Consider the following 144,179-nt stretch of genomic DNA (forward strand, 5'->3'; position numbering starts at 1 on the left):
TCCCCATGAGTCTTTCTAGAAGGTGACTTTCTAGAAGATTCTCAAGGGCAAATTCCAGCCAATTAAGAGCTGAATAGAGAACCTATGGCTAAACTTAATCTGGTTAAGTGAGAGGATAAACCTAAAATAAACGTGGGGATTATAGTTACAGAACAGAGTGTAAATGTTTTACAAGCCCTGACAAAGTGGAAATGATAGGACAAAGTTGGGAGAAAAATATGGAAAGTAGCATAAGCACCTTCACAGCAGGTAAATCAAGTAATAGAATTCTATGTCAAGAACTGTGAAGAGTGAGCTTTTACTTTTCTTGCAAGCTAACAAGTTATTCTGCCGCGGTTCCAGTGATGGCTTACAGAAAGTCCGGGACTCCTGGGTCAGAGGCAAAGCAGCATGAACCTCATGCTCACATCAATTCCCCTCGTCCCCCAAGCCCTATGGGGACAATTCAGAGCAGCCTGAATTGATGCTGTGCACACAGTGGGTCTGCATCATAGCTGAGGAACCAGAGTTTAGGAAACCCCAACCTTTTATAAGGGGTCTGTTAGAAAACCTGCCCAAACTTTGCCCCATAGGGAGACATTATCTTTATTATCTTGGGCAGCAAACAAATCTTTCCCCTGCCTTGGAGGGTGACATTATATATTTCAAGGTCCTTTGCTATATAAATATTATTGAAAAGATTGTCCCCAACAGAAGTTGATACAAGTCCTGCAGAAACACAAGAGACCCATAGACAATTATTGTCACCCAACCATATAAAATACTTAAATGTTTACAGGTAAGCACTAAGAAAACTCATATAATCACTATAATCAGGAAGTGCATGAGAAAGAGGCAAGTTGAGAGGAAGCTGAAATGTACTGATTTCACCATAGTTCATAATAAGGAATAAATGGTATTAGCCAAAAATCACTAGAGTAAATATAAAGAAACAGCCAAGATATACTCACAACATGAGAAATAAGGCATGCAGCATCATTTGTAAAAGCAAAATCCCTATTTAACCTTGACATTTCAACTGAAATGTCACTTCCCTATGGAGGCCTTTCCTGAACATCAGACGAGGTTTGCTATCCTTCGTATCGCCTCTCATAGCTACCAAGGTCATACAGCTAGTTAGTGGTGGAGCTGAGATTCAGGCCTAAATTTGCTCATGCTGAAGTCTGCACTCTTAGTAGCTCATCTCTGCTGGCTACTCGCTGATTCATCTAATTATATTCCATTCACACCTGATAGTACAGAGTTTTGTTTTGTCCTCCAAGTTTTCATATATACAAGTCTTAATTCTCCAATACCCTTGTAATAGCTGAGACATATCTTATGTTTCCTGAGTATGGCCCCCAGGACCTAGCACAAAACAAGCACTCTTTAAAATCATTCAATGCATGATATCGAACACAAATGAACATCTGGGAAGCCCACTAAATGCAGATTGATCACACTGCCTTACAGCACACAAGTATCAGTTTGAAGGAGAAAAGCCAAGACCGACTCCACCTCCTGATCCTAAGCACTAGATCATTATCTGTCTCTAAAGAACTATGTGTGAAATTCCTGAGGTTATAAGGAGAAACTACACACAGTCCTTGAAACAGCTTTCAAGGGTGAATAATGCATGCTCTATATTTAATGCATGAGAATGCAAAATGCAGAAAATTGCACAAGAGAGGTCAAACTCCCATTCCCTGCAACAAGAGATCTTTCTGTCTTCCTGCCAATAAATGAATCACTGGTTATTAAATATTGTTTACCATCTAAACAGGGATCCACAAAGCCTGTGTTCTCTGATCTCTTTGTTTCAAGGCTTCTCCTAATCAGGGACATCATCGCCTAATTTAGTGATGCCATGTATCTTGCACCTTTCTGAAAAGTGGGCACCATAGCTCCACTCCCTATAAAACTGGCTACCATGTTGCAATTTGAGGAAAAATAAATCTTACCATCATGATGATAGTCTGTGCAATTGAAGCCAGGATAAAGATGGCTCCGAGAAAATGGAATCTTTGACAGCATAATTTTTTTTTTCTTTTTTTGCGGTACGCGGGCCTCTCACTGTTGCGGCCTCTCCCGTTGCGGAGCACAGGCTCCCGACGCGCAGGCTCAGCGGCCATGGCTCACGGGCCCAGCCGCTCCGCGGCATGTGGGATCTTCCCGGACCGGGGCACGAACCCGTGTCCCCTGCATCGGCAGGCGGACTCTCAACCACTGCGCCACCAGGGAAGCCCCGACAGCATAATTTTAACACTGTCAAATTATTCAGCTTTTTTCTTAAAAGTCACTTAATACTCCACACAGAGATTACTTTTGCCATCAAATATCACTTTGGAAAGAGTTAATAATTTAGGAACGTCTACATATTTGTTAAAAGGCTAATACAGCAAATGCATGAGATGCCATAACCAGAGAGCCCTCTCACCCTGCGAGTTTTGTGTGATTGCTTCAGTCGGCATCATTAACATAGGGCATCAGAGAGAAGGGGGCAGCCAATAAATTACTGGCACTCCCAGTAATTGGAGACCAGAGTCAGCATCAGCACTGGTATGGTTTAGGAGGATGCTGTGACCTTTATTTGGTAAAGAGACCTTTCCTATCCAGCAGTAGTCTTATCTTTTACTTTAAAACTTAAATAAAAGATTTTGTTGTTGCAAAGACCTTAGTCTTTGGGCTGAAGCTCATTCATAAGGGAAATGCATTTTTGATGTGATGATGATAGTAGTGGCAATTAAGTTGACTGAGTGCTCACCGCATGGCAGGCACTGTCCAAGGACTTTACACATGCTGCCTAATTTCCTTAAGTACCACACAATGGGTAATATTGTGAACCCCATTTTACAGATTTGAAAACTGAGGCACAGAGTTTAACTTGGTTAAGATCTCACAGCTAGTATGAGTCATAGGTATTGTAACTGCTACACTTTACTGGTTCCTAGCAACAACTACCACCTACAATTCAATACATGCCAAGCTACCTATGCATGTACAATAGCTGCAATTAAGTACGTGCCAAAGGGCCCCATGGTAAACATTTTCTTAGTTGATCCTCACCAACAAAACAAAACAAACAAACAAAAAGAGGTAGATCTTTACATTCTCATTTTATGTATGAGGCAACTGAGGATTATAGAGATCAACAACTTGTCCATAAACACTGCTCCCATGACCTAATTTTTAACTCTGTATTGAATACAAGTCTCAGTACATTGAAGAGTGTTTCCGTTTGATCATTTTCTGGAAGTTACACTTTTCTTGTTTCTTCTAATGGTAACTTCCAATTCATCTCAGCATATACAGAGCCTTTTCAATTGGAGGGACTTTTGGGGCCCTGGTAGAAGTCTTCCAGCTTCAGGACCCTAAACACATATAACCTGAAGACTAATAACCATGACCCACGTGAAATTTTGAGGAACACATCCGAAGGGGTGTAGAGGCTGGGTGAGACCATGGCATTGGGGGGGGGCTTCACTGGGGCTCCAGTTTTTCCATGCTGTCTCCAATTGCCCTGTGTGTAGAGGGAGAGAGGACCAAGTATACCCTGACACAATCAGTAAAGCCTTTGTTTTCTGAGCCTGAGTGATAACTCTATGATATATTCCATCCCTCTCCTCCAATACGTCTCTCACGCTTGGTATTATCTCCATGGCAACTAGGAATGCATCCACAACCTTGAGGATATGTTTGTCTGCCTGTCTACCTATCTTAAGGTTAAGCTTGTTAACCTAAGTGTGTCAAAACATGATGGTTTCCAGCTCAATTTTGAATTAACTTAGTGAATCATGAAATCCTGGGAATCAAACTGCCCTTTTTCAAACCCGTGCTATGCAGCTTGTCAAACACGAGCAACTTAGCCTTAGTGAGGCTCAGCCTCCTTCCTCATCTATACAATGACAGAAATATAAGACTATTAGGAGGATTGGATGCGATTTCTCATAACGTTTGAAAAATAAAACCTAGGACAATAATTCGTCTTTAGAAGGGCTCCACAAATGTTAGCTCCACCGTTGGAGAGCATCCCTTTAGCTGTATAATGTGTTGACTAAATGGACGTAGCACACGTGTCCCAGGGTTTTACTCTCAAAGGTTTCCAGTTGACTCTCTGTGGGTCATCTCAGAAGCCTGGTGGGGAAAAATAGGGGACATCCAGGTTAGAGAACCTGTGGTGAAACACATTGGTTAAGAAACAGCCAACCTCACGCACTGCAATCCAAGTACCTTTGGTTGTTGAAGAGAATTGGCTTTAATTACCAAAATACCCTCATCTAAATTGCCTCTCTGAGAAAAAGAGCTTGAAGAGATTGAAGAAAAGGGCCTCTTTCCTAACTTCAGGTCTTCAGGGATGGAAGGAATGAAGCCCTCCCCTCATCACACCACCCAGTAGGAAGCTGGAATGGCTAGTTTTCTTCTGGGGATTTGAGATAAGAGACCTGAGTGAATGATCGTGAATTTTCAGCTGTTCCCCAAGAGGTGCCTCATGATGAGCCTCAAAATAGGATGAAATCTAGGCAAACCTCCCAGATGAGCACTAATTGGAGCAAAACCTTTTCTGTAACAAATGGCAAAGCTAAGGTTTTTGTGCTGTGTATTTTTTTAATGGTGCTATATTCCAACTAATAAAAAAAGTGATGCAAAATCAATAATTCCTACCTTCCCCGATGTACACCATCTAGCCTAATCAAACCCGTTGACTTGCTGCAACCCACATGAGCAACTTGTGTACATAGGTTTTCACACCTGCCTCTTGGAATGCTTCTCTTCACTGCCACCCCACTGCCCATCCTCTAATCCCAGAGCATTGTCTAGCCCTTCCATGCGGTTTTCTCTGAGAGCTGCTGCTCTCACTGACGTCTGTCTTCAGAAACCCAAAGGAACTTACCATGCCTTCTGAGCAATGCTTCTTACACTGATTATTTACTCATTTTCTATAAATGCTAGGAATTGCTTTTCTTCACAACTATTAATTATTTAAATACAAAGACTATGTCAGATATTTTTTCCATCTTTTCACAGCATAACAGGCCCAGTAAATATTTGCTGGTTGGTTAATGACTTCTGTGTAAATAAATACTGCAAAATTTGTAACAAATGATCAATTCAAATACTTCACAGTAAAATATTTCTTCCCCATCCCTCATCTTAAAAATACAGCATTTTAAAGCCAGAGGGAAGATTCCTCAACCAATCTCCTCATTCTTTAGATGAATGGACTGAAGCTAAAGAAGGTGAAGTGACTTGATTAAGGTCACATATCTAACTAGAAGCCAATTAGGGCCAGGGCCCAGATCTGCAGACTTCTAGTGATGTACCCTTTCTGATACACAGCGTGGTGCCCCAGGGTTACACTCTACTTGTAAGTTGGTCATCACAGTTCAGTAGAGGGAAGACAGACTGGGAGCTAGATGGCATGGGGTCACATCCTTGTTCTTTCACTAATTCCTTCTATGGCCTTGGAAAAATCATTTAACCCTTTGGCCTCAGGCTTCACAGCTGCAGGAGGAAAGATGTTAATTCTGCATGATCTAACTCAGAGTTCAGCAAACTACAGCCCACAGGCCAAATCTAGTACAGACTTGTTTTGGTAAATAAAGTTTTACTGGCATACCCGTTTATTTACCTATTGTAAATGCCTATAATGGAAGAGTTGAGTAACAGTTAACAGAGACCATATGATCCACAGGCGAAAATATTTACTATTTGGCCCTTTGCAGAAAAAAAATTGTTGACTCTCAATCTAACCTATATGTAGTACAGTTGTATGAATCAATGTATGCAAGGATTCTTTTCATCTATAAAGTGCTATATCCACATTTAAAAAATCATTGTTATTGACAACAATAGTAGCAATAGCAATAGTAAATCATGAAATATCGTTTGCAGTAAAGGCGTAAAATTTTCTTTGTTTGGGACTTCCCTGGTGGTCCAGCGGTTAAAAGGCTTCGCCTTCCAATGCAGGGGGTGTGCGTTCAATCCCGGGGAGCTAAGGTCCCACATGCCTCCAGTCCAAAAAGCCAAAACATAAAACAGAAGCCATATTGTAACAAATTCAGTAAAGACTTTAAAAAAATTGTCTTTGTTTAATAGGTGGCATCTACATGATATATTGCTTGATTTGAGATCACCTCACCTCACCTCACTATTCATAGTAACATGTTTTTGCAGAACCAAGTGACAATTTTAACAGATCCAGGAATATTTCAAACTAATTAGATCATTTATATATAAAATATAAAACAAGTGTTTTCAGAAGAACATCAGGTCATCCATGGAGAGCATCTGCCCTCATTTTCATCACTAACCTGGCTCGCTATGTGAGTACCATCCTGTGTTATAAGTACCATGTAATGGAATTAACATTCACCTGGAAATACTGACTTGACACACACTGACCTTTGACTATTGGCTCTGTTACTCTAAATGTATTAAGCTTTTCCATTGATGTTTCTGGGAGGGAGATTGGTGGCTCACCGTGGTTTTCCCCTGCCATGTACTCTGGGCATGGACATTAACCAAGGAAGACAAACTGTTCTCAGCAAAGTGGGAGATGAATCATTGGCCATGTCCAACTCACTGCCATGGTAATGACACGGGATTTTATCCTAAGAATTACAGCAGTCATTGAAAGGCCTTAGAAGAGCTCTTCCTCTGATGTAACCACAATGTGGATAACAGGTTGGAGGTGCAAGAGCAGGTGTGGGAACTGGCTAGGAGGCTGCAGGACTAGCCCAAGCAGGAGACAAGAATGACTTTGACTAGAGTTGTCATGGAGATGGGGATATGCAAACCATCACGAACAAGCTGAAGCTGGGGGTGACGTGGGAAGAAGCAGAGGAGGCAGGACAGGCACTGGCTTTGTGTTAGCCCAGATCCAACCTAGAGCTGCACGAGGGCGGTTAGCGAGAATCCAGCCAGATTGCATTTCCCTCAAATTCATCTCCTGCCCCTATTTCTAATGCTCCTAGAGGCCCATAAAACCAATTCCAATTAGGGGTCTTTATTCCTCTCCAATAAAACTTAAAACTTTCATTTGATTCAGTAAATTCTTAACAACATCTTTTTATTTGCCTCTTTAAAAAGCCATTTTTACATGATGTAAATATAACAATTATTTAGTAGTGATAAATACATTCCTAATTAAACAACTATTTTATTACTTACTAACAGCTTAAAAAGTCTGAGATCCGTCGGGAAATAAAATATTTTATTTATAGGAATTGGGCTGAGAGACCTGATCTTCCTGGTGCAAATGAGTCAGAAATGACCAATATAAGTAAGATGAAACAGGATTTATTAGGCTTTAAGGCTGGGGTTCCTGTTTCCTTTGAAGTATTACTCTGCCTGTATTTGTATATGCATGTTTATGTATACGTGTGCATATGTGTGTGTATACAGAGCAGTTTGCCATGAAAGATAAGAAATGTCTATGTGATATGAACCTTCTCCCACCTGCATGACTAAAATATTCCTCTGAAATTTCTATGTCAGAAAAGAGCCTGAAACTTCTAAATGTTAAAGGCAAATACCCCTCAGAGAGATGAAATAGGGAACTTTGATCAGCTATTAATGACTCAGTGGAAACATACATATCTTCTCCAATAGCTGAGAATAAAGCATTGAGGCCATGGGAGTTTTGATGAAGGATATGTTCAAATCATAAATTGCACTTCCAGGCACCACGATGGAAATATCTAGAATGCTGGGCACTACTATGCTGTTGGTTGGGGAAACAGTAACCAAAGACCAGGTTTTCAATTTTACAACTTTTCCGAGGCCAGCCCTGACTCCTAACCAAATCATATATTAAAGTTGGGCTTTATTTCTGCCCACTTGGACAGGCTTGTCTTGGCCTGGCCCAGTACCCCAGAAGGTGATTGTCTTTTTTTTTTAACTTTTTAGTTTATATTGGAGTATAGCCAGTTAACAATGTTGTGCACAGCAGGTGCACAGCAAAGCGACTCAGCCATACATATACTTGTATCCATTCTCCCCCAGACTCCCCTCCCATCCAGGCTGCCACATAACATTGAGCAGAGTTCCCTGTGCTATATACTAGGTCCTTGTTGGTTATCCTTTTTAAATATAGCAGTGTGTACATGTCAATCCCAAACTCCCTAACTATCCCTTCCCTCCACCCTTAACCATAAGTTCATTCTGTAGGTCTGGGAGTCCGTTTCTGTTTTGTAAATACGTTCATTTGTATCATTTCTTTTTAGATTCTGCATATAAGCGATAGCATATGATATTTCTCTTTCTCTGTCTGACTTACTTCACTCAGAAGTTGATTGTCTTTATGTTATGAGAACGAGGTTTCTAATAGTGTGGAACATTCACAGTCTTGTGAGCTTGTTTTCAAATGACAAGAATGGACCTGTATAGACCTAGCCAGACTCTTTTGCTTGGATCACTTCAACATCCAAGTCTATGTAAAGAGGCTGGGACAGGGACTGAAGTGTAGGCCGTCTGTGCCCATGTAATGAGAAGAATGATCTAAATTTTTCCTCCTGTTCAGCCATTTTTTTCATCAGTTCATTCATCTATTCAACAATTCAACAGCTATTTCTTGAGCACCCACCTGTGCTGGGCCCTGTGCTGGAGACTGGGGATATGGGAGTGAGAAAGACAGCCCGGGTCCTGCTCTCATGAAGGTAAGACCTGGTAGTAGACCAAGACTGAACTTCATTGGAAACATGTCATCCATCCTAGAAGGGCAGGGGATAGTCACCAGCTCTGTCTCTGTTTTACCATGTGACCTTGGGAAACTCTCTTGCCCTCTGAGCCTCAGGTTCGTTATCTGGGCTTTCGACCAGATGCTCTCCAAGATCTCTACCATTGTTTCTTGTGGCCTCCAACCAAACATGACTGGCTGATCGGCAGCCATGCTTCTCTGCAACACAGATACATCTGGATTCCTAAGAAACACCTCCGGGGGACTTGGAAGTGGGTGAAGCTACGTCATTGGGGGTGGTTTCACTAGGCATTCTGGCTTTCTTTCCAGTCTTCCTTCATTTTTCTAAATCTCTGCTCTGTACTGGCTAGGCAAAGGAAGATGCATGCGCCGGCACTCTCAGCGTGTTTCTTCTGAGCCTAAGAGTGATAAGACAAGAGGAGGGGGTGCAACTTAAAGATTCTTTATCCATCCTGATCACTTTTCAGAGAACTAATCTAAAATCCAGGGGGCAAAGTAACTTAAGATCCCACAGCAAAAAGGAATCAGTCTGGGGCCAAGATGTACACCGCCAGGCTTGCAGTGGCATGCCCCTCCTGAACCCAGCATGCTGCCACAGTGTTCCCACATCCTGGTCACTTGGTCCTCATAGTCTAGGGGGAAAAGAGTGAACTGGGAGTCCGTGCTGTCTCACAATCCACTGTGCAGCCAAATCACTTAACCCCAGTAGCCTCAGCGCCACAGCTGCAAGAGGCCAGATGTCTTAATACATAATGCTGTTGTGCAAACAGAATGCAGGTCAGTGGTCAAAGAAGCTTTTAAACTCAACAGTGCTACATCCTTGCAAACCACTAGAATCACTGTTGTGGAAATGGTAGCAGTAGTAATAGCCATAGTAAATCATGAAAGATAAACTTCACCCGAGCCCATCAGGATTTTTGTCCATTAAATGTGTGGCAACCAAACTGCCTCTGTGGTGTCCACAAAATAATGTTTTGTAAAACTAGATTATACCTCTGAAGATTTCTGAAATATTCTAGGAACAATTGATATGAAGACTTGTGTACAAAACATAAGTGGATGTTGTCAGATCAGCAGCTCAGCCACGTAGGGCCTCTGCCACCACTTCCATCACGAATGTGACCCACCGAGGACTCCCCCATGTGCCATAAATGTGTAGTTAGACCTCCCACCTGAGACTCTGATTTGGAGCAAACTGACTTTCAGTGTTCATATTTGTTGCTCTAATGCATTGGATTTATTATTATCATTAGCATCATTATTAGCATGGAATTAGCATTAGCATTTTTGAGAGGGAAGGTTTTGCCTCCAAGTGGTTGATTCCCTGGTCTGTTATGGACATGCTATTTCCTCAGTTCAGGAAAATACCATTCTCGGAAAAATAGGAAAATTAATCATTGGATCCATCCAGTCCCCTATCCATCCAGCCCTTGGGAGAGGATTGATTTATGGAAAGTGCCAGGCTCAAAGTCAGAAAACCAGTTTCTGCAAATTATGCTCCACATTCCACAAATACCTGAGCCTCAGTTTTCTCCTTAAACACATGGAGCCAGTATCTTCTTTCTCCCCTCCTCATAAAGGGTTTTGAGAAGAAAATAAAGAGCAAAAGTTATCATAAACATGAAATGTTTAAAAAGAATGAAGTACATACCAAGTAGTTGTATAATATAGAGAGAGACTAGCCAATACATAAGTCTTTATCTTGTGCCAGACACTGTTCTAAGCACTTTACATAAAATAAACACTATTGACTAGTAATAATAATAAAGAGTAAGTTTAATAGAGATTTATCCATATGGATGTTCACAATTTTCAAGCAGAGCGTCAGCACTTTTCAGCCGTCTCCACGCACAGCTGTGTCTCAATTCCAGGACAGGAAGTAGAAGAGTTGCTGGGCCATGTGATCTGTAGGAAAATCTGTGCAGACTGTTCTACCCCTACAGCGCCTTGAGTGATTGGCTCCTGACCCGAAGTCCTCAGTTCAGCAGATGGAAAAATAGTCTTTCCCACAGGGAAAGGGGAAGAGAGTGAAATTATTTGCTCTCCTTCTGATATAATTCCCCATGTCAGGATTATGGTGTCGGGTGCAGTCGTAAACCCCATGGATGAAAAGATAACTTAAAATGCACATTTCATTCCATGTGTGGGTATTTCAAAGGACCTCAGGGTTGATCAGGAGACAAGATGGTAATAACATGCCAGTTAGTTAAAGAACCAGAGGATTGAATGGCTTTGTTCAACGACTGCTGAACTGATGTGCCCACATGTAGAAGATTTAAAATGTTGGCTTCCAGGCGCAGGAGCTAAATAAACCCACTTTGTTGTTGTCTTAGTTTTCTTTCCCCAGAAGATAATATCTACCGTGTAATAAGTGGAAGTTTCTCCAACACAGACACCCACTAACAACTTCCAAAAGGGATGGGGCCCAGCTGGGGCCAATAGAATGCGCGGTCTTGTCGATCATTGGTGAAGATAACATAAGAACTAAAAGGAGAAGGAGACTGCGCCGCAGGTGAAGGCCTACGAGAAGCAGCGGGGCGCCGGGCGTGAGAAACACAAGGAGCTGCAGAGGGTGGCAGCGCAGGGCCCGGCGGGGGGCTTCCTGGAGAAGTAGGCGGCCACCGAGAGCCGGCCCCTCGACCCCTTCACACCCAAGGCCACCTCGGGGAACTACCCAAGTGATGGCCCACGGGGCCCAGTACGGGCCCTGCACGCAAGGACAAGGACAAAGCGCTGCCCAGCGTCTGGATCCCGCCGCTGACCCCTGAGGAGACGGCCACGAATCAGGAGAAGCCGTCGCGCCTCGTGACCTGGCCCACGTTCGGGAAGCGCTGCGCATGTCTGCACGTCCCTCCTGACGCCCGTGTGCTTCAGGCCGCTCCACAGCTCGGTGAACCGCGTGGGGCTCGTCACGCGCGGCAAGCACTGCCTGTGCGCCAGGACCCGCGAGCCTGAGGAGCGCTTCGCCGAGCGCCGGGCTGCGGTCCTCTGGAGCCGTGGGCACCCTGGAACGCGTGGAGAAGCCGGTTCGCAAGGACCACGTGGACCCCGTGAACCGGAGAAGCTCCCGGACCGCGGCATCATCGTGCTGCAGCGGCTCCGGAGTGAAGCTGCAGGTGGAGAAGTCCAGGCCACTACGGTAGCTGGTGAGCACATCCTCCATTTTGTTAACTGAGCCCATGTTGTATGCCAGGTACTGTATCGGGTGCTAGCTGGGATTTTAAGGGGAATAACGTACTTTCTGCCCTCAGTAATATCAAACTGCCATTTCTTGAGTGCCCGGGTTGCTGGGCACTGTTGTAAGTATCCTATATGTATTTGTTAATAGATCCTCATTAGCAGCCCAAGAGGTGGATGCTATTCAAAAAGTTTACAAATAATAAATGCTGGAGAGAGTGTGGAGAAACGGGAACCCTCCTACACTGTAAATTGGTGCAGCCACTATGGAGAACAGTATGGAGGTTCCTCAAAAAACTAAAAGTAGAACTACCGTATGATCCAGCAATTCAACTCCTGGGCATATATCCAGAAAAGCTGAAAACTCTTGCTCAAAAAGATATATGCACCCCAGTATTCACAGCAGCGCTGTTTACAATAGCCAAGAAGTAGAAACAACCCAAGTGCCCATCAACAGACAATTAGTTTAAGAAGATGTGGAATAGATAGATGATAGATAGATAGTGCAATATTACTCAGCCATAAAAAAAGAATGAAATATTGTCATTTGCACCAACATGGATGGACCTAGAGATTATCATAGTAAGTGAAGTAAGTCAGAAGAAGACAAATACATGATATCACTCATATGTGGAATCTAAAAAATAATGCAAATGACCTTACTTAGAAACAGACTCACAGACATAGGAAACAAACTTATGGTTACCAAAAGGGAAAGGGAGGGGTCAAGGGATAAATTAGGAGTATGGAGTTAACAGATGCAAACTATTATACCTAAAGTAGATAAGCAACATGGATTTACTGTATAGCACAGGGAACTATATTCAACATCTTATGATAACCTATAATGGAAAAAAATCTGAAAAAGTATATATCTAACTGAAGCACTTTGCTGTACACCTGAAACTAACACAACATTGTAAATCAACTCTACTTCAATTAAAAAAAGAGGAGAATGCTATTATTATCATCACTATACATATGAGGAAACTGAGACACAGAGAGTTTAAGTAACTTGCTCAAGGTCACTACATAGTGATTGGAGTTGCTGGGCTTTGAACCCCAGCAATCTGGATTCAGTGCTCAGGAGACCAACCGCTGCACTCTACCACCTCTCCTGTGGGAGAGGGGATACTACAGGCACAGGCATGCTCACCCTTCGCTCAGTGCTACCCAAATGGTTTGCAAATACGTGCTTCAGAAAAGGGACATGGTTAATCAAAGAAGCCTTCATTTTGTTACGAAGCGTGTAGAACTCCACAGGCAGGGATGGGTGGGGGTCACCTGCAGCTAGTGGGAACGGTGTGAGCCAAGTCATCCTGATAGAAAACACTGCTTCTCACACTTTGATGTGAATACAAATCACCTGTTTATTGTTGCAAGGCAGTCCAAGCACAAGGGGTGTTAGTGAGACTCCAACCAGATGAGGCTTTTCCCCAAATTCATTATCTGCCCCTGTTTAAAATGAACATGAAGGCACATGAAACAAGTCCTATTAGGGTCTCTATATTCTTCTCCAAGAAAACTTGAAACGTTCATTTGACCCAGTAAAATTCTTAATAACCTCTTTTTTATGTCCCTCTTTTTAAATCAATTTTATGTGTTCTAAGAAAAAATGATTAATGGCTAGTGAGAATGTTTCCCTAATACCACAGTTACTTTCTTAAACTTCCCAACTTAAAAATGCTTCAAAAAAATGCTTCAGGTCTGAAATTTGCCTAGAAAATCAATTATTTACCTAATGTGTGTTATAATTTTCTTTCAAATAATTATCTAAGCGTTGGAAAGAAAACAAATTGGGCTGAAAAGCTCAAGTATGTAACTTTAGACCTGATCTCCCTGACAGAAATCGAGAGAATTTGTCACTATGAAATGAGAAGGATTAATGAGCATCTGTGAGTGAGGCCCTGGTTTCCTGTGGAGGGTGTGTGTGCATGTGCATGTGCACATGTGTGTGTGTGTTTTCACATAAGTGCACTGCGTGTGCACGTGCATATCTGTGTACCGATGGATGATCATTAAAGAATAGGTGTCTTTAAACAAGAGGCTCATTTTCAGTCCCAGTGGCTGGGAGTTGAAGTAAGTGCCTGTGTGGCAAATCCCCACCCACCCCCGCTGAAAGATTTCTCTCTGCATCTCTAGGACAACACCTGAAATGTATGTTTTGTAGCTGACTCGCTAGACAGGTATAGGATGTTTTAGTCAGCCACTACTGATTCAGTGAAAGTGTGATTATCAAATACTCTGTATTCTCCCACAACTGGATTCCATGGGTAATGAGAGCTTTGCTGGAGGACATGTTGGAATCATGAATTGGGACCTGGGCTTTCCAGGGCACCTTATGAACAGTGTCCTGGGCACTAATTAGGTAGCAACTCTTGTAGACTGAAAAAAAAATGCGCAACCTAAAAGTTGAGAGCTATGTTTTATTCAGTGGACATTCTGAGGAGACAGGACTCTCAGATCCCTCTGAGGGACTGCTCTGAAGAGGCAAGGGGCGGGCCAGGATATATAGGAGTTTTTGCAACAAAGACCAGGTAGTCGGAACATCGGAAGATTACTGCTAATTAAAGAAAACCAGACATCTCAAATTAATGAAATTAGTGCTTTTCTATGCATGGGAAACCGCAAAGTCTGGACTCATTGAAATCATTCCTTTGATATGCACCTCAGCTATCTGGGGGCAGTAGCCTGTGTTTTCACATCCTGAGTCTCCTCAGGGTGCACTGTTGGGAGTGGCTGCATCAGTTGGCTGCTTGATGGCAAGCATTCCGTTTCCATCCTGAGTTCCCTCAGGGCTCCCCTTCAGGGCGGCTGTAATGTGGTGGCTTGACGGCTGCCACATCCTTTGTTTACTGATGTGGCAGGCGGCATTCTTAGTTCACACTCTGGTACAGGTAACCAAAGACCCACTTGGTTAACTGGTCGACTCCACAAATTTCTGGGGAGCCATTCTGTCTCCTAAATCATGCATTAAAATTCGACGTGATTTTTGGTCCTGTGGACAGTCTTCAAGGCTTAGCTTGACACTCCTCACCACTCTAGAATTTTTCTTTCTTATGGCTCAGGCAGAGTCAGACCCAGGGCTATCTTCCCTAGTGTGAACAGGCTTGACATTCTCTAGAAGATTTGCAAATAATCTTCAAACCCCTATGTCCCCTTGGGATACCCTACTACCTCCCCCAGACTAATTAGGATACAAGAGAAAAGCCCTGGGTAGAGATTCTGCCTCTCTCTCTCTCTCTCTGTCTCTCTGTCTCTCTGTCTCTCCGTCTCTCCTTTGCCACCTCAAGATCTCTCTCTCCTTCTCTCCCTCCCTCTCTCTCTCTTTCTCTCTTTCTCCTTCTCTCTCCCTTTTTCTCTTCTCCCTTCCTGCCTTCACCTTGCTTATTTACATATCACATCCATTTTCTCTTGCCTTACTCTTACTTATCCTCAAGCCTCAGATTTATATCATTTTTTTCTGAAAAGTCTCCCACAACCACCTCTTCAGTCTCCCACTCCCCAAATTACATTAGGCACCATCCTCTGTTCTCCCTTTATCATATTGATTATTTTATCTGGTAATTATCTTCAGATGGGATTGGCATCTGAAATGGGGTAGGGTCGGGGAGCAGTCTTATAGGACTGAATCTCCAAATTGTGGAATCTGTTACTATCTTCTGGTAGACAGTGTCAGAATTGAGTTGGACTGTAGGACACCCAGCTGGTGTTCAGAGAATTCCAACTGGAATTGAGTGCAGAACCTTTTTAAGAAGCCACACATAATCTTTCTTCTTTATGTGAAAGTTCAGCTGAACCTTCTCCTGAATATGAGAAGTGGTCCTTGCCATATAATTTTTTGTTTTTATAAATTTATGTATTTATTTTTTGGCTGTGTTGGGTCTTTGTAGCTGCGCGTGGACTTTAGCTGTGCTCGTTGTGGTGAGCGGGCTTCTCATTACAGTGGCTTCTCGTTGTGGAGCACAGGATCTAGGCACTTAGGCTTCAGTAGTTGTGGCACGCAGGCTCAGTAATTGTGGCTCGCAAGCTCTAGAGCGCAGGCTCAGTAGTTGTGGCGCACGGGCTTAGTTGCTCCGCGGCATGTGGGATCTTCTCGGACCAGGGCTCGAACCTCTGAACCCCTTCAGGCAGGCTCTTAACCACTGTGCCACCAGGTAAGTCCTTGCCATATACTTTTGAAGGACCATTATTGTCAACCCAACACCAAATAATACTGTCATCAGCGAGATAGATGCTAAAATGGAGAATGCTGACCCCTAGCTAAGATTAGAGTAGGAGTCGGTTACCATCTGTTAAGAGCTCTTTGGGTGCCAGACACTGTGCTAAATGATTTGTATACATTATCACAAATGCTATGGTAATCTTATTCTCTGTTTTACAAAAGAGAAACAGGTTTAGAGAGCCAAGGTGACTTGGCCAAGGCCACACTGCTCGTACACAGGCAAACTGGGAATAAGATTGAATATCTGTCTGCACATTTCACAGTTTATCTGCTGCTCCACACCACTCAGAAACCTCAGTTAATCAGAATGTTCAGGGAGTGTTGTGATGAAAAGGGCTTTCAGTTTGGATGTAGAAATTAGTGTGTGTTGAAGGTGACCAGTTTTTAAGTGTTGGGTTACATTACTGATGTGAACCTGTCTGTTGTCATTGCTTTCTCCCTTAGAGAGAGGACAAAGGTAGCTAATACGCTGAATAATTGGTTGTTTCTATCAGAAGAGTGCTGGCTAGTAAACACTACTTGCATTGTTTTTCAAATTCTACCTTCATTCATAGAGTCCTGAAACTTACACATGTGTACAAGGGTCCACTCCCCTTGTGTGAGAAACAAAAAGTCTTTTAAAAAAATTTTATTGAATTATAGTTGATTTACAATGTTGTGTTCACTTTCTGCTGTATAGTGAAGTGACTCAGTTATAGATATATGTTCTTTTTCATATTCTTTTCCATTATTGTTTATTATAGGATATTGAATATATTTCCCTGTGCTATACAATAGGACCTTGTTGTTTATCCACCCTGTGTAAAATAGTTTGCATCTGCTAATCCCAAACTCCCAATACTTCCCTCCCCCAGACACCCTCCCCCTTGGCAACCACAAGTCTGTTTTCTATATCTGTGAGTCTGTTTTTGTTCTGTAGATATGTTCGTTTGTGTCATATTTTAGATTCCACATATAAGTGATATCATATGGTATTTGTCTTTCTCTTCCTGACTTCACTTAGTATGATAATCTCTAGGTCCATCCATGTTGCTACAAATGGCATTATTTAATTCTTTTTAATGGCTGAGTAATATTCCATTGCATATATATATATATATATATATATATATATCTCACACCTTCTTTATCCATTCCTCTGTCAATGGACATTTAGGTTGTTTCCATGTCTTGGCTATTGTAAATAGTGTTGCTATGAACATAGGGGTGCATGTATCTTTTCAAATTATAGTTTTGTCTGGATATATGCTCAGGAGTGGGATTGCAGGATCATATGATAACTCTATTTTTGGTTTTTTGAGGAACCTCCATACTGTTCTCCATAGTGGCTGTACCAATTTACATGCCCACCAACAGCGTAAGAAGGTTCCCTTTTCTCCACACCCTCTCCAGCATTTATTATTTGTAGCCTTTTTAATGGCCATTCTGACAGGTGTGAGGTGGTACATTGTGGTTTTGGTTTGCATTTCTCTAATAATCAGCAATGATGAACATCTTTTCATGTGCCTATTGGCCATCTGTATGTCTTCTTTGGAAAAATGTCTGTTTAGGTCTTCTGCCCATTTTTCGATTGGGTTGTTTAGTTTCTTGTTATTAAATTGTAGGAGCTGTTTGTGTATCTTGGAAATTAAGCCCTTTACCTGTCCACCACATCATTTGCAAATATTTTCTTCTAGTCTGTAGGTTGTCTTTTCGTTTTGTTTATGGTTTCCTTTGCTGCGCAAAAGCTTATAAGTGCAATTAAGTCCCAATTTGTTTATTTTTGCTGAAAAGCAAAAAGCCTTGGGAGTAGAAAGATGCTAGTAGAGGAGGGAACAATGTGTGTAGAGGACCTACAGCCTCTGCAGGGCACAGAGAACGTGGGTCCCAGTATTTCTTGCCACATTTCAGTAAAAGAGAAAATAAGAACAGTCAGAGTGAATCATGACAGAATGGATAGTGGATCGGGCCAAGAGTTCCAGCCCCAGTTCTTCACTTCCTCTTTGTGTGACCTCGGGTGAGTCATTTTATCTCTCTGGCTCTCGCTGAACTCATCGGTAAATGGAGCAGTTTGGTTTAGGGGATATGTTACATCTGTTGGAGAAAAAAAATAAATGAATAGTGATTACCCTGGGAGTAGGAGGTGTAATGACTGAAAGAGAGCATGGCGGGGGGGGGGAGGTTTGAGGTTCTGGTAATCTTGACCTGACTGCTGTTCCAAGAAAGCATTTACTTCGTGAAACATCATCAGTCTGTAAGCTTACTCTTGGTGCACTTTCTATATGTACTTTATTCTTCAAGAAGAAAGCTTACATTAGAAACCAACAAACCAAAAAATACACTAGGCACTTTAAACCCTAATTGGAAGGAAAGGTCAAGTATAAACATAGAAAAATGTTTTTTAAAGTGTTTAAACCCCCTATGAGTCTTCATCTCATTTGAAGAGATAAGTGACTATTAGAAAGGAAAAAAAAAAAACCTCGGTTCCAAATCATGATAGGATAGTTTGGACAGCAAATCATCATTTACATGGTCACCTATCACAGATTTTCCTTTTGAAATATGATCTGAATACTACATAGTCTGATTTGTTTTAATACCCCCTATTCTGAAGCATTATATGTAATAAGTTGAAGTAGGAGGCATTAAGGTGAAACCTACTGTTACCAAAACCACGGAATTCCAGCAGCAACATTGTTACCCTATGGTTCTATGATCCCACAACGCAATGTAATGAGACTTAAAGGGTGTCAGGACTTGGGGACACCAGGAGTGTGGAAAAGGAATGGCCATCAGTCCTGTGAACACAGATCACATTTAGATGAAGGTAACCCTTTTTTTACCATTAAAAGCAACCTTTTATTTTCATGTAACCTGAGTTTGCAATGAATATAGGGTGTAAACAGTTGAGCGTTAGGAGAAAGGAACTCCGATACTTCAGATACTGAGGCAGCACAGCGGCTTCAGCTTATGAAACAACAGCAGAGGAATGGGAATCACTCTGACCACTGTGGGACAGAATACCAGCCCTTGAATCAGCCTATTTCAGAGGTGGCCCTCAGGCAGGCTTGGCAACAAAGCATATTCTCCAGCAGAAGTCAGCGCCTAAAAAGACAAGCATTAGTGTTAGAAAACTGATGTCTTATAAATGAGGATTTATGAGAATGTAAATTGGTACAACTGCTTTGGATCATTGTCCAGCAGTCCCGGTAAAGTTGAGGATATACATCCCTTGTGACCCAGCAGTTCCTCTCCTCGGCTTGTGCAGTATAGAATCCTGCCCACAGGTGCCCACAGCACACGGGTAAGGTTGTTGCTAGCAGCATTGTTTGTAATTCCATCAACACAAGAATGGATACCTAACTTATGATACATTTGCACAACAGAGAAGATGCCTGGACCAGAAGGACATGTATCAACATGCATTTGTCTCACGAATATACTTTTGATTATAAATGCAAGTTTCAGAAGAATACAGTATGACAATATTTTGTAAATTTTTAAAGCAGACAAAAAAATACTGTAGTTTTTTGTTAGGCATCCATGTATATGTATTAAAGATATAAAGAGTAAAAACAGGAATGATGAACAAGTTCAGTAACCTCCCTGAGAAGAGATGGGGGATGAGGGGAAGATTCGAATAGGTAGAAGCATGAGACATTCATAGGTGAATCACTATGATAATACAATTCATCGTATTAGTCTTTATACTTTTTTGTATATCCAATCTTTTATGCAGTTTTTAAAAAGTTTAATTGAAAAAATAAGAGTAAGATTTACTCACTCATCCTTCCATCCGTATGTTCATTCATTCAGTATGTATTTATGAGCATCTACTTTGTGCCAGGCACCCCTTTAAAGTCAAAGAGGAAAATGAGAAAAGTAAAAAGGATAGTCACTGACCTCAAAGGTCTCGTCAGGATAAAGAGACACACAGAGAAACTTAGACCACAGTGTGAGACTCCTTCCTTTTACAGTGAAGGAGTCTGAGTCGAAAAGGAAGATACACCTTGGGCCAAAAGTACACACAGAACCTGCCTCCCAGGCATGTGGCTAAAGATGAGGGTGATCATGAGAGGAAAGCAAACCTAGCTCCATGGTCACAGGACACAAAGCTCACATTGGACTCCTGGCTCTTCTTCCCAGGATGCAGTGATAGCCATCATCCTGGCAAGTGGTCCCACTCAGGCGCCTGAGCTGTTTCAAACAAATTCTGCACTAAGGGTGATTTGTGCTGTGTTGTGCTTCTCTTTCAACATAAGTGTCATGATTCTTGGCGTAGAAGTGTAACAATGATAGGGGTACATTCATCAGTCATTCTAATGCCTTGTGTTTGAAGAGCAGTTTGAAGCTATTTTTCCCCAAGACTACTTAATATCAGAACATATTGGTTCAGACTACAGCCCTCTTCTGTGCTCTCGCTCACAAAAGAACCAAGGAATGCATTGTCCTTGTTACAACCATTTGTGGGGAACTGGGTGGGGGGTGTACCAGACATTACACGATACCAGAAACCGAGCAAGGCGGGAAGATGGGGCAGTGTTCTGTCAATTCCAAGGAAAGAAAAATAACCTGCAGTGTTTTTTTCTTACAACCTGTGTGACGCTGGTGACAGTAATACCAGTAAACTAAATAAGGAATGATATACATACATATTGAGTCATAATTCCAAAGATGTCCATTGTCATTAAATGGCATGTGGAAAGCCCAGAAGTAGTTTATGGTAGAAAAAAGTATGACTCTTTCATTAAATACCTCTTAGACATCTGGAACAAAAAAAATGGTGGCTAAACATTACTAATATTTTCAACATCTGTGATTCTGAATGCTTTGAAAATATGCACATGTGTGTTAATTTATACTTTATAGCTTTACAGCCTGTTGCAGGAGGATTAACTCTAAGCCTCACATCGTGCAGATGAGGACACAGAAACCCAGATGGGTTAAACAGCAACATCCCACAGTTTGTGAAAGAGCTGGAGCAGGAAACTGGCTCCCCTTATTCCCCCAGCACAGAGCTTCCAATCTCCCGTCAGCGTACATAGCAGTGCTAAGTCATTGACAGTAGCTCACAGAGGCAGTGGCTCTCAAACTTTCATTTGGGTTTGAAGTTTAGGGATGATTCTGAAATCAGTTGGCCTTTCATTCATGGGCAGCCAGCGGCCATAAAAAATGAGGATTGGTGTTTTCCCTTCTGAGCAGGATGAGAGGGGGCATAGCTGCCTGCTGTATGCAGGAGTCATTAGCCGTGAGTCTCCCTTGTTCAGAAATACTTTATAAAGATGATGTCTATCCTCTGTCAAGGTGACATCTGTTCTGCAAAGAAATCAGAGCAGGGAGTGCAAGAAACATGAAACGTATCAAGCACAGAATACAAAAGCAAGGGCTTTAACTTGCCTTGAAATGTAAGGTGGAATGAATCACTGGAGTGCAGCTTGGGTTGGTTTGTTCATTTGTTTATTTTTAACTATAGGAGGAAAGAAGATAAAAGATCTTTCCTGGGCCTGGACCATATGTCTATAGGCAGTCTTTGGTGTCACCATAAAAGCCCTGGCATCCCATCACTCACATTGGAAACAAGTCTTTCATTTATCCTTCCATTGGTTCCTTTAGGCCTGAGCACTGGTACTGATGTCTGAATTGCTCTGGAGTATAAAACTCTCTGGAGTCCAAGAGACCCCCACGCAGTCATAGAAATGCCTGCCACCTGTGTATCTAACTCGACTTCTCCTCCGTGTGAGGGCCTTTTGTGGGTCCAGCTTTGTCCCAGTCAGGGATAGGCGGTCACCTAGATGCCCCTGACTGCCTCATTCTACCCAGCAAGAGGTAATCATAGGGCTGGTTCAGCAGCCTCTCAAGATGGCTCTGGATTTAGCTTGAGTGCCCCCTGTTGACCAAGCCGTACTTATTTTCCCAAGGCACTGATCTCCAGACTTCAGATTCTCCTGTCTGGATTGCTAAGATCCGCCTGTGTTTGTCTTGGTTCTCCTGGACCCAGTCACCTTGCCATCTGTGGTTTACAGTCTCTGGGAATTGGATGAAATGTGATGTTGATCTTGAACTTACTATTTTTACCAGGGTTAGCACCATCACAAGCCATGTGTCTTTCAGAGAACTAGCTACAGGGTCAGACCCTGCCCTGATCTGACACACCATCAGCTGCACCAGCAGGACCTCTGAACTGATACCCATAGCGCCACATGCTGTAAAGAACCAAACGGTGCAATGTGGAAATGACCCCTGGTCACATAGAACATAAAGCCACCAGAACAGGACGACAGCCAAGATGTAACAGAAGCACGTGCTGGTCCCTTGTGACTTTTGCTCTTTTTATCCCTCATTAGCTGGATGGCCATAGGACAGTTACTTAACTTCTTTGAGCCTTAATTTCATCATTTGTAAAATGGGAATAACAATACCAACCTTACTCAGTGGTGATTACACCTAATACATTTCTTGCTGTGGGGCACTGGTACATAATGAGCTTTTAGTAAATGGTGGATCTTATCTTTATTATCCTGATTGATGGAACATGTGAAAGTGCCTGAATTATAGTAGTTGACAAACAGGTATTTGTAGAAGGATTTTGGTTATTTCAAGGCCTTTTTAAAAAAAATCTCCTTACAGATTTATGGAAAAGCAGGTGCCCATCAATCCTTTCACTGCCTCCTACCTTTACTGTCTCTTTTCTTTTCTTTCCTGTACCATGTAATTATTCCCTGTGGTTTTCTGGAGCCCCAGAAAACACAGCATCATGTCAACAGTGATGCTTAGGCATTTGTGTGACACTGAACAGTGTTTACATCCTCATCTCTTACATCCTTACAACAGCCAGTTGGGGCATTTGAACAGGCGTTGTCCCCCTTTCAGTCGATGAGGTCATCAAAGAGCGTCTAACCAGTTAAGTGTCAGAGAAGAGACCAGAGCCCAGATTTTATGATTTCTCACCACAAGCTATGGTTCCATGTTACAGGCTGAGTCTATGTTCCAAATCTCCCCAAAACCTGAATCAGAGAATTAAAAGTTACTATGTCATCTGTAACCCCTTTCATCTGTCATAAGCCTGTATTGAACAAAGCCATTCTGCAGGGCATCAAACATAAACCATTAGTGTACTCAACGCTGTGTAGGGGACGGGGTGACCCTGAAGCACCTCTGTGTCCATAAGGTGCCTGTGGTCTCTTTGGAGGGACAGAGTAACTGTGATGATGACAGTAGCATGAGGCCACATACAATTCCGTAGCCACTACATTAGGGAGCATTAGAAGACTTGTACTAGAGCCCAATCCATGTAGATTAGGTGCTTGATTTTGCATAATTCATTTGTATTCCTTGAGTAGCAAGATACTCACAAAAGGTTTTTTGGTTATTCCTCTCCTAGAAGAGACCTAGAAACAAGAAAAGCACAAGGAACACTTGGGCAAACAAAGATGAATAAGATTTCCTCTGAAGATCTGCCCCAGGTTGGCAGAAAAAGTCCTCTCTCTCGCGCTCGCGCGCTCTCGCGCGCGCTCTCTCTCTCTCTCTCTCTCTCTCTCTCTCTCTCTCTCTCTCTCTCTCTCTCTCTCTCTCTCTCTCTCTCTCGCGCGCGCGCGCGCACACACACCCCCCCCCCCCAAGAGTATTAGCATGATAGAACTAGAAGCAAAAAGCAAAAGGTATTACATTATTTTTAAACCTTTCTAGGCCTGGGAGGCATCACTTCTGATTACAACTTCCCAGGAGCTGCTGTTGGGTTTGTCAAAGTGCCTTAGTTTCCTGATGAACATGCGTATGTCTGTGACATACATAGATCAGAAAGAAAGAAACCTCTGGGGGAATATAGTTAAGACATTGCAGGATGGTGACCCAGTAAGAAAGCCAACCCACATTCTTTCAACGTGGAAAGAATTGCTGAAGCCACCTATGTCATTAGATTCCTTCACAAAATATGTTGCTGTGCACAGAAAATAGATGTTGGTAACACAAGAGCTCCTGGAAAGTTCTAAATATATTCACAGCTGTTTCCCCTCAGGTTTTGGGTTTTGCTCCAGAGCCAGTTTCAGAATCTTATTTCAATTGAAAGTTTTTACCCAATCTGATATGCATTGAGGTTCCATCAGGTAGAATCCATTGACAGAAATTGCTTCCTGCAATGATATATGATTTGTTCATTCACATCTCTGAGGTATTTAGAGGAAATTATCCATGAATTGCATCATTAGTTTAAAAGCAACTGCAGTTGTTTTTCTGTCAGTATAACTTTAAGCCACGTAAGATCATTAGTTGGGAAAACATATTTGAAAAGAGTATATAACTAGTTCTCTCCCCAGAACAGTATGATTTATGTTAGAGAAACCTAGCATTGGAAATTAAACTTTTAAGCATAAGTCATCCTTGGGAATGACATCTAGATCCCCTCTTCTCCCTTGACACGCCCCACTACAAAGGTGTCCAAAAAGTACAAGGATATTTCTAGGGGTACAGAAAACTGTGAAGATATCCACATTACAGCTGCAAACTACTGTGATGACAAAATACGTCTCCATTGGCTCACTCAGCAAAAAGCCAAGCAGATTATTTGCCGTTATTCTACTAGACCATTCATCAGCCTTAGCTTGCTTTCTCAGTTTGGTGGCCTCCTTGAGGGTTCTCAGTGTCTGGCTGCTTGGCCATGAATTAGGAGGCAGCAGTGCCAATTACATCTCTGCCCAAATTGCTGACACTGGCATCTTATTTAGAGTCCTGTTCTTGACTTTTAGATCACCTCTTCCTCTCTCCTCTATATGAGAGTAAAATTCAGTGTGAGATGAGATTCATAAATGTCATGTTGTGGTTTTACCGTCTAGAAACATCAGGACAGAAATGTGCTCAGAATCTTACCTTTTGTTCTCACTGTGCTTCTTACTATCCAGCACCAGTGGAGTCATTCAGATCTTTCTTAGCAATGAAGTATAGTCTGAAATAGTTCCGTAAACTACATAAGCAGAGAGACAATGGAAAAGGCAAGGGTGAGTGCAGCCAAACAAGTTTAATAGAAGGAAGAGATGATGGTTTGCTTGGCCATTCTTTGCGCTACCATCAGAATTTGGATTTTTATGGCAAGTGCTAATATATTAGGAGCTACAGAGGGGCCTTCAATGATGTTGATGCTCAGGGAACAGAGCATGGTGTCAGTTCCATGGCCTTCCCCTGGTTCATCTGTAACAGAAGAGCTGGAGTTCAGTCTCAGCTCTGTCACCTTAATAGTTTTGTGATTTTAAGAATCATTCAACCACTCTGAGTTTATAATCTTCATATATAAATCTAGGGCCTAATAACTAACTGATGGAATTTTGAAAACTGTATAAGATAATGTATGCAAAGTACTTTGTACAGTGCCTAGTTTATATTAAGCAAGTCAATAGTCGCTATTATCGCTGTTAATAATAACACTACTATTATATTTCTTCCAATGGACTTTAATCATTTTTAAAATCGGTTTCTGTCCCCAGTATATAAATAAAGGGGGAAAAGGACTCCCAAAATCTTAATTCCCATGATTACATAATAATCAAAGCCTTTTAAAACAGCGCACTCTTCCCAAACTACATGTTTATAGGAGGTAAACCAATATAAACCAGCATAACGCTGGTAGAATCTGTAGGATGCATCTTTTAGGGAAGGGTGGGCAAAATTTCAATATGAAAAGCAATGTGGGTATTTGCTGCTGAGAGTTTATTTTCTCTTTATATCAGAAACTAATTATGTGTTCCTAGTCAAGATTTATAAATAATTACGATAATATAATTCAGAGGCTTGGTGTATAAACTAGGATCATGCATTGCATTTAAATGTCATGTCATATCCTTTGGTGTCTCAGTGTGTAAGAGTTCCTCAGTCTTTCCTTGCCTTACATGACCTCAATATTTTTTGAGTTGAAGCTAATTACTTTGTAGAAGGTCCTTCAGTTTCTTCTACTGTTCCGTCGTGATTTTTGCATTTTAAGCAGGAGTCACACCGAAATGATGCTGTGCTCGTCTCAGTGCATCATATCAAGAGTCACATATCAGGGACATCATATCCATGAGCCCTGTAATATGAGAGATGTGAACTTTTGTCACTTGGTCTGGTGCTGGCTAGGTTTCTCCATTGTAGAATTAATTGATAAATATGTTGTACTTACTTGAAGCCACATCTCAGGAATCTTTGATTCTGAAATCATGAAAAGTCTTCCTACTCAGAAGGGGAAAAAGTGTTCCCTAATTCTCAGGAGATGGCTGACTGTCATAATTTTAAACAAAGTGTGAGGATTATTTTTAAATAATTTAAATAGATTAATAGAAGAGTCTGACTTGCCTCATTACCTTGTCATCAAGATCAATGGATAGATCTTTATCCTTACCTTACTTGACATTTTAGTGGCATTTGACGTTTTGACCCTTCCTTACATGAAACACTCCTCTGTTACGTTTTCCGTGATGACAGTCTCTAATGTTTCTCTTCCTAAAAGCTGGCCAGACTTGCTCCTCTGTCTGACCACGTATATATTTTTGGTTCTTTATCTATGTAATGATATATAACAATAATAATATTTTAGATAAATATGTTTAAGAAAAAAGAAGCAACAACATTCCAAACTGCTTGCAAAAGGCAGGGCTTAATCCTTTCCCAGTCTGGACACAAATCAACCCCGAACAATACACAACATTAAATTGCAAAGCAATTAAGCTTGAAGGCCTAAAAGACCCAAATTTGTTTTATAATGAGAACCATGAGGTCCCAAATTGTGAAGTGACTTTCAAGGGTCCCTCTTGAGTCACTGATAAAATTAGAGGGAGAGAAGTTTTCCAGTGCCCCAGGCAGTAGTGTTTCCCTCCACCATCTTGCTTCCCAGCCGAGTATCTTACAAGAGCCACATTTCTGTTCTGCCAAGAACAGTCAATGGTTGGTCCAGAGTATCCTCGAAAGCTTTTTCCAATGCTTCTGTGTATCCCAGACTAAACCTTGACTCTGCTTTGCTCTCACCTGGACAAAAGAAAGAGATTAGGAAACACAGGCTAGGAAAAATGGCCTGGAAAAATACTTTGTATGTTTAACAACTCTTATTACTTGCTTATGATTAGCAAGAGAATAGATATATAGGGCAGAATGTTTAGAAACTACATGGGGGAAAAAGCTGTCAGATGAAAATAAAAATGAACCATAATCCTGCCACAAAAGGATAATATATTCTCTTATAAATCTTTCTATATGTGCATATGTAACAATAGATAATAGTAGATAGTAATATTTTTTCTAGCTAGCTAACCAGCTGCTTTTTAACAAAACAAATGGAGTTTATTATAGTTTCATAATTGTATGTAGACATTTTTACTAATTTATGTCCTAGCGACTTTTTTCTATACCTTAAAATATTCACATAAGTAATGTTAATGCTTGTTTAGTGTCCCATAGTAGAAATGCATCATTATTTGCTTAATGAATCTTGGAAACTTCAGACTGTTTGCTTTAAAAAAAAAATACAAACAATGCTTCAATGCATTTCTTAATAGAACAGTCTTTGAGTATAACCATGATAATCTCCTAGGAGGGAAAATTGGGTCAAAGAGATGTATATACATTTTTAGGATCATTGAAACATACCAACAAGTTGCTTTCTCAAAAGATTGTACCAACTTATTGTCCTATCAAAAGTACATTGACACATTGTAAATCAACTATACTTCAATTAAAAAAATTTTTTAAATACGTTAGCAAACTCACAGTGTGTAATCATTGGCGGAAAAAAAGCCACTTTGCTAATATAAGTGAAAACATTTTTTAAATTGTGGTAAAATACACATAAAATAAAATTTACCATTTCAACTATTTTTAAGCGTACAGTTCAGAGGTCTTAAGGACATTCACATTGTATTGCAACCTAACCACCGTCAACGTCCAGAACTTTTTTCATCTTCCTAACTGAAACTTCATACCTATGAGACACTAACTCCTCATTCCCCTTCCCCTCAGTCCCTAGCAACCACCATTCTACTTTCTGTCTCCGTGAATTTGACTACATTAGTTACCCCATATAAACAGAATCAAGCCTTCTTTGTCTTTTTGTGACTGGCTTATTTCACTTAGCGTAACGTCTTTAAGGTTCATCCACGTTATAGCATATCAGAATTTCCTTCCATTTTTTTGATAGAGTATAATTTTAATCTGGTTCTTCATATTATTTATTGGAATAGCTAGTAAGTAATACAGAATTCTGAACCAAAGTATAACTAATAAATTTTTCTAAACCTCTGATTTATATATTTGAAGAAACTGTAAAAGATTTTTCAGGCTTTTAAATTTACATTAAGAAACTTCAGTGTGTTACTGTGTGTGATTTTGCATGATGGTGGTAGTTAAACAAGGTTGGATTGCTAAAGAAGACTCACAGGACCCCAAATGACGATGCTTACAAATCCACAGTTCATTACAGATAATGCATACTCAGTATAGCAAGGGCATTAAATAAGGCTGTGCATCACAGCCAAAGGCTATCTCACAGCAGGGGATCTGGAGCACCCAGGTGAAAGCTGCCTTTGCCCCTACTGTAAGGCCCTGGCAGAGTAGACGTTCTCAAAAAGATCAGGAACCACTGATGTGTGCAGAGAACACCTTGGAACCAGGGGGTCCAAAATGCTGTCTCAGCTGGACATTTTTATATTTTCCTGGTCATGTAGGCATCCTTCTGTTAAGTGACCAGCCTCAACAGCAGAGCCCTCCAGGAGTCTCACTGAGACCAGATGCAAGTTGTCAGTCTCACTGTTATGCGTAAAGAGTGCTGGCACCCAGCCCTGAAACTCCTCAGACCCAGGATTACAAAGCAACACTATTCTTTTTGTTGTTGTTTTGAAGTTTTGAATTTTATTTTATTTATTTTTTTATACAACAGGTTCTTATTAGTCATCCATCTTATACATATTAGTGTTTACATGTCAATCCCAATCTCCCGATTCATCACACCGCCACCACCGGTCCCGCCGCTGCTTTCCCCCCTTGGTGTCCGTACGTTTGTTCTCTACATCTGTGTCTCAATTTCTGCCCTGTAAACTGGTTCATCTGTACCATTTTTCTGGGTTCCACATGTATGCATTAATATATGATATTTGTTTTTCTCTTTCTGACTGACTTCACTCTGTACGACAGTCTCTAGATCCATCCACGTCTCTACAAATGACCCAGTTTCGTTCCTTTTTATGGCTGAGTAATATTCCATTGTATATATGTACCACATCTTCTTTATCCATTCGTCTGTTGATGGGCATTTAGGTTGCTTCCATGACCTGGCTATTGTAAATAGTGCTGCAATGAACATTGGGGTGCATGTGTCTTTTTGAATTATGGGTATATGCCCAGTAGTGGGATTGCTGGGTCCTATGGTAGTTCTATTTTTAGTTTTTTAAGGAGCCTCCATACTGTTCTCCATAGTGGCTGTATCAATTTACATTCCCACCAACAGTGCGAGAGGGTTCCCTTTTCTCCACACCCTCTCCAGCATTTGTTGTTTGTAGATATTCTGATGATACCCATTCTAACTGGTGTGAGGTGATACCTCATTGTAGTTTTGATTTGCATTTCTCTAATAATTAGTGGTGTTGAGTAGCTTTTCATGTGCTTCTTGGCCCTGTATGTCTTCTTTGGAGAAATGTCTGTTTAGGTCTTCTGCCCATTTTTGGATTGGGTTGTTTGTTTTTTTAATATTGAGCTGCACGGGTTGTTTATATAGTTTGGAGATTAATCCTTTGTCTGTTGATTCGTTTACAAATATTTTCTCCCATTCTGAGGGTTGTTTTGTCGTCTTGTTTGTAGTTTCCTTTGACAAAGCAACACTATTAATCAGTATGCTTCATGCTTTGATCAGTGGTCAGTGTCATGCAAAACAGCTCAGCCTGATTCCAGATCTGCTGGAGTTAACACGCACAGCATGGAGTGTAGCGCTCCAGGGGAGGTATGAATCATCTGGTTATGTTTCCATTTACTGTAGAGGTAGGTTCAGGTTTTCACAAATGCTAGTTACTCATAAAATGTGGCTATGGATGTTGTTATGAAAGAATCACATTTACTTTTTATCTCATCCCATAATTCTTTAACCAGAGATGTAAGTCTTCTCACACCAGGTATTGCTAGATGGTGTCTATTAAACTGCATTTGTCCCTTTGTGTACTAGCGTTGCTTCTTCTCTTAGAGCAGATGACCCTACTGTTTACTGAAAAATTCTGTTCTGAAATGTCTTTCAAGGTAAGTTTTATTGTTTGCCTCATATACTTTGCTTTTCCGTTTATTACTATTATATTTTAGGTTAGCCATACCTTTGGGCACTGCTAGATAGAAAACATAACAAACAAGCTGAAAAAGATTTAAAATTTTTCTGTATTTAAAAGAAAACTCAAAAGGTTAGTGTGCTTTTTTTAACGTTTCATGATTTAATAGCTGAAGTTGGAGACTTATTTCTCTTTTTTTCTCCTGTTCTCTTTATTATTTTTAGTGTGTAAAAAGAATGTTTAACATGATAACCATATTCTTAGAAAATTGTTAAGTATACAATACAGTATTGTTAACTGTAGCCTCTATGCTGTACCATCACTCTCTAGGACTTATTCATCTTGTATACCTGAAACTTTGTACCCTTTAACTAATACTTCCCCACCTACCCCGTCTTCCAGCCCCTGGCAGTCCATTCTGTTCTCTGCTTCTATGAGTTTGACTATATTAGAATCTTCATGATGGTATCACGTAGCATTTTTCCTTCTGTGTATAGCTTATTTCACTTAGCATAATGTACCCCTGTCCAGATTCAACCATCTTGTCCCAAATGGCAAGATTTCCTTCATTTTTAAGGCTGAAGCACATTCCATTGTACATATATACCATATTTTCTTTATTCATTCAGCCATTCAGCCATTCATTGATGGACATGTAGGTTGCCTCTGTGTCTTGGCTATTCTGAGTAATGCTGCACTGAACAAGGAGGTGCAGATATCTCTTCAAGATGTGATTACGATTCCTTTGGATATATTTTCAAAAGTAGAATTGCTGGATCATATGGTAGTTTTTTTTTTAACTTTTTTGAAACACCACCATACTGTTTTCCATACTGGTTGCACCAATTTACATTTCCACCATCAGTGTATAGGGGTTCCTTTTTTTCCACATCCTCTCCCGCATTTGTTATTTCATGTCTTTTTGGTGATAACCATTCTGACAGGTGTGAGGCAATATCTCATTGGGTTTTGATTTGAATTTCCCTAATGATTAGTGATGTTAAGCACTTTTTCATAAAACTATTGGTCATTTGTATGTCTTCTTTGGGAAAGTGTCTATTCAATTCCTTTGCTCATTTTTAATTGGATTATTTGGGTTTTTGGCTTTTGGTTTATATGAGTCCCCTATGTATTTATTTAGTATTGTTAATATACAAAGAACTACACATGTTTAATGTGTGCAGTCTGTTGTAAGCATTTACCACATTTTGTTTATCCGTTCATCCAACCAGGGACACTTGGTTGCTTTTAAATTTTGGCTGTGGTAAATAACACTGCTATGAACATGGGTATACATATATCTGTTTAAGTCCCTGCTTTCATTTCTTTTGGGTATACTCCGAGAAGTGGAATTGCTAGATTGCATAGTAATTCTATTTTAATTTTTTGAGGAAATAAGTAGATGAATACATTTTAATTTTTAAATCTTAAATTATTAGTGAGGAGTGACATTGAGAACAATTTTATGGGTCTTGGCATTTCTTTATTTGTGACATGAGTACATATTTTTGAACATTTGTAATTTTTATTAATATTAATAATAGTAACTATTTCCCCTTATGGAAGTTGCAAGTATTTTTCCATTTATTATTTACTTTTTACTTCATTAAAGGTGATGTATCTATTTGTGTATGTATTTATTTTAGAAGTGGGGTGAGAGGAATGGAACGATTCTTTCTAAAATAAATATGTGCAGTATGCAAATTCAAAGTTCATATGCTGACACGAAGCATAGTCTGACGGAAATGGTTTCCAGAGAGCAGCACATCTGGCCTTTGAGTCTTTGTCTTTGCTATGATCCTTGACAAGCAGGCACACCTGTTCACAGCCTAAGTTCCCTCTGCCCAGCATTTAAGGAGGAAGATGTTCTTGCAGGAAAAGCAGTAAATCTACAGGAGAGATGCCCGTAAAGTCTCATTCAGGATGCTTAATGTGAGGGATTTTGGTGGAAAAAGAAAATTCCAACTATATTGTCACTAAGCTGCTTGAGAAATAGGCAGTCAAGTCGTGATTAATGAGCATTTCCTACATCATTTATGCCCACCCGCTCTGCAGCTTACTTCTGCAAACTCTAATGCAAGGCCTCAGAGGAAATACTATTTTCTCTGCTTTTGAGTATTTCTCAAATAGTATTTCTGTTTGTCTCCTATGTCCACTACTACTTTCTAGGTCACACAGAGAGCAGTCAGGTTACCAAAAGAGTAAAAGAATTATCAGGCTTAAAAAGCAAACAAGACAAAGAAAAACCAAACAACTCTTAAATATGAAAGGTCTGCTTTAAACCTTAGCCCACAGATGTCTTCAGATTTCTTAAGGTTCTTTTTCTTGATCTCTGAACTGCCAGTTAACTCTGTTTTTCCTACTCACAACTCAGTAGTGGCGTCTGTATGAATTAGTCAAACTCAGAGGCAGGTGGGAAATCTGTGTCTTTGCTTTAACCTTAAAGTCAAACCCACTCCTTTACAACAGTGTTTCTCAAACTGTTTTTTATTATTATCCCTCAAAAGAGCCCTTTTAGACAATTTTTCCTAATCACCCTCCTCCAATGAAATGTTAATATCATAGGTATACTATGTATCTGTTTATGTAGTGTGTGTGTGTGTGTGTGTGTGCGTGTGTGTGTGTGTGTGTGTGTATAGTAAAAGAGTAAGGTTTTTTCCACCATCCCGCTCTGGCAAGAATCAGTTTTTGCCCCACGAGAGCAATATCACATCTATTGAGAATGAATGATCTACATGTTTTCTCTGAACAGCCCATACTCACCTTTAGAATCGCAGAATCTCAGAAATATAAGGAAACGTATTGTTCTGCTGATTGAATTGTCCTTACCCACTGACTTGTAGTAGACCCATCTGGGAAGACTCTTTCTTTTAAAATACAAATGCTGGGGCTGGATCTAAGATGTACTCTCTCAGACTCTCTGTAGTTGGGGCCTGGATAATTTTTTTTAGTGCCAAGGGATGTAAGTGCACACTCCAAATTTTGAACCACTCATTAAGTCCAATCTTCACTTATTAATAACTTTTAAAACAGCTTACATTTATTGACTACTAATGATGTACCAGGCCCCCTGTCCTGATTCTCTATCTCAGATTGCTTAAAGTAACCCCATGACTTAGGTATTACTATTGACATTATTTCTTTTTTACAGTTGGGGAAAGTGAGACATAAAGGAATTAAGAAATTCACCCAGCGATACACAACTAGTCCAGGCAATTTGACGCCAGAATCATCACTCTTTATCATTTGTCCACACAGCCATGCAGCCACCCTCATGCATAAATCATCCACTGAGGGCTTCCCTTGTGGCACAGTGGTTAAGAGTCTGCCTGCCAATGCAGGGGACACAGGTTCGAGCCCTGGTCTGGGAAGATCCCACATGCCACGGAGCGGCTGGGCCCGTGAGCCATGGCTGCTGAGGCTGCGCGTCCGGAGCCTGTGCTCCGCAACGGGAGAGGCCACAACAGTGAGAGGCCCGCGTACCACAAAAAAAAAAAATCATCCACTGAGGTGTCACTTTCTTGTAAAAGAGACACACACCAACGATTCACCTTATACTTCTGGATAAAAGTATGTTTTAAGAGAAAAAGCGTGGGATTTAGAGTCAAGTAAATTCTAGTTGGAATTTTAAATCCTCCATTTTCTTAGTATGTTACTTGGGAATTTCTTTTTTTAGTTTATTATTTTATTTATTTATTTTGGCTGCATTGGGTCTCCGTTGCTACGTGCAGGCTTTCTCTAGTTGCGGTGAGCGGGGTCTACTCTTCGTTCTGGTGTGCAGGCTTCACGCTGCGGTGGAGTCTCCTGTACAGCACGGGCTCTAGGTGTGTGGGCTCAGTAGTTGTGGCTCACAGGCTCTAGAGTGCAGGCTCAGTAGTTGTGGCGCACGGGCTTAGTTGCTCCACGGCATGTGGGATCTTCCCGGACCAGGGCTCGAACCCGTGTCCCCTGCATTGGCAGGTGGATTCTTAACCACTGCTCCACCAGGGAAGCCCTATTTATTTATTTATTTATTTATTTATTTATTTACTTTTTTGGCTGTGTTGGGTCTCCGTTGCTGGACGTGAGCTTTCTGTAGTTGTGGCGAGCGGGGGCTACTCTTTGTTGAGGTGCACAGGCTTCTCATTGCGGTGGCTTCTCTTGTTGTGGAGCACGGGCTCCAGGCGTTTGGGCTTCAGTAGCTGTGGTGCAAGGGCTCAGTAGTTGTGGCTCGCGGGCTCTGGAGCACAGGTCCAGTAGTTGTAGCTCACAGGCTTAGTTGCTCTGTGGCATGTGGTATCTTCCCGGACCAGGGATCAAACCCATGTCTTCTGCATTGGCAGGCGGATTCCCAACCACTGTGCCACCAGGGAAGTCCCGGGAATTTCTTAACCTCCTTGAGCCTCAAAATCTTCACTTGTAAATGGGCGTAATGGCACTTTGTAAATAAGGTTGTTTGGGGGGATAAAATGAGATAACATGTATAGAAGTCCTAGGCTAGGGAACACACAGCAGGTAGCTAATAAATATTTGTTCTCTTTCCCCTTCCTTCTTTGTCTCTGCTTTAACATGTCCAGTGAAAATAAGCTCACTGCCAACATAATGAGGAAACCAGAGCAGAGTAACATTTCCTAGTGACCAGTGTATGATCTATCACGTCTCCCAACAAGGGCACTCGGGGATACTGGTGACCATTCTTCACAGATGCAGAGCCAAAGTGTAATCGATGTGTGTGATTTATTTTTGCAACCACTGAGCAGTCACATAATTAAGGTAATGAGCAAGAAGTGAGAGGTGAGCTTAACACTGAACTGAAGAAGAGAACCCTGAAAGAACATTGCCCTTTGAGGATATAAGGGAATGCTGTGAGGGCAGTAAGCAGGTCTTGTCAAGGAGTAACAGAGGAGATAAGAGTGACCAAGCAATGTTGTGAAAACTCAGGGATGCTTTCATAGATATTATAGGTCATGGGTTAGGTTCCTCAGGTGATAGGCTCTGAGATGCAGATATGCATCCAGGAGATTTATTGGAGGATGTTATCAAGACATAACCTATAGGGAAAAACAAGTAGAATTATGAAGAAGGAGGGATTGAACCATGATACTGTCGCGACAGTGTCCTCAACTGATTCCCACAGGGAGGGAGTGTGAACTTGGGTGAGGTAGCTCTCTGTAGCTAAGGGCAGTTCTCAGAGAGCAGCTCAGCTGAGAGCTGTCGGCTGCCAACAACGTCAGCAACTGGGAGAACGACTCTCTCAGGCCTAAATGTGGGAGTGGACAGGGCTGGGGTGCACCATAGCATCCACTACAGTCTAACCCCTTGAGTTAAGTGGATTCACTTGCTTTGGACAATAATTTCTGGGAACATCTCCTTCAAGGTTCTAGTTGATCTTCTGTCCTGGAAAAGAGTCATACTCCTAGAGCCCCTGGTGGTGGGAAGAAGTGGAAAAATAGGGTCCACTTTCAAAATTTATGCAGCTGAATAAAGGAAATGAGGTGTGAGTCGGGGATAGAACATAGAGTAGGCCAGTGGTAGAGAAGAGGGAAGGTGGCCTCTGTGGAGGATGAAGATTGGAATAGTGAGAGAGGAAGTGATGGGCTTCGAGGGGTGTGGCGTGGAGAGCGGTAGAGGGAGTGTGCACCAGTGTGAGATCTGGTCATCCACTCATGGGAGATTTTAAATCAAATTATTGGGTGTCTTCACATCTTTGGTATGAAATCTGGACTGGCCCGGCGGAGAGGTTGACTTGATAAGAGAAGTGAATGAGGCTGACCCTATGGACCTTTGTGGGGAAATAGGCAGATTGCTCTGGTGGATGGGACAGGGGGGACCTTCCTGGCCCTTCTCTTCCACGGTCCCTTCTCTGGGGGTGGGGGTTGAGGCGGGAGGCATTCCTTTCCCTCTGATACCTACTCTCCTGTATCAGCCCACAAATAGATTTTCTTTTGCCCCCAGATAATAATAACAACAACAACAACCCCAAAGCTATGCATTTTGATTCATACAGATCTGTGCCCTGCTCCCAGCCGGGCCTCCTTGCTAAGAGAACTGAGGGAAGTGAGGCTGCCCAGACTAAAGTTGCTGATCTTCTCCCAAAAGTCTCCCTGCTGAGGCTTTAACAAGTGAAAGTTTGCTTTTTAAGAAAGTGCCTTGCAAAGGGCAGCCCTGTATTTCTCTGTGACTTGAGCAATGTCATTGCTGCCCAGAGAATGGAGAGGGGATTTACTGCTTAAAGGGCTTCTCAGTAAGTCACGGGCCTCAGCAGAGATGCAAATCCATAATTTATGGAGGAGGAGATCAATCACTAGAAAACACATCCTGCCTATTCAGGTGAGCCGTTGATCTCCGAACTCCTGTCAGTCCATCACGCTGAAATGAAGGGTCTGGGCCAAGGACACCTGGTACTGCCTTTCTCTGCCACTGGCTTTTAGGGCACAGACAGGAATTTTGTCATTGTCTCTGAGGCTTTAAGACCTATAAACAAGGCAGGGTTTGGAAAATAGGTTCATATAGGGGAAAATAGGAGAGGAAGAGGAGTCTACACTTCATCAGATCTATCTTAAAGGGACAAGCTCTCAGCTATTCCTGCAGGTGATGGGGAAGCACGCAGGAATCAAGTCTTCTGTGTGTGGCCAGAAATGAGATCTGGAGATTGAAGGCTGGTGGTCAAGCTGAGGATACAGAGACATATGATGAGCGTTGGCTTATCTAATCCACTTGCAAAATAAGAGGAAAGGGCAAGAGGGAGACTGAAGGGAAAACAGGAGAGCAAGTGAAGGACAGAAGTCGCCACAGAAGAAAACTGAAAGTGAATTCTTTACTCACTAAAGAATCACAGGGAGCAAGAGGAAGTGGAAACCTAGAACCGTAATATGCCTAGAATTGCTCAGCGGTCTGGCAGACTTGACCCAAATCTAATGTTATTCTCATTTTCAAATGCCCGGGAGTTCTAAGAGGTACCTGCTTCCTGTCCCTGTAATTTATGGAAATGGAAAAACCCAGACACCAGAGCAGCTCCACAGACGTTCATGTCCCACTGGCCTGCGCTCCAGCTGGTTCTTCAGACCACACAGGTCCTGTCAGGCCCTCTGGAGAGGAGGAAGGCTTTGGCCAATAGGAGCAGCTGGGAGATATTTCCCTCTCCTGCTCCCACTGAGGCATACTGTAAGGACCTTTATGGACTGAAGTGAGAAGTATCCCACCAGTATTCTTTGTTCTTTCGTTCAGGACTCCCAGAAGAAAAAGCATCCACTCCTCCCCTAATACAACCTGCTCACAGAGACATCATTTCCACCAAGATATCAGTGGAATTTCTTCTCCCCTGTGTTTTTACATTTTAACTGAGACCAAGCCCTAAGTCTGAAAGAATGAGTTGCTAAGAGTGAGATTTTAGTAATAGCCAGCCTTATAAGTAGGCTGGGCCCCAGGCAAACCACTCTTGATGTGACCTATAGACACTGAAGGATCCAGCCTCTGCCAGGTCAACTTATATCCACTTGTGATATTTGTCTCTCTCCTCAAACATACCACCATCTCATCAGTCCCAGGGCCTTTGCACATGCTCTTCTATATGGAGCTCTCTTCTGCCACTCTTCACATAGTTAATAGTCCAGATTAGCCTTTGTATCCCAGGACAAATGTCACTCCTTCAGGGAAATCCTCCCTGCCTCTCAAGACAAGGTCAGGCCTCCCTACTAGAGACTCCCCAGTACCATGCACCGCCCCTGCATTTCTCCTTTGTCCTGAAGGCCTCAGATCACAAGCTTGACAGTTTCTGGCCACCTAAAGAAGACCAGTGTGGCTAGGGTATAGTGGGCAGGAGGGCTGAGTAGGTTAGAGAGTCAAATAAACCAGGCCCATGAAAGCTGAATTCAGGATTTTAGTCTAAGGGCATTCAGAAAACACTGCGGGTTTTAGGCAGTGGAGTGGATTCATATTGTAAATGATTACTCCAGCTACTGGGTGGAAATGGATAGAGGTAGGAGGCAACATTAGAAGCAGGGAGATTCATTGGAACACTATTGTGATGAGGATATATAGTGAGTTGTACCAGAGGTATTTAGTGGAGGTGCAGAAGTGTAAATGGATTCAGTGTATGTTTGGGAAGAAGGTACCAACGACGTATTCATAGATTGAATGTGGTGTTTGAGGGAAAGAGAACTAGCTTTTGACTTGAGTAACCAGTAAATGCAGCACTGTTTACTGACATGAGGAAGATTGATAGGAGTAGGGAAGTGAGGGAAATCGATGCTGTTTCGGTAAGTTAAATTTCAAGGCTTTTAGACGTGGAATTGCTAGGGAAGGTCAGAGCTGGAAAATGATATTGTGCCATTATTGATCTATAGATTGGTTTACCAGGGCCAGGGTTGCTACTTGAGGACAGTGGAGGAAGGGGATGACATCAGTGTTTGCAAGTGAGTGAGCTTGTAGAACCATGGAGCCTGACTGAGCGAGAAGGGTAAAAAGGACCCTGGAGCAGTGAGAATAGGGCAAACGTGATACCGTAAGAGGACTGAAAGTAACAATGAGGTTATGTGATTGGTCACATGGGAGATCCCAAGTAGGCGAGATGGAAGCATGGAAGATGGTTGTCAGAGAGTGGATTTAACGGGCAGAGACCTTACACGTTCCAAATCCCAAGCCTCTGCTATGCTGGTGGTATTGCTCTGCTCCAAAATATCTTTCCTCCTTTTTCGGCACCCGTCCATCCGTGGATGTTGTTACCCACTCTAACTTTAAACCAGCTTGATGCGCCTGTAGGCTGCCTACACATTGACCATTAAGTGGTCGCTGGGCAGGCTCCGAAGCCATTTGTGAACGCCTTCCCACATCACTTCCTGCTGCTGTAACTCCGCTTGATTTCTCACCCTGTGGGACTCTGCTGGGCTCTTCCCCTCTTTGCTCTGGTCTAGATTCTCGGTTCCTTTATCCATGCAAGATCGTGCCTTCTGCTCCGGATTCTCTCGGCTGGTAACCACTGCCCCAGTTAGCTTTTTGGAACTAAGCCTCTGGCTGACATGGCACCCACTGGCTCTGCCTGGTTCTCCACAAGGGAGAGGATTAGAAGACGCCCACAACTTCCTTCACCATCCCTTCCCCAGAGCCTTCTCTAGCAGGTGCCGTTGCCCTACTGATGAGCTCCTCCTCCGTTTTCTCTCTACACCTGAGAATATGTTCCCATTAGCTTTGTAATAAACATACTCCTCTGGCGTGCTTTAACTGTAGGAATCTTATTCTGCTCCTTATTCCCTTTTTATTTTAACACCTGTATGTGAAATTTGATCTCAATCTTTTTGTCATTCATTTTTATATGGAATTGGTTGTTTTCCTTCCTAACTTCATGGCTCTAGAGCTCCCTCTTCTGCTGTTTTTGTGAAATGTTCACAATATGTTGCCTTCCTTACTGAAAATCACGCTCTGGTCTCCCCTCCTTTCATCTGGACTTTCTTTCCTCCTTGCCTCTATTAACCCCATGCTGCTCACTTTGGATCTTATTCCCGGCAGTAAGTCACTGTGGGGTGTGGTCTTGGAAGGAATTTTGTCTGGTTAGCTTTGAGAGTTCGTGGGGCCCTGAATGCCAGGCCCTTGAGAGCTCACCACTTGCACACAGGCTGGCAGAGTCTGAAAAAGTCCTGGTCTCACCAGTTGTTCTCAGGTTGGCCCTCAAGCTTCCAGTGAACACCTGTCTGCTTGTTTGGGAGATTGTGGCATATGTCAGATGCCCCACTGCTTTCCTTTGCTTTCCCCGGCGCAGTTGTGAATACAGTTCAGGTCTTGGAGTTGGTGGTGGTTTGGCGCCACTTACTCATACTTACTGTTTATGAAGATACTTGGTCAACTAGCTTTTTTGTAGCTGTTGACTATAAACTTGGGGGAGTTGGAGTTTTTCCTACCTAATTGCTCTGCTTAATTTTACAGGTGTACTTGGCGAAATGACAAAAGAATGCCACCACTGCCATTATTCCAGGCTCCCTTGGGTTATCTGTTTAAGCCTTTTAACAACCTCTGAGGTACTTACCATTATTATTCCTATGATATAGATGAGGCAACCAGAACCTGGAGAGGTTAAGCAGATTTCCCAATTTCAAATATTATAAGTGGTAGAAATCAGATGGGAATCCAGACATTCTGCCTGTGCAGCACACACTACTAACCACTCTGCAAAGCTGCTTTTAAGTGTCATTAAGCCATCAGAGGGACGAGTAGAAATTGGACAAATGAGCAGTAGGGAGAAACCTGTTCTGGGTTGAAAGAACAGAATAGACAAAGGCCCTATGGCTTCCCTGCTTCTGAGGAATTAGAAGAAGCCAGTGTGGCTACAGACTTGTGAGACACGAGGCGATGCATAAAAAGGAATCAAAGTAGATTATTCAGGACACTGCAAGCCGTGGAAGAGACTTTGGATTTTATCCTATATGCAATGCAAAGTCATCAAAAAAGCTGTATGCAACATTCTGACAGAGCTTGGAGGAAGGACCTCTCTGCTCCACTTAAAGAATGAAGTTAGGTTTCTCTGTTGTTTTCTTTCTTCCAGTTTTATTGATACATAATTGACATACAGTACTGTATAAGTTTAAGGTGTTCAACATAATGATTTGACTTACATACATCATGAAATGATTACCACAGTAAGTTTAATGAACATTTGTCATTTCATATAGATACAAAAGAAAAGAAAAAGAAAAAATATTTTTTCCTTGTAATGAGAACTTTAGGACTTATTCTCATAACAACTTTCATATACAACATATAGCAGTGTTAATTATATTAATCATGTTGTATTACATTGCATCCCTAGTACTTATTTATCTTATAAGTGGCTGCTTTCGTCACCATACAAAGATATTACATAATTATTGACTGTATTCCCCACACTGTACATTTCATCCCCATGACTCATTTATTTTGCAACTAGAAGTTTGTACCTCTTAATTACCCTCAGCTATTCACTCATCCCCTTACCTCCCTCCTCTAAATTAGGTATCTTTGGACCTAAAGAATGATTTAACCAGAGAGGAGTTGAATGAATGGCATGATATATGCATTCATTGCCCATTTAGAAGTGAACCAAGATAGGAGTGAAAGTGGTTCCTAGGGAGAGGAAGTGTCGTGAGAAAGGAGGCTAGAGAGCTTAGACAGGGGGCCAGATTGAGAAGGCCCTGGACAGTCCTTGCTCAGTGGGTTCCTGGGAGCAGTGGCTTTTCTCCACATCAGTTGATACTAGGAGAAGAGTGGTGACAGAGCCACAGAACCTTTGACACAATCAGAGCTAAAGAGAACCACTGCTTTACATTGAACAGAGCAGCACATTTTTTCGGGAGACTGTTTCCCCTTTTGCAATTTTCAGGACTCTGCATCAGAAGGTCAGCCACATTCACCTGTCAAGATATTCTGGGTAGTTTTTTAAGGAACCTCCATACTCTTCTCCATAGTGGCTGTATCAATTTACATTCCCACCAACAGTGCAAGAGGGTTCTCTTTTCTCCACACCCTCTCCAGCATTTATTGTTTCTAGATTTTTTGATGATGGCCATTCTGACCAGTGTGAGATGAAATAGAACTACCATACAACCCAGCAATCCCACGACTGGGCATATACCCTGAGAAAACCATAATTCAAAGAGTCATGTACCAAAATGTTCATTGCAGCTCTATTTACAATAGCCAGGACATGGAAGCAACCTAAGTGTCCATCGACAGATGAATGGATAAAGAAGATGTGGCACATATATACAATGCAATATTACTCAGCCATAAAAAAAAATGAAATTGAGTTATTTGTAGTGAGGTGGATGGACCCAGAGTCTGTCATACAGTGTGAAGTAAGTCAGAAAGAGAAAAACAAATACCGTATGCTAACACATATATATGGAATCTAAGAAAAAAAAAAAAAGGTCATGAAGAACCTAGGGGTAAGACAGGAATAAAGACACAGACCTACTAGAGAATGGACTTGAGGATATGGGGAGGGGGAAGGGTAAGCTGTGACAAAGTGAGAGAGAGGCATGGACATATATACACTACCAAACGTAAAATAGATAGGTAGTGGGAAGCAGCCGCATAGCACAGGGATATCAGCTCGGTGGTTTGTGACCACCTAGAGGGGTGGGATAGGGAGGGTGGGAGGGAGGGAGATGCAAGAGGGAAGAGATATGGGAACATATGTATATGTATAACTGATTCACTTTGTTATAAAGCAGAAACTAACACACCATTGTAAAGCAATTATACTCCAATGAAGATGTTAAAAAAAAAGATATTCTGGGTAATAATGATTCCCTTTTCTTACTATTCATATCAGTTGCCTTTTGTTACAGTCACTGAGGCTTTGTGAGATGGCTTTGTGATGTGTTCTATATAATATTCCGCATTTTCCTATTCTCTTTTAAACTTCAGCAGAATTATCAGGGAAAATGGAAAAAAAAAGGATGCTGCCTGTGACTCGGGTATTATTTTTATCTACATCACATGGAGGAAAGTTGCTTAAATGCTGTGGGATTGTCTTCCTGGGATCTCACATATTAAGTAAATATATAAAGCAGAGTCACTGTTCCACACCCTCACTGATAAGTTAACTTCTAGAGCTGCTCTAGGTTTCCATTTTAAACTCTGCCTTCTTGTTTTAAGTTTGCAGTCATTGGAAATCCTTTGTGAAAAGGCCACTGAATGAAGAGACAAAGGCCATAAGCCAGCAGGAGGTTGGGACAGTTCTAGTCAGCTAGGGGTCATCATGTGGAAGAGATGGCAGGTGAGAGCCACTAGCGGCAGCTGGGGGATGAGGGCATCAACCTGGTGAAGGGAGTCTGGGTGGGGCACCAGGAGCATCTGCCGCCTGGGCTTAGGTGGGACCACATCCCTAGTATTTCTAACAACACTTTTGTCTGGGTAAAAGGATCTACTCGGTAATAGAAGAGTTTCAGAAGAGTTAACAAAGACTGCGACATTTGTTTGCTCTGAGATTTTGTCTTGGTGGCTGTGCTCTGGATCTGGTCTCGGTCCTAAGGCTGTGCTTTAATGGCCACACCTTGAAATGGTTAGAAGCAGTTTCATTTTCAACCCTGAGAGTCCCAGAATCCCTGGGCTCTCTATATCTATCTGAATCTGTTGGCAAACTTTCTTCCCTGAGCCCATCCCTTTCTTGTACTACCTTATCAAAAAAGGCTAGTAGCAACCAGCTCACGTTTTCAAATTCTGCTTTAAAACTGACTAACCCAAGTCAAGAATACTCTGTTTTCCAGACTGCCACAGGCAATAGTTTCACAAAATATTTACCAGTACATAACACGGGTTGCCATTCTTCCAGCATCCTATAAGAGTTTTCTCACTGCCGTCTGTTCACCAAGAGACCATGCAGTGATTGTAGAAATATAATTCTTTGAAAGGGCAGTAAAGAATTGGGGCCAATGATGTAATTAACACAGCATCTAACGCAAGGTGGATTAATGAGAATCCTTTTCATGGGGATGGAGAATAGAAGTTACCCCTGTGGATCTAATCCAGATCCTTTCTGCCATGTGATTATCTGCTAAGAGAGCCAGTCTACAGATATAGACAAATGAACAGAACAAAGCAGAGGTGTGAGAGGCACCAAGGGTTTCCTGGGTTCCTGTCACTTTGCACTTTCCCAGTTCCAGCTCCTGAGACTCAGCTGTTTTCCTTTGCCTCTATGAGTCCCCTTTCCCCTATCTTTATGATAAATTCCCATTTTTACTTTACACTAGCTTAAGTGGTTTCCAGTTACTTGAAATCAAATAGTCTCAACTAATTCAGAAGAACATGATGTACCTGAGACCAAAGTCATGTACCAATCCTCGTATGGTCCAGCGCCCCAGCCCCAGCCAGTCTGATGCTGGACCAGATTATCACTTGGCTCTCTCCTGGTTCTGCAGTTCTATGTAAGGTGCTTCTGAATAAGCACGCTGATGTGAGGAACCCATGACTTCCACAAGTAGAGCCCGTGACAGGGAACCACTGTAGAGCGAGTGTGTAACTCAGCGCACAGCCACCTCCGTGTGCACACTCTACCAGCTGATGATAAGTGATAAGTAAGCACTCACTAAGTCTGTCTTTCTCCGTCCAGAACCAGCACATTGCCCTCTGCTCATGGCTGGGTACGTGGTTGTGTGAAGAAAATCAGTTGCCCTATAACTATTGTCTTTTTCAGTTTGTAAATCAGTGTTATATTACTTTAATGAAAAAAATTGGGAAGCATTCTTTATGATCTAAAACAGTAAATGTAGTACAGAAAAGACAGAGTCTTACAAGGTCCTACGGTATAGCACAGGGAACTATATTCAGTATCCTGTGATAAACCATAATGGAAAAGAATATGAAAAAGAATATGTGTGTGTGTGTGTGTGTGTGTGTGTGTGTGTGTGTGTGTGTATAAAACTGAATCACTTTGCTGTACGGTAGAAATTAACACAACATTGTAAATCAACTATACTTTGATAAAATAAATTTAAAAAATAAAAAGAACCAGCACATTGGTTTAGGTGCATAAATGTGAGTAAAAGAGTAATTTACTTTGTAGATTTAAGTGGGCTTTGCAGGTGGAATCAACTATCTATAATAGACACTGAACTAGAACCAGCAGACTGTACCATTATGATATGTGCACACATGAAAAAAAAGCAAACAAGGTTTGCCATGTGAGCAATGAGAGAAGTTCCCCACTTCTAGTAGGTGGGGTAAAATTGCTGTATCCTACACTTAGGACTAGTCAACCAACCAGTATTCTGTCTCAGCTCCCTCCAGTAGTTTAGGTGGCAGGTAGCAGGTGGGTTAGGAATGGAGGTGAAGGACTCCATAGCACATCCAGGACTGCCTAGCCCGAGAGGTGCAGAGCAGATGCTCATCCAGGGCAGAGAAGTAATCCCAAGAGAGAAAACGTTAAAGAACTTGGCCTGCGGTTGACTTAATTAATACACCACTTCAAGTGTGGGGAAGGTCCTTATACAGACGTCCTGGCTGGTGATAATCTGGCCTCAAGGAAAACTAAGGAGCAGGTGGCTAACATTGCAGACCACTTTGTGATTAGAACAGGGGGACATTTGATGGCATGGGGTTTTAGCAAGAAGTCCTGCAGTAAAGGATAGAGTGCTTCAGCCAGGGGCTTAGTGAATAAAATGTTGACTCCAGATGGCCATGAACGATGGCACCTAACTTCTGTGGCCCTGTTCCCTCATCTCTAAAACAACTTGTTGAGTTTCAGATTTGGCCATTTTTAAGTATATGGGATAGATTAGGTATGACCTCTCTTGAAAGTTTTCCCTGCAAGATATCTGGTAGGGTATGTCTTCCCATGTGACAAAATGCCATTAAGAGTCATAACTGCTGCTGCGCAACTTTTGTCTTTTAGTAGAAACTCCTATTCCTTGAACGATGTGTATTGGTACATCTTTCTCTGCTTTTTTTCTCTTTCAAATAAAATGTTTAATGTTTGACTTGCTTATCCATATGTGTTCTGGGAATCAGTTTCCGCCCAGTACATCCTGCTGGTTTATTTCATAGCACACTTTTAAGGAGTGAGGATGCAAATGGCCTCACAGGTAACTTGACCTTGAAAAACTGTGGAGACTGACAGAGGGAACTCATCTTTGAGCAGCTGTTCTCAGTGCAACATTCGAATCTGTAGAAACATAGCTAGGCTCATTGGATGCACATTTAGAATCCTAGTAAATTGCTCAGAGTCCTAAAGTCCATTTTAGAGGATCAGACCATGCGACTGTGGTTTTTGATACCGTTATTTTAATTTGTGTACTCTGTCCAAAGTTACATTTTAAAAAGTGTTCGTGCTTTTTGTAAAGTGATTCATTTTAAGCACACTAAAGGTCATTCGAGTGTTGTTCTCCAAAAATAATAATGTCTACCTAACATTGTGAAAATTTTAATGATTTTTGCTTACTCTATGAAGTACTTTTTGTCTCTCCTGCTGTTCTCTCTTTTACTTGCCTTACGTAATATCATTGCACATAGGAACCCCATGGATGGGAGTCATTTTCAGAGGGGAAAATGAGAGGCATCGCCTTGTGACTTTCCAGTTTCTAATGATCCTTATATTAGTCATGTTCAAATCCCCCACTGGACTAGAACAGATACATTCCTTAAGCCTTTGAGGTTTGTGTACCATGTCTCTCTAGAATGTAAGAGCCAGAAAGGGCCTTAGAATTGGTCCACTTTATGAAATCGTTTTATTTTTTAGATGAAAAAAATAGTGTCCACAAAAGTTGAGATGACTGGTTCAAGGTCATTTGGCGAGGTGGTAGCAAAGCACAGAATAAAATCTATTCTAATCCATCTTCCACTCTGTTATGCTACCTAACAGCTGAAACTGAAGACACCATGCTTTTCTCCTGCAAAGTTTTTAGCTAAAAAAATAGGAAAAAAATCTGGTTTCTCTTCCCACTTCATCTTGGCTCCAGATCCTGCACCTAAGTTCTTAAATCAGAGGATAATAGAGTAGACATGATTATGGATGTATTCAGAGAGCAGCAAGAGCAAAACAACTAAAAACAATCATCTTTGCAGAATCCAGGAAGGAAACACAAGACCACCCACATGGTCCTGTGTCCAGTGACACCCAGAAGGAGACCAACAACATGACCCAGAAAGGAGGCAAATTAAAGCACACAGAAGGGAATGAAGCTGGAGCACCTGCATCGTCAATAACCAGTGTTTGTTTGAACAACTGTAGCACTGAGAGAAGAAAAAAAAAGAAAATTCCACTATTGTAGTTGATTCAAAGAGAGACATGCTACAGTTTCTTTGATGTTCTATCAGAGGGGATCTGCGACAAGCAGCCGGGCTTGAAAATACAGAGCTCTTCTGTTGGGAGGTCAGCATTAAGACTAAAAGATATCAGGAAACATCAGTAGGATGGACCCAGGGATTTCTACATGTGTGACTTGGATGCAAGACTGTTTTTTCAGCTGTTAGAGCTATGTAGCATCCGTCTCAGTAGCATGCCCTGAGGTGACCAACACAGTGGCAGGAGATGGACCATGGTCTCCTTGATCTAACCGGAGAGACATGGAAGCTCCCCACTAATGATACTGACTGCCAGCAACATCAAACCTCAGTGCCAGTGGGTGAAACAGCAGTGAGAACAGCAAAAGTCCGGCTGAGGAAAGACCCCTAGGGGTGGAGGTGAAGGAGGACTTAGAGAGGAGGTCCTGACTCTCTCCCCTTTGCTGACCACCTCCTCTTGGGCCTGTGGGTCTTAACCTTGATGGTTCATTTGGGGCCATCGTAGCGTCATCCATTATTGCCCTCCTGTGTTCCTACTCAGGACTGATACGAAAGTTGGAAACATGAGCTCCAGCTCCTGTGCCACCTCCTCGTGTTCCCAACACTGGCCAAGGCTGCATGGGAAGCTCTTCACCAACTCAGCCTTAACACAATATGGGGGCTTCCCTGGTGGCGCAGTGGTTGAGAGTCCGCCTGCCGATGCAGGGGACACGGGTTCGTGCCCCGGTCCGGGAGGATCCCACATGCCGCGGAGTGGCTGGGCCCGTGAGCCATGGCCGCTGAGCCTGCGTGTCCAGAGCCTGTGCTCCGCAACGGGAGAGGCCACAACAGTGAGAGGCCCGCGTACCACAAAAAAATAAAAAATAAAAATAAATAAGTAAACACTATATGGTGGTGATGGTATCATGGTCCTGCTAATAACACTTTTCAAGCCCCATGTCTTCCTCACAGGGCCCTTAGCGCTCTTCATCCCCATTTCTCCAAATCTTCATCGTCCCTTTCCCCGATAACGCCTCTGGAACAGTCTCCTTTCTCCCGAAATCATTAGCTCATTCATGTGCTTGGGTGACTCCTGCAGCCAAGGGGGTTTCTATTCACCAGTTCCCTTTCCTTGTATCTTTGAATGATGCAGCTTCTGGATAATTGACGATCTGTGCTCATCTATGTAACATCAGTGAATCTCTTCACTCTTCTAATACACATTTAACTGGGACTTAAATATCCCCGTGAGCTACCCACAATATAAGAAAAATAAAAAGTTCTCTAAAAGCCTCTTATTTTTCCCAAGACATACTCTGTGGTTGATATCCTTAAGTATTATTGTAAGTGTTATCTAACTGCACTGGTTGCTGTGAAGAAACAGAGGTGAGTTTCAGTGAGTTACCAATTAGAGAAAGAAAGAAAGAAAAAAATATATATCTATATATAATATCTAAGAAGTCAGGGAAAGCACAACGGGAAAGGAGACAAAATACTAAGAGATTGTTAATTACTTTGTAAGAATGTTTGAGATGCATGGAGGGGTGTGTGTTTCTGAACATGTGTTTAATAAACCTGCGAACCCACCGGAAGGTGCCTGTGAGATGCTTGGAGTGTTGCTTTGATGACTTAAACTAGCAGCCAACTAGTTTCCAAATGGAAAAGGTTTCCTTTACTTAGTTTAGACAGTCGGTGTTCATTGTTCTAATCACTTTGACCAACCACCCCACAGGTCTCTGGATCCTGGTGGTTGATCTCTGGCCATTTCCAGATGGGTCACACCTTACTATAAATGGGGTTGTCTCTGAGCATGGGCTGTAACCTACACAGTCATTTTTCCTACAGAAATGAGTAAGTTTCCAGTAAGGACAAGGCATTGGAAGTCCAGGGGATATAGTAGTGAGCAAAGTGACGAGGTCTCTGTCCTCATGGAGTTTACAGTCCAGCGCAATGGACGCACTTACACGTGTACCTGTGTGATTGTCTAATCATAGCTACTCTGGAGGCAGAGCTCTGTGAGAGTTCAGGTGAGAGACAGAGGTTTCCCTGAAGATGGGGTGATTAAGCAGTGGTATAGAGGTGGGTGGGGATTAACTGGGGGAGGGGAAGCAGCATCTGGAGGTCCATTAGCACAGAGAGGGTGACACATTTGAGGAAACCAGACGGTGATCAGGGTGGCTAGAATATAGACAAGACTGGCCAGACATGGGGCCAGAGAGCCAAACAAGGACTGGCTCCGGCAGGGTCTTGTGGCTCACATGGACAATCTTGAATTTCATTCCAAGAACAATGGCAAGTCACTGGGGTGTGTTACATGGTTGGATCTGTGGTCCAGTAACGATGAAGAGTAGAACAAGGCTTGACTGTTGAAAGCATGCTTGCCTCTGACTGATATGAAGTAGTTCTTGAATATCTCTCAAACTTGTGTATGTCTTTTTACAAGGGAACCTTAAGAATGTCATGTAAGGCTTTTATCCTCTCAGCATCTGCGGGGAATCTCTGCTCTTGACTCTGCCCAGATGGGGGGAGCCCAGTTTTCCTTTGGCTCTGGATACAGAGCCCTCTTGTGCACCACGCATCTGCCCTCCTGTGTTTCCTTCAGAAATCCACGCCTTTGTGAGCCAGAGCTCAACCATGGAGTAATGAGGGAGGTGAACTAGGGAGCAGGGCGTGGGTCGGGTCTGTGGGAAAACCAGCGGCTAAGTTACCACGTGGAGGAGGGTAACTGGATCTTCCTCAACCTTATTCCCCAGCCCTCCTGGGACAGGTGTTCAAATCTTGGCTTATGCCAGCTAACATGAATAGCTATGGAGTTTTGAAAATAATTAAATATCAGTTTGAAGTAGCAACCGAAAAATTGACCAAATCCATAGAGATTACTGAAATCAGCGTCTTGAGGCACACCTCAGTTTAGGGAGAGCTCAAAATTAAGAAGGATATTTGCTGTTGCTCCTGAGCCCCTGCTGCCTTTTCCAGTCCACCCTGAGGGCCGTTTTCCCTCCACTCATCCTTTCTTTTGGTGACTCTGGGCACAGCCTGCTTCCTCTCCCTCATCCTACCAGCCAACAACTCCTGTTCCCCTACCCTGTCTATCTCCTAACTACTTTCTTTTCTCTTTTTTTATGCTTATTGATTTCCTTACAGAATGGAATTGAGTAAAGGGAAGATGTATGAAGAAACTGTACACACAATATTATGTCAAGAAGAACTTCCTCAGAGTCAGCTCTGTTACATGGTAGATTGAGTTCCCAAGGAAAATAATGAGGCCAATCACCTGAGTTATTTAAAAATCAGCTGGACAAAGAAACCAAGGGTGTGCTGGCAGGAAGGCCCCAGTCTCAGCTATATTGGAATGAAGAAAATGATCCTAATAGGATTTTTCTCTCCTCATTTTACTTTTTCTCTAGGCTGAATCCTTTAACTCATGCTGAAATCAGTTATATCCAAAGACAGCAAGATTCACTACTTTCCTGTGGCCAAATTCATCAGAAACTAGAACAAAAGCAGGAAAAGGAGGTATTAAAGAATCGCTTTTTCAACTATCAAGAAACTCTCTGGTCCCATGGGAGAAAATCAGTGTAGAACTCATTCTTGGCCTGTTCTTGATTCTGTGATCAAAGGAAAAATTCTCTGGAAACAGGAGGGTAAGTTCTGCTAACATTTCATGGTTAAAAACTACTATGTTATACATAGCTTCCTGCAGGATCTGCATATAATTTTTGTCCATCAACAAGTAAAATTTTATTCTCTGAACAGCACGTTTTCCCACTACATGTTTCTGGCCATTTCTCTGAAGTCCATTTATTTTTTTATACAGCCTTGCAGAGCATTGCAGAAGCCTTTTCAAACTCAAAATATATGAAATATAGTCATTACTATATTGGGGCAGATCAGTGTCCTTCCCACCTAGCACTCTAGCGTCCAAGCAAAGATGCTATGGTTTTCCATCTTGGCATCATCAGATAAACATATCCCTTTACTTGACCCAAGACTTCAGTGAAAAATCTACCATGATTTAATAATCAGATAGTACCTCATACATAGAGCACTTGTACTTCATAAACTCTTTCACTAGTATCCACTCTTTTGATCTTCAATTTGGGTATTATTAAGTCCAGTATACAAATGAAAGATCTGAAGCTCAAAAAGGGGGAAATAATCTGCTCATTGACTGACACAGAGATAGCCAGGGCAGGCTGGAACACACTCCCCGATCTGTCTCCAAAGCCCTAGATTCTTCCCATTCTACCACCTTGCCCTTCTCAGGGGGTTGGGGCAGCCTCACCCTAGAAACATGCAGGTGATAAGTTTTAGATGCTGAATGCAACCTCTATATATGTCAGACCAAAAACCTACACCCTCAAATAGGACATAATAAACATGCTGTTTTAATCAGTGACCCAGATGAAAGTAGCTGCTTATCTACTTTCAAGCATTTTTCATTCATGGGGAAACAAGGATGCAAATTAATTTGAACTTTGTGTCTTTGGGTTGAAGGAATTCACCTGATCCCTGAAAATGAGATTCATTCTGCCTGTTATCTTTGCAGACCCTCTTTTCCTGGCCTCCTTACACCCCCAGGGTACCTAGGGGTCTTCCCCTGGGCATTGAGAAAGCAGTGTGTTGGAGTAACAATAACTTACTGCTGATTAGGTTTAATTGGAAGATCAAGCAAGGTAAACCCACACAATGCCTTGAGCAGGAACTTTCTGTCTTCTGCAGCTGACTGGTTCTCTGCCATTTCCAAGGATCATCAAAAACTGCAAAAACTTGACCTTAAGGATGGCAAAGAGTAAAGGAAGAAAACTTGTGAACATGGAATTAATGCCCTACTGAAGGCAGACCGCAAAAAAGATTTTAACAAGACTCACCACTACCCCTGAAGGTAGGCAGGACCTGACATCTGCTTCTAATTAATAGAATATGGCAAAGGTGGTGGGACGCTGTTCCCATCTGGCTAAGCTGGTGAAGTAAGCATCCGTGTTCACAGAGCTCATCTGTTTGGCTTAAGGTGATTGGGGTGGGCATTGGTTTTTGTTTTCTGTTACTTGCAACAGGAACTGTACTAACTGATATTACACCACTGGCAAACTCAGAAGTCTAGTTTCCCACGTTGATCTCCACAGCAACATAGATCAATCAGAGTTATAGATTTTTTTAGGGCTGAAAAGAACCCATTGAATTTCTAGTCCAGCACACTTTTCTTTATGAATTAAGAGCCACAGTGTTTTGGAAAAGGGTGACAAACTATATACCGATCAAATTTCTTGACTTGAAGTCAAATGATTTTTTTCGACTACTCCACACTACTTCAATAATACATTAAGAATCTTTTAGACTGATTTTTGATAACCAACTATGTACTCAGCTTTCTGCTCCCCCTTAAAGAAAGACTGAACATTGAGAAGTACTGCCCTTTGGAAAAACTGAAGAAAGGCATAAGAATGTCAGTGCAAACAACAGTAAAAATTCTGTGCCCCCTCCAAACATTCTAAGATGATATAAGATTTTGTAGGATTTATATTTATCCACATATAATTTTCGAAATAGCCTATTTTTTTCCAATTTTTTATTGTGGTAAAATACACATAACAGTATTCATAATAAAAGTAGTGAGTGGAAATATAGTTGAACTATACTTGTTAAGGACCTTTTTACTGTGTACCTTCAATTACTCCTTCCTGTCCTTTGTGCTATCATTGTCATGTATTTTAATCTTATGTATGCTATAAACACACAAAACATTGTTACTATTTTTGCTTTAAACAAGCATGTGTCATTTAGAGCAGTTAAACATAAGTACATGTTTCATTTTAAAAAAACTGAATAGTTTTTTATCCCCTATCTCCTATTTCTCTTCTTCCTTCCTTTTTCTCAGCCACCATTACCACCATATCATTTATTGCAGAATATATTTTACTTAGTCACAGGTCAAATTGATCACAGGTCAGATTTAATTGACAGGTTCTTAAAATTTAATTGACAGTTTTTTTTTTTAATTTATTTTAACATATTTATTTATTTTTGGCTGCGTTCGGTCTTCGTTGCTATCTTCGTTGCTATGCGCAGGCTTTCTCTAGTTGCAGCGAGTACGGGCCACTCTTCATTGTGGTGCGCAGGCTTCTCATTGCGGTGGCTTCTCTTGTTGTGGAGCACGGGCTCTAGGTGCGCGAGCTTCAGCAGTTGTGGCACGCGGGGGCTCAGTAGTTGGCTCATGGGCTCCAGAACACAGGCTCAGTAGTTGTGGCACACGGGCCTAGCTGCTCCGCAGCACGTGGGATCCTCCCAGACCAGGGCTTGAACCCGTGTCCCCTACCTTGGTGCGCCACCAGGGAAGTCCTGACAGAGTTATTTTTAATGGGATTCTGGATATAGGTGGAGGTAAGAAACTCCTTATCTTAACCATAATTTTCAATTCCTTTATTTATCATAGTAAATAATTTCTGAATTATAGCCATTAATAAAATTAACTTCTCTATCTACAAAATGTAATATTATCTAGAAGTTGTAAACTTATCTTTGGTCATTTTTTAAATACACAGTTCTACGTGGTGATGGAGCCAGAGTTAATAATTTGGACCTCTCGTTTTACTTGCTTTCAGTGGGAAAAAAATTACGTTGATACCAAAAATTATGTTGATAGCTTTTTAGAAAGGAACCAGCTGAAAGCAGTGGATCAGGAACAATCTCTAAATATGGATTAGTGTTACATTTGATTCAAGATGGATTTGGGAACCTGTTTCAATCTGGTTTAATTGTAGGATGTACATTCAAATGTAATGAAGGGGATTTTGCTCCTGGCCATAGAATAGCTATAACATCCTATCTTTTGTTCTATAGCCAACTTGACCTAATGGATATCTATAGAACATTCTACCCCAAACTGCTGAATGCACATTGTTTTCAATTTCACATCTAACACTCGCCATAACAGACCAGATGCTAAGCAATGAAACAAGAATCAATACGTTTTTAAAAACTGAAATCAAAGAAAGTATGTTCTCTGACCAAAATACAACTAAATTAGATATTAATAACAAAATGATGTCTTAAAGATCTCCAAACATTTAAAAATTAACATATTTCTAAATAGCCTATGTGTCAAAGAAGAAATCACAAAAGAAATGAGAAAAAATGTTGAATTCATGAAAATTAAAACAGCATATCAAAATACATATGATGCAATTAAAGAAGTGTCTGCAATATATCCATGTACAGCACAGGGAATATAGCCAATATTTTATAATAACTATAAATGGAATACAACCTTTAAAAATTGTGAATCACTATGTTGTATACCTGAAACTTATATAATATTGTATCTCAACTATACCTCAATTTAAATAATAAAATAAAAAGAAGTGTCTGTAGGAAAAGTTATAACTTTGCTTACATTTAAAAAAAATGATAAACATACAAAAATCAGTGTACGACAAAGATATTATAAGAAAAGACAACTACAGGCTGACATCCCTTGTGAACATGGATGTTTTAGAATTATTTTTTAAAAATTAAGAAAGTGAATCCAGCAATATATTTAAAAAGCCAAAAAATTATGACCAAGTGGGAGGTGTCACAGGAATGCAAGTTTGGGTTAACATTTAAAAATCAATAGGGCTTCCCTGGTGGCGCAGTGATTGAGAGTCCGCCTGCCGATGCAGGGGGCACGGCTTCGTGCCCCGGTACGGAAAGATCCCACATGCCGCGGAACGGCTGGGCCCGTGAGCCATGGCCGCTGAGCCTGCGTGTCCGGAGCCTGTGCTCCGCAATGGGAGAGGCCACAACAGTGAGAGGCCCGCGTACCCCGCATACCGCAAAAAAAAAAAAAAAAAAAAAAGGAAATTGCATATGTACAGAATGGCCCAATGTCTGTGCATATGATGTGTATGTGTGCATAAATATTCTTTTATCCATGCACACATACTTCTTCTATATATTAATGAATGCTAAATACAAAGAAAGAAATTGGCAAAAATACATAGCAAATAGTGGTTATACCTATGGGGTATGACTTGGGTTCCTAAAGCAGCAGACCCAAAGACAAGGATTTGCATGTAAGTGGTTTAATGGGAGACGGCTCCAGGAAACACTGGTGGGAGAAAGGGAAAGTCAGACGCAGAAGGGAAGGAAGAAAATAAAGGGTGTGTTATTGAACAAGTTCCCACAGTGGGCAAGGAGGGCTCAGTCCCACTGAGAAACCCCAGGAGGCAGTGTAGACCACGCCTCGGACATCCCAGCCAAGGGAAGAGGAGTCCGTTTTCCCATGCCCAACCATCATGGTCTGAGGCCTCAGGGGCTTTAGCTCTGCCGGCCCTTCAGGCTGCCCCTCGTGCGCAAGTCCAGAGAAAGCCAGATAGGGAGTAGCAGGCACCTGCCAAAGACCACTGTCTATAAGTAGTGAGACAATGAGACGCCTGCACTGTCCACTGTAGGGTAGACCACAGTAGACTGCCACTTTCGACATGATTTTTTGTTGTTGTTGTTGTTGTTTAATATCAATGACGTATTTTAAAATCTGGAAAGAAAAACGTAGAATACTCAACAAAATATTAGGTTTTCTAGAGAAAAGACTTAAGAGGCTTGAAAGTAAGTCAGAAAATATGCAGGGAGGCCAGGGAATCTCTCCTCAAAGGGGTCCTTCCACCTAGAAAACGTGCCCTGGACGTGAGCCCACCCCACACACACGGTGGATGGTGCCGGAAGAAGAGAGACGGCGGAGATGAAGCACGTTCTGACATTTTATTCACTGGTCATAAATACAGTCTCGTGCGCATGAAGGGGATCATGAACAAGGGACTAGCACCTGGAACGTGACTGTCGCAGAGCACTCACTGCTTCACCATCACTGGCCAGAGGACTCCCTGCAGCTGCTCGGGGCATCCCCCGGATCAGGCTTTTGGCTTTGTGGCGATCCTCCTTCTGGGACAGCAATTTATTCTTGGCTCATTCTCAACAATTTTAAAAAAATTCATAAAAGATAGAGTGTTTGCAAGAAAATATCAAAGAGGATAAGAAGATTTTCAGTTCTTCTCAGAGTCTAAAAGTAAAACGGGAAGGTAAGGAAGAAGGAGAGAAAGGGAAAAGATGTCAGGGGTGGGCCAGGCTTCTTCCTTTCCCCAGAGCGTTTAAAAAAACAAAAACAAACAGGTATTAATGCTGTTTGGAGATGGGCTGCGTCTCTCTGATGAGCCACTCGAGGGCTTCCTGGCGGCCCTGTTTTTGCAGTTCCTTCCCGATCACGTCCCTGCAGGTCAGGTGGTAGTTGTTGAGCCAGTCGCACTGCAAGAGGGAAGGAATACAGATGTGGTCTCACCATCACACCTTCACCAAAGGCTGCGCAGCGAGCAGTGAGGCACCATGTGCTGAGATCACAGGATGAGTAAAGGAGCACAAAACCCTTTCTCCCTGCTCATGGACAAGCGACCTCCTTGTGTTCTACCTCCCTGGAAACAGATGGGACGAGGCCACATGGCCGGTGGTGAAAATGCTCCTGGAACCACCTGCATGTGGACTGGAGTGACGGTGAGGGAACCATGAATGCCTGACGGTAAGCCGTGGCTCTGGATGCAGAGTAACCTGTAACCGGGTGTCCCCCTCGACAACACCCCTGGAAGCCATGACGAGAGAGTGGGGGCAGGGGTCTCACAGCTCCTGCACCCACCCTGGTTGCCTCAGCTGCTGTGAAGACACACCTGAGGCTGTCCTGCCAACGCGCTGAGTTTCCTATCCCGTGTCCGCCTACAAAGCTGAATAAACTAGGATCAGTCAAGCCGGTGAGGGTCTTGTGAGTGTGGCCGTCTGGATGCGCCCAAAGCCTTTGGAGGTCAAGGCCTGCGCTGCTGCAGGGTGAGGCTGGGAGTAAGCTTGACCTTCAGAGCCTCAAATGAATGGAGCCACCACACCAGGAGATAGAAAAGAGGTAAAGTATGGAACCTGACCGGACTTGGGGTGTGTGTGTGTGTGTGTGTGTGTGTGTCTGTCTGTTGCGACGGGGCGGGGGGTACTGATGCGCTGAACCTGATGACAAGGGTTCTGCCAATCTCCTCTGGGTGAGGAGTGAGGGAGGATGAGGGCTGGAGGGAAGCCCGTTCTGCCAAGACGACGACAACCCATGCTCCCCACTGCCCCGAAGGGGGCCTGACCACATCACATCAGACAGACGGGTTGGTGTCGCCGATGACTTTGACCCAACTGGTGCTCCTAGGCCCACGGATAAGAGGTGGGGAAGAGGGGTCGGATATCAAACACAAGCAAACGGCTGCATATCAGCAGCAAGGCCAGGCAGGGCTGTAAGGCAGCCTGCCGTCCAAAGCAGCTCAACAGTACAGACAGGAGCAAGCCTGGGGCCACAGAGACACTCCCAAGACCCTTTTGGTTGGGGCAAGCTGGGGCACCCGCCACCGCAGGGGGCTGGAGCAACGTCACAAAAGCCTTGGCAGCCTACAGCACACACATTCATGTCCAACCAAAGTCCTCTGCTGCCACCTGGTGACAAATCGATGGGAATGCAGTACTAACCCCAAAACTCCCTAAAGTTTCTACTAAGACTGGGAGACGGTAAAGGGCAATGACTGGTACTTTAAAAGCCCAATGGACAGCATCTTGCTGTGGGGTATTACGATGCCTTAAGACAGAATGAAGCCCCAGATTTACTGAGTGGTATATGGGAAATGAACACTTTTGCTAAAAGAGGTAATAAATACACTCTGCTTGGAATATTAAATACTGTCCTCTACTTGTAATTTGTGGAAACTTGCTAATGATTCCAAGGTAAGAAGATATTATCTGTCCTATAAAAACTAACTGGCTAAAAGAATAGTTCAGTGATTGGGGCATGTAAGGTACAGTAATGAACACTGGACCAGGCAGACAGCACTGGTCTCTGTCCAATGTCACGGGGGAGTCACAGGTTAAAAAGACTCTCCCCCAAGGAAAAATGGCCTCGCTTAACCTTCCTCAGGCACTATTTCCCTGGATAAAGTGGAAGGTCACGCGGGAGAAATGTGTCCTGACTGGTACACTTCACGCGGACAGCAAGGCCTATGTGACCTGGAATCACTTGGCAGATGCCACAGCCTTGGGCTTCCAAGAGGGTAAAGTGACTTCTTAGTAGAGGGTCCCTTGCTAAGACCCTGGAAGCTGTGCTCGAGGGCCACAAGAAGAGACTGGCTCCTTGGGCAGAGGGCTGTAAGCAGGGTGGCTGCCGTGCTCACTTCTGTGCTGTCATCCCCTCTCACCTAAGCCAGCCCTGTGGGACCGGAGAAGAGGCCCAGGGCCGCAGGAGAGACTCTTCCCGCTGAAAAGACACACCTGACACTGTGCTGCTGACAGGCTGCTGCCTGTTGTGTATCCATCTACAGCCTGAATAAACCAGCATCAGCAGGGCTCGTTTGGGTGCTGTGAGCGGGAACGTTTGGCTGAATCGAGGCACTGGCGGTCAAGATGAGGTGCCCAAGCACAGAGGCAATCGAAGCAGCAAGTGGATGACCTTCCTCTGTCACCCATCTGTGAGCTGGATGGGGCAGAGGGGAGCGTCTGGCTGGGAGGAGCCCGTTCCACGGCCCTGCAGAAGGGAGCTCCTCAGCCCTCAGAGGCGCTTTCCTCTAGTGCCAAGCACAGGGCCCACGCAGGCTCCATTGAGGGTACGTTTCTGCCTCAGAAGCCCCTGGGGTGAGGCCAGTGGCTGCCTCTGGTAACAAGAACTTCTCATCCCTCGAGTGCTGCACCACGCGCCTGCCTTTGCCTTCTGCTGCACTGCTGCCTGCCTGCCTTGCTCTGGAATTCCTGTCCTTCTGGCTTCTGGCTTCCTGGCTTGGGCCTGACCACTTCACAGCAGACAGACAGGGTGGTGTTGTTTCCACCCTGTTTTGACCCTTGTCCCTGCTCTGACCCTGATCATCTGCCCCATCCCTCAAGCCTTACTCCAGGTTCCTGGGCCTGCCGCCTCACCTGGCCTCATGAGCCTGGGGACCCGTGCTGGGATTTGCAGGGCTTCCAAGACCTGTCACCCTCTGAGCCTGACAGGTGAGTGCTGCTGTGCGTCTGCTCTGTGACGGGTTTCAGAGCCCAGAGCAACAACCTCTCTCCCTGCCTGTGACAAAACTCGGCATATGGTAATAGCGTTTGCTTCTCAGTTCCTTAGTTTCACGCAACACAAGAAAACAATCTGGCGTGTGCAATGGCCCCACCCACCCACAAAAATGCAGGGAAGACACATGCCCATGTTTGCTAAACACGCCTCAGGGCAGCTATGGCTCTGGCCCTCCTGGAAAACAACAGCACACTATTCATTCCCACCTGTGAAGCCCTACCATCCCCAACAGTGAGGAGAGCAGGGCTGTATCTACCTTGAGACCCAAAAATACAGGAAAAGCACCTCCAGTCCTCAGGAGACCTAGGATTTTCCAACTCAGCTGGCCTAGGCTCTAACTTAAAAGTGACAGCGGAGGAGAGAACGTAGGGCAGCTCTCCACCCCACACGCTTCTGCCCTCCCCCAAGGCTTCCTTGTTACCTCTTTGTCTGTAAGAGAATCCACATCTATCATTTTGGTCTGTATCGGAACCAAAGTTAGAGGGTCAAAGGTCAGGCTTCCCCGGTTACTGAAGTTATACTGTGGGAGAAGGAAGAAAACAGAAGCTTTTACTCCTCTTTACCACAATGACCCGCCACGAGGTCACTCCCACCCGACAGGACCGTCCCTCAGAGCCAGGTGTAACTAGGAATCGAGACGTGGTTAGCTGGTCACCATTTTTAATAGACACGGGAGACACGATGAACACAGCGGATGCCACTTTCCAAGAGCTGCTCCACTGTGCAAACCACAGCCTGTGCCACCAGGAAAAGCCAAAGAGTGCTGAGGGGCTCCCAGCAGCAGGTCCACAAGGCTCCTGCCTGCTGTGATGGAGAAGAGGCACAGAGGGTGTCTGGAAGCAGGGGGAGCTCTGGTTTTGGTTCTCGAGCCTCTGCTAAGGCATAAGTTCCCCAGCAGATCCCTTTTTTTTTTGACATCAACCGTGCAGCCTGCCTTGACCCAGCCAGGCCCATCAGGTGACAGGTAACAGGTCTGTCCGGTGCACGTGGCATGGAATGGCCAGGGTACACAGGGCACGCTGGGTCTCTGTTCCTGGCGGGGCCTGTGGGAGTGAGGGGAGAGGCCACTCTCAAGAAGAGTGACATGAGTGTGCAAGCAGAGAGCAGACTCCTGCAGTCAGCTTCCCTGAAGACTTAGGAAGCCACCTCCCCCCAACGGTTCCATTTCCAAAATCACCCATGGAGGAGAAGCAAACAGGTCTTCTAGGTCAAGCCCAGCACCTAAAGCCTGCGACCTCTTGGTAACGTGATGGGGAGAGGGTGACACACCTGTCTTCCAGAGGGCACCACACCTGTGGGGCCCGACCCAGGGGGTAACTCGGGCCTCCTCAGCTTTACCTGATAAAAATCATCTGGGGCATTTGTTGAAAATAGTTCCCGGGCCCCAGCCCTGGAGATTCTGCTTCAGTGTCTGGAAGGGGCCTTTAAGCGAGCACCCCTCCCCCACAGCAGAGGCGGCTTGACGACAAGAAGCTGCCTCCAGTAAGCTCGGAGCCCAACTAACAGCAGCAGGGGGCTGCCTGGGGCTCCACGAGGTCCAGTTCAGGGTCTCAGTTCACTAAGGATTCTCCTTCTGGCTCTGCAGAGGAGAATGAATTCCAGGAGAGGCACCACTATCAGGGGAAGGAGGCTCCATTCTGGCCCCAGAATGACATGCTCTTGGTTCCAAGGACAAAAGTCCTCATCCTTCCCCATTAAGGAATAAGGGAATTTAAAAAACAAAAGCCTAATTACTCACCTTGGTCTTCACAGGCACCACCAGGACAACATTCTCAATGCGAATTCCGAAAGCCCCATCTTCATAATACCCTGGCTCTAAAACAAACCAAACCCCAAAATGAGAAACAGCCCACCATGAAGATAAGCACAGAGAAGCTTGCACTCCTGGGATGACAGCGCTTCCCAAGAAACAGATGAAGGGCCACTCAATCTGGGTGTAAGAGCCCAGAGAGCCTCCTCCCGCAGGGCACTTTTAATAGGCACTTGAGGTCCAGACAGAGAAAGGCTCAGAAGTTCCTGAGAACTGGCTGCAGGGTAGGGAGTACAATAACAGAGGATCCGCCAAATAAATGATGGGGCATATCCATAAGACACAATGATGCAGGCAGTAAAATACATTCACAAAGATGTGGTAACGACATGGGAAAAGACAAGAAGCTAACATAGTAAATTATTAAGCCATGTTTCCCCTGGGTGTCTGGATTACAAATGATTATCATTTTCTTCTTTATACTGTTCCATAGTCTCACTTCTTCTACAATGAATATTTATCACTTTTATAATCAAAAAAGGTTGTTGTTTGTTGTTGTTTAATTCAGGAGGGGGAAATTATTTCCAATTTACTTTATAATAATGAAAATATAAGAAACAACAAAGAGCTTTCAGAAAGGCCAGAGGACCCATGCACACCCTGTAGGTGAGGGACACCTACCATCAGTGACAATCATGCCGGCCTCCAAGGGCTCATCAGAGAATGTTTTATAACTGATGCCACAAGGACCCTCGTGAACATTCAGAAAAGACCCAACACCGTGTCCCGTCCCGTGCAGGTAATCCAGGCCAGAATCCCATAAAGCTGAGCGGGCAAAGGAGTCAAGAAGGTGGCCTGAAAGACACAGTAAGAAGCACTCGGTGATTCTGTACAGTACTTTTCAACTTGCAAAGCACTTTGGAGATTACATTTGTTATGTTTGGCTCCAGAAGGTGAAACAGAAACCAGCGGGTAGAAGTTACTGGAGGATTCAGGTTTCAGCCCAACACAAAGAAGAACTTTCTCACAGTCAGAGCTCCTGAGGAGGGCAGCTCCCCCACCAGTCAGAGCTCAGTCTGAAGCTGGAGGATGCTGGTGAGGAATGGTCGCCTGTAGCAGGTAAGGGCTGCAGTAGATGACATGGACGTTCCCTTCCCAGCGCTGGGACCCTACAGTTTCAGAATTACAAGATGAGATTCTAACCAGACTGCAAGCGTGAGGAAAGTGGTGCCCAGGGAGATGAGTGCCGGCCCAGCCTAAGCAGACTCAAGGCCCAGGTCTTGTCAACTCCCCGTGCAATGGCCCACCCACCCATCCTCATGCAAAAAGGTATATGTCTCAAGTCAGGTTCTCAGTAAAGTAAATCCCAATGAGGGTCCTGAAAGGAGGCACTGGCCCAGCACTGAAGGGCAGACAGGAGGCTGCGCCAACTTCCACTGGGGCCCTGAGGCCGTCATGCCCTGCTGCCCTCTCCTGGGAGCCACCCACATGGGTCACCTGACACCATAACTGGTCAGGAGGGAGGTTCACACCTGACCCTGGGCCCAGTCCGAAGCCTGGCTCCCTGGAGGTCCTCTCAGCTCAGTCCATGCAGCACCCCCATTTGCCCAGGATGGGCCTGAAGTAGGCTGGGGGCTGGTACGGCAAGGGAAGAACATGTTCTTCCACCCAAACTTAGACACGTCTGATGCCTGAACAAGCAAAAGCCTGCCATATGATTGAAGGAATCACCTACCTTTGGTTCCAGTCGGGAAAACAGCTGCACTCACAGCTATGTGGCCCTTGAGGACACATGTGAAGCATTCCTGCCAAAGAAAACCCAGAGGGCGTGTTCAGGACTGGCACAGACGTTTTAATCCTGTCGTTTTCGGGTAGCTCTGAAAACCTTGCCTCTGAAGGTTTTGTAGCAATACCACAGAGAAAATCAGAGGGAAAAAGGGAAACAATCTGGTAGTGGAGAAAAACCTTGGCCTTGGTACCAATTTTCCAGAAAATCTTGAAATTCCATGTAGTAAAAGAACTGACTGAGAGATGACCCCACAAGTCTTTCCCTTGTAATGAACATTCTGCCATACTCTCGGCCATCTGAGCCTCGGAAAGACTGGGGAAAAGTACTAACAAGTACAGATGACACCAGCTAACACTTACTGAGCTACTCCTCTGCCAGGCATGATGCGCACAGCACTGTGCGTTTAATCCTACACTTCTTATTGGAGGCACTCTTGCCATCCCCACTTCATAGATGAATGCCAGGTCACGCAGTTCATAAGTGGCAGCATGTGGCCTTGGAGCCAGGCAGTCCTGCTTCAACCTCTGTGCACCTCACCACCATCTATACTCAGGGTTTAGTCCCTACTGCCTGGACAAGAAAAGTGCTGTTTGGAAGGGTAGTGGCTTGCCAGTAAGGTGCAGAGTCAGGACTAAACCCCACACTGTTCAATCTGGTCTGGATTGAACACAGTACAAGAAGAGTCACACCAAAGGTAGGTATCTGGACCCAAGGTCACACCCTTCTTCATCTGCTGGTGCCTGCAAATGAATGACACAAGGGACCAACTCTGGGAAATGTGCCCTGCTCTATCCAATAAAGCCCTCTTCCCTGGACAAGCTTGCTGAAGGAGCTCCCTGGAAAAAGAGATACACTCAGAGATTCAACCAGTATTTGCCAAGCAGTGACTATCATCCAAGAACCTGCTGGGCTCACAGAACCTTCACAGCCAGCCTTGGAGGTGAGTACTCTTCTCACCGCTTTTATGGATGGTCTAAGTGTTGAGTTCAAGGTCATGGAGTCTGTAAACAGCAGAGAAGATCTGAAGCCCGGTCTCCAGACTCATGGTACACATCTCTCTACCTTACAGCTGTTTCCTCTTTTCCATGCCAGACAGACCAGAAACTGAGCAGTGCATGTCATTTCAGAGGGTTCCTAGCGAGTTGAGCCTACAAATAGGAATGCTGAACTTGAAAAAAGAACGGAGGTAGCTTTCAGAATGAAATCTAGCCACTGTTCGTAAAAAGGCATATTTTCACTACCCCACTCCCTTCCCCAAAGAAACTTCCTGACTGAAGAGAAGGCCAAAGCTATTAAAACTTGAATCTGAGCCACTCTGACCTTAGCAGACAGAATGCTTTTAAAATCTCTCCAATAATTAAATGGATGTCATAAAGCAGATAGCCTGATTCCACAGTCATGAGCTATTTTATTGCCCCACATATAATTTTTACTTATGTATACAATCCTTTTCACAAGAGAGAACTGTCAAAGAGCAGAGAGGGCCTCTCGAGTTTTCTCTTACCTTCTCATAGGCTGTAGGGGTTCCAAAATGCATGGTACGAGTCACATCTGTGGTTCCATCCCTTTCCAAAAGGAAGGACAAATTAGTTTTCACTCAGAATAAGCTTTTGCTCAAATGTGAGACAGATGAGGATGTGGAGAGATGGAACCCTCATGCACTGCTGGTGGACATATAAAATAGTAGAGCCACTCTGGAAAGCAGTTTACAGTTCCTTAAAAGGTTAAACACAGAGTTACCCTAGGACCCAGCAATTCCACTCCTAGGTAAACCCCCAAGAGAACCGAAAACATATGTCCACACAAAAACTTATACATGAATGTTCATAGCAGCATCACTCATAATACCCAAAACGTAGAAACAACCTAAATGTCCATCAACCGATGAGTAAACAAAATGTAGTATACACATACAATGAAATATTATTCAGCAATAAAAAGGACTGAAGTACTGATACACACTATAACCTGGATGAACCTGGAAGACATTACACTAAGTGACGGAAGTCAGCCACTGAGGCCATATAATCCCATGTATATGAAATGTCCAGAATAGGCAAATCCACACAGACAGAAAGTACACTAGTGGTTCCCTGGGTAGGGAAAGTGGGAAGCGACTGCTAACAGGAATGGTGTTTCTTTTTTGAGGTGATGAAAATATTCTAAAATTGATTGTGGTGACAGTTGTACAATTCCGTGAATAAACTAAAAACCATTAATTGTACACTTCAAATGAGTAAGCTGTATTATATTTCAATGAAATTGTTAAAAAAAAAAAAAAAAAGAGAGACAAAGTGTGAATCCAAGGATGGCCCAGTGTAGTGGGAGTGAACTCAGTCAGGCCCTGACACACACACTCTTGGTCTACAATGTGAGGACTGTTTCACAGAAGACACCATCCCTGGGATTATGAATGAAAGGGAGGTGGACAAAGTAAATAGGAACCTGTTTCTAGCAAAAGAAGGTCAAACTCTAATTCCTCCTGTCAGGATGGCAAGCGGTTTATTGGACCCTAAAAATACCCAAATGCATCTTTTAGAACACCCTAATCCACCCCTTGACACAGAAAGAGTAACTTCTAGAATACTGCTAAAATTTAGAAGTGAACCAAAGTTACACCATTACCCAAGAAATCCAAATACCCTTAGCTCTAGGCTTTTATTAACTCCAACCCACACGTCCCAAGGCTAGGTTGTGGCTTCCATCTCCACCAGCCAAAGTCCCAACTTAAGTGGAGAAAGGAGTAGTAAAAGGCCTTGCTCGTGTGCTCTCAATGCAGACAACACCTATTCCTCTCCTCCTCGTGGGTTCCACATCAAGACCCAACCAAATCTTGGTTTCTCTGAGAAACTATTCTAGATGATGACTGTGAAAGCAGCAAGGCATGAAGAAGGAAATTCAGAAATTCAGGGACAGCCCTCGTTTCTCATTCATTCATTCAAAATTATGCCATCACTTCACAAGGCCCTGGGGCCACTAAAAGTCTGGGGAGCTGCCAGGTGATGTATGGGCTGGAGCAGAAGACTTCCCAATGGTTCTGAAAGCTTACTTTCAGTTATTTATTTAGTGTTTAACAGCTTCCAGCCAAGGACTAAACATTTCTATCAAACAGTCTTTTGTGGGAACAGGATCACAACTGGGCTATTTCAACAAGGGGTGAAAAAAAGGACAAGACGTGGAAACAATTCCATCAGTGGCTGGCGCAGAATGAGATGACCAGCTGAGCACTCTCGGCTGGAGCCTGGCTTGTCCACCTACTCATCTGCCTTGATTCAGTGGAGTCAAGCTCTACGCAGCCCCGATTCACTTACTTGTATTGAGCACCCGAGTCAATGAGGTACACCTCATCCAGAGACAAGGTCCTATTCGTCTCAGGGACCGGCCTAAGAAAGTTAATTAAAAATTAATTATTCCACAAATGTAAATGCTTCCTGAATCTGGGAGGAAGGAATACAAGAGTTCTTTGTACTGTGCGAACAATTTATGTAAGCCTTAAATTATATCACACTAAAGTTACCCAATAGGTTAATTATTTCAACTAATATTAACCTTCTACTATTCAAAGACCCAGTCAACCTATCTCCCCAACAGATAAAGAGCTCAGGAGAAGGAAATAACATATTTCTTTGTATCTTCCTCCATTTGTGACTGGAAGAAAACAAGTGTTCATCAGATAATTGTAAAAGCTACAAAAAAATAATAGTCAACAGAAGCAATAGGACCAAGCTGGGAAGTGGGAAGAGAGCAGCTACAGTCATTTGTCTTTTTTTTTTTTTTTTTTGCGGGGGGGGGGCGGTCCAGGCCCCTGCCTCAGCCTCCACTTCCCTCCCTCAGTCCTAATCCCACCAGGTGCCTCCCCACTTGCTTCCTAGACCACCAGACAGGCAGAAGGTCAGTGTCTCAGTCTGGGAGAAAACCTAACAGGATTTTTGCTGGGGAAAGGAATGGACCATGATGCTCTTATGCTAGAGCTCTTTTTTCAAATGAACATCTGGTATTTTTTAAAGTGATCTGATTTCTCCATGCCTTTTTCCAGACAATATGCTGCACTGGGAAAAGCTAAAAGGGATGCGAGTATTCCAAGTCTCCGCCCTGCAGCCGAGAGAGGTTCTCAGAGAGGTTCTCCTTCACTTCCAGGCAATAAGGGTGAAAGTGGGCACTCGAGCCCAACTGGCAGAAAAGACAACCAGACATGGGCCCAGTTTCAGCACCCTCTCTGTCAACAGGCTTCCAACAGCCACAACGAAAAGACACCAAAGGAGAAGCAAAATTCTCCCCCCTTGGTCTGAAATTATTTATTGTGTTAATTATATGCAAAATTCTAGAGTAGTATCCAGCCAGGAAATTCATCACCTGCATTTAATATAAGATAAAACTAAAGTCCTTTTGCTATTTTAATGTTGGAACAGAGGCATTAATGTGAGAGAACTTTACAGTCACGTATCTGTGACTGTCTCCCACACAACAGCTTCAAAATTCATCCCAAGACTAAAAACTCTGAAAGTGATTAAAAAGGCGGGGGGCAGGAATTTGTGCCCACGTACAGCACTGCAGCACAGTGAGACAGCCAAGTGTTCCTTCACTATGCACATCACGGGTGGGGAGCAAAGGACTCAAGATGCCCGCACGAGGCAGAACCGTGTAAGCCAGGTGAAGCTGAAGCTGGAGCGCCACTTCCCACCACCTCTACAGGCAGGTCTAGCAGTTCTAAAATACATCAGCGCCCCCTTTGTCTCACGGTGCAGGGATGCATGGCTCTGTGGGTCCATGGGCTCTTGTAGGTCATGTGGTACAAATCCCCATAGGCTGGGGAGGAAGGAGAGGTTACAGATTATCTCTTCAACCGTAGCAGGGTGCTCCACAACCTAGTGATAAGCTTTTTTGGTATGGAGGTGATGGAGCTCACAGGACGTCTGGACTACTGCATCGAGAAGGCTGCCACTGTCAGAAAAGAAAAACACTAAAAATTCTAACTACTAAGATTCAGGGATTATGAATACAGATACTGCAGCCTCAAAGGAAAGAGGGACAACCCGTTTGACATCGCGAGAATGTCAATGCGAAACCTCTGTGCCTAAGAGTTGGCTCCCAACAGGATTTAGAGCAAAGAAGAGAAAATAAGACCTACAAGGTCCTATTTCCCATATAAGAACAATCTCAACAGACACACGGAGGTGGGCGCCAGGGCCTCTGGTAGAATAATGTCTCTCCCCTGCTCAGGCTCCTGTGCAGAAGCAGCAGCAAAGCCGGGCAGCGTGCTCCTCCGCATGCCTTACGCGTAGTGAATGATGGCGCCGTTGGGTCCCGTACTGGAAATTGTTGGGAAGCTCAGGTCCACAAAGTCAGCCTGCTGCCTGGAACAGAAAGATACACAAGAGCAGAGTGGCTTAAAGGTTTTTACTGTGCCAAGAATCGGGGCCCTCCCGGCTTCATGTAACTTGCCAAGGAAATGAGCACAAGGTTCATGGGCCCCCACAGTGATCCTTACCTGCGGAATTCCTCAGCTTTGTCAGCAGCTGAGATCTCCGTCACGCCACCTTTGGGCACCTATAAGGAAGTTGCTTATAAACCACTGGGGTGTGATAAATTCATCCGTCTCCTACATATTATAGGAGGTGCATTAAAAGCTTACTTTTTCCTCAATCCCCATGTCCCAACTGTCCAATCTATAGGACACAGCATATGTCTCATCTTTACAAGGAGGGAATTTCCAAAGGCTCTTACTAAAGCCATCAGAAGTAGAAGCGTTTCTATACATTTAATTTTTCACTCAACTATTTCCCTCAGTGTCATATCCTGAAAACTCCCAAAACTTAATACACCTAAATTTAAAAATTAAAAAGCATCCCCACCTAGGATATCATCCTAAGAAAGTGATCCTAAATAAATAAAAAAGATAAATGCAAAGATATTATTACAAGGTAAGTGCAAAAAAAATTTTAAACAATCTAAAACATTTGAAAATAGAAGGAATGGGTAAATAAATCAGTCTAGCTACTAAACACAGTCTCTATTTGAATCATTTTTTTAAAGACCTCAAAGCACATGGAAAATGCTCACACTATGATAAGTAAATAAAATAAAATACAAAATCATAGCTGTACAGTGAGACACATGTAAAAATGATTTATGTTGAAAAAACAATGTACGCAGATGAACAATTGCCGAAGAGGAAAAAACTGCTACACCAGTGGGAATCAGGGCGATATTTTCTTCTTCCAATTTAAGCTACTTTAAAAGAGTTGTTTATATAATATTTAAAGGAAATATGATATTGTTTAATAAGAGCACAAAGAAATCACCTTCCTGTCAACTACAAGGAGTGAAAGGGCAAGAAACTAATGCCCAGGAATCAATTTAATATAAAAAGTTTTATGGCTTAAAGTTCAAAACATACACAAAGATCTTTTTCTCTTAACACAGTCAGCTTGCCTGTAATATCATAAGAGTCATTTTTTCTTATAATGAAACTCCACTTAGTTATAAGACAATTCCTTAACCACAAAGGATCCATTCTGTTAAGGAATTTCTTTCTTCATCTTTGTTACTACTGTCCATAATTAAAGAATTTTTACACACACACCAAATTCCCACAAAGAACTATTAAAAGAGAGTACTAAAATTAGATCAAGATCTTAGACCTCGTGGTCAACCAGAGCCACAGTTCGAATCACATGTAGATAATTTCTGAATAATCTATATCCATGTGTTAAACAAAGACTAAGAACCGACCTCTTTCTCCAGCCAGTTAAAGAGTTCACAGAGGGCAACAGCATCTTTAATCTGTGCAAATAACAGAGACATTTTTTAAAGTTATTACTGAAAATCAGATGGGGAGATTCAAAGCCCAGCCCTAATGTGATACTGAGAGGGCTGCACTTATAGGGCTACAAACCATCAGCAATCAGGGCTCTACATGCAGGCATTTCCTGTGAACAAGTGTGCAGCGATTTCCACTATGGGGGAAAGGGCTCCCCTGCTGTTGAGTAGTTCAGGCACAATCAGGAAGGGGCCCACCTCAGAGCACACAGGAGCACCCTCAGAGGGGTCATTCCTGTACTACTGGAGCAGGAAAGACAGGCCACTGTCAAAAGCCGTCTCTGGGCCCCAAATCTTTCTAGATCCACTGCTGGCCTTGAAACACAAATCTAGGCCTCTTCAGAGGCTTCACCTTCATCATTACCATCACCTACACTATCATCATCAACCTCCTTTTGTGTTTTATATTATGTAGAGATCTAGCCCATCCAGTATTTTATTTCATTCTCTCATTAACTCTGGAAAGCTCAGAGAAGTTCCCACCTTGTGCCAGGCTCAAGGCCACACAGCAGGTGAGGGAGCTGGGCCTTCTGACCACCATGCATCCCCTCTTCTGCACAGGCTGCTTTACTCACGTGAGCTCTCCTCATGCCTTCTGATTCAGCAGAATTCTTCACAGCTTTGGCGATGCAGATGGGGGTGTAAGGCATACAGCAGCGATGGTCCTGGGGCGAAAGGCAGTCATATGGGAAATCGAGTCTGGCTCACTCACCCAAGACCAAGGCTATCACCTCTCCACCCAGCACAGCACACTTAAGACAAATCATTGGAAGAGCTCCCACTCAGGACCCACCCAGCTGTCCCCTGGGGCCCGAACACCTGCCCTTTTTGGTTAGTGACTCTGAGCATGGCGAAAGGTGCTTGAGCTCATCCAAAAAGATAAAGTAAAAACATAAAACAAGTTATTTCTCATCTATCCCCCACCCCGTAGCTTTTTGAGACTGCTGGCTGCCAGCCATCAGAGAGATACTGCTTTTCAAACCTCCAAGGTCATGGTCAGAGTTCACTAACAGATCAAAGCTCGACCGAAACAACCCCTTTCTGGCTGCACAAAGGAGGCTTTTTCCCACTGTCTAGGGACGCACATGATGGATGAGGGGGGAGGGGAGGCTCCTGCTCAGGGATCAGCTACTGTTAAAGGTCTGATCTTAAAGGGCCTTAAAGGGCCGGGGAAGAGCCTTCCCAATTTGAAAACAAGTTAGAATCCAGCCCTGTGTTACAGGGAGGGGGGAGGGATTTTGCACCACCTTGCACTTGCACTAGCACAGAGCTTCTCAAAGGGCTTTCCTTCTCTCCACTCTCCTTGCTCTCTCTCTCTCTGAGATACCTACCTGTCATGAGACAAAGGCAGGCATGATCCCCAAGGAGGTAAAGCTCTGAGTAACTATGTCATGCAGTGTGACAGTGACAGGGGTGCAATGGCAGGCCAGGTCTAGAGGGCCAAGCCTGGGCTCCTCCCAGGATGGCCCACTGCTAAGTGGAGGAGAGAGGCCCAGGGCAGGACAGTCAAAAAGGCTACAACTCCTTAGGTAGATTTATTCCTAGATATTTTATTCTTTTTGTTGCAATGGTAAATGGGAGTGTTTTCTTAATTTCACTGTCAGATTTTTCATCATTAGTGTATAAGGATGCCAGAGATTTCTGCGCATTAATTTTGTATGCTGCTACTTTACCAAATTCATTGATTAGCTCTAGTAGTTTTCTGGTAGCATCTTTAGGATTCTCTATGTATATTATCATGTCATCGACCTGTATGCAGAAAATTATAAGACACTGATGAAAGAAATTAAAGATGATACAAATAGATGGAGAGATATACCATGTTCTTGGATTGGAAGAATCAACATTGTGAAAACGACTCTACTACCCAAAGCAATCTACAGATTCAATGCAATCCCTATCAAACTACCAATGGCATTTTTCACAGAACTAGAACAAAAAATTTCACAATTTGTATGAAAATACAAAAGACCCCAAATAGCCAAAGCAATCTTGAGAACGAAAAATGGAGCTGGAGGAATCAGGCTCCCTGACTTCAGACTATAATACAAAGCTACAGTAATCAAGACAGTATGGTACTGGCACAAAAACAGAAATACAGATCAATGAACAGGATAGAAAGCCCGGAGATAAACACATGCACATATGGTCACCTTATCTTTTTTTTTTTTTTTGCGGTACGTGGACCTCTCACTGTTCTGGCCTCTCCCGTTGCGGAGCGCAGGCTCCGGACGCGCAGGCTCAGCAGCCATGGCCCACGGGCCCAGCCGCTCCGTGGCATGTGGGATCCTCCCGGACCGGGGCACGAACCCGTGTCCCCTGCATCGGCAGGCGGACTCTCAACCACTGCGCCACCAGGGAAGCCCAGTCACCTTATCTTTGATAAAGGAGGCAAGAATATACAGTGGAGAAAAGACAGCCTCTTCAATAAGTGGTGCTGGGAAAACTGGACAGGTACATGTAAAAGTATGAAATTAGAACACTCCCTAACACCAAACACAGAAATAAACTCAAAATGGATTAAAGACCCAAATGTAAGGCCAGACACTATCAAACTCTTAGAGGAAAACACAGGCAGAACGCTCTATGGCATAAATCACAGCAAGATCCTTTTTGACCCACCTCCTAGAGAAATGGAAATAAAAATAAACAAATGGGACCTAATGAAACTTAAAAGCTTTTGCACAGCAAAGGAAACCATAAACAAGACCAAAAGACAACCCTCAGAATGGGAGAAAATATTTGCAAATGAAGCAACTGACAAAGGATTAATCTCCAAAATTTACAAGCAGCTCATGCAGCTCAATAATAAAAAAACAAACAACCCAATCCAAAAATGGGCAGAAGACCGAAATAGACATTTCTCCAAAGAAGATATACAAATTGCCAACAAACACACGAAAGAATGCTCAACATGATTAATCATTAGAGAAATGATGGAGAAAAGGGAACACTCTTGCACTGTTGGTGGGAATGTAAATTGATACAGCCACTATGGAGAACAGTATGGAGGTTCCTTAAAAAACTACGAATAGAACTACTATATGACCCAGCAATCCCACTACTGGGCATATACCCTGAGAAAACCATAATTCAAAAAGAGTCATGTACCAAAATGTTCATTGCAGCTCTATTTACAATAGCCAGGACATGGAAGCAACCGAAGTGTCCATCAACAGATAAATGAATAAAGAAGATGTGGCACATATATACAATGCAATATTACTCAGACGTAAAAAGAAATGAAATTGAGTTATTTGTAGTGAGGTGGATGGACCCAGAGTCTGTCATACAGAGTGAAGTAAGTCAGAAAGAGAAAAACAAATACCGTATGCTAACACATATATATGGAATCGAAAAAAAAAAAAAAGTAATGAAGAACCTAGGGGTAAGATGGGAATAAAGACACAGACCTACTAGAGAATGGACTTGAGGATATGGGGAGGAGGAAGGGTAAGCTGGGACAAAGTGAGAGAGTGGCATGGACATATATACACTATCAAACGTAAAATAGATAGCTAGTGGGAAGCAGCCGCATAGCACAGGGAGGTCAGCTAGGTGGTTTGTGACCACCTAGAGGGGTGGGATAGGGCGGGTGGGAGGGAGGGAGACGGAAGAGGGAAGAGATATGGGAACATACGTATAACTGATTCACTTTGTTATAAGCAGAAACTAACACACCATTGTAAAGCAATTATACTCCAATAAAGATGTTAAAAAAAAAAAAAAAAGGCTACAACTAAGGTACCTTGAACTCCTGTGCCAGGCCTCAGTTAAAATGAGGGGGAAGGTGTCAGCTGCTTAGCACCACCCAGCAGGGGCTCAGTCAAGGGCAGGGCTATCAGTATCATTTGACCTTTGACAAATCCCCAACTCCCAAAGCCTCCCTGGGCCTCAGGTCTCCTTAACTATGAAATGTGGTGGGAGAGGTGGGTGTAGGGTAGTGTCTCCCAAATTTCAGATACTCTCATACCACCTGCACAGGTCTTACCCTAGCTGCTACCCCCTGGACCCTTATTTACTAAGACTTTTCTTTAGACTATCTTTGAATCAACATAGGTTACTGAACTCAACTCTCTCTTAAGAAAACAATTTTTATAATATATGGTCTCATATGCTAATCATATTTTTTTCTAGTACACACTAAAACACTTTTTTTATAGTTGATATACAATATTATATAAGTGCGAGGTATACAACATAGTGATTCATAATTTTTAAAGGTTAAATTCCATTCAAAGTTATTATAAAATACTGGCTATATTCCCTCTGCTATACAATATATCCTTGTAGCTTATTTATGTTATACATAGTAGTTTGTACCTCTTAATCCCATATCCCTATCTTGCCCCTCCCCACTTCCCTCTCCCCACTGGTAACCACTAGTTCATTCTCTGTAACTGTTAAAACACTTTTAAAACAGAGACATTTAAATAAACCTAAGTATGAATGTGTACCACCTAAAATCATCTCTCATGTCACGTTTTGGAGAACACAATGGGTTTTGGAGAACTCAATGGGTTCTAAAAGCCTCACACTCCAGCCCAAAGGGCTCATCCAGGGAGATGACACCTCTGACCCAACAGCCAGTCCTGGAAATCTGCCTGAACAACCTCTGCTTCAAAGACAAGCCGCACGATGCCAGGACTGGAAGGGGCCTGGCAGCTGGAGTGGCAGGTTTAGACGGGTCTCTGGGGCTACCAACCTTGGGGATGGCCTCGCTCACGGCATAGCTGGCCTTGTCGCTGACCCACACCTTCTCCCTCGGGGAAAGGCTGGCGCACAGGGTCTTGAGCTCGCTCAGGATGGACTTGTAGGGAAGCACCTGGATTCTGTATTCAGCTTCCAGGCCCAAGTCAAGCAGCAGGTGCTCCTTTACACTGGGGGCATCTGTGCGGTCGCCATCAATGAAGAGCCTGCAGAGGGGCCAGAGGTGAGGTGACAGAAAAGGCGGGCACAGGAGTGAGAGGACAAGAACACAGACCCACACACAAGCGACAGGCTCTACCTCCCGGCATGCAAGCCAAGCAGTTCCTCCTTCCTCCACGCCTTCCCCAAATCCTGCTCCCCAAACTGCACTCCCTGCCCTGCGTATGCCGTCACCTTCCATCCCACTCCCCAAGCCAGGACCTGGGCACTCTCCTCCTTGATGCTCCTCCTTCACTCCTACATTGAGATCTTTGAACCTATAGCTTAAACACCCCTCAAACCTCTCCAGCTTTCGCTGTAGCCTGGCCCAGTCGCTGCCCAGGTACAGGTCACTACCATCTCTCACTTGGATCAGTACCACAGCCTCCTAACTGGTCTCCCTGCCTCCAGTCTTCCCTATCCACCCTATTTCTCGCAGCAATCATAATTCACCCCATAATTTCACTCCAATCATAACATTCTTTATGATTTACAAGCCTGACCATGTAGTTCCGTGTGAAAAACTCATTCGGTAGCTCCGCAGCATCCTCAGGACAAAAGCCCCAAGCTCCTGAACCTGGCTCACAAGGCCTTGCTTATGGGGGCCCTGCCCACCCGCCGGCTTCCCACTCCAGGTTCAACCACACTGGACCACTCTGGGTCCTCCACGCATACTGTGCTCTCTCCTGCCCAGAGCCTCTGAAAATGCTGCTTCCCCTGCTTAGATCACCGTTCCTCTTCCTCCCCGCCCCCTACTCACCTAGCTAACCCACACGTACCCTTAATCTCGGACTCAATATTACTTTCCCCAAGAGCCTCCTCTGACCAGGTCAGGCCCCTCCAATAACACCCGTACCCACTCCAATGACAAGTTAGTGCCCACTATGTGCCCAAATGCCCTCAGGTAACCTCTCATCTCTGCAACTCTAACCCAGGACCCTGTCTGTCTCATTCACCCCAACATCTAACAGAGACCCCAGCACATAACAGGCACTCAATAAATATGTTGTCTGAATGCAGAAAGCCATCCAAATAAGAAGAGCAATGGCAGGTTGGCCACAAGCAGCAGTTTAAAAGATAAACTGACAAGGCACAGCTCAGGGGGTTTTTCTGTGTCACTTCTGACCTTCCAAAATGACTGGGTCTATTTGCATCGTGGACCCAGGATTGTATAACAGAGCCCACATTCCCCTTGGCATTGGCTGCTAGGAAACCTGGAATCAAATGTATGGCCTGAACAAGACTTTGCAGCAGGAATTTTGTGAACTAACCTCACTCTCTCCAGTTTTGTTCTGATGTCCTTGACCACCTATTTTTTTTATCTCCTAGTACTACAGAGACTTTCAGAGATTTCAAATCATTTTCAGGATTAAAAGAGAGGCAGGATATAAATAATTATCTACTGTTAAGGAAGACAAGAAGGGGAAGGAAGAGAGGCAGGAAAGGGAAAGGGCAGGAGAAAAGCAGCATTCTAGCACACGTCAGGCCGAGGCTGGTGGGCCCGGGCCAGAAGGGGGCGACTGGGGCTCCGAGGAGCGTGGGGAAGGACTTTCAGGTGCGGGGCCAACACTCACATGATGGTCTCTAGTCCTATGATTGCATAGGAGAAAAATACTGGATTGTGCTCCACATCTGATCCTCGGAGATTGAACAGCCCTGAAAAAAAAAAAAGTTCCTGTCACCTGCCTGAGTGAGAGTTTAAGGGGTAGGTTGTAGAGCAAGGGAAGAGCTTCCACTCGCTAGGGAAGGACTGGGCGGCATCTCTCAGAGAAGCTGGGAGCCTCACTTCCTGGTCCCACCTCTGAGCTACAGTTGCTCATATCCGCCAAATGATGGCACCAGAACTGTTTCTTACGCTACCGCATCACCATCCCGAGAAGGGGATGGAAGAGTTATTAGTCAGAAAACCCAACAAATGCCCTCCAGACAAGAGTTGAAATGGTCCACCTGGCGGTGACCTGCCAGGCCTAGCAGGCCTGACGTGCCACAGAAAAACGCTCCGGCACTCCCAAATACAGGGGACGGAGCCAAGCACTCGCTCCCTTCTGAGGGGAACGACCTAGAGTAGAAAAACTGAGACCCACCCATGAGGGAGGCCAGATGAGGCCCTCTGTGCGAGGGTCAAGAGCCCCAGGAAGGCGGGGCTTCCCGGCAGAGGAACAAAAGCAGTGAGTCAGCAGGGTTCCAGCCCACGAATGAAACCCGAGCCTGCGGCCCACCCGGAACCACGGCTGGGTGGAGGACCTGCCTTGGCCAGTGTCAGGGGGTCTAGTGAGGTCACTGCGTGTTGGAGAAACTTAGAGGGACCAGCAGAGAGCACAGCTCCCGTCTGAGGACTTCCAGCTGCCTAATGCTTGCTCTCCTGAGGATCAGAGTGCAGAGAAGACCCTGGCGTAAAAAGCACTGCCTCTATTTTAACATCATGGCCTCGCAAAGTAAAGCAATGAGGCAACATGTTTTACCTATCAGACCAAACTAGCACTCTTTTTAAATGACAGCACCTGGGGCTGGCAAGGGTGTGGCGAGAGGGGTGTATTCACACACGCCTGTGCAACCTTTCCGGCAGGTACATGGCAAAATGGTCAAAGCCCTGCCATGCACACCCCCTCTAATCCATAACACCACCTCTAAAGCCAACCAGAAGTTGGAAGAAAATTACCAGAAACTAAGACATGGATTGTGATGCACCAGGACTCTGATGGATGTTAACAAAAGCACGAGAACATTGGAAATTACTCAAAGGGCGTATGTAGGGGAATGGTTAAGTAAATTATGATACAACCATATGATGAGACATTTAATATTCACTTAAAATTATGCTTATGTATGCTTAGAGTATCCCGATACACTGGAAAAAATCTAGCTACAAAATTACAAATGTGCAGAATGTTAACTGTGATTTTCTGTGTGTAAGGAAATTATAGGTGATTTTTTTTCTTCTTTCTACTTCCTCTGCGCTTTCCAGGTTTTCCGCAATGGAAATGTGTGTCTTTTTAATAATAAAGGAGAGAAATTAGCTTTATATGTTATTTTCTCCGACGTTAAAGTTATTTAGTTAATTAGGGATATAAATCACTGACACTCTTGACAAAGTTTGGAACTGGGAATTAGAGAGCTAGGATACTGTGCAGTAAACTTTCTTTCTCTAGTGAGAAAAATCAAAGAATAAGGCAGTGCCTTGTCTCAGGTACCCTGGGTCAAATCCAGTCAGAAAATAGCAGACATATTAAGAAGATTCCTTCAGGTTCTAGAAGGCACTGAACAATTCCATGGGGATAGTTTAAGGTCTAAAGATTAAAAAACTGCTATTGTACCAAAAGGCTTGTTGAAGAACTTTCAGTTCCTGAGTTTTCTGAAGTAGAAATATTTCTAGAACATCCTCATTGTGAAGAACTTGGGGATATACAGGAAAAGGATAAAGAAAAAAATATCTCCTGTGATCTTACTTCTATACCCATAGAGACACACGAATGTTGACAGGCACCAAAAGTTTGTTGGAAATGTCCCTCCTTAGAGATGTGAAGTCCTGAGTAGACTGGCCAGAGAGGGACATCATCACAGATTTAACATCAGCCCCTGGCTGTAATACAGCTCTAGACCAAGCTACATTCCCCTCCCCGACTCCCTATAATTACTTCTCCATCCTACTCGGCATATCATATACCCCACTGGTGACAGTCTTTTGCTTATTCCCTGGCCACTCAGAAAGCTGAATTGCATGAACACACAGATTCCCAGAGAACCAATGCAGAGACTGGGTAACACACCCCAACAGTGAAACCAGAGCACTCACATGCAATCTCATCCAGGGCAGTGACCACAAACCACACGACGTTCCTCTCGGCCATTTTCAACCGAAGATCTACAACTTTGTCCTTCCAGGAGATGCCTGCAAGAAACAAACATACTTGCAACTCCAGCCCTGGTCTGGTCCCAGGGACCTGCGGAAGCCAAGTGAAAGAACCCATTCCAAACATTTTTAACCAGCACCATATCCCAGGGAGCATGTTATCTGAGCAGACAGGAGGCCCAGATTCAAGCCCCATACATGAGAAGTGACTCTAAGCTAGTTGACTGTCAAGAGCCCCGACTACCTCAAAGAAAAAGTAATTCATTTGTTCATCCAACAAATGTCTATGAAGCATCTACACTTCCCAGGCATAGATATCTGCAGGTACCATGCTGGTCACTGTGGTTACAGCTCTGAGCTACATGCAGTCCTTGAGCTCATGGGGCTTACAATCTAGAAGGGAAGACAGACAATTAAACCAGCAATTAGTGGGACTTCCCTGGTGGCACAGTGGTTAAGAATCCACCTGCCAATGCAGGGGACATGGGTTCGATCCCTGGTCTGGGAGGATGCCACATGCCTTGGAGCAACTAAGCCCACAAGCCACAACTACTGAGCCCGTGTGCCACAACTAATGAAGCCTGCACACCTAGACCCCGTGCTCTGCAACAAGAGAAGCCACTGCAATGAGAAGCCTGCGCACCACAATGAAGAGTAGCCCCCGCTTGCCGCAACTATAGAAAGCCTGCACAAGGCAACGAAGACCCAACACAGCCAAAAATAAAATAAATAATTTTTTTAAAAAACACCAAAAAACCAGCAATTAGTTACACTTCTGTACAGGGAGCTTTGATTACACACTACCCAGCAGAGAGAACTCACCGAGTCTTAGAGGTCAGGGGAATATCACCTACCACTTTACATTCCTGGAGATACGAGACTTGCCCTTCAGTGCTAAGACCGAGGAATTCTCTACAGTCTGACTCAGTGTGACAACCACTTCCAAATCACACTTGCACTGTCAGACACAGCCACGGCCTCCCTGCTCTCCCCAGGATGAAACTGCGGTCCTAGAGGAGCTCACCCCATCACTACCACCACCACCACCACCCAGCATGAAACAGCACATGTAACGCAGGGCGCAGCCACCTGTGAACACAGCAGGCATCTGTCTTATTCGCCCAGCACCTAGCAGTGTCCTGTACACAGCAGGCACTCATGTGTCTGCTGAACAGAAGTTTTACCAGCCACACCTGCTCTCCCCCCTTCTATAAGCAATAGGTCAGAGCCTCTGCTTCAGTTGAACAAAACTCAAAACACGCTGATGGAAAATGCTGAGCTGACCCTGGGCCACTCACTGGACCCATCCCCCTAATCTGTAATACCCTCAGGTGAGGGTGTCACAAGGAAAGCAAGCTGGGGGCTGTCCCCACAACTAAACGCTGCTTTGAAGACCAGCTCGGGAATGCTGTTTAAAACTTGACTGAGAGTCTGGGCTGTAATGCTTTCTTCCCAGGACCCCTCTGGGCAATGTGCCTACATTCCAGACATCCCCCATCCACCTCTCCTCTGCTGTTTCTACAGCAAGGCTCCCTCCCCTGCAGCCCCACCTCCCAGGCCTTTCCCTCTGCGCTCCTCACTCTTCCATAAATCACACTTTCGTCTCCCACAAAACGTTCACAGAACTTGCTCCTCACTCACCACTATCACACAAGCCAAAGAAACCCACCCACACCCCAAAGCTACTAAAGCAGAGGACAGACAGGAGGAGGGCGCCTGGGAAGGTAAACGTACAAATGCTGACAGAAGAAAAGGAAATGGAATCTAGAAACCTCTAGGCTCACTATAGTCCAATAAAAATTAATTTAAAAAACAAAACAAAAAAAGACAATCTGCTAAGGCTGGGGTGTGTATACAACCCAATCAGCTGTTGACACTGATTGTGGATTAATAAATATGAGAAGGAAAAAAATTTAAATAAAGAAATAAAACTCTCAAGGTGACTAAATCAAAACAAGAAAAGAAACCTGTAGTCTGTTTCCAATAAGACACGTTAGAGGGGCAGTTAGCAACTGAATGGTAAAAAAGCCATCTCAGCAGCACCCACAGGTCTGCCCAGAGGAGCTTTGCAAGAATAAACTGTGCCAAAGTAGGTGGCAAGTAGGTGGCAACTGTGGAAACAAACTGAACTCCTGCTGCATCAAATGCCCCACGTGCCAGGGCGGGGCAAAATCCTCCAGTCAGCTCAAGCTCGACCTGGATTCAGACGACTTTCGTTGAGGTGAAGGGGCCGATGGTCGGGGGCCTTCTGGGCACAGCCGTGGTTCTGACCTGTGTAATCCAGGCCCAGTGTGATGAGGGGCTTGCACGGACGCTCAGGCCGGTCTGTCCAGATCTTGTCCACAAGGTTCTCCTTGACAGGAATGAGGTGGTGGCCAGCGCTTCTCAGAACCTTGGCCATCTTCTTCCAGTAATCTGAGGAGAAACACACGTGGTCTAGCTATGAACTGAACACCCTTTACAGGCAGCAGGGCTTTGAGAGCCTGGCACCTTCTGAAAGGCTATCCCGTGGCCCTGTGCTAACTCTTCTCCTCACCTTGACCTTTGTTGTGACATCAAATCATGCTGACCTCCAAATGTTCCACAACCCACAAGCAAACAGGGAGGATGGAGAGGCCTCTAGAACACACTTCCTCACCCAAGATGAAAGGGCCTATGCTTACTCACCTGTAGGAATGATCAGTGGGTCCACACCAACCCTGGATCCTTCAGGAAGTACGCTCACCAGCCAGTCTTCCTGAGTTGGTGTGTCCTTCAGACCTACAGAGGGAAGAACTGATGAGAAACAATTCCCAGGGGACCCGAGCTCATTGTCCTATCCAGAAGGAGGAAATTCACCAACATCATGATAGCAGGGTCTTTATTAAGCACCTTCTTCAAAAAGAATTGACAGCACTTGGAAAATCTGAACTTCCCTTAATCCTGGAAGGCTATGAAAAGTGTAAGATGCTATAAAAGGAAAACATAAAGTAAGATGGTATATAAGGAATGGGTGAGACAGAAGAAAAAAGGAATCAGGATTTTCATTAGACCCCTGGTAAAAAGGCATCCCAGGAATCGCTGCAATACAGGTACATGGTGTCATCGTGAAGATCGTCTTGTATCAGCCTTCGGTCACTTTACCACTACTGGTGATGAGAGGGTGGGTGGTGATATGGTGAAGGCTAGAGCTGGGAGCCTCCCTTACATCGCACACCAGGTAAGGGGAACACACACCACAGTGCCCTCCCCATATCTGTAGGGCAGCATTGCAGAGTGAAGGCCCCCGCCAGACAACCAGGCCTGACTGGCAGCAGAGAAACGTATCCAAAGACTGTAAGAGGGACACACAGGAACCCAACATCGTGTCTTTAACTGGCTCCCTGGGCTTCCCAACTAGCAAGAGCAAACAGTCATAGGACACCAAATAAGCTTCAAAAAAGGAACTAAAGTTATTTTTATATCCCCATTTTTCTTTAATTCGACCCAGTATCTTGTATGTTTCAGATGTATACTTTTTTCATCAAATTTTTGCTAAACAACTAACATTTTGAGAAAATATTAAGAGCAAGAGTTCACATATTCTGAAATAGTACTGTTTTACTATTCTCCCTAGCGAGTACTGATAACCACATAACCACAGAAGGGAAGTTCAAAGGTTTGTAAAGAAATGAGCTCATGGGACTTCCCTGGTGGTCCAGTGGTTAAGAATCCGCCTTCCAATGCCGCGGACATGGGTTCGATCCCTGGTCGGGGAACTAAGATCCCACGTGCCTCAACCACCAAGCCAACTAAGCCCAAGCGCCACAACCACCAAGCCCACACGCCTCAACTAGAGAAACTGTGTGCCACAAACTACAGAGCCCACATGCTTTGGAGCCTGAGCGGCACAACTAGAGAAGCCCGCACGCCACAACAAAGAGCCCGCATGCCGCAACTAAGACCCCGCGTGCTGCAACTAAGACCCAATGCAGCCAAAAAAAGCAAACAAATAAATAAATATTAAAAAAAAAAGAAATGAGCTCATGAATCTGTTCTAAAAAACTGCCTAGAAGCTGGCACTGAGTTGTTATTTTGTTATTTGATTCTTTCCTATTTTTTTCAAACCGCTAAACAAGCCACTTACTAACAAAGTTTCTTTAATGCCCCTAGTATAACTTTCACAGGATGAAGTCATATCATCTCCTAGAAGACAGATGTTTGGCAAAAACCCCAGGGATGAACCACTCCCCAACTACACCCACCAGAATCTCCCTACACAGGAGAGACAGTGAGGAGGTGGGCTTAGGGCAGAAACTAGAGAGGGGCTTGGAAGGGAGAAGGACTCATCCGCTGGGGCTGTTTTAGAGGACAGACAGTATTCGCTCCTCTGACACTCTGACCCCCAAAGCGCTGACTTATCTAACAGCTGGAGTTTAGGCCCCAAAGAGAGATGACCACACCCCAGAGGCACACTGAATGATCCACTGGGGTACAAGCAGAAAGTATTAGGACGTCCATTGGTAATTTTTCTTAAAAAATAAGATATCAATCTTTGCTTGTATTTGAAATACAGATGGACTGGGCGCACATACCATCAACAGAGGCATGTAATCAAAAAGTTTAAAGGTCTAGTGGCCTGTCCATTTATAACAGCCCTACAACCCCAAGTGCCTGTGTGTGTGTGTGTGTGTGTGTGTGTGTGTGTGTGTGTGTGTGTAACAGAGAGAGAGAAGAGGGAGAACAACTGGGGCAACAACCACCTGTAGCTTTGATGTTTCTATATTTTTAAAAAGACTTTTGAGAAACGGAAATTTAAAATAAATCCACTGCCAGGATAAAAACGTTCCTAATTCCTCCTTCCCTAAGACAAACAACACTTATATATGTGGAGAGTGTGTGAAACACACAAACACACACACACACACTACCTCAGTCGGCTGACTGCTTGGATCTTGGAGTCAACTCAACTCAACTCAGTGTCAACAGCCCTCTGTTCCGTGAACCATGAGTCTGGTAACAACCTGATTTCCTCATTACTTCCAACTACAAACAAGAAATACCAGGGATTTGGCCTCATCTTCTCCTCCTCACTCAGCCCTGGAAGCCCCTTTTCCCTCCTTCTATTGTCCAAGTTCAAAATTCAGCAGGCAGAGGCCTTTGTACAACCACTAAAATCATGTTTCAAAAGAGTATTATAGTGACAAGGAAAAATACAGCACAAAATTAAATGAAAAAACAAGAGTACACACACACACACACACACACACACACACACACACACACACAATCATTATCCAATAAACACTGAGCTCTATGCTTCCCATATACTATTTCTTTAACCCTCACCATTTTATGTGGTACTTACTATTACTATTCCACCTTACATATGAGGAAGCTGAAGCACGGAAGGTGAAGCAACTTGCCCAAGAAAGTTCCAGACCCATGCTCTTGCCCTATGGCTGAGCTGCCAGAAGCAAGTCAGGATCCTCAGCGGGAGAGCTTCCTAGCTTCAGTTGCCAATGGCCCCTTACCTTTATCTCACCTTGAATCATGAGGCAGCAAAGAGCAATGGAAAGGCCCCAGTGCATGAATCAAATGCACAGCAAGCTATGTGAGCTGCAGCAAAGCAACTGTCCTCTCTGGCCCTCAGTTTCTCCTCACTGAAATGAGTATCCCGAACCAGGATCTTCCAAAATTAAACGCGTAATGGTATGTGTATATCAGCATGTCATTTTCTTGGTTTTCCTTGTGCCATGAACTGGACTGTGTCCCCTCAAAATTCATACGTTGAATGTAACTATATTTGGAGACAGGGGGTTTAGGAGGAAATTAAGGTTAAATGAAGTCATAAGGTAGAATTCTAATCCAGGAGGACTGGTGGCCTTCTAAGCAGAGGAACAGAGAGAGAGAGCCATGTAAGGATACAGTGAGAAGGAGGCTGTCTGCACGCCAGGAAGAGAGCTCTCACCAGAACCTGACCACAATAGCACCCTGATTTCAGACCTCCAGCCACCAGAAATGAAAAAGTAAATTTCTGTTGTTTAAGTCACCCAGTCTGTGGTATTTTGTTTTGGTAGCCTGAGCAGACTAAGACACCTTGGATTCTAAAAGGGGCCCGTGGCCCCATAAAAGGGGTAAGATCCAGAAGCTGAGGAGCCCTAGGGTCCCCTGCCAGAGCTGACCAACTGAAGTTGAGATGGCTGTGCCTCTACGCACCCATCTTCATGAGCGTCCAGTTGCTGTCCATCTGCTTGGCAGCCTGGAGGAAGTAGCGCCCATCAGTCCACATGGCCGCATGTTCTTCTGTGACGATGGCTGTGCCTACAGCAGGGGAGCAAGGAGATGAGAAAGGTTTCTGACTACCACCTAGAAGCTGCACAAAACAGCAGCAGGCAGGCAAGCACGGTGAAGGGCACCAGATCCCGTGTGGCCTCACCACCGCTCCGGTGGGGCCTCTGGTGGGGCAGCGGGGCCTTTAACTCCAAGAGAACCTCCAGGCAAGAGAAGATGATACCACTGAAAAACAGCTGTGGGCCAAGCTCCGAAAAAAACAGTCCTGAGTCAGCCTGGGTATTGGTCCCTGCACAGAAAGGACCCCACTTGTACAGCATGAGTCAAGGTCAGTAGAAAGAGGTCTGTGGACCTGTGGCCACAAGGGTCTCGTAATTAACAAGACAGCAGTGAATCTGCTCAGTGATCACAGCCATCTGCTCCACCAGACACCCTAAAGGAGGTGTTTCACCTTTCCCAAGAGAGACCACCTGGATGCTGTCAGTGTTCATTGTGATGCAGCAGTTGGTCACCAGCCAGGAGTTTATGCCTCCCACCTCTATCTGCCCTCAGTTCCCACAGGCCCAACAGAACTCAGGGTTTTCAGCAGAGGTGTCAGCCAAAACCAATTCTAAAGTGCCTTTTACATCAACAGAAGCAGTGCGCTAACTGCGAGGAGAGGGGCTTGCACCGAGTCTAGCAGCTTTGAAGGATGGGAGTCTGAAGGGGGGAACCCATCCTAAATCTCAAGGGCACAACAGCTTTGGGAAAGTTAGGGCAGAGCAACAATGTAGCTCAACATTCATCTTTGTTATTTAAGCTGAAAACAGAGAAACCAAAAGTCAAGCGCTTAGACAATTACACAGGACCAATAGGCTAAGGAGGGGGTTTTAAGGATGCTATTAGTGTCCCACTTCTTATTTGGAGCGCTAGTTACACAGGGGTATTCAGGTTAATTGATACACTTTTCTGTATGTATGTTACAGTTAATAAAAAGTTCAAAAATATTTTTTAAGTAACATTTTTTAAGATTTGGAAAGCAAAGGCATAGAGAAAAGAGACACTAAAATGTAAGCTTAGGAGCTGGGGATGCTGGGACCACATCCCCTCTGCAGAGGCTCAATGGGGACGTCTGGTTTGCATTTTTTTTTTTTTTTTTTTGGTTCTATATCACAGGCTGAAACCGGTTCTAGTTATTTTTGAGAGGCAAACAAAAGTACCAAAAGAACAAAGAGAATTTAGAAACTCACCTGCAGAGCCATCAAATCCAGAGACAAAGGCCCGCCGACAGTCACAGGGAGCAATGTACTCACTCTGGAAAACAAAAAGGACAAGGAATTGGACCTTGATCAGTCACATGCGACTCCTGCTCAGCCCAGCAGGGCTGCAAAGCTGGCAAAAGCTGGGCACCTGCCTTCAAGGAACTGCCAATCTAGCTGAAAAGGCAAGCTGAACATTTTTTTTTTAATTAGTGTACACTACAGAAGACCCTAATTAATTACGGGCTAAAGGGCTGTTCCCTTTAACCTCAATTTTTTCATCTGGAGAACAAAGCAAGTCAAGAGAAACAGATCAAAACTGCTCTTTCCTCACTGAGATCTTACTCAAAAAACAAACCAATAGCCTTCTCCCTTCCTTGCCACTGACATTTAGGCATCTGTTATTTTTCTCAAAAGCCCGAATTTCTGTTTTATGTGCCAATAATTCTCTAACTTAAGTCTCTTTAGATATCAGCTTATTTCTGAACTTCCTGTTTGTATCCTCCATCCAAGGCAGTGTCACCAATCTCTCCCACGCAGACCCTGTCCCTTCCTGTTAGGGAACAAAGGGAAATGCTTCCTCTAACCCAGGAGGCTTCAGCAAGATAAAACATCATGTTCAAATCCAGGTCCTTCCCAGCCAATAATCCCTTGCCTCTGAATGGAATGGGATTAGGGCTAAGAAGGTAAGAGGTTCCCATTCCTGGGGAAAGGGTATGAGGCCACATTGTGTAACTTCTGGTAATAGCCAGTGAGGCACAGAGAGTCAAGTAACTTGTCCAAAGTCACACAGCTAATAAGTAGCAGAGGCAGGATTTGAACCTGGGCGGTTTCAGAGCCTCAACTCTGAAGCCCTATGCCACGCTGCCCCCATAAAACACATCGCATCCCATCCTCAAAATAACTCTCCAGGATAAGACCAATAGCAAATGAGAAAACTGAGGTTCAAACACAGAATCTTTAAGTAACCAACACGTCAATAGCAGGGCCAGGATCTGGTCTACTCGAGACCAGAGCCACTGCTCCTTCTCCTGTTAGCAGGTTTTTCCTGAGCTAAAGGACTTGGCAGGGTTAAGAATGCTTAGGATAGAGAAGGGGGCTGCTGGCTGGACCCCAAGGCATTTTGGGACAGTCAACATGATGTAGGGGAAAACGGCTCCCAGGTTCTAGTCCTGCCGCGTGGATGAGAGCTGCCCCTTTCACCAAGGCAGCCACAATCGCAGCCTCAGACCAGTCACAAGACCATGACCCACAGAGGTGCTGGAAGGGTCAGCAGAAAGAATCATGATGGCAGGATGAAGGGGCTCTGAGAGCTCTGGGTCACACCTGCCCTCTAGCAGGCCCAGCTATGTGGTCTGCAACGAGTCTCCTCACCTCTTTCAGCCTCAGTTCCTCATTTCTACAACGGGTCATTTCAGATTGCTGAATGCAATGGCAAGCAAATGTTTGATCCCGAAAACACAAGGGAACATTGACCAGACAGCACTAAGGACATAAAAGGAAGTGGCCTCCGGCATCATTTGTGAACTGCAGAGCCCTCCTTTGTTTACTGACCCAGGAATTAGTGAGTGCAAGACTGAAAAAAAAAAGGCCAAAATGGGAGAGTCTGTTCCTACCCTTCTCCTAGTTCTGTTGTGAGGAACAGTAAGTGAATGTTCAAAACAACTCACCAGAAACCTGGGAGTGCTGCGTATATGCAACAGAAGAGACGATATTAATCTCTTCCTCCTGAGGGGTGAAAAAGCAGCTAAGAGGCTGGGAAAACTCAGTTAACAAAAAAAACCTTGTGCTAAAACTCAGAGTACACAACAAGGAAAATACAGAGGGGGCACTCTGGACCAACAAGGAGGTCCGCCTGGCTGGGTGCTCTCCCACCCGACGCACAGTGAGGAGGCAGGTGAGGGGCTCGGCCTGGCTGGGCTCTGGCACACAGGGACACAGCTCTCGAGCAGTGCCTCACCCCTACCTGGGGAAGCCGGGGCGGAGGCTCACGTCCCCCCAGGGGTTACCTGGAGCTGCCTCTCAGCAAAGGCAGGAGAAGAGTTTCTCCAAAGGGAGATGGAATTAACAGCAGGTGGATGTGTTTGGTTTGGGATCGAGATGAGGGTGGAGCAAGAATGTCTAGACATGACCTAAGTGGTCAACACGCCAGAAAGACATCACTGACCAAAGCTGTCACCTCCACACCAACAGGCTAAGCAGAGGCCAGACAAGCACTGGGCCCGGGCCTCCCACTCTTCCCCCAGCCATGAAGCTGGCAAAGCCCGGGAACATTCTCCCTAGAGAACAGCAAAAGGCCTAAAATAAGCCAAAGCCTTAGCATACTAGGAAAAAGCCGCAAAGAAACACAGCCGTTGGCTTTTTTCTCCAAAACTGTCCATTTATCTCCATCTCTAATATGTCCCTGTCCAAGCCTCCCTCATCTCTACCTGGACCACTGTCCCTACAATCCACTCTTCACACACACTCAGAGGGAGCTTTTCAAAATGTGTATGTGTCATGTTAGCATCCCGCTTAAAATCCTCCAATGACTTCCCATCACACTTAGGATAAAATCCAAACCCCAGGCCGGTCCCCAAGGCATAGCTTGGTCCGGCCCTGCTCTCCGCCCACAGTCCTCCCACTCACAGTGCTCCAGCCACACCACCTGCTTTCTGCTCCTCGCGCTTGCCAATCTCATTCCTGCTTAAAGGCCTTTGCACATGCTTTCCTTGTGCCTATAAAAGTCTCCCTCTGGTCATGGTATGGCAGGCTCCTTCCCATCATTATATTTCAGGTCAGATGTCACCTCCCCAGAGAGGCTTGCCTAGACTATCCAACTACAGTAGCCACTCAGCCTCTTCTACCTCTCTGTACAGTACATTTTTCTAGATGTTTCTTTTCTTAATGACTCTTTTACACTGTTATTGTCCTGCCCCCCAGAATGTAAGTCCCATGAGATCAGGGTGTTTGTCTGTCTTGTTTGTCACTGTCCCTGTACAGGGCACAGGTGACACACACTAGGCCCGCAACCAATACTTGCAGAATAAAGGAAGAGCAGGAAGAGAGATGAACCTTTCTCCGTAGTTAAGACCTTAGCCACCTCTTTGAAGACAGAGAAAGGGCTACAAGCCAAGAAATGCAGGTGCCCTCTAGAAACCGGAAAAGACAAGGAAATGGATTCTCCCCAGAGCCTCCAGAAGTCACTTTAGCCCTGCTGACCACTGCAGACTCCAGCCCTCCAGAACTGTAAGATAATAAATTTGTGTTGTTGTAAGCCACTAAGTTCGTCACAGCAGCAACAGGAAACTAATGCTTTATCCAACAGGAGAAAGGCCAGAAGGGATTACAACTGGGGTTTCAAACTCAAAAGCCCTAGGGTACAGGCAGGTAAACGAAATGAGTAAAGCAGGACAAGAGGCTGTCTCTTCTAGAGAGAGCAGTTCCCACTCAGCTCTGATTCCTGTCATGCTGGAATATGAACCACGTGTTGCCAACCTTCAGTATTTCAGGAAAAGCTAAATATATGTATGTTCATGAGAGATCACTCAATTTTTAAACGTTGGCACCTAATTCAAACAATCTAAATAACACACAGCCAAATAAAGCATATCAGTAAACTACAGAAAAAAAAAAAAGCCTCAGCCATGTCTCACAATCCAGCTCAAACATGCCCTCTTCCACGCTTTCTGACCCAGCCGGCTTTCAGAGATCTCCCACACCTCTGGATTTTACCAAACCATCCACAATGGCATTCATCCATGCTCCCCACCTTGGGTGATGATAACAAATAATACTGGCTAAGCCTGACTACTTGCCAATAACTATCTTCATTTCCCCTAATTCTAACCCCAACAGCAGCTCTGGAAGGTAGCATCCTTCCCATTTACAGATTTAACGAAAAAAAAGAAGAAGAAGAATCAGCAGCTCAGAGAAGTAAATTACTTACTTACCACCCCCCCCCACCCCGCCCGAACCAAGACACCACTGCTCTAAGTGGCAGAGCCGAGATCTGATCTCAGGTCTGACTTTCAAAAGCCCATGCCTTTGCCACACTGCCAAGCAACTGCCCCCCATTCACCTCTACCTTCATCAACCACATAACAGATGTCTCCTACATGCAGGAATCAAACCTATGTTCAAGCCTGGCTCCCCCACTTACTGGCTTTCTTGTCTCTTAAATGAAACCAAGTCAAGGTACGTGGGAAAAATGGATAGCTGCCCAAAGATTCACGCCCTTTCCTTACTGTAAAGTCACTGAAGAGCGGTTGGTTTCCCATCCAGGACTTCATTTCCCAGGCCCCCTTGCATCTAGGCAGGATCACATGACTAGTTCTCACCAACGGAAAGAGGGTGGGAAGTGATATCTGAGTCAGGGCAGTTAAAGATGGACGCACCCTCTCCATACTCCTTCCCTTCCTCCAGCTGGAATGGTGGCATCACATGATGGAAAGTGCCTGGATCCCTGATTCACTCTTCTTCCTAGTGGAAGAAAGTCACCCACCAACCAGGAACACCCACTCTGGACTGCTACATGAACAAGAAATAAGGCTCTGCAATACAGAGTCACTGAAACTTTGAGATGTGTTACCACAGCTAGTGTTACTCTAATTAATACGGTGAATAAAATCACTCCGGGATAAAAATCACTACCTCCACCCCAGGAGAAAGCCTATTTAAGAAATACAAACAGGAAGCCAGCTCCTGGAGGAATGGGAGTAGAATCAAAAAGAGTTTCGGAAAATCAGAGTCATGTCTTCCAGAAGGAGGAACCATAAACACAGCCAAAAGCTCAAGGTGGCAAAGCCACCCCCACAAGGATGGGATCTGTGGACTAAGCCGAGCCCAAAAGCAGACGAGGGGCCTCACAGAAGGGGAGGATGAAGAGTTCGGAATTCTCAAAGGTGGGGCCAGCGCAGTTCTGGCCCCAGCCAATGATTCCCCTGGTTTGGGGCCAGTCGTGCCCGCAAATCCCAACATTTGCCTTAGAAGGTACAAGAAAACACCCAGATTACAAGAGAGAATGGACACTTCTTCGCTGCAAAAGTCCCCCCGGGCCCAAACTCATTAATACTACAACCATTGTTCTGAGTTTAAAAGAAAAAAACCTTAGAGTCGAAAAGGACAGAGAGGAGCAGACCCCTGGAGTGCCAACTCCTTGCACAATTACATATTCAGGGTGCGTGTTGTCTCCAACATGCAACAGTGTGTGGGTGTGTGTATTTGTGCTTTGGAAAGTACACAAAGGACAGATTCAAGACTCCTCTTCATTTCTCTAACACCCTCCCCCTCCCCAACCGTAGGAGAAATTCCATCAACACTGAATCTAGCCTGAAACGAAACAGGAACAAGAGCCCCAGAGCACAGCAGCCTCTCTATTACTGAGGAGGCTCCTGCGGCAGGTCACACACAAAGCCAGCACTTCCTGTCCTCACAGTCCTGGCAAGGACCCAGAGTCCCACTTAACAGTCATCCCAACGAGGGCCCTCCTCTCCACAGGACCTGAAACAAGGAACGTGGGGCTTCTCATTTCTTTCTTTGGATGGCAACACAAACCCTCTCAGCTTCCAAACTTCCCAGTTCCCTCGGTCATCTGCCTGCAAGGTCCTCGCTCAATCTATCTACCGCTTCTCCTCCAAATCCTTCCCTTCTTCTCTGCTCCTAAGACCAGCACCCAAGTCCAGGCCCTCTGTACCCCGACGCTGGGATCCTGCACTGGCCTCGGAACAGGCTTCTCAGTTCCCAGTGTCTCCCTTCTCCAATCCACACTGAACACTGCTCCCGTTGATTGATCGTGTCACTCTCTTATTCAAAGACCTTCAGTGGGTCCCTACTGTGTAACAGAAACCTAAACTCCCGACTCTGGTGGCTCCTGAGTGGCCTTGACCAGACCCTATTATTCTTTCTTCTTTAGGGTTATCATTATTCATGTTCTCCTACTTCCATGGATTTGCCCATGGTATTTCTTGCACCTCTCTACCTATAAGCACCCAAATTCTATCTGTTCATATTCCAATTTAAATGCATTTCCATCATGAAGCCTTCCTTGACCCTGCCAGCTTAAAATATTCCCTCTCACCTATGAGTTCAGTCCACACTTTAAATCTGTGCTTAGCATTAGAGTAGCCACCAGACACATGTAGCTACCAAGCACTTGAAATGTGGCTAATGTGACTGAGAAACTAAATGTCTGATTTTATTTCAACTAATTTGAATATAAATTTTAAAACTGATGCTCAAGGCTCAGATATTACAAAACTTTTTAAGTATGTTTAGAACAACTTTGGTATGTAAGGCCACTTTTTCAACTGTAAATTTTATGAAATCTAAATACAGATCAAATATTTCCAACAAATATTCCACATTCAAGTTGAGATGTTTTGTAATGAAATACATACCGGAATTGAAGACTCAGTATAAAAAAAGAAATGTAAACTATCTCACTAATGATTTTTTATACTGATGATGTGATGAAATGATAATATTTTGGACATACCGGGGTAAATAAAATGTATTATTAAAAATAATTTCACTGTTTCTTTTTACTTTTTTTTTACTATGGCTATTAGAATAGTTAAAACTACATATGTGCCTCATATACTTCTACTGGACAGTGCTGATTAAGTTCTTTCCTATGACATTTACTAGTCACATTTTGTGTTAGATTTGTGACTGGGGCTATCTACTCTTTAACCTCTTTAAGGGAATATTTTCCCTCATTCATTTCTATAATAGTAATAATAACAACAACAGAAATAGCAGCTAATATAATGAGACTTATTAGGTGACAGACATGCTTTAAGCATTTATATCTATTAACTCATTTGATCCTAACAACAGCCCTAAGAGATAGATATGTCACTGTCCCATTTTTGCTGGTGGGGAAACTGAGACGCAGAGAGTTTACCTGACACTTAGGAGTTTGAGGTAACTTACTTGAGGTCAAGCAGCTAGTTAAGTGGCAAATCTGCCACCTGAACCCAGACAGTTTCTAGAGCCCATACGCTTACCTGTATGCTAACTGCTTGCCTTTTACATTTGTCCCAATACTTAGCCCTGATATGGTAGTCAGGAAATATGTACCAGACAAGCAAAACACAACTTCCCCTGCCTTGTAAGGCAGATGGCTAAGCTACAGCAATAGAAATGATAACCAAAGATTATAAAAGAAAAATGGGGGGGGGGTAATGGGGAGGGAAGTGAGAGAGAAGAGGACAGCAAGAGTACAAAAATATGTTTGTGAAGCCTAAACAAATAGACACTTCTGCAATAAAAGTGCCGCCAGCTCATATCAAGCAAGCTTAATTTTTTGTGTTTTCAGGATGTTGCTGGAAAACACATTTTTCCAGGATTAGAGCTTCAACTTCCTCATTTAGGGAGGAGCCATCCAATTCTGATATTCCAGATCCATTAGCAGGAGGTGAAACACTGAGGGAAAGCCTGGAACATCACTGGGGTTTGGCCAGAGTCGCTGCCATTCCCAAAGCTGAATAGGAAATTGCTTTGGGTCTATTAGGTCACACCTAATGTCAAAGACAGAATTTTAAAACATCAATCAGGGTATTAGACCAAAAACCACCATTATGATACCAAAAAAAGTTGGCTCAGGAACAGCACCCAGGACCAAGAACATCAAGATAAACTTGGCTTGGCTACAAGAACGTCCCCTACCAGTAAACACAGATTTTATCCTAACTCCAGGCAAAAGAAAACTGAAACCTAAATACCAACACTACAAAGCTTCCAGCACACCCTTAACTGGAAACCTTCAAAGGTTACTGCAAGTAATACTCACAGGTCAAATCTTTCCATACGATGAGGCCTCACCTAGAGGTGAAGGTTCATAAATAAAGCAGAACTAGTAGGAGTTTGGCTGCTGCTCCACAACAGCCTGTGAGACCCTTTCAAAGGAGAGACCCAGTTTCGGAAAACAGTGTGCTAGTGCTATGAGGGTTAAGGTTATGTGTCCACTTGACTTGCTAAGGGATTCCCAGATAGCCAGCTGGTAAAACATTATTTCTCAGTGTGTCTGCGAGGTTGTTTCTGGAAAAGATTAACATTTGAATTGGTAGACCCAATAAAGATCGCCCTCACAGATACACATGGGCTGCATCCAATCAGCTGAAAGGCAGAGAATGAAAAACACCACTGCTGAATCCAGCAGAGAATCCATGTGACAGGAGGCCCAAGTCCAAAGGCTGAAGCCTGGGCCTGACAGGAGGCAATGAAGAGCCCATCAGAGGCACCCAGGCAGGAGAAGAAAAAAGGAGTTCCTTGAGGACAAGGACAAGGTCTGCCCTTCTTAAATGGTGGGATGCCCAGTTCCTCTGCTACTTACACCTCCTCAGGCCCAAGCTATGTTGGCTACCCTACCTACTCATCCAGCCCTTAGTCAAGATGAAACTTTGGTTCCTATGAAGCTGGTGAATCTTGTTCATCTAGAGAACAGAGGTGAATGGAAGAATTCTGTTACCAAAGCCCCACCCTAAACCCCACCAGTCTCTCCTTACCTCCCCCCGTCTACAGTACAGGGCCACCTCGGCTTTCTCACGTGCCAACAGCCCCCTTCTGGCCTGATCTGCTGCTTCTCCTACACTTACACATTGTTCTCCCACCTCCCCCTTCACCCCTTCAACCACTTCTACTTGCCAAACCCTCATCTTCAGGGGCCTCTCCTCTTTACACCTCCGCTTCCTCTCATGTCTTCAAGGAGCAAGTTCAAACCCACTGTGGTACAAAAAGTGCTACTGAAGGTCAACAGACTAAGGAATTCCATGGAACAGAGTCCCTACCCCACTCCTGAGATGACTGTGGAAATTCCATGGACATTTAAATCTGAAAAGTGCCAAATACTTCATCTGTTCCTTAGAGTTGTACAGTACACACTCATATATTAAAGGCCCTGAGAAATCCTACAGTTAAGAAACTGTTCAAATGGGCAAAGGACTTGAATAGACACTTCTCCAAAGAAGATACACAAATGGCCAACAAGCACATGAAAGGATGCTCAACATCACTAATCACCAGGGAAATATGAGTCAAAACCACGACATATTACCTCATATCCATTAGGACACCACCACCAAAAAAAAGAAATAACAAGTGCCGGCAAGCATGTAAAGAAATTGGAATTCTTGCGCGCTGTTGGGGTAAATGTAAAATGGCATGGCCACCATGGGCAACAGTATGGAGGTTTCTGAAAAAATTAAAAATAGAATTACTATAGGATCCAGCAATCCCACTTCAGGTATATATCCAAAAGAATTGAACAAGATCTCAAAGAGACATTTACAGATCCATGTTCAGTGCAGCATTATTCACAAGAGCCAAGAGGTGGAAGCAACCTGAATGTTCATACACAAATGAATAAAGAAAATGTAGTATGTGCATACAATGGATTATTATTTAGCCTTATAAAAGAGGAAATCCCGTCATAAGCTATAACATGGATGAACCTTGAGGACATTACACTAAGTGAAATTAAGCCAGTTACCAAAAGACAATACTGCATGATTCCACTTAGATGAGGCACCTAAGGTGGTCAAATTCTTAGAAAGTAGGATGGAAGTCGGCGGGGACAGGGAGAGGTGTTCAGTGGCTGTAGTTTCAGGTTTGTAAGACGAAAAAGTTCTAGAGATCTGCTGTACAATTATGTGCACACAGTTAACACTGATGCATTGTACAGTGGTGTGAAAAATGGTTAAATGTTAAGTTTTTTTACCACAATAAAAAAAAAAAGGAACTGTTCCGCTCATTTCACTATGTTCTTGACCCCTGACTACATTTTTTGCAGAACACCTTACAAAACACAACAGGAATGCTGTAGAATACGGTTTGGGAAACTCTGTTCTAAACATCAAAATATCCTGAATGTCATGCTGTCGCCTCAAATCATCCAATCCCTTTGGTTATTCATTTCAGCCCTTCATTTGCTTCTGAGGCCAGGAAGTCTCCTGTGCCTCCAAGCAGGGGTCCAATCTTGATGCTGTCCCCAGGTTAACACTGGCCTGATATTGTCACGACCATATGGTTTGCCACCGTTGGAGAAGGGGCAGAAAGGAGGTCAGCTAGGGTGGACCTCTTTGGGGAACTTAGCTTCAGCTAACAGTAATACCCTTATCTGCCACCCCCTCCATCATGGCAGACCCTCATCAGTCATGTCAGTGCCACACGTGATCTCACATGTGAGCACGCACACACACACACACACGCACACGCACACACACGTACTTATACACTCACAGTGACCAAGGGTAAACACCAAGCTACTACACTGATCAAATTCTCACCCAGGACTCCGGATTTGGAATTAAGGTTCTGGTTCAATCTGGTATCTTGAAAGTAACAGATAAAGAGATATATATGCAGAAATTGTGGGGTGGCCATCTATTCACTATCTACCTTGTTGCCTGAGACAGAAAGAAACTTATCTGCAGCAAGAGCTGAAACCCCTCCCATTCCAGTCCTCCTAGGGGGCCAGCTGCACCCTGCCCTCAGGTTCCACGGGACATCCTACCTGAGGCACGACTCCAGAGAGTACCATTCACAACCTGGAGTTGTGCCAGTGCAGTGGCCCTGCCCCTAAGTCCTTATAAAGCAGCATTTTTATTGCTCAGAGTACTTCAAGGTGGTTTCTATTGCCTGCAACTAAAGAATTCTAGAACACCAGTATTTCTGACTATTGCTTTTTACTTCCTTAGGCTTTTGCCAGAGGAACTTACCACCTTGTTTCTGAAAAGCACCCTAAGCTTCCCTGCTTCTCTGCCTTTGCTCCTACTAATCCTTCTATCTAGAATCCCTTCCCCCTTCTCTATTTACCCAACTCTATGCGTCCTTCAAGGCCACGTTCACATGCCTCCCGTGCCCATGAAGCCTTCCATCACCCTCCCCTCTTACCCTCAAACATCCACAGCCCTCTGCCCAGATTTTCTTGATGGAACATCCACATTCCACCTTGCAATATAGACACGTGTATGCGTATCTTAACTCCATCACTAAACTGTCTGCTTCTTGAGACCAGGACCATTCTCATCTTTGTGTCATGTACCATACCTAAGGCAGTGCACATAAACAAAGGCTATAAAAAGTATATGTGTAGATGACTCTATGGAAGAATAGCACTTTGTATACCATCTCAGGTCTCTACTAAACCGTAAACACGGGAGGGAAGGAATTCAAACTTAAATTCGTCTTTGTAACCCTGCAGTACCATGACCATGGTGTAGGCATCCAAACACCTGCTGACTCAATGAGCTAAAAAAGTAAATCCTAGAATCCTTTCGTCCTCTGCTTTTCAGCCCCATCACATGCAGTCTCCACCTCTCTAAACCCGACTCTCCCATAATTAAATCACTCGTGTTCTCAGATATAGAGGGCACTTATTGAAATGCTTCCACCAAAGGCAGTGGCTGGGGGGATGACGGGGGTAATATACAGAATCATCCCTAAAACCTGCTAGAGTGGAGATCCAAGATGAATTTCTGGCTGCCCTTCTGGCTGTGCCAGTGGGACAGGACAGTCTGGATGGGGAGAAGGGAGGCAGGACAGACAATTCTGCTGGGGACATGGTGTGGCAAAGGAGATGGGGTAAAGTGCATCAGCAACAGAGAGGTCCAGACTTCTGCCCCTTCGTTTATCTCCTAATTCTTCCACAATTTATTGAAAGCTAGCTATATACACTGGAAATAAGGAAGCCAGGGCCACATCAATAAGCATTCAGTGAGACTCTACTGGACACAGGTCCCTGTGCCTAGCCCTGGAGAACATGCTTAGATGTGAGTTGACAACTTGAATCCTACAAACACATTGGGGCTGAGGGAAAGGAATAAAAAGAAACGAGGGGCTGACGAGTTCCATCACCAGCCCATCTCCACTCAGTACCTGGTGGGCATCTCCCGACGGGATGATGTAGGCCTGGATTGGTTCTGTCACATACTCCAGGTTCCTCATGGCTTGTCTCAGCTGCCGAAGCAGCTCCGAAGTTACCTTTGGAGCCATTCTGCTGTCTGCAACAACAGGAGAGTTTGTACCAAAACCAGACTGCTCCACGCCACTCAATGACTAGTTAAGTACCAGAGTGGTACATCTGTTATAACTGATGATCTATATTGACACATCACGATCCCCCGAAGTCCACAGTTTACATTAGGATTCACTGTTGGTGCTGTATACTCTATGGGTTTTGACAAATGTATAATGACACGTATCCATCATTATGATTTAATAGTTTAATAGTTTTCATTGCCCTAAAAATCCTCTCTGCTCAGTCTATTCATCCTTCTTTCCCCTCCCCCCAATCCATTGGAATGACTAATCTTTTTACTGTCTCCATAGTTTTGCCTTTTCCAGAAAGTCATATTGTTGTAATCTTACAGTATATAGCCTTTTCAGATAGGCTTCTTTCACTTAGCAATATGCATTTAAGATTCCTCCATGTCTCTTCATGGATTAATAGTTCATCTCTTTTCATTGCTGAATAATATTCCATTGTCTGGATGTACCACCGTTTGTTTATTCATTCACAAACTGAAGGACACCTTGGTTGCTCCCAAGTTTTGGTGATTATGAATAAAAATAAAACATCCATGTTGCAGGTTTTTCTGTAGACATAAGTTTTCAATTCCTTTGGATAAATACCAAGGCACATGATTGCTGGATCACATGGTAAGAGTATATTTGGTTTCGTAAGAAACTACCAAAATGTCTTCTAAAGTGGTTGTACCATTTTGCATTCCCACCATTAATGAATGCAAGTTCCTGCTGGTCCACATCCTAGCCACCATTTGGTGTTGTCAGACTTTTGGATTTTGCCAACCCATTTTTTAAACAAATAAAAAATACCTGACTTAACCAAAAACATCCTAATGTACAATGCTGTAAGTAATTTACGTTGAGGCTATTGTACTACAGGTTATCCTCAAGAATTTACACCCTGGCTCACTGTGGCTTGTACTCTGCTAGGTATAGATCCTTTTTTTGGTTTTTTTCTTTAGCATTTTTATCTGCTGCTTCTCCATCATCACCAGCACCTTAGGCTATAAAAGCCTGTCTTTATGGTTATCTCCAACAGATTCCCCTACGAGGTACCATACTACTACTCTTGGGACTCACTGAAAAAGTGCCCCCTTTTATTCATAATCTGCAAGGGCAGCTTCAGCTGCTGGCCTCAGGGCTCCCACTCAGAAGTCTCCAAAAGACAGAAGTACTCAAAGCGACAGACAATGGAAATGGTCCTATTCATGATTCAAACATGTCCATGATCCCTGCATTACAGATGCTTCTGAATACTTTTCAGAGGGACATCCTTTCCTTTTGTCTGACCTACTGAGCCTATAATTTCTCATGTACTTGAAAAAGAGGGATCAGAAGTATCTAATCTGACCTAAATTTACATGTCAATACCTCCATTGGGTTCAAAATGAAGCCTATTATGACCTCATAAGCTTGCCAGCATCTGAAAACTTTATTATGACATCTTTCAGGAGCTTCAGAATAAATCTGTGTTTCCGAACCATATTTCTGAGCAATTTAACATTTTTAAAAGTCAAGCAAAAACGTAGACATCCTTTGGAGCAGTATTCCAACCTTGGCTGCACATAAGAACTACCTGGGGAACTTATTTAATTAGTCTAGAGTACAGCCTGAGCACCTGGAATTTTAAAAAGCAACTATATGACAGCAGCCAGTATATTTTCTTTCAAGATCATTAATTTCCTCATAGACTTTGGCTTCTATTTGGGCGCATCCTGACTTAACAGATTTTGATGGCACTGACTGGGTGTTTATAGCACTGACTGTAGTATGGATCGATATTTTGTTACTGACTTCATCAATGAAGTCAACAGAACTAACGGCAAGCACAAAATCCTCAGTTACAAACTGAAAACCATCAAAGGCAAAATGGAGCCGGTCAAAGACATCCTTTGCTTCGTGGTCACCACAACCATCCTCCTCAACACCACATTCTGACCTTCATCACCATCTCTTGCCTCATCATTACATTCCTCCTCTTGACTGGCCTCCCCAGAATCACCAGCATCCTCAGTTTCACTCCACTACAGTGGCATCTTCACACTTCCCTCCACAATGCCACCTGCCCCCCTCACCACTATTAACATCTCCCCTGCGCCTTCCTTCCTCATCCTTCATGCCCTTCATATTTGGTCGGTGTCCTGAGTCTGATGCAGCCACTTGTCACCTATATCAGACCCAATGAAAGAACTCCCAATACCACAACTAACAGATAAGATGTGATAAGGGGTGGGAAGCAGCCGCATAGCACAGGGATATCAGCTCAGTGCTTTGTGACCGTCTGGAGGGGTGGGATAGGGAGGGTGGGAGGGAGGGAGATGCAAGAAGGAAGAGATATGGGAACATATGTATATGTATAACTGATTCACTTTGTTATAAAGCAGAAACTAACACACCATTGTAAAGCAATTATACCCCAATAAAGATGTTAAAAAAAAAAAAGATGTGATAAGGGGCAGTGGCTGAGGCAACGAATGGGCTGTGGCAGTGGAAGCACCTATCAAGGAGGAGGATACAATGGGCAAAGGTGGCTGAGGGAGAGGTGGCCACAGGCCAACAGGCCTTAAAAGTGACTGAATGGGTGAGCAGCTAGAGCTGAGGAGGAGACAAAGCAGGTATAATTATAAGACCCAGCCACTGAGGTGGCAGCAGCTGAAATGAGTCAAGATGGCGGAGGTGAAAATTATGGCTGGTGATCCTCATAGGGTAATTTTTATGAGGATTAAATGGGCTACTACATACAAAGCACTTAGAAACAGGGCCTGGCATATAGTAAATGTTGTGTTTGCAATTACTAGAGGTAGATACACAATTAACTAACTATGAAAGCAACGTGATAAATGGTGCATTAGGTGTATATATTGCTTCTCCTTAAGGCAGAGGCCATGTCATCTTCATCTCTGAATCCACGTATCTAGCCAAGCACCTAACATATGCATACACTCACTCAAAGATGGCTGAATGAATATCACAACTTTGTGTCTATGATCTTTTAGACTCAGCATAACAGTAATGAATCTTCAGTGAAAGAAAGCTAGGATCCTAGAAGATGCTGTATAATAGCATCTGCTCATTCCATATCCCATTACTTTTCAGAAATGTTAGAAGCAGCCAAGAGCTAATCAGGGTGTGCAGGGAAGCGGGGAGCCAAGAACAACAAACCTAGGCCATGATGTAAAATTAGCCCATACATTGCCAGGCATTTTTAAATCATGCTTTAAAAAGAATGACTCATTTGAAAGTCTCTTGCATATGTGGGTCTGCTTTTAGACATAAGCTCCTAAACCTTCAGCCTTTATCACAAACAAAAGACTTTTCACTGCTTGGAAGTACATGAAGAGCACACCCTATTTACCTCACTGGGTGGCTAGGAGAATTTAACATGACAGCATGTGTGAAAGCTCCATGCACAGCATCTGATACATTGTAGAAGCTCAAGAAATATTATTTGAATCTGAATCTGAAGCACCAGCTGGGATTCCTCCATGCCTTGTTATAAGAGAAGGGACTAGTTTACTCCAATTTCAGCATCTTAACATTTATACAGATGCCAAGCTGCTTTTCCAGCATCCATAGCTTTAGAGATGGTGGTTTGTTTCTCTGTCCCACTGCTGAGCAAGGGCCAAGGGCTTTACATACATTAGTGGTTAATTCTCACAATAATCCCCCCCAGGGAGATTTCACTATTCCCATTTTACAGATAAATAAACAGGAGTTAAATCCTTGCCCAAATCAGCTGGGTCATCAGGACCAGGACCCCAGCTCTAGCCAATCACCAAGCCCACGCTCTATTAGATCATATTATCTAGGGGACATAACAGAGGCTCTCTTAAAGCATTCTAAGACCAAAGGAATCGAAACAAGTGGGCTCCAGTTTCCAGCTGGGATTTACAACCTCAGACAACTGAAGCTTTCCAGTTTCCAGCTGGGATTTACAACCTCAGACAACTGAAGCTCCCTGAACCTCTATTTCTTCATATGTAATAAAAAGAAAGGTAAGTTCTCTTCAAACTCTAAATTCAATTATTCTATCACTTTTCCCTTTCCTGCTTCCTCTTTTTCCCATTCCTTCCTCTCCTCCCTCCTAACATGGCCCCAAATGTGTTGGGTACATCTACATTTTTAAAGAAAAAGGACCTAAAATTGGATGTAGCTGCAGCATTGACCTTCCAAAGAAAGATCCGTTACGGTTTCTAATGTGCTTCACGGGATTGATTTTTTCAGTCAACTAGAAGGAAACACTATAGTTCTCCTGGGTAGCCCACAGAAAAGCACCAGTTTACATGGGCCAGAAATATAGAAATACACCACTTTTCAGAATTCAGGTTTCTGGCAACCCAATAACATAACTAACCAGTCCTGGGAAGAGGATACGGTTCCAGAAAATTTTCCCAAAAAGATTTTCCTGAATGCCCATTCAATTTATAAAGCACAATAATACACCATAAACTTTTCTTATTTCATAGTCTTATGATGAAAACTGAAAGCTAATCTCTAAGGTGGTCAATAAAGGATTACATTAGAAATTAGAAAAATCAGAATAGGACTTTTTCAATAACAACCTGTCTCTACCACTACCACCACCATCACCACCATCCCAAGAACAGGAAATGCAAAAACCATAACTCTAACTTTCTACTGAAAAATAGCTATACGCACACACACACATAAAAACAATAACCAACAACCCGGGAAACCAAAAGACAAAATGGTTTTTAATTTCCAGATATATATCCCTTCATCCCCACGCATGATCAATTATTAATCCCTTACCCTCTCTTCTCTCCCAACTTGGTGTTGGGGTGAGGGAACCCAAAATCCTTTTGAGATGTTCCATCTCAGTAACATAAAATTATTACCTGCTTCTACACCTGGGTCTCCTGAGTGTGTCGCCTCGTTAGGTTCAATTATTCTTAGATTTTTCAGCTGAAAATCCTGGTAGTTTGCCCTAAGGAAGAGAAAGAACAGGATATTGCAGACTTTGACCTTAGTAAACGTGGCAAGGCTTAGTCAGAGAGGAACATCAACTTGACTTAGCCGTTTTCCTTCGTGAGTCAGAAGAACTCTCACCCCAGTATCAGTGATGAAATAAGTTTCAGATAAAACTTGCAGATACAACAAGACCATTGGCAGGTAAACCTTCTCAGTTTCAATCTCTAATTCATGATTTCTCTTCAGCTATGTCTAATCTCCTGTTTAACTAGTCTAAAAATATTTTATTTGCAATGACTATATTTTTCACATGTACAGTTCTATTTGGTTATTTTTCAAATTTGCCTGTCCTTTCTTCATGGTGTCATATTCCTTCACTATGGTTTCTATTCCTTCTCTTAGCTTTAATTATTTGGGGCCCTCATTTTAAAATTCATTTCAGACCCTCCACTAGAAGGTCTTGGAATAGTAATCCTCAGGTTTGCTTGGTCTGCTGGCTCCCTCTTGGTGGGTCATTCTTTTTCTTATAGACTCACACACTATTTTATCTATGAGAATGAGATGTATCCTGGATTGTACAAGCACTACTGTCACTACTGTTTGCTTCTGAGATTAATTTTCACTTTAACTTCTTAGCAAGGAGATTTACATACAAGTGTCCTGTCCTCATACAAGGATAGTCTGGTGCCATGGACCCCAACTACGAAGGCCTACAGCATGTATAATCCCTCAAGGCTCAGTTTACCAGATGCCATGCAGGCTTTAAGCTCCCCTACATTTCTGGCACCTGCGGATTTCTCTTTCTTTCAAGCCCATTCAGTCAACAAATATTTACTGAATTACTGAAAATCTTCTATAATCCAGGCCCTATTCTAGACACAACAGTGAACAAAACAGAGAACATCTCTGACCTCAAGAGGTTTACATGGTGGGGCAGGGGAAAGCAGGAGGATCCTAGAAGGGGAGGATATAGGAGGAGAGGCAACAGACACAAGAAAACAGTCTAACAGGCAGTGAGTATGTGTTCTATGAAAAAAAGTCAAGCAGGGCAAGGGGAAGACTGTCAGAGAGGTAAGAGGAAAGGTTATTTTAGATGGCGTTGCCAGGCAAGGCCTCTTTACTAACAGATGACATTTTAGCAGAGACCTAAAAAAAAGTGAGGGATGGAGCCATGTGGATGTCTAGGGGAAGAACACTCCAGAAAAGGGGAACAGCAAGTGCAAGGGCCCTAACGCATGGTATGCCTGAAGGAAAGCAAGGAGGCCAGTGTGGTATTGATGTGTGTGTTGGAGGACAGGGAGGTAAGTGGTTAGGAGACAAGATCAGAGGCAACAAGGAGCCTGTTGTTGGCTATAGAAAGGGTTTTAGATTTTATTCAGCTATGAACTTAAAAATAGTTTTAATTTTACCACACTTGTATGTGCTTAGACCACCACACAGCCAGACATTTTCACGGGTCACTCCAGGCCTGCTCTTAGATGGCTGCTACTTTAATTTCCTTGGACAGAATGAGGTGTCCTTTACTGGGGGAACCGTATATTCTTTCATTAAAAAGTAAGGTACCTAAATATTTCTTATAAATATAAATGCAAATATCCTCAACAAAATACTAGCAAACTGAATCCAGTAAGATATAAAAGGATCACACACCATCACCAAGTGGAATTTATCCCAGGTATTCAAGATTGGTTCAACATATAAAAATTAATGTAATACACAACGTCAATAGAATAAAGAACAAAAACTACATCATCATCTCAATAAACACAGAAAAAGCATTTGACAAAATCCAACACCCCTTCATGATGAAAGTACTCAACAAACTAGAAAAGAAGTTCCTCAGTCTGATCAAGAATACTACAAAAGCCATGGCTAACATCAACCTTAATGTCAAAAGGCTGAATGCTTTCTCCCTAAGATCAGGAACAAAATAGAGATGTCCACTCTTGCTACCTCTAGTCAAGATTGTGCTGGAGGTCCTATCCAGGGCAATAAGGCAAGAAACTAAAACAAAAGCCATCCAGATTAGCAAAAAAGAAGTAAAACTATCTCTACTGCAAATGGCATTATCTTCAATATAGAAAATCCTAAAGAATCCACACAAAAAATCAGAACTAGCAAACAAGCTCATCAAGAATACAGGATACAGGGCATTCCCTGGTGGTCCAGTGGTTAGGACTCCACGCTTCCACTGCAGGGGCACGGGTTCGATCCCTGGTTGGGGAACTAAGATCCTGCATGTCATGTAACGTGGCCAAAAAAAGAAGAAGAAGAATGCAGTATATTAAATCAATATAAAAAAATCTGTTGTATTTCTACATACTTGCAATGGACAATGCAAAAATGAAATTAAGAAGAGTTCATTTATGACAGCATCAAACCAATAAATACCTAGGAATAAATTTAACAAAAGAGGTAAAAAACCTATACTCTGAAAACTACAAAGCATTTTGAAAGAAATTAAAGAAGACCTAAATAAATGGAAAGACTTTCCATGTTCATGGGTTGGAAGACAATATTGTTAAAATGGCAATACTCCCCCAAATAATCTACAGATTCAATGCAATTCCTATCCAATTCTGGCTGGCTTCTATGTAGAAATTTACAAGCAGATCCTAAATTCATACGGAAATGCAAGGAATCCAGAATAACCAAAACAATCATGAAAAAGAACAAAGTTGAAGGATTCACCCTTCCTGATTTCAAAACTAATAAACCTACAGTAATCAAGACAGTGTGGTACTGGCAAAAGGACAGACTTATAGATCAATGAAATGGAATTCAGAAATAAACCGTCACATTTACTGCCAATTTTTTACAAGGGTACCATTCAATGGAGAAAACTATAGTCTCTTCAACAAATGATGATGGGAGACCTGGATATTCACATGTAAAAGAACCAAGCTGACCATCTACCCTAACACTATATACAAAACTTAACTCAAAATGGATCACACAGACATAAATGTTTTTTTAGAAGAAAACACAGGCATAAATCTGCCTGACCTTGAATTAGGCAATGATTTCTTAGATATGACATCAAAAGCACATGCCCCAAAACAAAAATAAATAGACTGGACTTCACTAAATTAAAGACTTTTATGCTTCAAAGGATACCATAAAGAAAGTGAAAAGACAACCCATAAAATAAGAAAATATTTGCAACTCATATATATGATAAGATTCTAGTATCCAGAGTATGTAACTATTACAACTCAAAAATAAAAAGACAAATATTACAATTTTTAAATGGTCAAAGGCTTTAATAGATATTTCTCCTAAGAAGATATACAAATGGCCAATAATCACATGAAAAGATTTTCAACATCATCATTCATTAGGGAAATGCAAATCAAAACCACAATGAGATACCACTTCACAACCACTAGGAAGATTATAATTAAAAACAAACAAACAAAAAGAAAAAACAGACAGTAACAAGTATGGGCAAGGATGTGGAAAAATTGGAACACCCAGACATTGCTGGTGGGAATGTAAAATGGTATAATAGCTTTGGAAAAATTGTCTAGCATTCCTGAAAAGATTAAATACAGAGTTAGCCTATGACCCAGCAATTCCACTCCTAAGTGCATACCGAAGAAAACTAAGTCCACATAAAAGCTTACACACAATCAGCCTTTATCGCCTTTGTGCTTCTGTCTGTATTCCAACCCCCTTCCCCCCACTGGATCCTGCTGGAAGCGGCCTGGTCTGTTTCTGAGGCCCGGAGTCCTGTTCCGCTAACCCAACTCTCTAGTCACCTTTGCTTGGCTGTGTAACCAAATAGTTGGGATCACAGAAGAAGTCCCCTTCCCTGCGTGTCAGCACAGAGGCTGTGACTGCCACCCCGGTTCCCCGCCAAGTGCCCTGTGCCCAAACCCGTCCCCAGCGTTGCGCTGCGTGAGTTATGAGGTGCCTTTCCCGGAACCCTCCTCTCGCTTGGACCCAAGAGAGACGACAGCTCTGGCTGGGGCTCTTGGTTTCGAGAGGGTCTGGACTGGTTTGGGTGCTTTAAAATAGATTTTTTAGTTCAGTGGTGCTTATGGGGGACACGGGAATAGAACTTCAGTGTGAGACTTGGGTGATGGGAAAGTTAAATATTGGTCTTTTTTATTATTATTTTTTTTGTTTTGCTATTGTTACCACTTTTGTCTCCATGTTAAAATGCCCAAAATGGAAAAAAAAAAAAAAAGCTTACACACAAATGTTCATAGCAGCATTATTCATAATGGCCAAAAAGTAGAAACAACCCAAACGTCCATCAATTGATGGATAAATAAAAGTGGTCTCAACACACAATGGAATATTATTTGGCAATAAAAAGGAATAATTACTGATACATGTTACATCACGGTAAACCTGGAAAACATTTTATGCTAAGTGAAAAAAGCCAGTCAAGTTAGACCATATATTGTTTGATTCCATATTCAGTGTCCAGAATGGGCAAATCCATAGAGACAGAAAGTAGATTAATGGTTGCCTAGGGCAGCAGTGGAGTTGGGGAAATGAGGAGTGACTGCAATGTGTACAGGGTTTCTTCTGTGGAGGATTAAAATGTTCTAAAAATTGACCGTGGTAATGGTTGTACAACTCTGGGAATATTCTCAAAAACACTTAATTGTACTTTTTAATAGGTGAATTGTGTGGTACATGAATTATATCTCAATAAAGCTGTTATATTTTACAAAGTAAGAAACCTTTCCTCAGACAGCGATACAAGTCACATTCTCACCTGATCTCCCTTGACTTCATAGGCACATTTACAAGATGCTGAACCAAGGAAGTCAATTTCTCTATTCAAATTTAACTGGTGCCAGTGACTGGTTCAGACACAGGACAAGAGAGCTGGAGGGAGGTTATTCAGAAGTAGCCCTATTCATTCACTTCACAAGAGAAGAAACAAAGATAACTTGCCACAGGCCATACACATCAGGAACTGCAAAGCCAAGACCAGAAATCAGGTCTGACAGCTGATGCTCACAGAGAACTTGAGTTTAAGCTCTCTCTGTCAGCATCACCACCTCCACCTGCCTGTAAGGATCAAAGGAGCCACAAAGCAGCTAAACATTAAAATGGTCATGCTCCTGCCATACCCTGGTCTCTGTAGAGTCCAAGATCCATCTACCCTTCACTTACTTGGACAGACACATTCTCAGACTCTCAGTCAAAGCAGGGCTATCATTAAATGTTAGAGCTAGAATATACCTCAGGGATGATCCAGCTCAGCTCCCCCCTCTAGAAAGAAACTGAGAAACAGAGATCACACAATTTGCTCAAGGCCTCGGGGCTATAGGATGACACAGCTAGAACTGGAGTCCAGGCCTGCCAACCTCCAGCTCAGTGCTCTTCTCCTGCCCAGGACTTCTTCAGTCTACACCTTCTCAGTGTCATGATGTGTCATGAGATGGGTAAGAAGAAAGAAGCATGCAGAGAACTTCCTGTTCAATCTTTTTATAAGATGGTTATGGCACATTTTTCTCCCTCTCTCTTTTTAAAGAACTCCCCGCAGTGTTGTTACCCTCACCCTTCCCCCAGTCCATGATGAGAACTGTACAGGTATATCATTCAGGATGGGGCAAAACAAGGACCAAAATGCTCAATCATGCCCTGTGCAGTGAGACAAGGGGAGAATGGAACAAGTTCTAGGATGAAGAAGTGGGCAATGTTATTTTGCCTACCCAGAATCCAACCCTCCTTCTTTTGATCAGAGCACCTAGGTTTTCTTTCTGAGAACGTCTCTTCTCCACTTTCAGTCCACAGAGTTGGAATGAGCCTCACCCATTCACCCACCAAGTACTGGGACCCAGACCTGCTCAATCCACCCCTCCAAATCACAATGATCGGTTCTGGGATGGACATTAGGATCAAATCAGTCCAGCGAGGATCAGATCTGGAATTTCTGCTCCAACCATTGGGTAAAAGGGCTCTATTTCTGCAGCGGCTGTCAGACTAGAACTGTCATAACCTGCCAAAGGAGAAAGTCTGCCTGAGAATGAAGCCAACACTGAAGAAATCAGAGCCAAGAGGTGTAAGAGAGAAGCCAAGTCTGATGCCAGTGTGGTCTCATGGACTCAGCTGCACTAGAAGCCAGCTCACCCCCTTTTGAGTTTAGTTTGAGTTTAGTTTCCATCACCTAAACTAAGTCATGTTTACACTGAACGGCGCTCAAATTCTGCCATTAGGGGAGGTGCCTGGGGCAAATGGCCTCCCTTCTCTCAGCTTCTCAATTGCTTCTTGTGTGAGGTAAGGAGGCTCTCTCAGCTGATACTGAAAGACCCTTCTACCCTTAAAATGTTGTGATTCTATGAATCCAGCAAAGACCAACTTGGTCCTTAAAGGCTACTTCTCGGCCTCTAAGTTTCTAGAAAGAGAACTCATTATCCACTTGCCTGACCCCACTTCCAGCACTTAACACATAGGCAGCTCCTTCCCCATGCAGGTTAGCCGCACATCAGACACCCTTCCACCGAGCGGGCAGGTCCTCTACTCATCCCCAACATGCTGTGGCAAGGCCAAGTCCAAGTCAAGGTCAGCTTGGGATCTGTCCACTCACAAACACAAGCACAAGCCATGGTCTGTGTTCAGCAAGTGAGTCTGGTCATGCTGTCCAGCCTCTTCATTCAAGTTGCAACTGTTCAGAGGACAGCTGATCCCGTGTGGATTGCCAGGGAGTTTGGCTTCTGGCCTTTGTGACATCTCAACGTATCTCTCAGTCTCCCATTTTGTCAGCTGCTCTGGTTAAGTATACCCTGGTTGTGGCGGAAGCACAGGCTGAAAGCCGTTTAATGTGAAACCAGAGGATTATCCTTCTCACCTCCCTGAATCCAGGGAGAACCCAGGGCAGGTTACTGGTGGGATTTTCCTGGAGATTATGCCCAAGTATTCCCGTACACAGCCTCTGAAACCATCTAGGTGGGAAGGGCCGCGGCTGCCGATCCTAGTGGCGGTGACAGATCAGGAAGACGAACTGAAGGTGTCATACTGTCATACTGTAATTTGAGAATTAGATTCCCAGGGTAGAGGCGCGAGGGCACGGGCTCGCCCGCCTCCCCGAACCCCGGGAGGGGCCAGGAGGGGTCAACTTCCTGCCACAGCGGGGCCTCTGGCCGGGCCGGGGAGGGGGCTGCGATGGCCACCGCCCCCTCAGGCCGAGCGCCGCAGCTCCGCACACACATTTGTCCGGGGACCCGGCTCGGGCTGCCCGGGGATGCCCGCGACCCCGCCGGAAACGAACCGGAACTTGCCCGGCTGCATGGCTCCCTCCCCGTGGCCTCGCTCGCGGGGCTCCGGTCAGCCCCGGCCGGCGCCCGACTGCGGTGGGCAGCCCACCGCTCCTCACCCGCTCGTCCCTGCCCTCCAGAGTGCAACATGCGCGCTCGGGGCCGGGGGTGGCGCGCGCTGCCCGGACACCGGCTCCGCGGCAGAGCGCCCTCACCTTACTCGCGGTGCCTTTCTGGAGGCTGCCATTCGGTGGTGACGTACCCCGGCCCACGTCACAGCAGCGCAGACCAGCTGATCTCCCGTGGACCTGCGAGAGGAAAGGAGGCCGGCCTCGCCCGCCTCTGTGACGTACGCCCGCGCCGCGGCCCCGCCCACCCTCAGGCACCCGCCCACCCGCCCTCCAGACCGCCCCACCCCCCGGGACCCGTCTGCGTTCCCATCCCAACCCGCATCGCGTCTTTCCTTGCGGCGAGCGAGAGGGTGGAGGCTGTGCCGCGGCGCGTCAGTTCTGTTCATTTTTCTCGCCATTCCCCAAGGAGGAAAAAGAAGGGCTTTGTCGGCTGAAGGGGCTGCGGCGCGATGAGCTGCCCTTCAGGGATGTTCTAGCTTTTAGGAGGACGTGGCCGGTTCTGGAAGTACCTCAGCACGACCTCACTTCCTGAAGCTTTACTATATCCCCCAGATCACTTATACAGGCGAAATCCCGCTGCACACTCCACTTGGATAGCCAATAGGCTCCTCAGACTTACAATGTCCGAACGGCACTCCTGGCCCAATGCACCAAAACAAAACTGTGCTCCACCAAACAATCAGTGGCTAGATCCTGGAGTCATCCCTGCCTCTTTTACACCCCACGTCCAGTCTGTCAGAAAATCGTGTCGGCCATGTCTTCAAAACAGATCCCTAATCCAACCGCTCCTCACTACCCACACCTGTTCCCCCTCTAGGTCTGCGTCACTACCTTCTCACCCTTGGGATTGATTACTCAGGCTTCCCTAATGCCAGGGGCACCTGCACAGTCTAGTCTAAACACAGCAGCCAGCTCAGTCCTTTGAAGTCTGAGATCTTGTCCCTGCTCTGCTTAGCACTTTCTGATGGTTCCTCATTTCACTCAGGCTAAAATCTCTGCTTGATTTGCCCCTAACCATTTCCTGCTGTTCTCACACTGATCGCTCTGCTCCAGTGAATCTGACCTCCTTGCTTTCCTTGAAAAAGCCAGGCACACTCATGCCCCAGGGCCCTTGGACTTGCTCTTCCCCCCAAATCCAGGGTCCCTTCCTCACCTTTCCCTCCTCTTGCCTTCTAATCTTTGCTCAAGTATCACCTTCTCAACAGACCTACCCTGACCACCCTATTTAAAATTGTAAACCACCCCCAACATTCCTAATCCCCCTTAACCTGCTCAGTTTTTTTCTGTAGCACTTATTATCATTTAACATGATTTAAAAAATGTATTTATATGTATTGTATTCTGCCCCCTACTTTACACACACACACACACACACACACACACACACACACACCATAGCCATCAGTGCAGGAATGGTATCTGTGTTGTTTAATGATGAACAATACCTGACATGCAGTAAGTTCTCATTACATATTTTCTGCATCAGTGAATGTCCCCAGAATGTGCAGTACTCAAGGGTAGGGATGGTCGCTCTCTTGTTCATTGTTATGACCTGGTGCTTAGAACAGCTCCCAGAACAGTCAGCACTTCAGAAATATTTGCTAAATGAAAGTGACCACATTTTTATTTATTTATTTTTTGCGGTACGCAGGCCTCTCACTGTTGTGGCCTCTCCCGTTGCGGAGCACAGGCTCCGGACGCGCAGGCTCCGGACGCGCAGGCTCAGCGGCCATGGCTCACGGGCCCAGCTGCTCCGCGGCATGTGGGATCCTCCCGGACCGGGGCACGAACCCGTGTCCCCTGCATCGGCAGGCAGACTCTCAACCACTACGCCACCAGGGAAGCCCCGAAAGTGACCACATTTTTAAAAGCGATCTGCACCTCTTGCTTTGACCTTGGTGAACCCCTGATACACCTGTATCACAAGTAAGTTATGCTGCCTGCAAGAGCTTAGAGTTCTAGTTGTTATTCAGTCAGCATTTAGACAAGCTAAATTAGACCCTGTAGAAAAAGTATAAAAGAACTAAAAGATGTGGCGCCTTGTAAAGCAGCAGACCGTCTGCTTCATTTCCCCAAATTTATGGAGCCAAAAAAAAAAGAATGTAAATATAATGACTGGTTCCAGCCCACATCTAAAAGATGGTGGGCAAGATCAAGTTGTACGAAAAAAAAAGGAGATGTCTGAGAGACAGATAAGTGGGACCTAAAGGGAACAGGTATTTCGTAATCACATCGCCTAGGAGGAGGCTGCTCAAGATTTATCGCATCTGGCTTTAGGCGAGAAAGAGAAATACTTTGTGTTCTCTGAACTGGATTTGAATTTCTGTTTGCAGGATAACAAAGCATCCCTCCCCTTCTTGAATTTCTTTCAGGAGAACCTCAGGGAGAAATTATTGAGCCGAATTATCAGCAGAGGGTGAGAACACTGAGGTTATGTCAGGCTCTTCTCCTATCTCTGCAGTCCTCACATGTTTGAAGAGGTGGAACAGTTACACTAACATTTACTGAGTGCTGTGTGCCTAGCCCACAACAACCCAATGAGCAAACGACTGTAATCCTCATTTTACTGGTTGAGGAGACAGATTTACAGTGGTTGAGTCACTTGCCCAAAGTCCGCAAGCTAGTAAGTGGTTGGAGTGTTGTATACATTCAGGCAGCAGGATGGATTCCTAGCCCCCAACCACTTAATCATCACTAAGTTATAAGAAGGGACCCTAGAGGTCACCTCATCCAACCTCCTAGTTTACACAGTGGAAAGCGGGAGGCAATGGGATTCATCATTCAAACTCAGACTGGATGGGTTTTAAATGTAGCCAGAAACATTGTGTGGAAACATGTTATGGGTTGAACTGTGTCCTCCCAAAATTCATATGTTGAAGCCTCAACCCCCTATACCTCAAAATGTGACACTATTTGGAAATAGGGTTGTTGTAGATGTAATTAGTAAAGATAAGGTTGTACTGGGGCAGAGTGGACCCCTAATCCAAATTACTGATGTCCTTATAAAAAGAGGGAATTTGGACACAGAGAAAATGCCATGTGAAGATGAAAACAAAAATCAGGGCAATGCATCTACAAGCCAAAGAACTCCAAAGACTGCCAGCAAACCACCAGAAGCTAGGAGAGAGACATGAAACAGATTTTCCATCCTGGCCCTCAGAAGGAACCAACACTGAGGATACCCTGATCTTGGACTTCCAGCCTCCAGAGCTGTGAGACAATAAATTTCTGTTTGAGCCACCTAGTTTGTGGTAGTTTTTTACAAAAGCCCTAGGAAACAATACAAGATGACTTCGAAATGTCCAAGAGTATGCATTGCAGAACTGTTATTTTGGCCACACAACATTCATCCATTATTCTTCTGGTAACCCTCCTCCTATTTCCCTCTAAGGACCCATCTTTTCTTCCATCCCTCCCTCTCTCATTCTCATTCTGTTATTTGGTGAAACACTTGGATTCCAGGCACAAGCCACAGTGATAGGCTCAGAAATTGCTTTGGGACCAGTGCAACAAAATTTCCATGGTGAGTGCTGGAAGAGAGCCTTGTTCACCTTTGCCAGGCAAAAACCTGGATGTATCCACTCTGGAACTGCTGCCTCTATGTGCAGCATGTGGATGGCACCAAAGCAGCAGAAGGCAGAGCAAAGAGAAAGAGAAGCGGAAACCTCATAACATCATTTGATCCCTGAATCCTGCCATGCCTTAAACCAGATCTCCCACTAGACTTTTCAGATGTCAGCCAAAAAATTTCCTTTTGTGTTTAAGTCAGTTTGATATGGATTTTCTGTCACTTGCAATCAAAAGACTCCTTGCTGAATCATTTAAGTAAATTATGTTTCATCTATACAACTGGATTTTATGCATGAAGTAGATATAATTGTATTAATATTGATAATCTTAAACTAAGAAATGGAACAAGTATTGATAGATTGTAAAACAATGTAATATCCCATTTTTATAATCTTATATAAATATGTCTATACTGATATAGATTTATTTTTTAGAATAAAAAGAAAACGATCCACAAAATATTAATAATGCTTATCTCAAGTTGGCAGAATTTGGGATGATCTTAATTTTGCTCTGCTTCTTTGTGTTTTTTGAGATTTATTTTTTAATTTAAAAGAAATTCAAAGTACTAATCATTTCTCTGAGACTTTCACCTTTGAAGAGAGAATGGGGAGCCTGTTCCATCCTTCAAATCTGAGCACCACAAGTAATAGTAGTCCTTCAATATTCAACTTGATAACTGGTTGATGCCCGGACCAAGGATTGCGGCAAAGGGCGACATCCTTTTTCGTAAACACCCAGATGAGAGGACTGAGAAAAGAGAGATTCCTGTAAGCTCTCAAACAAAATTACAGACTTCAGAGGATGGTTTTAACCTTTTCAAACATTTCAATTTGTGCTAATAAAATTGATAGTTATAGGAACAGTGATGAGTGAGGCTCTCATAAATTGTTATAATATGGTCTTATTTTCTGTAAAGTTAACTGAAAGATAGGCTTGTGGTTACACCCTAGAAAGGAATCAGAGAAGAAAAGCCAACTTTCAGGATTGTAGAGTCTGCCAAAACAATGTACTGTAAATTAAGGGTGGGAGAATGCATTTGGCTCAGTTCAGAATCCACTCACCCTTTGTATTCAATGAAAACTGAACTCAGACCTTTGATATCTGAGTTCCATTTACTCTTGGCAAAGTTCAGTTCTCTGGTTCAAAAAAAAAAAACCTCAGGAGGCCCAGAGGTTTTCTTGGACATCAAAAGTTTCTTGCACAAACAACATATTGATGAGCTAAGTGTAAATGAATCAGAAACATACAGAGTAAGTGAATCTAAAACACACACCCTCCCATGCTATACAGAAAACTTAGCACTCAGGGAAGCACTATGTTTGTCTCTTCCCTTAAAGAGGATTCCTTTTTACAATATTTTCTCCCTTTCTCAAGAAGTCTTCGAGGGACCTTTGTAAAATGTAGCAAAAGAAAGAGAGTATATCCAGCTGTTCCTGATGTTGACTTCTCACAGTCCCTTCCTGGCTATGCCCGGAAACCTAGGCTTTGGATAGAGGTAGCATGGCCTAGAGGTCAAGGTCAAGAGACAAGTTCTGGCCCTGGCTCAGCCACTGAAAAGTCATGTGACTTTAGAACTAGCAGAGCACCCTCTTCTCTGGTTTCCTAAGAATTTGGGTTGGACCAGCCGCTTCCAGACCTGCTATGCATTTGATCAAGCCTTAATAAGAGGACTTGAAGTTGGCAGCCTGGCAGATAAGTTTTGTGTGGCCCTCACTGTATCCTTTTTTCATAATAGCTTTATGGGTATATATTCACATACCATACAATTCACCTATTTAAAGTATGCAGTTCTTTAGTATATTCATAGAGTTGAGCATCCATCACCACAATCAATTTTAGACCATTTTCATCACACCAAAAAGAAACCTACACCCTTGAGCATCACTCCTCAATTCCCTTCATCCTCTCCATTCTAGGCAAGCACTAATCCACTTTCTGTCTCTCTAGATTTGCCTCTTCTGGACATGTCATATAAATGGAATCATAATATATGGTCTTTTGTGATTGGCCTCTTTCACTTAGCATATTGTTTTCAAGGCTTATCTATGGTGTAATATGTATCAACTTGATTCCTTTTTATTGCCAAATAATTTTCCCTATAATGTTTATCCATTCTTTAGCTGACGCACACATGGGTTGTTTCCACTTTTGGGATATTGTGAATAATGCTGCTATGAACATTCATGTATAAGTTTTTTTGTAGACATATGTTTTCATTTCTCATGATTATATACCTATGGAAATATTGAGTCATATGATCAATCTATGTTCAACGTTTTGAGAAACTGCTGAACTGTTTTCCAATGTGGCTATGCATTTTACATTCCCAACAGCAGTGTATGAGGATCTCAGTTTCTCCAAATCCCCACCAACATGCGTTATTATTTTTCTTATTGATTCTGGCCATCTCAGTGGATATGAAATGGTTTTGATTTGCATTTCCCTGGTAGCTAATGATGGTTTTGATTTGCATTTCCCTGGTAGCTAATGATGTTGAGCTGCATTTCGTGTGCTTTTTTGGCCATTTGTATATCTTTGATGGAGAAATATCTATTCAGATGCTTTGCCCATTTTTAAGTTGGATTATTATTATTGAGTTGTAAGCATTCTTTATATATTCTAGATGGAAGTCCCTCATCAGATATATGACTTGGAAATATTTTCTCCCATTCTGTGGGTCATTGCTTTTTTTATTCTAATGAGACAGCAACATTTAAAAAGGAGATGTTCGCTATTTAAAAACCCACATCTTGGGAATTCCCTGGTGGTCCAGTGGTTAGGACTCCATGCTTTCACTGCCGAGGGCCGGGTTTGATCCCTGGTGGGGGAACTAAGACCCCACAAGCCATGTGGCGCAGCAGCCAAAAAAAAAAGGTTGTAAATTCATTAAAAAATAAATAAAAATAAGAATCCACATCTTCAGCTTCTTCTGGAAGATCAGAAGTTTGGCTTTAGCAACACTGCTCCTTCCTTCTTGTTGCTGGTTGTTTCAGCAACACCAGCATGAATGGAGCAGGGGCTACTCCCTTGAGATGGGACAGGGAGCCCTCCATTTGACCATGTTGTCTTTTCTGTTTTACCTGCTACGCCTCTGTACATATTCCAGTTTGTGACTCCTTCTCCTAGAGAATTTGACAAAGCACGGACTGAATTTCCACTCCGCTGAAATTGCCCTGGCAATTGAGTTGAATCAACTACTTCTTGCTAGAATGTTTTCACCTTTAGCACTTAAACACAGACTCCCCCAAACTTAGCACAAACAAGCAAGTCCCCCACTCTTCCTGTTTTGTGATTTGGATTTCGTAAGGTGTGAGGCAACTTATCGGGGCTTGGCAAGGCCTCCAGGGTTTTGGCAGCCCTGTCGGTGCTGATGTTATGAGTGTCCCTTTTGCCATAATGCATCCTCATTACTAACTCAAACCAGTTAAACTCAAACAAATGGAGTTGAAAAATACAGTAACAGGCTGCCTGAGCTTCAAAACACTGCCTAAAAATACCAGAAAAACAATTTTGTGCTTAAGACCATAGCCAGGAGTGAAAATCACAATTTCTGACTGTTGACCATCCCTTTCCCTAATCATAATTTGCCTTCCAAAAGCAGCCCCTCTTAGAATAAAATGAGAATCTCTAAAGAGATATATTAGTAACTTAACCTAGTCATATAACATTCTTTTCCCCTGTTTCTCATCAACCTTTGTTTAACTCTTTACTCATCCATTCCTTCATTTAAATATGTTTATCCTTACTATTCTTTTTTGAAACAGTTTTATTGAGATATAATTCACATACCATACAATTCACCCATTTAATGTGTACAAATAAGTGGTTTTTAGTATATTCACAGAGCTGTGCAACCATCAACACTATCTAATTCCAGAACATTTTCATCACCCCAAAAATAAACCTCTTATCTTTTAGCATCAGTCCTCATTTCTCCCATTTTCCCCAGCCCTGGGCGACCACTAATCTGTTTTCTGCCTTAGTAGAGTTGCCTCTGCTGAGCATTTCATATAAATGAAATCACACAATATGACATCTTATGTGTCTGGCTTCTTTCATTTAGCTTAATGCTTTCAATGTTCATCCACTTTGTAGCACTTATCAGTGCTTCATTCCTTTTTATTGCAGAATAATATTCCATTGTGTGGATATGCCACATTTTATTTATCCATTCAAATGGACATTTGGGATATATAAGAAACTCATACAAACCAATAGCAGCAGCAGCAGGAGCATCACCATCATCATCATCATCATCATAATCCAATTAAAAAATGGGCAAAGGACCTGAATAGAGATTTTTCCAAAGAAGACATACAAATAGCCAACAGATATATGAAAAGGTGTTCAATATTACTAATCATCAGGAAAATACAAAACAAAACTACAATGAGATATCACCTCACACCTGTTATGATGGCTATGATTTTAAAAAAAATTAAAAAGATAACAAATGTTGGCAAGGATGTAGAGAAAAGGGAATCTTTGTACCCTGTTGGTAGGAATGTAAATTGTTACAGCCATTTTGGAAAATAGTGTGGAGGTTCCTCAAAAAGTTAAAAATAGAACTACTGTGTGATCCAGCAATCTCCCTCCTGGGTGTATAGCCAAAAGAAATAAAATCACAATCTCAAAGAAAAATCTGCACTCCCATGTTTATTATAGCATTGTTCATTATAGCATTGTTCATAATAGCCAAGATACGGAAACAACCTAAGCATCCCTTGACGAATGAATGGATCAAGAAAATGTGGTAAATACACACGATAGAATATTATTCAGTCTTCAAAATAAAAGAAAGTGCTCCCACTTGAGACATGGATGAATCTGAAGGACATTATGTTAAGTGAAATCAACCAGACACAGAAAAATAAATATCACATGATCTCACTAATACGGGGAATTTTTTTTTAAGTCAGGTTCATAGTAACAGAGTAGAATAGTGGTTACCAGAGGCTGGTGGGTAGGGAAAAGAGGATATATTGATCAAAGGGTATCTTAGTTATAAGATAAATAAGTTCTAGAGGCCTAATATACAGCATGATGAATATAGCTAATAATAATGTATTATACAGCTGAAATTTGCTGAGAAGATAGATCTCAAGTGTTATTCCCACCAAAAAAGGTAACTATGGGTGGTGATAGATATGTTAGTTTGATTGTTGTAATCATTTCACAATGTATACATATATCAAAACATCACATTGTACATCTTAAGTATATATAATTTTTATTTGTTAAAGATTAATTAATTAATTAAATTTTTAATCAATATGTGGGTTGTTTCCACTCTGGGGCTATTATGAATAATGCTGCTATGAACATTCATGTATAAGGTTTTTTTGGTAGATATAAGTTTTCCTTTCTCTTAGTTATATATATAGGAGTGGATTACTGGGTCACATGGTAACTCTATGTTTTATATATATATATATATATTTTTTTTTTTTTTTTTTTTTTTTTTTTTTTGCAGTACACGGGCCTCTCACTGCTGTGGTCTCTCCCATTGTGGAGCACAGGCTCCGGACGTGTAGGCTCAGGCCATGGCTCACGGGCCCAGCCGCTCCGCGGCATGTGGGATCTTCCCGGACCAGGGCACGAACCCGTGTCCCCTGCATCGGCAGGCGAACTCTCAACAACTGCGCCACCAGGGAAGCCCTATGTTTAATATTTTGAGGAACAGCCAAACTGTTTTCTACAGTGGCTGTGCCATTTTATACGCCCACCTGTGATGAATAAGAGCTGCAATTCCTCTACATCCTTGTCTGTTCTTACTATTCTTGATTGATATGTTTGTCCTCCTTCCTCCATCAACTCTCCCCAGATTTCAATGAAATTCTAAATGACTTTTGCCACTGGGGAAGTGAAGTGGCACTTCTAGAGAGAAGCCTTACTTAGCCTCTCTTTTCAGGGAAGCCATTGGAAAAAGTATACTTCAAAGGTCCCCATTACTCCAGTAAATCAGATTTATTTCTACAGTGTGCCGTAAACCTGAGTCTCTAAGCACCTAGTCTACATATTTTAGATACAAACAAAAGAAAGTAATTCAATCACGTAAATTACAGCCATAGATTTATGGAATTTCGGAACTGGAAGGAACCTCCTACCAAAGATTTTGTTTTATAAATGAGGATGCCCAAACCAGGAGATTCATGTGAGCGATGCCACATAGTCGGTTTCTAGCAGAATAAGACCGGAACCCAGCTCTGATGATTCTCTACTATTGGTCTTGTCAGTGCAACCCAGTCACTCAGTGATCTGAGCAAACCCAGCTCAGCAAACACTGGGGCGGTTATAATTTCAAGAGCAAGGGCTGCATCCATACACACACCAAGCAAAGTGAAGAATTAGGTGATTCCCTGGATAATTCCTAGACAAAAGCCACTCAAGTCAAAACCTAGATCAAAGGTTGTGAATCGGGTACTTGAGGGCTGAGTCTAGCCCATAGGTATGTTTAGCTTAGGCTACATGGTATTTTAAGATTTAAAAACAAAATAGTTGCCAACTCATAAAAATGAAGAGATTTCACCCCCACCCCCACCCCCCGCAAAAGATCTATTAACATTGGGCCTGTGGTTCCTGCTTAATTTTTGCAACAAACAGGCTGGAGCTGAGCGGCACCACCAAGGGCCCACCTAGTGGGCCCCACTCATCAGGCCACATGCCACGTTCCTGAATGTATTTGAATTTAGGGCTCTTGATCCAGATGACTGAGACGTGGGTGAGGCGTTGGTGCATTTGCTGTCTGCAGGAGTATTCCCACTCTGTATGGCCCTGGTTAAAGAGAGAAGACAGACACCAGACGGACGGCCGAGTACTGGTGGGCAACTGACATCTCTGCAAGGCTTATCAGGGCAGCAGATGATCAAAACAGGAACACCAGAGTGCTGGGAGAAGCTGTTGGGCCTCTGCGGGGCCTCCTTTCGGCCACAGTTCACAAAATAAGCAGCAGATGCTGCAAGGCCGCCACAGATTTCAAAGAGAAATCAAGACAGCATGTAGCCTCAGAGCACAAGTCCCCACAAGAGAAAGTCTGGGAACAGCATGCTGCCTTGTGAGCTGGGGCCCTTCACCTCTCCAGGTATGAGGCGCTGGGCTTTGCTTGTTTCCAGGGAGTGCCTTCTAGTTTGCTGTGCCATGCAGCCTGGCAGCTCTTCTAATCAATTGCTAATTGGTGACCCGGGGGAAAAAGAACACCTGAGACCCTAAAGGCCATTCTGAAGACTAAACAAAAGAACACAAGATGAGCACTTTGCACTGTGTCTGGAGCCCAGAAAGAACACAAGAAATGTTAGTTCTATTATTACTGGTGAACTCCCACAGGGCATTTAAAAAATCTGATACCTATACATCTTCATAGAATCACGACTGTCAAAACCTCAGGAGTTGTGGAGACCATCTAGTTCACTAAACTTACGAGAAAAGCAGTCTCCTCCTCACTCAGATGAGGTGGTGGCCCTGACCCGTGTGTGGTCCCATCAGTCTAGGGTTTTGTCAGTGCCTCTATTGTGTAAAGCAAGGCACACCTGTAGATTCCAGGGTCCATTTGCCCATGGGGTAGGCCTCACTGTTATGCTAAAGCGTCACCTTTCCTGGCACTTTTGGCTCACTACTTAATAGTCAGGACTTAAGAGCCCTTGGGTGAGGCTCAGAGACAAATGAGCTCGGAACACATGGGGGAGGGCATGATTTACGTCCTTTCCCTCTTTGCTGGAGTTGCCCGAGTGTGTGAGGAGTGGGATAGAGGGCTCTCAGGTTGGAGTTCAGCACAGCTGTAAAAACAGCCCGTCCCACTGGCCTCCCCCAGCTCTTTGGCACAAAGAAGCCATGGAGTGGCTTCAGGAAGTAGGAGCAAAGGAGGAACTGCTCTTCAATGGAGAGAGAGTAAAACAAGAAGTTTCTATTGTATGACCTCATCACCAACCAAGTCTTTCTTCCTTTCTTTGAAGTTAGGTGGAATTGGAATCATGTGGGTGTTAAGTAATAAAAAATAAATGTAATAGATTAAAGCTCTCTAAAGAAGATTTTGTTGTATGACATGATCGCCTGTCAACTGCAAATGGGCTTTAAAAGTCTAAAAACCTTAAGCTGCTATGCTGGGCAAGGCTCTGTCCAACCCTCCACCTCACCAATGCCCCTCTTTCTGGGCTCCAGCCTCACCATCCAGTTCTTCAGAGGGACCTTCCCTTGTGTCTCAGGACCTTTGCACACTGTGAATGCCCTAAGAGGCTGCAGGTTCCCTGGAACAGCAACTGTGCTTCCAGGTGTGTGTGTGTGTTAAGGGGCAGGGGAGACTGGCATGGAGCTTAAAGAAAGGAGGATCCAGCTGATCTCTCAAGAGAAGCAACAGGATGAACTGGAAGGAGAAAGGGTCTTAGGAGACCTGCTTCTGCCAATTGCTGAACTGTGTGACCTCAGGGGTCATTGTCCCCACTGGGCCATAATCCCCTTATCTGTAATATGGAAGAATGGATGCCCTCCAAGCCCTGTCCCTGCTCTAGCATTTGGTGACTCTAATATCAAGTGAAGAATGACCAAGATATTCTTCTCCTATGTCTGCACAGTCAACAGACAGACAGACAGTCATAGGTTCACCAAAAGGCACATACAATTGCAGCGCTATTCATTGCAGCCCCAAATCAGAAACTACCCAAATGTCCATCAACAGTAGAATTGATAAATTGTGGTATATCCATACAACTGAATAGAATAAAGCCATGGGAAACGACTGCTCATGCACAACGTGAATGAATCTTACAAACAGGACCCAGACACCTAAGAGGTAGATGTTGTATGAATCCGCCTTTATAAAGTTCAATAACAGGAAAAACCTATTTGTAACATTTGAAGTCAGGTTAGTGGTCACCCTAGCAGGAGAGTAGTGACTGAGGGAGATGAAATGGGGCTTCCAGGGAACTGATGATATTCTTTCTTGATCTAGGTTCTGGTTCATGGATATGCTGACTTTGTGAAAATTCATGGAGCTGTACTATTACAACTTACACACTTTCCTATATTATTCTTCAATTAAAATTTTACTTAAAGACAGTTTTAGAATAAAATACAGAAGACTATCTTTAAGATTTTGGGGTAGGGAAAATTTTTTAAATAAGACACAAAGAATACAAATCATTAAGGAAAAATTGATTAATCTACTACATATTTTTTTTTAATTAAGAGGGAAACAGAAACAACAGCAGTGAACCTGTAAATAGCTTCAGTCTAAGGAATAACATCATGAATAAGTAACATTTATCTTGCCATGAACTATGCCACACCCTTTGCAAACATTATCCATTGAACTCTCATGACTACCCTGTGAGGTCAACGCTATTATCATCCTTATTTTGCAGATGGGTAAACGGAGGCTTGGAGTTAAATGGCTTGGCTACAGGCACTTGGCTAGTGAGCCAGTACTTGAATTCAGGTGGGCCTGACTTCTAAGCTTCCTCACTCCCAACTCAGCCAAGGAGGTTTAGAGGTCAGGTCATCAGATATCCAGGCTGTAGGGAGAGGGAGGTCACAGGTCACAGGTCCAGATTCCCATCCCAGTCCATTCCCAGCTGTTTTTTCGAAAAGAGCAGATGAGTTATGATACCAAGATGCCTCTCTCCAGAGATCAGGAGCTGCAGTCCCATCAGAACCCTCTCCTCCTGAGGGAGTAGAGTGAGTGTGAAGGATGGGATGTGGGGTTGAGAATTGAGAGGAGGAGGGCAGCCTCCTCCCTTTCATTCCCTGTGCTTTTATCATCAGTGGTGATGGCTTCCATGGTTCCTCAAAAGGAAGGCTCTGCTCCATCTAGGCCTCTTCCCCTGGATGTTGTCCCAAACTGCCAGGTTCATTCCAATCTCTGAGCGCAGTTTCATAGTTTCTCCCACCGGGAAGACCCTACCCCTCCTCTTCTACCTAATTCTGCTATTGTCCAGGCCCAGCCCGAGCCATACCTATTCTATGAAGTTGACCTCTATTACTCTAGGCCAGCACTGCCCAATAGAACATTCTGGAGAGGAATAATATTCATTTGCTCTGTCCAATAGGGTGGCCACTAGCCACATGTGGTTACAGAGCACCTACTATGGCTAGTATGACTTAGAAACTGAGTTTTTAATTTTATTTAATTTTACTTTACATTTAAATAGCTACATGTGGCTAGTGGTTACCATATTGGATAGTACAGCTCTGACTCCCTGCAATGCCTTGATTTTATTCCTCAAAGAACAGAATACAAAGTTGATTGTTTCTCTAAATATTTTATTTGCCTGAGTGTTGCCTTTGGAGCTGAACCATTAGCATAAAGAGGGAGTTAAAGGTAGGAAAAATCGACTTTAATGGCCCTACTATGCTCGTGCTGAGCACAGAGCAGGTTGGTCTCTTGCTAAAATCAATTGTCGCCCAGAACAGGCAGAGGTAGAATGCAAGGCCTGGAGTACTTGGAACCACAAGTAACCTGATGCTCCACTACAGAGGGGAGGTGCGGGGTGGTGGTGACTCCAGGGAAGGAGCAAATGCTCCCCTGTTACAGAAGCAGCGCCCAGTGTCCCGATGAGGGCAGCTTTAGTCCCAGCCAAGTATTTCAACCCCCTCTGAGGCCTCATGCATTTCCTGGAATCCTCTTCTTGCACCTCAGAAGTGGCTCACGCTTCCAGAAACTGCCCAGGTCTGAGGCCCAGTGCAGAGATGATTGCAATGCAGCAGGACAGCGAGTGCAGGAGCGCCTCTGGGCGCTAACTAGAGGCGTTAATCTTAGCATTCCTGTGAAGCATTCCTCTGAACTCTCCCTTCCCTTCTCCAAGTCCCAGAAACACCCTGCTTAAGATTTTCTCTCTGAAGTGCTGACTGACCAGCATGGGCCCAGTCCCCATAGCTTGAACTTAGGCACCGCCCACTGGCCTAGGGTGATTTCCATGGGGACAGGCAGCGAAGAAGGGGGTCACAGGGGTACTACCAGCAACAGCTAGAAAGGAGAAGGGTCTGTGAGTCCCTTGAGACAGGAGGATGAAAGATGCGCAGGGGCTAAAGCCTATTAAAGATGTTCATCAGATGCTGTGTCCCAAGGCCCAGGTGCTCCCACAGCTCAAATAGGGATTTTTGAAACAGATGAAGGTTGAGCGGCAAGATGAAGATAGGCATGAAAGGGAGAGGACTGGGGAAGCTCGGACATCGTGGGAAGTAGTCTACACACTAGACAATCTGGGAGGTCCTCGTAGGGAGTTGGAGGAGCCTCAGTACTTCCTGTAGGGGAAGGTGGGAGTGGAGAGGAGTGCACATACCCGCTACCACCCAGGATGCCCAAGCTGCCACTCAAAGGTGCCCTGGGGCTGGTCTGGGTGGAGAGGAAGGGCAGGAAGTCAGCTGGGTTCCTGGGCACTTTACGGATGGTCACCCTGGGGCACCACCAGTCCTCACCTAGTCTAGGAAAAGGAAGGATTTAGGCTCTGCCGGCTGTACTAGACCCCAACCTCCACCTCCTATGCCCACACTTGCCCTCCTTGTCCAGAGAGAGGAGCATCAAAAGGTTAAATGGCCTGGTACAAAAAGCACTAACCCATTTAAGACCCTGTCAGGAAGAAGATCGTCTTCTCCCTCTTCTCTGAGTCCTGCCCTAGCTCGCCCTGACCTTCAGAGACAGGCTTACAGGATGAGGAAGCCCTGTCACTGCCTGCACCACCTCCCTTCCCCGTCTCTCCCCACTGACTCTCTTCCACCCGCCGAGACCTCCCAGCTGTCAAACTGAGCACACACCGCTGAGGCCTCATCTAACGTGGCCTCTGAGATGACGCCTCCCTCCTCCGTGAACTGCTCTCCCCCAGGCCTTCCTGATACAGCGTTCTTCTCCAGCCCCCAGGGTCCCGCTTCCTTTTCCCACTTCTGTAGGTGTCAGGGTTCCTTCTCACTCACCCTGCACTGCCCCTGGGCACTGGCCCTGCACTGCCCCTAGATGCTCAACCTGAACTTACTTGTCTCCACTGTCATGTCCTTAACCACCTTATCTAAATCTCCAGCCCAAACCTGACTTTCTGAGTAATGAATGGGTCCTTATTCCTAATTCCCTACTCAACAGTATTGCCCAAATCATTCTGTGGGCACTTGAAACTCAATATGTCCAAAATTAAAATGATCTTCTCTTTTCTCCTTGAAATTTGATTCTTTTGTAGTAGTTACAAATATTCAATACCATTCTGTTCGTTAATAAAAAGAACCCCTAATGAGATGAATTTTTGCATGTATTCCCCTTCCTTCTGTTGACAGTATGTGGATTTACATTCAGCCAAGACCCTTATCCACCCCCACCCCACAACCCAGCCCATCTTACCTTCCCCAGTGTCTGGGGAAAAGAGTGCCAGGCATGGTCCTTATTTACCAGCATATCCCATCCTCCGGGCCACAGAGTTTGGTTTAGGAATAGGCAGTACATGTTCCAGTTTGAACTAGTGAGATAGGAGGAGATTCTCTGGGGAAAAAAATGCCTCACCCTTATAAATTCCTTGGACAACTGCTTTTCTCCTGGTGGAAGTAAATAAGGAAGCATGTAGCTCTCAGAACATTCTGGCAGTCATCCTGTGTTCCTAAGACAGCCAGCCTTAGGGTGAAGCAGACAGCCTGGAAGTCTGAGAAGAAAGAAGAAACTGGGTCTTTGGTGAAGTTCTGGATCAAACCTCACCTGAAGGCCACCTTACCACTGGGCTTATCAATAAATTTGTATTGTATTTTAAGACTGTTGGAAATGGATATTCTCTCCCTTGCAACCAAAATCACCCTAAGTGATACAACTAGTAATAAGTCCCCAATAACTATTTGTTGAATTGAACTGATCCCTGAAAAACATTAATTATACATTGGCCTCTAGGCGACGTAATGCCTTGATCCAGTTGAACTACACACGTCTCATTAAGAAAGCACTTCAGTGGCACAAACTGCTCGTTTTAGAGATTTCCAGAAATAGCAGGCCTTGAGAAGCGCCTCAGTCATACTATGGAGGTAGTTAGCCATGCTGCCTACACAGAAGCCTGGTTTTCTCTCTCTGTTTCAGTTTCCTTGTCTCTAAATCCAGGTGATAGAACTTGTACTTCCTTCTACTGTTCCTGCATATGAAAAAGTTGGGAAATCAGAGGCATTAAATTTTGGTAAGGTTTTCTTCACATAGCAAGAAGTACAGATTGCAATCTATATAAAGGAGGCCTTAGCAATCTTCTCACCTTTGGAAGGACAGTTTATTTCTTGGAAAACTTGCGCGAAGAGCCTTTAGTTTGGCTCCGTATGTTGAGAAAACCTTTAATGAGGTGTCAAAATCACAAATAAAACTTCAACTCATTATGCCCCAAAACAAACTTACCAAGCTACAAGAATATCTGGAAAAAGAGAGGATCAAACTAGATCAGAGGTTTTCAGTCAGACTATTCTAACACCCTGGTAAATCACAACCCATTTGTAACGTACTTTTTAAGGAATTTCTTAAAAATAATTTTCTAAGTATCATGTTTACTGTAGAGAACATCTGTTGGTTTTGCCCACCCAGCTTCCATTCTCCTAGTTTCTTATAACAGCCCCTCAATTTTCCTTTAGGGAATATCCCACACCCACTCAGTCTATGTGGTTCAGACAAGACTGAGCCCACCTCCATCCCCCATCCCCCCATAGTGGAAAGAGTGGGAGACAGTATAGTCCCAGCCAATCAGCACATCCCATTGGCTTGAACCCTGTGGCTGATTCAGGAAGCGGGCAGTGCTTCCAGGTCAACCCAATGAGTCTTAATCCTAGGATTTATGCTAGAATTACAGTATTGAGAAACTAAAGCTCTCTTTTCACAGAGGGTGCTAAGCTTTGAGAATACAAACCTAAGGTTCAGCAGCCATTTATCACTCATGAAGCGATTCTTCCTGAAAATGTCAACACAAACTAAAGTAGAACCTAAAGATGGATACATAGTCCAAGTCCCGATAAAACCATTTGTGCCTCTGGATCCAGCCATGACAGAAGCATCTGCCCCTGCATATTCTCATATGACACAAGTCAGTGCATTTTATCTTCTGCTTAAGTCAGTTTGGGTTGGGGTTCTATTACTTATAAGAATCCCAAGTTTGCATTTTTGGAAAATAAATTGAATGAAAATGAATTGAGTGAAATCAAGGTTACCCTTATAATAACATCTCACTTGCTTGCATTCTGATACACTTTCTTGAGTGAAAGGGAATGAGGTGGAGAAAGAGCCAACACAGGCAAAGGCATTTGACCTACAGTTTAGGCACCCCTTGAAGTGAGAGAGCAAACATCTGAACCGACAAAAGAAATGTGTTCTGTTCACGACCACCATTCATCTGTCTGTCTTCACAAGAGAAAGCTTGAAAACCTCTTTACTGTTTTATTTCTTAAATTCTTACAAGAGTGTGTAAATGACTTTTATCATCACAGCACATTTCTGTCTGTAAGCATACCTCAGAGATATTTTAAGTTCGGTTCTAGACCACGGCAATAAAGTGAATATCACAGTAAATCGAGTCGCGAGTTTTTGGTTTCCCAGTGCATATAAAAGTTACCTTTTGGGGCTTCCCTGGTGGCGCAGTGGTTGAGAGTCCGCCTGCTGATGCAGGGGACACGGGTTCGTGCCCCGGTCCGGGAAGATCCCACATGCCGCGGAGCGGCTGGGCCCGTGAGCCATGGCCGCTGAGCCTGCGTGTCCAGAGCCTGTGCTCTGCAACGGGAGAGACCACAACACTGAGAGGCCCGCGTACCACAAAAAAAAAAAAGTTACCTTTACACTATGCTCTAGTCCATTAAGTGTGCAATACCATTATATCTAAAAAAATGCACACACCTTAATTAAAAAATATTCTATTACTAAAAAAACGCTAACCATCAGCTGAAAACGCAGGGTTGCCACAAATCTTCAATTTGTAAACAACACAGCATCTGCGAAGTGCAATAAAGTGAAGCACAATAAAATGAGGTATGCCTGCATAGCTTTTTGGATTTCCCAAAGCACTTCCCCGCTTTGGGATACACAGGCACATTTGTACGTATCCAACCCTAAGCACCCAATAGCAATTCTGATACCACTTGACAGATGGAGAAACTAAACCTGAGAAGCGACTTGCCGAGACCCAGAGAAGGAGAAACTCAGGTTTGCTCATCCCAAGCAGCTCCCTTTCCTCCTCCTGTGAGGGCAAAATGAGATCATAAGTAGGAAAGCACTTGGAAAGAAGGGAACTCTATCGATGCCAGATGTATCATTATAAAGCCAAACCTAAGTACAGAATGACCTTGTTATCACCCCTGCAGTGGGAATGCTTACAGATCAGGCCTGCTTAATCTCCTGGTACCCTGGGGAGAGCATCTGGGGCCTCTTCTCCAGCAGGGTTAAGTCTTGCATGTTCCTGACATCACTTTCTCCAGAGGGGACCCATCAGGAAGAAAAGAGTGACATCCCCTTCATTCCTTAAAAACATCACCCCCAAATTATGCCCAAGTCAGGCCAATCCAAATGTCAGAGGATAATAACATCGATGTCAGGATTCAAAATTTATAGACACTGTGGACATGTGTGATGTTTTGTTTGGGGAAATGGATTCTTCATGTGCGTGATATATGGCACCAGATAAAACATGCTGACAAGATTACACACTTGGGGAAGCGGGGGGATGCACAAGCATATTATTTTGAAAGTACACTGTTATGACATTTAAAAATTCCAGAGTGAAGGCTGAGCAGATCCAGAGGTTAATGCGGTGCGGGAACATGCAGCTGTGCGGGACCGTGAAGAACCATTCATTTTGCATCACAGTGTGCATTTTTCATTTTCTTCTCTCTCAAATCATAGAGCTCAGTGTATTTTAAGCAAATTTGATTGGGGGTATATTTAAAAGTGCATAATGTGAAGGTAATCATAAAGACTTTTTTTTTGAAATTTTGAAAATACTCTAAAATTCAAAATCTGTTCAAAATTGCAAAATTTTTCACCCGAGAGCCCCAGTGAATTGGAAATTCTGCTGATTCTCTTGCCAGCTGGCCAACATGATGGCTGCTATCCTTTGCCAGGAAGAGTCTTGCTTCATGAAATTTGTTTGTTTTTTACTTACCATGAGGTCTTACAGAGCGCAACCCTCATATAACATGTAACTTCCCTATACTCAGGTGCACTAAATGCTTTTAGACGGCTCATTAAGTACAGGCTTTCACACATCTGCTATTTTAAACTTCACAACAGCCTAAGAGGTAAATAATACCACGCGCACCTTACGGAGGAGAAAATGGAGGCTTAGAGGATTCCAGTAACTTGTCCAAGTTTACATAGATAGGAGGATGCAGAGCCAGGACTCACAGCCAGGATGTCTAACTGCTCATACCACAGACACCGCAACCCAAAAGAGGTGGAGGACATTCATATGTGCATCCATTGACCTCTAGCTTGACCCAGGGGCTGGGCTAAGTGTTAGGTCAATGGGGAGAGGATGATGCCAGGACCAAGATTTCCAAGGGTCAGGCAGAGGCACAAGATACAGGGTCCAAAGTTCCAGGCTGGTTCCAGCACGCTTCAGTACCTAGAGATTCCCCTGCCAGTAAGATCTGAGGGGTTGTGGGGTGAGGGTTGTTCCTCCTACCAACTGACTCTCTCACTTTCTCTTATTGAGTTCAAATCTCTGAAAGAGAACATCTGGTTGGTTTACTTAATCACTATTAATCCTCTTGTGCAAAACTTTTGTACCAGGCCACCTTATAGGCTGCTTTGGGGAGCCTGTAGACTAGCTGCCCTTATGACAAGTGTTCATCTGTGATCTAATTAGCTATGACTTTGGGGTAGGAGATGTTAGGGATGTTGTCCAGTTCCAAGGATAACTTGGTTTACAAGATCTAGGCACCAGGCAGCACCCCAGCACAGAGAGTACAGCAAAAAGTTTAAGCAAAAGCCCAGTCGTTTCAATTAGGCAAAGGTAGCAATAGGTTGCAGTTCAGGGAACAACTGAGTCTCTGAGACATACCTAGTGCCATTGAGATATTGGACCCTGATGAGCACAACTAACTTGAAACCCTACTTCTACAGGCTAGAGACTCTGACTTACCATCTGCCAAGATAACGGTGGGCTCAGGAACCAGAGAAAAGTGGACAAGAGAGGGCTGGGCTTCAAGACTCTGACTGCTGTCTTTTGTCCAACTTTCCCTTTCTGGGGATGCTGGCGAGTCTAACCGGCCTGGACTCCCCAGAGCTGGAGCTGGGCATGGAGCTGAGAGGAAGACAGTCTGAGACATGGGTGACTGGGAAGCAAGAACCAGATACAAAATAAAGGGTCAGCTCAGCAGATCAGGTGAGATGGCAGGAGCAGTGGGGGAGACAAGGTCCAGAGACACGCTCTGAGATAAATGTCCCAGGGCATCTGCATCAAACCTGTCGGTTGGCAAGTAAGATTGAGGATCACCATCTGGTTTGGATTTTGGTTTGGCGTTTTGAATTTTTTGCACCATAATCCACACTTTATATACTGATCCAGTATACAAATAACTAAAACATAATTTCACAAAACAATGTTTACCATTATTAGAGGTGGCTTCTCTGCTTCTAATCTTTTCAATTTCATTTTTATGTTTTTAAAAGTGTGACTCACTAAATTGATTTCACAGCTCATTAATGGATCATAGCTCACAGTTTAAAAACATTGGCTTGACAATATTTATATGCCTTTTGGCTATTCATTTTTCCTGTCACTGGCCCTTGGCAATGCCAATGCCGAATTCTTTCAGTAGATGCCATGTTTTGAGACATCTATCCTTCCCATCTAATACCTTCTCTCCCATATAACCCCAGTGCCCCCACATAGGCTCCCCAAAAGGACTGAAACTCTGGATCCATGTGTCTATAACATGATGTTTCTAACTTGGGCATATCTGATTGGACAGGAATGAACTGACACACAATGGATGACCATTTTGAAATTAGACCATTGAGATGACAGTTGGATGGTGGATGGTCCTTGAGATAGGTCTGTAACATATGGTTGTACAGGTTGTGGACTACACAACTCTAGGGATTACCAAGCACATAGATCATAGTGTAAAAGGTGCCCCCTAGAGTCACTTGGTGTACAACCTGTACAACTGTACATGACAACCCTTCTGGAGCTCAAAGTTAATTGCGTTCCAGGGCTAAAAGGGCCATATTCCGTCATGTCCATGTAAAATAAAGTGAAAAACATATTTATGCTATTACCAGAATTCATTTTAGGGAAAAAAATTATCTCTGTATGGGAGAGTACCTCGATAAGCTACTTAGGGAATCCTTCAATGACAAACATAAATTGGTGCCGAGACATCAGAGGAGGAAGAAAACCACACTGCTTGAGACAAAGGGAAATATTTCTTGATTTTTCTTCTAAAATGGAGACAGTTGAGCAATGCTGTCTTAGGAGGAAGTTGGTAGGCCACAGCCTGGAATGCCAACCTATAAACAGCAGTGAAGCCGTACTATAAAAATGCCACTGGAAATGTGAAGGAAATGGGAAATTTGAGGTTCCCAAAACTTCTCTCAGATACAAAAGTGTAAGTTTGCAACAGATACTCTGATAAGCCACATAGGTTGGGATGAGCCACCAGGAACATGATTGTATAAAAACAGAGAATTGGTTTTAAAACAACTTTTTAGGATAGTGGGTCAAGCTAAACACAATACTTTTATTTTACTCAGTGAGCTGTGCATGTTTGGGGCCAGAGTGGAATTGCTCAGGAGGACAAAGCGGAGGCTGAGTGTGATGCTCCTCTTTTGTTCTCCCCCCATGCACCCCATGCAAGGCATTGCCTCCCCTCCAAAGATGGATTTGAAAAGTTATCCAATTATCAGTCTTCCCAGGGTGACAAATTGTTAAACTGTCCACTGTGTCCAAGAGCTTTTGTCTGGTTCTTGGTATAAGTAAAGGGGAAAGAGAAAGAGGAAGGGAGAAGAGTAAAAACTAAGGAGATAAGGTGAAGTGAAGGGCTAGTGAAACTCACCAGGGGTGGGTGGTTTAAGAATAGTGACACCTACTGTTTCATTGAAGTTTTACAGTTCGTGGTTGTAAGCTCTTCCTCCATTTCTTCCTCACCAATTTCTCTGTACAGCCTCTCATGCTTATAAGGAATTTCTGTGAATGAGAGGTGTGTGTGATGTGTATGTGTGTGTATAAGTCAGAAAAGGGTTGAGTTTCTTGTCTGGTCACTATGGAACAGAAGAGAGAACTGAGGAACTCAAGAGGGAAAGGAATCCGTAAGAACAGAAGCTCCACTGGGAATTCAGAGATATCTTAGAAAAGTCTTTGGATAACCACAGGACAAGGAATTGAGAGTTCATTCCAGTTTCACCTAGAACTCAAGGAGAAGGGAAGCTCCAGCTAACATCTGAGTTACACACAGAGGAGCAACGAAAGCCAGTCTTCAGAGAGAGAAAGGGTTAAGCAGACACAGAGACTATTTTGTTTCTTGTATTAATTAAGTAGGCTAAGCTGGGGTGACAAAATTTTATAAATGCTCACAAACAGTAGGAGTTTATTTTTCGCTTACTCAACAATCTGAAGACAGCTCTTTTCCATGTGCTGATTCAGAAACCCAGGCTCCTTCTAGCTTGTGGCTGCGCTATTCTCCAGAGTCTTAAGATCTCATCATTATCTATATCCAGCCAACAGAAAGGGAATGAAGCAAGGATGTGACATATAACCTTCTTGGCCTGGAAATGGCTTACATCACTTTCACTCACATTCTTTTGGCTAGAACTCACTCATGTAGCTGTGTCCTACTGCATATGTAACCCAGGAAGTGTGGTCTAGCTATGCATTCAAGAAGAAGAAATAGATTTTTAGTAAATAGCTTCAATCTATCACAGTCCACCCTTCCAGACACTAACTGACCATCTGCACCCTTCTTCCCACATAAAGAGTCTGCACTCATGTCCTTCTCAAGGAAGACAACGTAAAGCTCCATTTAGTCACTACATACACCTCAGAGTCTGGGATTCTTGAGGATGCAATGTTTTCTTAATCAGGTCTGTATGTGGTTCCTCACAGCCCAGTGATTTATTAACTAAAAGACCAGTTATCTGGCCTCTAACACACATCCACTCTAACATGATGGAATAGGACTTGATAACTGCAATAAGACTCCAGTTCAGAAAAAGGAAGAATGGGAAAAACAGAGTCCTTGGTTAATAGCATGATGGAGCCCTGCTAGGTGGACAGTACGAAGACACTCTGCCTGGTAAGAAAGGGTAAGTTCCCTGTTTAGTCCTTTAATCGCCTCTTTGGGAGGATTTCACTGTCTGGTTTTCTCTAGGCCCCTTTACTCCACCCTCCTGATATCCTTCCTTGCCCACTATTCTTTTTGGCCACTTCTGACATGCCCTCCTTGAAGGCTCCACAGCCTTCATAGTCTACATTCTACCCATGCAAATTTAGGACCAAAGGGTAAGGCTTGACCAATTTAAGATTATTTCACCCAGGTTTGTGACTCCAGTAGTAATACAATCCCCTCAAAAAATTTGGTAAGCTTCTCATTTATTTGCTTCTAGTAAATTCCAAATGCCAATAACCACACCCAAAATTCTTTTCTGGATGTAGTTCTGAGTCTCTGTAGCTTTCTCACAACTTAATGGCAGCTACCTTGAGGCCATCTGAACAATAGACCCAAGTGGAAAGGTTACACCCTTAATCTGATCTTTGCTGCAGGGGTTGAACTGCTATATTTAACTGAGAATTCTTAATAGGCTTTTGTCCTTTCCAAGTCTGGGGTTTTAGTTTTTTTCTTCTGGTCTTATTTCTTACTGTTTGAGACCCAGAATCAGGTTTTTCAAATTCAGAGGCTTTCTTCAGTCCCTTTTATTTCTGTTTATAAACTGGCCAATTATTGCCAGGGCTCATATTTTTCTAGTAGTAACTTGTTATAAGTAGCAAGGAACTCAACTCTAACACACACTAACGTTCTGTCTCTTTTTAATGGCTTCCCCTAGAGCTACAGGTTCATCTTGGTCTGCATTCCAAATGACTGCTGGCAACAGCTGAACAAATATTCTGCCACTGCATGACCTGGGTCACCATTTTTGCAGCCCACTCTATTTTCTTGTCTCTCATTGCACAACTGCTAAACGAGTGCCACATACTGTAGGTGTTTCTTACTTAGCAGTCCCTTTCTAACACCAATTTCTGTATTACTTAAGGTAGGTAAACTGCTGTTAAAAATAGACGTGAAGTGTATAATGATTTGAGCAACGTAGAAATTTATTTCCCTCTCGCCTCGTAGTCTAAGGCAGTTGTTCCTGGTCAATTGAGTGACTTCCCTCCACACGGTGATTCAGGAATCAGATTCCTGTATCCTGTGGCTCTGCCACTCCTAGAACTTCCTCATCGTCTGTGTCCAGTCTCAGAGTGAGACAGGCTGGGACCTGGGACCCTCTACCGGAGTGCTTTGCACCTGAACAAACCTCTCCCTGAGCAATAGGATACAAAGAAACTATAAGAGACTAAAAATAACTGCATGTTTGCGCAGTTGGGGCAATTATGAGCAATAAGATACAAAAAGGCCACAAGCAAACTGCCCCTTCTGAGGTGCCGGGAGAAAAAGCAGGGTGCTTCGCGTGATCCCTGCACACAGCACCATCAGGAGGGTGGACAGACCACCTGAGCTACACCTCCTGCCTAACCCATGGATTCACCCTTGTTGTTATCCCATTTAAGGACCCAAGCACCTCCTCTCGGGAAGCAGGCAAGGGTACCTGCTTCTTGCTTTCGCTCCCTTGTGCTGTAGCATGAGCCCCATTAAAGCCTTGCCTGAATTTCTCATTTGGTCTCATCAATTTCTGTTGATTAAAGAGTCCAAGGACAAGGATCAGTAACAAGAGGGTAAAGAGAGTGTGAAGGGGCATTGCGGCTTATTAAACGATTTGACCCAGAAGTGGTCCACGTAACTTCCACTTGTGTTGTGTTGGCTAGAACTCAGTCATGTGGCCACACCCAATTATAAGGGAAGCTGGGAGATTAGCCCCTGGCTGGGCAGCTATTTTTCCAATAGCAACTCTCTAGTTCCAGGGATCTGCCAACTATAGCCCACAGACCAAATCCAGCCCACTGCATGTTTTTTAAATAAAGTTTTATTGGAACACAGCCATACTCATTCACTTACGTATTACCTATGGCTGCTTTTGCACTTTAAAAGAAGAGCTGGAGGCTGCAACAGAAACTGTGTGGCCCACAATGCCTAAAATATTCCCCATCTGTCACCTTTGCAGAAACGTTTTGCTGACCCCGGATTTATACTATGGAGGCTAGAACTATCGTAGCCACCTTCCTACCACAAGGGGGCGTCTGGAACTGCTGGGGCCCACCACATGACTGCTGAAAATGAAGCCAGTCAAACAGAAGGCGGAGCCTAGAGATGGAGAGAAACCAAGTCCTGATGACCTCATTCGAGCCGTGAAGCCAGCCATCCCAGAAGCCAGCTTAGCCTTGGGCTTTCTAGTTACTTGATCTAATACATTTCCTGTTTCGTTTAAACCAGTTTGAATTGGGTCTCTATCTCAACAGAAAGGGCCCTGTCTGATAACCTCTCCCACCTTAGGGTGGCAGACCACGGGGGAGAGAGTGATGCTTACCTTATAACTAAGAACAGTGACGAAAGTTCAGTCTGACTTAGCACACCAATGGGTCAGACCTGAACTGTGGACAAATGCTACTGAGGTGTAACCAACATGTGACACGTCCCCAATTTAAACACTGCAAGCTGTTGAGACACTGGTCGCTGGGAGCTTCCTTTGAATATTTCATGTCTCTCTCTGAGTCGATCAAATTTCTAAAAGCAGGTGAAGTGAAAGGCCAGGGTTCAGCGAGGCAGCTGCTTAATGATCCCTCAGCCCTAGGAGACCTTGCGTAAAACCTGGCCAAGAAACAAAGCAGAGATTTTTTTCCGTCTGGCTTGTCCTGGAAAGGCCCTGTGTCATCTACACAATGAAACATAATAAGCGGCCTCTCTTCCAGGCCGAGCCCTTGGAGTTCTCTGCAGGTGCACTGGCAGAGCATGGAGGGGTTGGCAAAGGGCAGGTGGCTTTGTTCCCCCTGCCGCCTCCTCCTCAGAAGTTACTCATTACAGAGTGAGACGGCGGTGTTATATAACACAAACTCGGCCTGATTCCACTGCAATACAAGGGAGCACAAAATGTATAATGTCTTCTAGACACAGCAGACTGAGAGGCCATATATAGGCCCCTTTAGATTCCGACAGGCAATGCATTGAAGTCAGAATATTCCCTAGTGTATGTATAACTGATTCACTTTGTTATACAACAGAAACCAGCACACCATTGTAAAGCAATTATACTCCAATAAAGATGTTAAAAAAAAAAAAAGAATATGCCCTAGACTTACTGTGAGGTGCCCCTTATGAAGGCAAACTCTTGTTGTATGATAAGAGTCTTCTAGAGTAGAGTCAACAATAGCAAAGCCTGTGTTTCTAAAAATTCTTGGCATTGGCCAAGCAACCTCCCTTTGTGGATCTCCAGGAGATTTGCAAACACTTGCTGTCAAATAACTTTACACACAGGCATACAACTGTACTTAAAAATCTCCCTTGCGAATAGGCGAAAACTAATTATACATACTCCCTTTTAATTAATAAATATGTCCTTCTATAACCACATATATCCTGCGACATGAACAAGAAATACAATACCCAGGAGATGGAAATGAATCCAGCTGCTTTTTAACCCTTTGTAAAAGTATGGGGACATTGTGTAAAGAATGTGGTTTCTAAGCAGAAGTATGTAGGGCAAGAACGCCACAAAGCTGCTGAAGCACAAAAAGGCAGGAGCCCTGGAGGCTGTGAGCATGTGGACAGCTGTGCGTGTACCTAGCTGAGCTCAGTCATACCTGTTCAGGTCTCTTGGGGTCACTCAGTAAGGTCTCAGAGCTGGAGGCAGATCAGAGGAAGTTTTATTCAAGGAAATAAACAGTAGCTGGGCCAAAAAGAAAGTTTAAATCTTGGTCGTCTAGGAGGAAAACACAAGGTTGGAACTAGAAATGTAGAGGTGAGAAGTGAAGCAAGTTCATGTGTAGAAAAATAAGCCAGAAACTGAGAAGGTCACATAGGGAGGTCAAGTGCAAGGTGAGTCAGGGCAAATGGTCCAGTAGGAAATATAGAGAGAGAGAGAAAGAGGAGAAAGATTTATTTTCAGAAATTGACTCATGCATTTGTAGAGGCTGGCAACTCTGAAATCCATAGGGAAGCCAGTTAGCTGGAAATCCAAGTAAGAGCTGGTGTTGCAGGCTTGAATACTAAACATGCGGGGCAGGCCAATAGGATTTCAATTCAGGCAAGATTTCTATATTATAGTCTCGAGGCAGAATTCCTTCTTATATCACAAGAAATCTCAGTCTTTGCTCTTAAGATCTTCAGCTGATTAGATGAGGCCCACCCGCATTAGAAAGAGTAATCCACTTTACTTAAAGTCAACTGACTGTAAATGTTAACCATGAGTGCAAAGTGCCTTCACAGCAACATCTAGACTAAGGCTGACCAAACACCTGGACACAAAATTAACTGTCATGTGTTGTTTAAAGGTACCCAGCAGAAACAAGTTCCTTACATCATAAAGATTTGTGGCTAGGAGAGACTCTATAGATGAGGAATCTAAGAAGCAGAGAATGGTGAAGAGTGACCCTGGGGCCAAAAAGAGAGTCTAGGATTTATGTCTCCTAAAGCCCAGTCAATGCTTTTTCTCAAACTCTGGAGCTAGACATCCTAAGCCCTAGTGCCAACTCCCACACCATTTCTTTTTTTGATCAAACTTGGTTGGGTATAAAAACAGACATGTGCCTTTAAATTAGTGCCAGCTAGATCACATTCTATTCATCCAAATATCTATTTCTTCAATAACTTGAGGAGGAAGTTAGGGATAGCAGAAGGCTAAGGACAACAACAAAATGCAAGAGTTTCCAAAAGTCTGGAAAACATATGTGGACTTGGAGCCTTGCCCTTACGGGTTTTAATTTTGAGTCAAATGCATCTAAGCAGTATTTACTTTGGGAATTCTCATTTGCACTCATGTTCATCTATTTGCAAAAATGAGTTGCCTCAACATGGGTCTGCTTATCAAGATAGGGTTGTTCACTTTCCATTTATTAGGGCTATAGTGGAAATATCAGCTTATTTCTGACTCTTGTCAATGAAATAACAGTGCTTGCTGTGTGGAACCATCTGGCCCACGCAGAGCCTGGATCGTTTGCATCAAAACCTGCCTGGCATCCCTCTGAGTTCAGAACCCTCCTGTGACTGGGGTGCCTCCAGGAAGTGCTTAGAGCAACAAAAAATTGGCAAAAATAATCCACAAGAGCATCATGAATACAAAAACTCTCCCCACAACAGAACAATTACCAGACAAGCCAAGTACTTTTCTGTGGGAACCAGGGTGTACTTGAAGAAATCACCCAGAGACTAAGGCAGAGAGAAACGATCTGTTACCATTCTTCTAATTTGACCTGCTTTCATTTCTCTAAAATCACAATGTGCAGTGTGTGGGTGTTACCATGCTGTTTTTTCCCCTAGCAGAAATGACAACCACGAGAACCTCCACCCTGCATGTGAGCGAGTATCTGTCAATTAGAGTGGTGTATATTGAATATAATAATAGCACCTTCAGTGCTTATTATGTGTCAAGGAATGGTCTGAGTATTTTAAGTGAACCAACTCACTGAATCCTCACAACCCTATGAGGTAGGTACCATTATTATTTTTATCTCTTAAGTGGGAAGGTGAAACAGAGAGAGGTTAAGTTAGAAAGATTAAATTTGCTAAACAAGTGCCATTGTTCATCAATTCTAAGACAAATTTCTGTCATATTTTAACATCACTGAAATTAGGATATTTCCTGCAATTGACGGCATATTAGCGTTGTGTCATAATTTGGTTGACAGCTCTTTTTCTTAGTGAGGCTTAAAATAATGATTGTTTTACAGTCAATGGCATCTTAAACATGATGAGATCCAGAAGGTGAGAGAGCCAGGGTACAGTCCAAACAGTTTGGTTCTGGAGTCTGTGTTCTCAGGCCATACAGTGAGAAGTTCCTGCTGCCCCAGGGAGCGGGTAGGGGAAAAATACACTTTGATTTCAACCAGGAGTTCAGAAAGTGCTGTGAATAGGATTTCCAGGAAGACCACACCACTTACCTAGTTCTTAAATTGGCCATTAAAAAGCAAAACTTTACTTACTTGGTTTTGAAATGGGGGAAAAAAAAAAGCCAAGACCGTCTAAGCCAGTTTCTCAGTCTTTTTTATTTTTTCAATCCTCAACACTTTTTGACAAATCTCATACCAGTTCCCTCCCTCAGACACCTCCCAGGAATTCTGATATGCTGACCCTGCCATCACCCCACTCAGAGTGAGAGTCTTCGGCCTGAAGATTACCCCAAAATGTTCTTGTTCTGTGTACAGTTATGCATGGGATTGGATCCCTTTCTCTTTCCCTATCTTCTCGAGCATAGTAATATTCACACAGCACTAAACTTAAATTTTTTTAAAGAGCGAGGCTGAGTCACAGGGTGTGAAGAAGAGTTAAGTTTATGTGCGTGTGCGCGCACACGCGCGTGCGTGTGTGTGTATGCTGTGTGTGTTTATATGCTGTGTGTGTGGTTTGAATTTTTTGTTTGCTTTTTGTTTTGTTTTATATTTTGGGTTGTTGGGCAAGAAATCCCTATTTTAGAAAAAAAAGAAAATCTGTAATGTAAACCAATTTATTGTTCCCAGTTTTTCTATCAACAACACATTGATTTTGTTGCCCAGGAAACTAGAGGGAGTTTCTGGAGAATTAATTACCTCATTCCAAACCAAGGGGTCACGAAACACTCTCTTTTCAACTCTGTTTTCATAGGAAACAAAGGCCATTCCTTGTAGCTCACCTGAGTCTCTCTTGAGTCTGCAACCTGAGCCTCTACTCATAACTGGGATTTCGCACTTCCTGCTGCAAACCATATGTTAGGTTATAACGGGAAAACCCTATAGTTACAGTTCGGGGGAGGTGGAGGGGGGGAAAGAAAGGATGAGGTCACAAACCCCTGCAGGAGGCAATCACAGCTCTAACCCAAAGTTGCTAGAAAAACATGTTCCAATAAATTAGATAGATTGTTTTCATAGCCCTTCAACTTCAACATTTGGCTTTTTATGGTTGGAAGTGTCTTTCCCTCTACTCCTTGCCATAATTGGGCTCTTTCTAGACATCTGCAAAAGCAGCTAGCCTGCCCTTGGCCTGTAATCGCCTGGATTTTGTTCCCTTCACCTGGAAAGTTACTTTAATTAGATGCATTTTTATTCCTCTTCTTCCTTTGGTGGAAGCACCATATACAGAGGATCTGGGGGCAGGTGGGGTCTTCAGAGTCACTAAACCAGACGGAGGCCTCTTAGGGGGCTTCCGTGGTGCCGAGGACCCCCCAGGACTCTAGAAAAAGATGCCTGAGGGATCCAGGTGAAAGCACCATGGAAGAATTTGCCCTCCCAAAGGCACAAGGATGGGAGTGAAGACTCACAGACGTGCCCCACTGTCAAAAAGGAAGTCTTGAGTACCCAGGAGTAATCCAGTTACCAATCTGAGCCAAAGACGACATTCACCAGGAGTGAGAACATAGTCATTGTCACATACGTGGAGGCCGACAGACGACAGGAGCGTTTCCTTAAAGATGACTGGCAGAGAACTGACTCACATGCCGATGGTGGAGGAGAAAGGGAACAGGATTGGAAATCTGGCAGACTTAAATCTGCAACCTGGCTCTGCCACTTGCTAGCTGAGTGATGTGCAGTGAAATATCTGAGCTCTCTGAACCTCTGTTTCTTCTTCTATAAAGTGAGGATTACAATAGAAAATAGGATTCTTATGAGAATTAAATTATGCCTTGTATTCCACAGGCACTGAATAAATGCTCTGCCCTATGCAATGCATCATGGGATCTTTAAGCAGAAGGTCCTCACTCTCCACAGGAGAGGGTTAAGGCAGCACCTTTGCCTATGAGGGCAAGATGGCAGTTATGCTATCCGTACCCCCTCACCCCCAACAGAGGTCACACTGCTCCTACTCTTCAGCGCATCTGAACTCCTTTACTCTGGGGCCTAGTGAGCCTCAGAGGTTAGAGCTGTGCTTATTCCACTTTTCCTAACAAGAGACCAGGAATGTGGACACCTCTGGCCTTGCAGGAACCATGCTGTTTGAACACATCTGGATCAATGTCATGGACAACTTACCATCTTGTGCACTTTCAAAAACAATGTAAAGGGACATCTCCCTTTCTTTCAGCTCTGTTCCGTGAACTTATTTCCATAATAAGCACATTTTAGAAGGCACTTGGTCTATTGCTGCTTAATCCTTTCTTTGGCCTATAAGCCTTTAAAATGCCCATTCTGCCTGCTTTGGGAGCCCCACCTCCTCTGTGAGGCCCCCTCCGGTTGCCCAACACCCAATCTGCCCTCCCTTCTCAGGACTCCTGCAACACTTCTAATAAGCATCATATGGTTGAGCAGGGAACGTTCCTCCTCCCCCTCCCCCCCTCCTCCTCCTCCCCTCCCCTCCCCCCCTCCCCTCCTCCGTAGTGCCGTGGTCACCTCTTTGACTGATGTTAAGTCCCTCGACTAAGGCTGCCAGATAAAATACAGGATGCCACTTAAATTTGAATTTCCAAGAAGCAACAAATACCTTCCCAGTATAAGTGTGCCCCATGTATTGCATCCCATATTTTTATCTGCTACATCTGGCAACAATAAGGCCAGACTATGATGCTTCTGCATCTACCACTGCACCCAGCATGGAAGTGAGACTATTCTGTGCCAGGCAAAAATAATTGCTGGTAACAGCAACAATAATAATAGCTAACATTTATAGAGCATCAACCACCTGTATTTGCCAGATGCTGCACTAATTAATTTTATATAGCCTATGTTAAGGAGGGGGCACGTGTACATACACATGTTGTTGATACACAGGGTAGGATACGATTTTTTTTAAGGCAATACAGCTTAAAGATGGAGGGGAGGTCCTCTAATCCATGTGACCCAGCTCTGTCACTTACTGTCCCTGTGCCCTTGGCTGTTTACCTACTCTTTCCTTATTCCCCTCATCTGTAAAGTGATGTGTTTTTCTCCTGGAGCTGTGTAATGGAGAAAATACACTAAAGATAAGTGAGATAATACACTAAGGATGAAGAACAGTGCCCAGCACATAGTAAGTTCTCAGAAACTGTCAAAGACATCTGGTGATGGAGATGGTGTCACTCTTGTTGGAAGTGAGGAGGGAAGCTCTTTAGCCTGAGTAATCAATAGAACCCTCAAGGATAGGTAAGTTTGACAAGTAAGGGGTGATTCCCAAGACAGCAGGAAAGTGGGAGGCAATTTTAGAAAATGTCGAATAGACTTGTTGGCCAGAAATCAGCACCCCTGCTGCTTCGGTTTGCATGGGATTGATTAAAAATTTTCTTTACCATCTAAAGTGCTCTGTTAAACCTGAAGTCCTCAGAGCTAAAAAATTTGCTATCTTGACTAGAGCAGTTTATAGGTCTAAAGATGCAAGTTGAATATTCAGTTATATGGTGGATCTTTTTTTAAAGAGGAACCACCAGGTACACTTCTATACTTGATTCCTAAGCTTATCACAATGAGATAATATTCACCAAGGCACTAAGATATTTAATGACTATAAATCTGTCAACTGATAGTCTTTTGGTAATGAACCTTGGGAATTCTCTCCAAAATATCTTTTTGCCCCGTTCTTTTCTACAGGAAAACTAGGGTACCAAAGCACGGGCCCAGCACTCGGGACCTTTGCAAGATCTGGGCTTCCGCTGAGGTTTCTACTCAGATCTGGGGCTGTGGGAAAGAAACCAGAGAGGGTGCCAGATGGCAGAGTGTGGGAAGTCCTGGGCTGGAAAGGGATGGCCAAGATAAACAAGCGACTGGAGGTCTGAAAAATGAATGGATAAACATCCAGACCAAAATCAACAGTGCTGGAGAATCCAACCCGGTCTCCGTAGCCAGCGAGGTTTGGACACATGAATTCAGCCTCAAGTCCTTGAAAGAACTTTTGTGCATCAGATTCTTAAGCAGCCTTGCCTTGGGACGTTGCAGGTGAGGGCAATCACACAGTTCCAGTAGCAGCGCAGGAACTGTTAGATTTTCATCAGCATGACTTTCTGTAAGATTTCTGCTTAAAAATCAATAGATGACTGGATACTGGTTGATATTAAAGAGAGAATGTTAATTTTTATAGTATGACAATGGCATTGCGTTTATGTTTTTAAAAGAAACTTTATCTTTTAGAACTACATACTGAACATTTACAGATGAATGATATGATGTGGATTTGCTTCAAAATAAGCTAGGGATGGAGGCTGGGCATTGGCCATAAACCTAGAGAGCGTTATATGAGTCTCTCTACCTTTATATATGATCCTTGAAATTTTCCATAATACAAAGGTTTAAATTAAAGTTATCACAGACATATTTATTTTGTATCATAGAAAAAGATACAAACAAGGATCTAATACAATATATGTCTGGGTTTTTTTTTTAATTTATTCATCATAAGGGACATTGGTTTCAGGTATACATAGAACAAAATGAAATGGCA

The 144,179-nt window shown here is 43.7% G+C and overlaps 1 protein-coding gene and 1 pseudogene across 6 annotated transcripts; one reads left to right on the plus strand and one right to left on the minus strand.

Moving 5' to 3' along the window:
* Positions 1-8,630: 8,630 nt before the first annotated feature.
* Positions 8,631-11,820, plus strand: LOC101273177 (nitric oxide synthase-interacting protein-like; annotated as a pseudogene).
* Positions 11,821-55,748: 43,928 nt separating this feature from the next.
* XPNPEP1 (X-prolyl aminopeptidase 1) lies at positions 55,749-110,206 on the minus strand. 6 transcript variants are annotated; one of them, XR_004481305.2, is made up of 22 exons: positions 110,097-110,206; positions 102,589-102,677; positions 97,580-97,704; positions 85,712-85,775; positions 84,408-84,512; positions 80,898-80,990; positions 80,502-80,645; positions 78,174-78,269; positions 75,955-76,036; positions 74,178-74,388; positions 70,048-70,137; positions 69,386-69,436; positions 68,142-68,200; positions 67,930-68,007; positions 65,965-66,036; positions 64,158-64,218; positions 62,600-62,669; positions 61,546-61,719; positions 60,853-60,929; positions 59,536-59,634; positions 58,334-58,535; positions 56,097-56,302 (listed from the first exon to the last, which is right to left on the minus strand). XR_004481305.2 is itself a non-coding variant. In XM_004265864.4 (21 exons), the coding sequence occupies exons 1-21, from the start codon at positions 110,126-110,128 to the stop codon at positions 56,174-56,176; spliced, it is 2,001 nt and encodes a 666-aa protein (XP_004265912.1). In that variant the 5' UTR covers positions 110,129-110,205; the 3' UTR covers positions 55,749-56,173. The 6 variants fall into 6 exon arrangements, 5 of the variants coding, with proteins under 5 accessions (XP_004265912.1, XP_049552947.1, XP_033276957.1 ...); XM_004265864.4 differs by lacking the exon at positions 58,334-58,535 and having other exon boundaries at positions 55,749-56,302; positions 110,097-110,205; XM_049696990.1 differs by lacking the exons at positions 58,334-58,535; positions 110,097-110,206 and adding an exon at positions 110,001-110,019 and having other exon boundaries at positions 55,749-56,302.
* Between the last annotated feature and the right edge of the window lie 33,973 nt (positions 110,207-144,179).

This window comes from Orcinus orca, chromosome 14 (assembly GCF_937001465.1).
Source record: "Orcinus orca chromosome 14, mOrcOrc1.1, whole genome shotgun sequence".
Lineage (NCBI taxonomy): Eukaryota > Metazoa > Chordata > Mammalia > Artiodactyla > Delphinidae > Orcinus > Orcinus orca.

Excerpts from the sequence above, each read along its gene's own strand:
- XPNPEP1 (XM_004265864.4), bottom strand. The coding sequence starts at position 110,128 with ATGGCAGCCTCCAGAAAGGCACCGCGAGTAAG. Across the intron at positions 85,776-97,579 it reads CGTCGGGAGATGCCCACCAG|AGTGAGTACATTGCTCCCTG; the intron begins GTACTGAGTGGA and ends TTTGTTTTCCAG. Across the intron at positions 68,008-68,141 it reads AAAGCTGAGGAATTCCGCAG|GCAGCAGGCTGACTTTGTGG; the intron begins GTAAGGATCACT and ends TTTCTGTTCCAG.